The 144,179-nt window shown below is 39.6% G+C and overlaps 3 protein-coding genes across 3 annotated transcripts; all 3 read left to right on the top strand.

The window, feature by feature from the left end:
• Window positions 1–16,657: 16,657 nt before the first annotated feature.
• Window positions 16,658–40,122, top strand: sema3ab (sema domain, immunoglobulin domain (Ig), short basic domain, secreted, (semaphorin) 3Ab). The gene is made up of 17 exons (XM_085359173.1): window positions 16,658–17,406; window positions 25,641–25,801; window positions 26,244–26,306; window positions 28,196–28,315; window positions 29,140–29,230; window positions 30,008–30,127; window positions 30,850–30,992; window positions 32,133–32,247; window positions 32,344–32,413; window positions 32,530–32,674; window positions 32,782–33,001; window positions 33,127–33,218; window positions 33,323–33,364; window positions 33,801–33,958; window positions 35,378–35,445; window positions 36,165–36,310; window positions 37,266–40,122. The coding sequence occupies exons 1-17, from the start codon at window positions 17,289–17,291 to the stop codon at window positions 37,791–37,793; spliced, it is 2,400 nt and encodes a 799-aa protein (XP_085215299.1). The 5' UTR covers window positions 16,658–17,288; the 3' UTR covers window positions 37,794–40,122.
• Window positions 40,123–51,591: 11,469 nt separating this feature from the next.
• sema3e (sema domain, immunoglobulin domain (Ig), short basic domain, secreted, (semaphorin) 3E) lies at window positions 51,592–69,649 on the top strand. Its single transcript, XM_085359175.1, has 17 exons — window positions 51,592–51,724; window positions 59,398–59,558; window positions 62,075–62,134; window positions 62,416–62,535; window positions 64,072–64,165; window positions 64,439–64,555; window positions 65,203–65,345; window positions 65,430–65,544; window positions 65,974–66,043; window positions 66,121–66,265; window positions 66,590–66,815; window positions 67,037–67,128; window positions 67,546–67,587; window positions 67,822–67,991; window positions 68,363–68,433; window positions 68,712–68,845; window positions 69,149–69,649. The coding sequence occupies exons 1-17, from the start codon at window positions 51,592–51,594 to the stop codon at window positions 69,647–69,649; spliced, it is 2,394 nt and encodes a 797-aa protein (XP_085215301.1).
• Window positions 69,650–84,977: 15,328 nt separating this feature from the next.
• On the top strand, window positions 84,978–143,778 carry pclob (piccolo presynaptic cytomatrix protein b). The gene is made up of 39 exons (XM_085359023.1): window positions 84,978–85,790; window positions 91,744–92,595; window positions 93,730–94,560; window positions 94,718–95,063; window positions 95,855–96,393; window positions 96,562–97,539; window positions 98,206–99,147; window positions 99,454–100,296; window positions 100,445–101,299; window positions 101,414–101,782; window positions 101,876–102,239; window positions 102,291–102,637; window positions 103,459–104,436; window positions 112,633–113,490; window positions 113,959–120,697; window positions 122,897–124,452; window positions 124,543–124,808; window positions 125,194–126,004; window positions 126,298–127,336; window positions 128,641–128,709; window positions 129,039–129,065; window positions 130,139–130,227; window positions 130,359–130,434; window positions 130,552–130,677; window positions 134,014–134,122; window positions 134,338–134,405; window positions 134,508–134,740; window positions 135,422–135,469; window positions 135,591–135,721; window positions 136,663–136,689; window positions 137,143–137,236; window positions 138,027–138,098; window positions 138,389–138,683; window positions 139,003–139,197; window positions 141,197–141,338; window positions 141,476–141,534; window positions 142,115–142,252; window positions 142,355–142,500; window positions 143,635–143,778. The coding sequence occupies exons 1-39, from the start codon at window positions 84,978–84,980 to the stop codon at window positions 143,776–143,778; spliced, it is 22,614 nt and encodes a 7,537-aa protein (XP_085215149.1).
• Window positions 143,779–144,179: the final 401 nt, after the last annotated feature.

The raw sequence follows: 144,179 nt of genomic DNA, 5'->3' as shown, positions 1-144,179 counted from the left end.
GTATATTCTGAATGGTTACCAGGCAGGCTGTTCTACTGTGTACAGCACTTTGGAAAGTTGTAAATCTTTGTCATTTGGGAACCACAAGCTGTACATACTGCAGCCTTTTATATGTCTGTGGCATCTGGAACTCACAGTCAGTCAGACATACTCCATGAATGATTTACTGATGAGTCTTTTTTTATTGGTTCAATCTCAGTGGTACGTTGTTTATATCCTATCACATTCTTATTCCTTTGGGAGGCATTTGCCTGTACAATATAGTTCCCAGTCTACACTCTTCATTCACCTGCTTCCCAATCTCTTACTCTTGCTAAATACTTTGTACTCCCAGGTTCCCCAAGGAACCTGGGAGTACATGCCCAAGGTAGCAGGCGGGCATGCCCAGTATCAGCCCTCTTCTCCTTTGAGACTGGCTGACGTCACCACTCTTCTCCTCCCAGGTGCTTTTGTGACACATAACAGTTTTACACATTAGTATGCTTGTTTTTCAATATCGCCTGTAACTATTGAAGAAAGATACACAAATACAAGTGCAATTTACCTTTAAAAAACCCCAGAGAATTAGAAATACTAATGGTAAGCAATAGTAATGTAGAAAGGGCTGATATTACTGCTCGTCTAAACTCATCTTCTGTTACTCCAATCCCCAACACAAAGCTAGACTCATTGCACACTCATCCACATGCGCTCTCATTCACACACCCTGAAGGCAAAGGTTTTCACACACACTCTTTCAAATACCATGGACTCGGAGGAAACATCGATCTGAATTGTAAGTGTACACCCTTTTGTTTGTTTCAACGGCATTCTTCCAGCATTATTAGAGGAGATGTGATATGTCAGTGTTTGGTAAGAGATGGGACACTTGTTGGTAGTTATGCAGGGAAGGTCTATTGTCTTGTCGTTGCTAATGTCACGCTGTCGGGGAAAGGAGTTCGGTGATCACATCTTTTGTTGTGGCAATAAAAAAAGTCTCATTTACAGTTTGTTGGTGTTGTTGGGGTGATGGAAACTGAGCCTGAAAATTTAGCCTGGGGGGCAGAAGACGTGCTGTATGATATCATAACAAAACCTGGTGCGTTTCTGAGTGTGTACATAACATCATCATGGTAACCAGGAGAGCAACACTGTGTGTGCATGATTTATGATGCCCGGCCAGTTAATGGAATTGTGAAGAGTTCAGTGTTCAGTAATAAACCGGAGGCTTTTATGAAGTCTATGCATTCTGATAATTAACATATTGTTCTTGAGTCTGTTGTTTATAAAGGGAAACTATCACAGTACTGAGGGCCAAGACTTTGTGTTCCCCTAGCTGCTCATTGCTTATGTTTGCAGATAAATTAAAAAAAGATCAATGGAAGCTCAGTTCTTGTCTATTTTGCATTATATATGAACACTTTACCTGTATGCAACCAAAGCTTGCTCAAATTTGATTGGTCAAAAGGATTCAAAGTATTCTTCAAGTACTGTAAATTGCAAATGGACACCAGAGCCGATTCTCCATAATCACATGCAGCTGTTTGTGGAGATTATTTACTTAGTAACCTTCCAAAAGTACAGTGTCTTACGTATTTGCTATTTTAGTAATCTTTCTACTGCACACTATAAACTTTGTTGAGCATGTACATTAAACTCTCCCTTCCACAGACACATACCCAAATCTGTAAGTCCGTTCCCATGACCCATCCCCCATTGGGTATTTTTCAGATTGTTAAAGGAATTAAAACTGCAAAAGACTATATGTTGTGTAAATTTTCCAGTCCTCTGGGCAGTATACCCCATGTTTGTGTGTGTTAACAGTGGTCTTTTAAGTCTCTAATTAAAAGCTAAGTTCAAGTGCCTTTAAGTGAGTGGCTGAAAGGCAAGGAAGCTTATTTACTGTCATGTTGCATGCTGGGGACTTGTTAAGAGTGCTGACAGTGGCTCAAGTTGGTCCAAATAGCATGCCCAAATACTCTAACACAAAAAATCCATGTGCTTCGTACACTCGCACACACAGACACGCATGTACACGCACAAGCAGAGAGCAGAGCCTCATGTGTTATAGAGAGCTAGAGATTGCTCACAGCTGCCTGTCTTCAGAAGAGCAAAGAGGAAAACTAAGACAGGGACACTTGGACCACTTATTTCAGCAGGACCACTTGTATATTTGCATGCAGTAACACAAAGTAACGATTAAAAATCAGAATCAAATAAAGCAAACACCATTATTAATGTCCCAGCGCCTGCAAAGTTCTAAATGCACTCTCTAGGATTCACAACATGCTGATTCTCCGTTCTATTTGGGCCAGCATGAACTGAAAACACTTTGTCTCCTGGCATTTGGTCTAAATTTTTCCTCTCACATGGTCAGCTGTTTCAAAGTCAGAACCATGCACACAGCACTGCTTTCTGTGGGCACAATACAACAGAGTACCTCTCATTAAGTGTAGCTGACTGTTACCACATGGAGGTGAGGGTAAAAGGGGTGAATTTAACGCATCTGCTACTTCTCAACCAGGTTTAAATGGTTCAAAAGTTATATCACTATAAAGTTCAAGTTTAAAAAAGCAACTCCATTAACACCGGACAGAAAGCATTGTCTCTTCTTTGGTTTTCTGTCACTCTTCATACAAGTAGCTAAGGCTTAGTTAGCCCTGTGTTTGCTTTTACCCACAAAATGAAATGACAGCTGACCGTGCAACCTGCACAAATGTTTGATCGTTAACAGCTGTTGGATGTTTTATATAAGTCAAAAATTAATCAATATGCATTTCACTGCGTTTAAAGGGCTTGCACATACTGGTGGATTTACCATGATAGAAACATAAAACAAGATTTGGGTAATTACCACCACCGTTAATTTAGGACAGCTGTGCCATAAACCTTCCATTGGATGGTGGTCTGATAGATTTGTTAAGCACTCTTTCATTGAAATAGTTTCACTGAGACTAAATAATATTTAATCACACAGTTTAACTCCAACTTTAAACAAGCGATGAAGGGGCTCTTGAAAAATTGGCCCACTGTGAGTTGTCTCCGGGTTTGTTTCTGAAAAGTGTAAACAAAGGAAATTGCCAAGAAATGCTTTGGGGTTTTGCTATAATCTACATATTAAGCTCAAAAGATAAAATGATTTCCTTCTACGTAAGTCACAATGCTTTTATTAAACAGCAGTAAGAAGTCAGGGAGGAAAAAATGATCAAAAGGACTGTAGGACTGTGTAATGATAAACCATGATCTTGCTAAAAAATACTGTTCACAACTCAACAATCACTGATCACATCCCACTGATAGGAACATCAGTCATAAAAATGCTTCTGTGAGTCATTCTAAAGGAACAAAGAGACAACAGATCAAGTGATGAAATGCATACAGTACTGAGCAAAAGTTTGTTAACAAAGAATGCTTTCAAAAATTGAAGTGTTATTCATTTGTTTTCATCAATCAACAAAATGCAGTGGGTGAATAAAGGAGAAATCTAAATCAAATCAGTATTTGGTGTGACCACCCAAAACATAATCAATTCCTCTAGGTACACTTGCACACAGTTTTTGAAGGAACTTGGATGGTAGAAATAACCACAGATCTTATGGGGACGTAGGCTTCCTCGCATCCTTCTGTCTCTTCATGTAATCCCAGAAACACTCGTTGATGTTGTGATCAGGGCTCTGATGGGGCCATACCATCACTTCCAGTGCTTCTTGTTCTTCTTTACGCTGAAGATAGTTCTTAATCACTTTGGCTGTATGTTTGGGGTCATTGTCCTGCTGCAGAATACATTTGGGGCCAATAAACAATCAATTATATTTCTGAAAGCATTCTTTGTTTACAACGTTTTTCACACCCGCCTAAAACTTTTGCACAGTACTGTATGTTAACTGTTTTTGAAATGTGTTCCACCTTTTAACATACACCACTGTAACATTGTACTGACCTGTAAACATCTCCAAGGTTATCCTGAAAAAAGAAACAACAACCCCACACCAGCTCAAATTTCCTTTAACTCACTTCCCGACTAATGGCTTTACGTTAAACTGTGGGCTACACGGCAGTTCTCTTTAACAGCAGCTTTTAGTACAAACATTTAGTAGTGTGTTGCTGTATTTACTAAACTGCTTTCCTCAGAGGTCCTTTTGTATATTCCTATTTAATCTCCATCAGTTTCTTTCTCATCTTGCTCATCACTACCCTGCCTTTCATTTGTACTGTTGTTTGCTTCATGTTTTGCTCGTAACACTCTTCAAATCTTTTATTCTCTCTCCATCTTCTGTTACACCACTCACTTCTTTTCATGTCAGCCACACACCATCTCTCAAACCAAAATCCTCCTGGTGCTGACACAGATGGACAATTTGCTAGTTCATGCTTCCTGACCCATTAGGCGAACTTCTCTGCGCCACCGGACGCTTCTGTTTGCAAACTGTGACAAAGTATCAGCATTACCCCTTTCTCTAGATGCACACAGCGTGGAAGAACAAGGGATCTCGGTATGTTTATATTACCCATTATACCCCCACCACGCATTATACCCATTTACTGGTGCATGCAGACAAGCCTGCGCATGCTCTCTCACACATTCACCAAACAAACAAAGGAAAACGTGAGTGCTTGTCTTTATCTATAGTAAAACTTAGTCTGTGACAGTGAAGGACACAGCCCTGTTACATTAACTTAAGTGATGACTTAGCACTTGCTAAAGTTCCCTCAAGGCAAATAATTATAAAATGCAGTCTGTTTCAGTCTCACACAGATTTCCTATTAGCTTAATAAGTCATTAATTTTAGTGGAGTGTTATTAAGATAAAGTTAATGAAGGTAAGACTAATTAAGACATGATAAATTGACATGTCGGTTACACCCATTTACATATTATCTATCGCCTCCAACTTATCTGCTTTTACTGCAGAATGCTTCCTAAATTAAAATGACATCCAGCTCATTTATCTTGGAGATTGACATTTGCAGGAAGTTTGCAGTTGGTTTCTTTGGCTGAGCTCAGTACTTTGACAGATCAGCATCTTCGGGCTTCTCCAGAACTGCAGAAATACCATCGTCTGACTTGCTGTTTGTAATTAGCAATGACATTAGCGACACTAGCCAAGATGATGAGGAAGGAGAAAAAGGCGAGGATGTCTCTGAAGCAGAACAAATGATGAAGTGATCAGAAGATGATTAGTCTACTAGCCTGCTAACTGCTGTGTAGAGCAACGGAGTCAATAAGAAAATACCAGTTCAAATGAGAATAAGGTGTATTATTAATATTCAGATAAAACATTTTGACTTAAAAAAATGTAAATGAGTACAATTAAACAATAGTTAAACTGTTTCGGTTAGTACAAAAGAGGCAGTACAGTGGGATTTGCCTGCAAAGACGATGTAATAATCACCAAAAAATTGCTTGTTACCATAGATTAGCAAGCATGTTCTTTAAACCAAAGAACACTGCATTTCATTTCTCTTTCAGCAGCAGACATGGTGTCAACTGAGTTCAGCTTAATGTGACTCTTTTAAGTTATAATATGTTTGACCCTATGTGACTCCTTAGCCAATGCCTTCGTCAGACGTTGTGGAAAACAGGGCCTAAGGGAGTGTCCCTTTTTTAGGAAAGGAAATTGACACGTTGTTTTAACGACTCTGATGTCCTGAGGTGAGCTTCACTTTGGTTGGAGAACCCTTCTTAAGTGTGCCATTAATTTTCACTCCTCCCTCTTATATTGCTCACCTTCTTCCACGTGGAGTGCACACTCAAGGAGAAGGTTAGGGTAATCCTGTCTGTGCAGGTGTGAGTGACAGCAGTCATTTCAAAGAGTTTCACTTACACCTCAGAGAGAAAAGGAAAATGAGAATAGAAGATATAAAGTGTAGGACTTGTTAAAAACATTTTTTTTTTCATTTGTGGATAATGTCCTGTTTAGCCCAGCTGTACTTTCTCATCTACCCCTGTGTCCGAACTCAAAACAGTATATTATGCAACAACATGGCTCACAGAGGGTGAGCCAAGGATAATTCACTGATGTGTGTTTGGTTAATTGCACAAGTTAACAATTAAGCTAATGTTGTGTTCTCAATTATGCTTTGTTCACTGTGTCCTTTTCCCACTCGATTTGATTATGTCAAACAAACAAGGCAAAATATTAGCAGCGGTAGGATGACTGGCACTGGATTAGCTTGTGATGCATTAAAGGAAAGCATTTCACTATTCCTAGACTGCCAACTTTTATGCAGAGTGTTCATGCACATAAAGATGACTGTATTGTTTCCGGTGAAGGGAATGTTAAAACAGTGAACGCTGTACAGACCACCCAAAGAAAACAAAAAGCTCATTAACCACCATTTAAACCACATTACAATGCTCACAGTATCATATTTATTTACTTTACCACAATAATGAACACAACTTGCATCAATACAACTTTTGCCAGTTGGACAAAAATTGCCCTTTTGTGCCATTAGGCTGGACGCTTCAACCTTGTGTGATCATGGGCAGTGAGGCAGATACACTGGATGTAGGGGCCATAGGGGCACAGGCAGAATTAGGGTGACTGTGCATGTTGGGATGGCTTGCTGGGTTTCTTTGTTTGTGTTTGTATGGAATCAGCAGTATTACCAGAATGTGTTCGCTCACTGTAACAGTGGTTGCCTTCATCTTTGTTCACCCATGGGCCACTTAAAACTATACATCTATGGGAACCATGATGAGGCAACCAAGCAGAACCACATGAGGCTTGGAAGAGGATGAGATAAAGGGATTAGAGAAAGGAAGGGTGGCTAAATGAGATTTTAGATTTGGAGAGTAGTTGCTGTGTTGTGTTTGATGCCTTGGCAAAGACTGGGGCCCGGCTAATGTGGCGTGATACACTGGGTACTGAAAGCAGGGCCAAGGGTTCCTTCCTGGGCATGAGTATCTGGGTTGGAGCATAATTGGACAGCTGGACCCTTTCCTTGCATATTTTTGCAAAAGAGGATGTTGTAAGCTTATCTTACTTTCTCCTCTCTCCTCTTCTCTAATGTACTCTTCTCCCAGTATTGATTTTACTTCAGCACAGAGAGATTGCTTGTGATCAGTGTTGTAATCGAAGATTGAAAAATTTATTTTTTTTCCCTGTTCCCTCCAAGAAACTGTTTCTCACTTGACTGTGACAAGCTCAGTAGTTACTGATACTTTAACGGGGCGTCATACAATAATACCCCCTTCCCTTCCTGCATTTTGTAGAGGTTCTCTTTAGGTAATGAAGAGCAGAAGCTTTTGCTAGACAGTGAGTGCACTATATTAACTTACAGGAATGCTGTCTTTCTACTTAGAAGTGAAACTAAACACACTACCCATTCATAATGACTTGTTTTTGTCTGCAGGGGATTCGTTTAAAAAAAAAAAGCCCCCTTTTAACCAGAAATTTGATCTGTTAAAAACACAGTTTGTGTAGTTTGTGTCTACATCAGTTAAATAATAACACAACTGAAAGGCTCTGATTATGGGGAGGCATTCGTAAAGTAGAATCCTTTTTCTAATTGCTCGCCCCATCATAAAACTTATTTACAAGCAGGATGTTGAGAAACCAGTTAAAATTACATTGTTGCAGCTGGAAGAAGTTGAAGGGTGTATGTCCTACAGAATATCAATGGATGAAGGTAAATTTAGGACAAAGAGTGCATGTAGAGTGTGAGTGCAGGTCTTGCACAGAAACATGCAGGATTTGTTTTAGGCAAAGAATCATTTTCCCTTTAATCATAAAGCATAAATAATGGTAAAGGACTTGTTCCATGACACATTTAGAGTCATCACCTGGGCTGACTTGGCAGGGTGACAGTCATTCAGCCATAAGTTAAAATGAGGCGTAATTTCCTCTTGACTTCTTTGAGCTTCTGACCTGAGTTATAAAATGCCAGAAGGTGTCTGAGGCAATGGCAGTGTGGGCTAGAGGAAAAGCCTTTTCTACATCACTGGCAAAACAGCAACTCATAATAATCTTAGAGAAATTCTTCTCATTGTAGGCAATGTTCAGATTAATAGTGAGTCCTTGACTGAGCCAGGCTTGTAATGGGATGCTTTTTTTTTTGCACAAATCAGGTGAAATCAGTGCTAACTGATGATTTGACAGATTATTCTTTCTTCGGACAAATATAAAGCTGATTTTAGCTTCTAACACCAAGTAAACAAAATGATCAGCGTTGTATTTATTTCATTTCTTTATTTCTTTCTTTATTTATCTTTTGGTGTCTGTTTTGTTCTCTCTTCTTTCTTAGTTCTTGTGTCACCCTCAGTGATTTAAGGTTGATTGTATTCAAGGGCTGAATGGTTCTACGTCCAACAAGAAACACTGAGTTCATGTCAGAGTCAAGGTTCTGACTGAAAATATAAATCTGCGTGGATGGACGGAGGTTCACGGATCCATTTTGTTTGACCTCGGCATAATACCAGGCGCTCCATTAAAGAAGATGCTCCAAATGGATCTATCAAGGGCCTTGCTCCCTGAGATAGTGTTGACTAGGTCAGCTAATTCAGAAATGATGCTGCTGATGTGCACATTGAGGGGTCAACTGCAAAGGCATTTTGATCAAAATGTATAATGCACTACATAATCCATCAACATGTAGACAAACCAAGGTTAATGCAACTATGTAATGTTTGCTTGGTAATGAGTACTTGGATGCTCTATCCATACAAATGACATGTGGACAACCAATCACTCATCAACAATCAGTACATTTTTTAATAAAAAAGATTACAGAAGAGGTATCTCAAATGAGTTGTTATTTATCCATCAGACAATAAGCATCAGTCTATTCTTTGAGCATAATTTATTTGACAGATTTGCAGTGATCATATTAGTGGAGAATGTTTGCTGCTTACTTTAAAATATTTCAAATGTTTTGACTTCAGTGCTGAGAGATTCTGTCTTCAGACTGCTGGAGCTACAAACATGGATGTTAGACTTAACCCAGAGTGACACGTGTTGTTGACCCCCTTCCCTTTTCACCAAAGATTTAGCAGGGGCATACTCCTGTTCAGTATTGGTTTTTAATGAAATCTGACCTTTAGCGCTAAGTCTCAGCCTCACCACACGATGATAATGGTAGCTGAGTGGTGACTGAATTTGGCTGTCATGTTGAAGCTAGAGTACATTTTCTGAGTAAAAGTAGCTCAATTCTTGTTTTTTTCCCTCATGGAGAATAAAACCCACTGGAGAATATTGAATGTTGATTATTTTTTCTAGACTTTGTGTGAGTTGGCAGAGTTGTGTAAATGTGCTAAGAATAATGTATCAGCAGGTTGGAGGAGAAACAGTAGCTCTTATGTGTTTCACTAACCATTTCGCCACTGGTACTACCCACAATGAGTGGAAAAATGTTTGGGTTTGTCACATGTTAGCTTGGAAGAGGTTATTGTTATGTCTGCTTCCAGAAGGTATACCATTACATGCGGGGCTATTACTTGGGGCCTTATGGCTATTTTTCTTTTTCTCTTTCCTCATTTTCCCTTTCTATACCATAAACTAGATAAGGTTCAGTATGTTAAATACCAGGAGTGTGCCAGAGGCAAAACTTCAAGTGCATATGGGAGTTCAGTTTGCAACGGTGTCAAGGACATGAGCCATGTGATGTTGAAATGACTATCCTTCTGAGTAAAGTCAATAAACCGCACTAGTGATGAGAATCAGCTCGTCTGTCTCCACCATACAAATGCACAGAAACATTCACTGACATTGTAACTCATTCTCCTGCTCTTTCTCTCAACCTACTTCCTTTCTTTATTTGCTGAAGGAAAATGAATGTGACACATCAGGTTTTTAAATGTGGGTGTTTTATGCTCAAGAGTTGTTGTTTTTTGGGGTACAGTAAATCTGCAAAAACACAACCTTTCAAACCTTATATATAATTAATGTGATGAATGATAGGAAATAATTCTGGAAAGTATTTCAAACAACACAAGATACTGTAATGTTTCTAGAAAGTGTAGACTTTATATTTGGAGGTTGTGAAAAAAGAAAGCGTAAATCCAAAACAGACTCGTACTTATACATGGGTTGTTTGTCAGTGCACTATAGCGAAAGGACACCTTGCAAGCATCTTTTCAAGACTTCATCTTACAGTATTTGCAGTATTTGACCACCTAAAATGAGAAACGCTACCATACCGGTGGTTCTCAGCCCACCAGTATTACCTGCACAGGGCTGCTTCTCTAAAAATGTCTCACACACAAAACGTTTTGTAAGTGTTTTCATGCTCGTCCTGCATCTAATAAAATGAACACCCAGTGGATTGCTATTTATGTTGATGGTTACTGCTCACACAACATCATGAATTCATTGTATAATTATAATGCACGGCTAATGTGGCCACATTACCATTAGCGCTGTATACAAACAGGCCAGAGCTGTGTTAAAATTGTAGCCTAATGGTTAAGAACAATCAGAAATTGTGACAATCCTAAAAGATCAATTTGAAACAAGAATGGGATGTGGGTTAGTGTTTTCATTTCACCCTTTGTGCCGTTGTGCAACCTAAATTCAGCTTGCTTTTTTTCTAATGTATTAGTTTTTTTGTTTTTTCTGTGGCACACATCTAGGGGACACAAAGAGCTCATCTTACACCAAGAACAGTTCTCTATTTTGCAATAGAGAGACTGGATCCAAACTGAAATTTAATGGCTTCTTGGTTTGACCTGTTCTCCCTCGTCATTCATGACATTCCACTCAGTAGTTTTTTGGTGATAAAGAGTGTTCAAGTCACACATATGTTGTTTTAAAGTGGATTTTTCGTTAGAGGAAAGGCAGTATTTGTGTACCAGAATCAGTTCTGATCATTATCAGTGATATTTTCAGTAGAAGAACAGTTTACAGTTCCCAAGTTTATTTAAGTATATTTGAAAAAGTATTACTGGATCATAGAGCATGATAATGTTTTTCCTAAGCAATAACACTAACATTATTCTCCAGTTAATGCATTAATAGATAACTAAAACAGAAGTGGTGCATAACTTAAGCTGCACTGTTATGTCTGTTTTTTTTTATCTCTCAGCTGTAAAAGCTTCGCTGGGAGAAATACAGTTTAGAGATGAAGCTGATTCACAATGATAACAGATCACGGAAAAGGAGACCAAGAGTGCTAAATATTGGCAAGAAAATGAAACTTGTTTGACATGAGGTGCTGTACAGCCTTGCCAAGGACCTTGGAATTGCTATAGCGTTAAACATCTCACATATGAGAAAAATTTGAATATTTTCTATTAATTGACTTAAGCTGATGCCTCAAAATGTATTAACGCTAAAACATTAAAGAAAAGCAAGCAAAAAAACAAAAAAACACAATCAAATGAACAAACCAAAACAAAAACTAAAAGTCTGCAGTGTGCTAACCCTTGTACTCTAACCTCCTGAAAGCAGGGTAATCAAAAAGTAACACATTACATTAAAATGCTTCTAGGCTATTTGTGAAGAAGTCATGAAAATCCTGCTCACAAATATCACACACCATGCTGCTATTCATTTATCACTGTCTGCTCTCTGTGTGACTACATTATGCATGTTAAATGTAATAGTGCACTCAAAAGATCATGATAAGAAGATTTTAGGCACAAATATATGTTAATGACTTCTGCTGCATATTTTAACCCTCCTCATGTTTACTTATCCGAAAGTGTCAGAAACCAAAAAATCTGAATAAACATTGTTTATATCTCACTATTAACTCCATTACTAACTATTTCAATTAATATTTGGTGTAATGGTGCTCTTTACCTCTCACAGATCATGGTTCAATGAGGATAATTCACTTGCATGCATGCATTTTAAAACTTTTTTAATGTGCGTTTGAAAGACCTACATATAAAACACAATTGTTTTACATGGCATTGATTATTTACATTTTTTTTTTAAATAATTTTAATTTTTTTCTTTTTATGTAGTGATATAGATAACATGTGACATCTCTTCTGTTATGGGTCAAACTGACCCGCTGACTTAAAATCAAGACTAAGCCTCCTGTTATGATGCGGGTCAAATTGACCCATTTTAAATTTTAAAAATCTAAAAAAAATAATTCAAAGTATTTTTTCAGCATGAAGCTTCTTCTACTTGGCTTAATAAGGGTAATCAACATATAAAATAAAAGCAGTTCCTTTCACATATGTGCAACCCCCTCTGCATGTTTATATTACACAGATACTGTTTGGGTCAATTTGACCCAGCAGTCAAAGTGGAGGTTAAAGAAGCTCAACTAAATAACAGTAAGTTTCATCAGCTTTTGACAAACAACTCAATCAAGACACATCAACGAAAAAACTCCTCAAATAAAAACAATTTGAATCCAGGAAGCACTGCTTCTGAGCGTAAATACAACCACTGTCTTTTTGATTGCAACGTAATTAATTGTGGAAATGTATATTTCAAAGTTCTCTTTCACAGAACGTTGTCTTTCTTTCAGAAGTTTTGTATGAATAGAATTTAATAATGTGCCTTTATCTTTTAAGTGTGCAATCTGAAAGCTGCAACCAGTTTTCTGGATCTGCCCCTGCCCCCAGTCCATGTGTGTATTATTGGTGGGTATGTGCATGTGATTTAGAAAGAGACTGTGGGTTTTTTTGTTTGTTTTTTTGTCCCTGTGGACATGCAGGTAGGCCTAAAGGCTGAAATATTGATGGATGATGATGATAAATTCATGTTTTTGTTAACTAAAAAACAAGTTTTCATTGTAGTGTTTTCGTCATCTGGCAAATTGTCTTTTTCTGCATGCTGAATGTTTCAGATGAATTAGAGATTAAATTCTTGTTATTTTTTGTCAAGTTCTTAAATGCATAAACCTTTTTTTAATATCGCTGCACTCACAAATGCTGTTTATCCCCTACGAGTGAACAAATTCAGTTTTGTCATAGTAGAGCCTCTGCCACCACAAAAAGGGTGTGGTCATCACAGGGATGAAGACAAAACCGTTTCAGTCACTTATTCATACAGTAGCACCAGCTCAGAGTTTTTGTTGCTTTATTTTTTCATCCATATTTTATTAAGAAAGAGTCAGTCACCAACAGCATGTGGTTTATTCCATCATAAATAGTGTATTGCGTACGCTGTCTATTTATGCCATGCTCTCATGAGTCTGCTTACATGGAAGAGTCAAAGAAGAAAATGTTTAAAACTTTTTGTGGTGACAAATATACTGAAGTACAATTGTACTCTGTCCAAACTTGTGTTTTAAATAATACTACTAGTGTTCAGCCGTGGTTCGATCTGTATGTGTTTTTCTTGTCTCCAAGATGCCCCTCGGGTAATTTTGGTGAGGACCTGAACTGATTCCAGTAGCTTCCAGAGCACTGGGATCAGCTTTTTCTTTCATACCAAGACCTGCAGCTCCACACAGCTGGCTTCCATCATTGCATGTTTGTGTATGTGTGTATTATGTCTGCAATAACCGCAGTTTCAATACATCATGCATGAAAAAGGCAGCAACCCAATATCTATGTCAGTGGGGTAAACGGCATCACTGCATTGTCTCATTTCATTTGGAACACGAGAAGACAGTTATTAAATACATTTTAATTTTCCTATGTTAAAATTTAAAGATGTGAAAAACAAATGGTAAATGAATCCTTTTCTAAATCAATACTTTAACTGGCAATAATAGATTTCTTCCTTTATTCTGGATCTCATGTATGCCTTGCAGGCTGCCCATTTATATTGCTTACTTGTATCTGGTGTGAAGGGAGTCTCGAATAAAGCTGGATGCATTGATCTAGGGGTGCAGGCTGTTGTTGTTAAAGGGTTGTTAAAGGATAGGTGGGAGGCAGATGTGGTTGCCTTTTACTTGTGGTTTATTTTGCTGAGCCAAATCCTCTCTTTTGGGATCATGCACTCTCAGGTTCGAAGAGTGGGTGGAGGTCTGAAACGATGAATAGACAGGAATGAAGGAAGTGATTGAAAGGGATTTTTGTGGGCTTGCTTTCATGTCTTCCACCCTACTGCACCTATACACCCATCAAAAACTCTCCCCATCCCTTCTTTCCTGAGTCCATTCATGCTTAATGTATATTCTTGTCCACTTGGGGAGACTGGGGGAGCTCATGCCTAGAGAGAGGCCGAAGAGGAAAGCATTTTGTAAGTGGAAATTTGTGACGATTAGGGGTGTACTGCGTAGGCGGGGGTGTGTGGTGAGAAGGGAAGTCCATTATTTGAAGAGGGTGAAGTGAATTCTGATGGGGGGGGGGGCAGCTTTCAAAAAGGGTATTGACAGATCTCTTCAACTGCTGTCCCCACTTCACAGCCCTCATCAGCCCCAATTCTAAACATACCAATGCCCCTCCACAAGTTAAAGAAGTCCCCCCTCCCCTGCTGTGCCCACACGTATGAGTTGATGAACTGATGGTCAGGGTACTCTGAAGCTTCTGTCTTACTGAATACAAGTGCTGCTTCAGAACAGGCTCATTCTCCTTGAAGCACACAACTCCTTTGGGGTGTATAAACCTATCAAGGACGAGTCTCTCTTTTTATTGGACCCGTGATATTCAGTGCACTTTTCAATCATAGCTAGATTTTAACAAGTCTATAAAGCTCAATAACATGTCAACACAGATAAAGAAATGAAAAGGGTAAGGGCTAATGTTTGGGAACATGCGTGGAAAGTATGAGAATTGAGAAAGATGAGGAAGATGAAGCTTTAACATGAAATTCTCAAGTCTTCGTGACCATTTTTGGGAAGAATTCATCTGAATTTTAAAAATATTCAGTAACTTTGAGCTTTAAAAAAAGCACTGCTGATGACGCACACTGTATGAGAAAGTTACTGTTACTGTTACTCCTTTAAGAATTAACCATCAAATGCACTAAAATCTTCATCTTATCAACATGCGAGAAGTATGGCCCCCTAAAGTTGGAGTAAAATTCCTAAGAGGGCCATTCCTTGCTATTTCACCCCCAACCATCGCTCTTCCTGGTCTTAGTTATGGCAGATTGGGTTGCATGATCCTTGGAATATTAAACTACTACATCAACACTGCCAATCCCAGTAGAAAAAAGGAGAGAGAGAGAGAGAGAATCTGCCTCTTCCAGCTTCTAATCCAGTCTGTTTGCAAAGCACAGGCTTTGGCGTGACACTTGTTCCCCATAGATTCTAGTGTTCTCACTGGAGAACAGCTTACATTAGCATAACCGTGAGGCCCATCCCTTCACTACAGGATTAGTTCAGCTCTCCTCCCACTGTCTGATGGCTCTTTATCCAGATGGATACAGCCTGTTAAAGGTCTTAACCACACTATTGCCACCAAAGTCATTATCATTCACCACGAGAAGGAATCAGCTCACTGAGGGCCTGCTGTTTAGACTGAGAGTGACATCTCATTTGGGATGGTTTGAAAGAAAAGACAGGGAACTCCCCTTCAGTCTCTGATGGAGTGACCAATAAATGAAGTAACTATTTTAGATGGCTAATTTGGCCCTTAAAATTTTCTTTTGAAAAGTGTGTTTATGTACATTAGGCATTGTTTCTGGGGGACGTAAACAGCTTTTCACCAAGACCGCGACGCTATGTTTGCTCATAGTGTCAAAGTTTATTCCCACCTCGGTAAAATCCCTGGATTCCATCCTAGGACCAATAGGTTTTTCAAAGGTTTGTATTTTTTCCATATTTTATTCTATAAGAAAGTCAAAAGTTTAGCTTGATGTTCATTTGGATTCTTGGTTTCTCTTCTTTATTTGTAAAACCTGAGTTGTGACATCACTAATCAGACTGACGTGATACGAGGTATCTGTATCTGTTTGTTCATAGATATTGTTTTTATCTAAACACGGAAACACTGCAATCACATCTTCATCACTAATCAGATCATCATCATCAGACTGAATCATCTGATTCAAATGAAGCTGATGATGTTACATATTACAAATGATCCAGTTAAATGATGTAGGTGGTTTTCTTCTGTGATGTAAATCACAAAGTAAAGAGGATATAAGTATGTAAAAGTGTATTATACAACTGGCTGCCTGCGAAACTGATTATAAAATGAACGAATGCTTTTTAACATGTTGTAGATTCTCAGAGAAAGATAGCAAGAACAACGCAAGAGGGTTTGGTTGATTTATACAAAAGAAACAAACAAAAAAAACCCAACAACTTATTCATACATCCATGAGTGATAACTGTAAAAATATAAGTACAGACCTTTTGCAAAAGACAATATAAGTAAAATAAAAAGAGTTAGGGATTATCTAAAATGTAAGTTTGGGCATAAATAATGCCATGTTTGACCAAAAGGGTAATAGATCTACAAACAGTTTTGCGCTCACCTGTATTGAACCAGGGCTTATTTTTGTAAGGTGTTGAAGATGCCATATTATTCTAATCTAAAAGTCTTATCTGTATAAAAATACAGCAGTTAAAAATGAACAAAGCATAAAAAATCATTTTAAAAAATTCTCACAAAGCAGTTTGCTCAAAACACTGCACTGTAATAATCAGCTGTTTTGCTATTTTCTCACTCTTCATAACCTCTTGGCTTGCCCTAACCTTTTCTCTACTATCCAACTCACAGTTTTCATTTCTCTCATGCTTTCTTCACTTTCTCCCGCCTACACCACACTCCCCTTATTTCTCAATCTCTCTCCTCTCTCTCTCTCACTCCCTCTCTCGCTGTCTCTTGCTCACTCTGCGCTGTCTGCCTCAGCTGTTCTCAGTTGCACTGTGTGCCTTGTGCTGTGGGGACAGGGCAGAGCTGCGCTGAGTGGGGCTGAACTAGTTTAGAGGAGTCTTAGGTAGAGTGGCAGACAGGATCACAGTGGACAGGAAAAGAGAAAGCCACTAAAGATTATGATTATCCGGCAGACAGGCTTAACAGTTGAAACAAAGTGGAACTGTTTTTCTTTTTTTTAGCTAAAGGTAGCTGTAGAGGTAGATAATGCAGATGGCTGTTTTCACTGGGTTACATACTGGTCAGGTACCAGGGCAGAAAAGTATGGCAGTCATACCTGCTTGCTCTTCCTAGCATTTAGTGTGGGCCTACTTTGGTTAACTTTAGCATTGACTTATCGGTGTGGGAAGCTCACTTGCAGTAACACTGACCCATAACCCCCAACTCTGCTTTGCAGGTCTGAGCTGGACTCTAATTTTGTCTTTTGACCCCTGGAATAGGAAAGGGTTTTGGATCTGGCAGTGAACGAGACCTGCTGTGAATCAGCCTGGACTGACCCGTCAGCATTTTTTCACAATTATTGGAAAACAATTTTTTTCTTCTTCTTACCAGAACTTAAAGCAGATCTGAGACTTTCGGCACTGGAGTTTGGTATTTAAAGGACTCTCTGGCCCCTATAGCCCCCCAGGATCATGGGCTTTTTCTGGGGCAGCATTATGCTGCTGTGTGGGGTGGCTTTGCTCAATACGGGGGGCAGCGGAGCCCAGCAGACCAAGAACAACGTCCCCCGGCTAAAACTCTCCTATAAAGGTGCGTTTGTGAGTTTTTATTGTCTTCAAATGTTATTATTTTAAGTGATTTGCCCTTAAATTTTTTGTCTGAGGTAGATCTTATGTCTTAGACTCTTACCTCCTTCTTACGCAGGTTCCAATCCTTTCAGCACGTATAGTGTGCTGGTCAAGCGACTGAAAAAAGGCAGTGTCTATAGAAAGTTTCAGTAACTGTGAGTCCCTAGATGTCTGTATGAGGCTTTAGTTATGATTACTTCTGAAAATGCTATATATATATATAAATTAAACAACAAGTACATAAATTCTTTACAAGGTTGTAAACTTTATGACTTATCAGGTTTAGGCTCTGGCTTTAAGAGGGTTGTGCATATTTGTTTTATATGGTTTCAGTCTTTTTACAGACCTGCATTCATACTATTTGGAGTTTTTTATATCCAATTATGTTTAATTTACCTGTAGCCGGGAAACTCTGGTGTTGTCATGGAAAGCTTTTGCACCATTAAAAATATTTCTGTCTTGACTCAGTAATCAGCTGAGACTAACAAATAGGAATGAGTATAAAACATATTATATGATATAAATCCAGCGAAGAAAACAGTTTAATAAAATTAGGTAAGGTAACTTTGCCAGCTTGTTAGTAAAAGTCCACAAGTCTAATGCACATGCATAAATGAACTGGTTATTAGAGAATGCATTCTTTCTTTCTGCCTCTCTGTCCTTGTTTTGATCAACTGCTGTTGTCAGTTTTGAAATAAAAGTAGTGCCAGATATGGGCTCCCCTGCAACTGAGCTTCATCTATCCTTCTCTTGCTTCCTTTTTTCCTAAATGTCATTTTTCCACTCAATTCTCTCCTGCATGGCAATTATACTAAGGATGAATGGTGCAGGTCTGTTTCAGCAGATGGCTCTCCCAAAGAGAAATGTTTCTCGCTCAGCACTGGGGGATCCATAATTATACACACAAGTATGCACATACATAAACACACACACATGCACACACATGCAACGATGCTCGCACACTTGCGCACATAAATGCATGACCATCTGTAGATAGCAAATGATACCTGTGAGGGTATCAGTCATTTAAAACCGCATGCTGTCAGACTGGTGTAACACGCCCATGTGGCGATATCTCTATTTCAAGTTAGATCCTCAGGTAGCAGTCTGGCAAGCTTGTTTTTTGCAGTCACCTCTATAATTATTATTTCTATTAGTACTAATTTGGATTTTGCACCTCTCCCATATGAGGAGTCAGTGCTTCATTTTTTGTATTTAGTGCTTAGCATGCACTTAATAATAGGAGAGTGAGCAGGTATCATTTTCATGCTTGCACTGTGGTTGAAACATTGCTCCTGTAATACTGCAGAAAAAATTTTAACATTATCCACTGTAGGTCCCATTAGGCAAGTGACATGGGATTATTGAATTATGAATAATGTATGCCATAATATAAATTATGTATTACCCCTGTGTAGGTGAAGTACATTTACTCGTGGAGGAAATCAGATTGTTCACTGTGGTGATTAAAGAGCAGTACCTGCCTAAACAGTCTGAGAAGTTGTCCAGTCCTGAGGAAGCAGTGTCAGATCAGTGAGATACTGCTCTGTGAGGTGAAGAAAACCTGACCCCTACAGGTCTCCGGGAACAAGGGGTGAATCTGTTTATGGTCAAATTAGATGCATCTGATTATGCAGGTCTCACATTGGCACGTGTTTTGGGATTTCTTGCAGACTTCATTCATTTGAATGTAGAATGAAAGTTTTATCTTGGAATGGTGTAGCTATACAGCAGCTTGGCCCACCACAGTATGAACCCCCCAGTGGACAAAGTTAATTACTCTGAGACACACCTACCAATTCCTACCACCCACCCCCACCCCAAGACACACACACACACACACACAGACACACACATATACACATTGCTGAAACTTCCAACAGATCTTTAAAAGCAAGGGTTCAGGGGCACAAGGGCAATGGAGCAGGGGAAAGATAACAGTGGTACCCCATGGCTACCTAAACATGAGCTGAGGTCCAACTGTATCAACAACTAAGTGACTAGTTGATGATGAAGAAGTAGGAGTAGAAGGCCATGGACCTACAGTGCTGGCAACACCATAAAGCACCATGAATGTTTTACATATGTTATACTTTGGCATGAATTGATGTTAGATCGATTCACACCCTCTGGGTAAATGGGCCCTTTAGGGATTAAACATATGGCTCTCAAGTTTATGGGTCACAAGCAGCAGAGCACATGTTGTTTACTGTCCAGGGAAAGAAAAAAAGAAGGTACTTGAGTTTTATAGAATGTGGGTGTTCTGCCAAAAGTACTCTTTTTTTTTTTCCCCCGACCTGTCCACCCCTTTCTTTAGCTGAGCCAACGGCTTGAACAAAAGCACATACACATATCTGCAGCCACACGTACAGGCAAATGCATTCAGAGGAGCACAACAAAGTCCTGCTTTGGATAGCAAGACAGAAAAGGAGCAAAGAACTGAAAAATGATGCTACACTAGAAACCATTTAGTTTCACTAACCACAAAATATCTCTTCAGCATTCATACTTCATCTGTTTTTTTCAAATGGTGTTTTTCTTGTTTTCACTGTGGTGTGACTTTTAATCAGAGTTGGAGAATGGAGAAGTTCTCCTAAAGGCCTTTAATCCATAAGCATGTTAAGAATCTTCGGAGTGGAGTTGGGTTTCTTGGGGTGTGTACAATATAAACTCTGACTGGCCTTGAATGGCCATGGAAGGTATCCCATACATTCAGTTGAATGTTCTCAGTATTCTGTTCTAACTGGATTTGGATGATTTATTCTGCAGTGTTCATTTAGCTTAATCTATATCTGAAAGATTAACTTGGAAGATGTCTGCTTGCAAAATTTCCTGTGTCTACTGACTTACATGTGTCTGTAGTGAGATATAGAGCTACAAAGTAACTACCATCTTAAAAGGGTGTGGAATTATCAGTATGAACATGGAGGGTCTGAAGTTGCTCATATTTTAGTAATTTGGGGTCCTTTTATTTCTAAATTGTAAATACAGAAAACATGCAGAAAACTCAAATTGGATGACCAAGACAAGCCATTCGTTCAGTTTACTGGGCATGTGTTGAAAGTCTCAGAAACCAAAATGGACTAAGAGAAAGAGGAAGAGCTTGGGTTTTAGTATTCCAGTGATATGAAGGGAGTCACAGAATCAGTTTAGTGGCTGCTAATTCTGTTTAATCAATATTTCTGGATGCAGTTCCAAAACTAAATCATTTATCAGCTAGACCAGAGGTAAGCAACTCCAGGCCTCGAGTGCCGGTGTCCTGCAGGTTTTAGATTTCACCCTGTGTCAACACACCTGAATCAAATGATTAGTTCATTCCCAGGCCTCTGGAGAACTTCAAGACATGTTGGGCAGGTAATTTAGGCTACGTTCACACTGCAGGTCTTAATGCTCAATTCCGATTTTTTGATCAAATCCGTTTTTTTTGTCTGCTTGTTCACACTACAAATAAAATGCGACAGCAAACGCGCTCTAGTGTGAACCCTCAAAGCGGCCCGCATGCGCAAAAGAAGACGTCACACACAACGCACTCTGTTTAGACCCAGAGCAAACAATATTGTTTGACTGATGGCCCTTAATATAAAGACTTGTTTCGGACTTTACGTTTCCCAATTTTGCTTTAAGTTATAAAGTTATTTTGTTATTTACATGGCCTAATAATTAGCATTATTGCTGTTTTAGAGAGGAGCGGTGCTTCAAAGGATAGTTGCAGATTTCTGTCAGAATCTTCAGATTATACAGTACAAATAAAATTTTTACGTTTCTCCAACGTTGTCTTCCCAACAATTTCACTGGATGGCCAGGAAGTGTTCGCGATGTCTTCTCCGGCGCTGATAATTGGCGTCTGTGTTGTGACAGTGACGTAAAAGATAGATTTAATGCGACCTGACCATTTACACAGCAGTCGCTTTCTAAAACATCAGATATGTATCGGATTCAATACCACATACGAAAGTGACCCAGATCGGATTTGAAAATATCGGATTAAACTAAAATTATGTTCTTTTTTCTACAATATGCTACATTCTACAGAATTGCATTTGTTTTCATGTTTACTTGAATGTTTAAATTTAATTTTGCAAAGTTCTAACTACAAAAACAACATATTACTACATTTGATTTTGTTCAGCTCTGAAGAAATCAGTCTTGTCAAGTTTGATAAATAACTTCATTGGCAAAAAAAGAAAAAGTTCAAAACCATTTTTCTTTCAGCCAACAACAATAAAGCAAGACTAAGTGTCTGCCTTCATTTCTGTTTGACACTGAGCAAATTTCTTGACTGAAGCTGTGTTTTTTTACCCTTGGGCATAGGTGAATCAGTAACTGTATACACCTGGAGAGTGTATATGATATGTTGGGATTTGACAGTGTACAACAATACAACAAGTCGTGCGAGTAAGGAACATCAGTGAAGCTACTGAACCGGGGCCAAACATCAGTGCGTTATGCTGCCATGTGTGCGTTATTATTAAGAAGTGTATTTTTCTTAGGAAGCACTTAGATAACACTCTACGTGCCCTCCAGTTGAGAAAGATGGACAGAATGTAGGGTAAAAGAGTTTATTTTTATCAGTCTCACATGGGACTGTTGATTTTTCGCATCTATTCCATCTCTCGCTCTCCCTTTGTGTCTGTTACTTGCTTGCTTTCCAGTTCCCTAACTCATTCTTTTGCACTCCCCGTCCCTGACCCAGAAGAGAATAGTTAGTACATTTGTCTTTTACCAAGCAATGTTAAGGAAGAAAAAGAGAGAGCAGGAGGAAGTAGAAAACTGCTGGAGAAACAAGAATTTATTTTTATTTTTTTTAACTAATCTATCTGTCAGTTGTAACATAAAATCTCTAATAGGCCACACATTCTAAATAATTTCCCCCAGGGATCAATAAAGTATTCTGATTCTGATTCTCCTTTTTGCATGTCTGTCTCTTTCTCTCTGCTGTTCTATTGTTCTGCATCCAAACATTTTTTGTATAGCACAGTATCAAACTCTAAACAGGAAAGAATAAAAAAAAAAAAAAAAAAAAAAAAACAAGTGCCGTTTAATGTATACATAAATTTGACCTGAGGGGACACCAGTTCAGACATGTATAGGCTACTACCTCCGGTGTGGCTCGTAAACACATTTTTCTTTCCAATAACACACAGCACAGTATGCTCTATAAACATACATACACACACAGATCCACACACAATACCCACAGAGTATCTGTCTCTGGATGATTAGCTTTTAATAACTTAGCTGTAGTCTCTGTTGAATGGTCTGTTGCCATGGACACGACTCCCATAGACAATTTCCACAAACCAAAGATGTGTGCGTGTGGGTGTCTGTATGTATCTGGTGGGTGGATATTGTGATGCCATTCCCCTTGCTGTCAAACAGTGATGTGGTTTAGGGAAAAGTGAAGAGTAGTTTTCCTACTGCTACTGCTAATTATTAATGACAAATAACACAGACATCCTTTTGTGCTTTTTTACATTGAGAACGAGAATAAGTCTTCATCTTCTGGTTTGACTTTGTCTTTGTCATCCCCCACACGAATGTGTCTACGGTACAGGTAAAAAAGGGTCAGAGGTAGCAGGCAGATGTTATTGTGCAGTGCAGAGTTTACAGTTGATCAGCTAATGGTTGCTCACCATGGTTACAGAGCGGGCTCGACTGTACTTTTTTATGACTTTAATCTTCTTTCCAACTGTGTTTATGAAATAAATGTCTAATATTTCAAAATAATATGTTCAATAAAATTCAACTAGATCAATCTTGCAACAGAAAACAAATGATTTACAAAGATATGTTTCACAAACTGCAACAAAAAGCATTTATTTAACAAATAATTATGACTGTAAGTTGAACACAGTGGTTTGTATTAAAGCTTTGTGTCATTTGGGTTTAGATTCAGTCGGTTATGCACCAGAAAATATCTGTTCTCTATAATTTAATGGAAACTCATGGGACTGTTAGATCAAGGTTAGATTTTTTTTAATAAGACTGTGGAGTGGGGAGTGGAGTGAAAGATTAGTTTATTATTATTTATGATTTTTCCAAATTTCTCACAGTTTGCATTAAGGAACAGGAAACAAACGAAATTACAGAGACAGCGATAATGACAGGGTGTCAGTCTATTTGTATTACCATCCAATGAGTACTGTTATTTGCATGTGTGTGCATGTGCGCGTCCATGTGTGTGTGTGTGAATTAGGCACATGTTTATAAAAATGCCATGATACATAAACCAAAATCACATAAGGACAAGTAAGTCTTCATGTAACAGGCAACTGGATTGTCTGTTTGTAGCATTTCTTTTTCACAGGTGTCTTTCAGCACCTTTTAATACTATTTTAAATTCTTCAAACCATTCGTCCATTCATTTTCTTCTACTTATCCAGCACGTGTTGGTGGATAGCCTATCCCAACTGGGGTACGGCCTGGACAGGTTTGTCGGTCAGTTTGTCAAACCAATCTATTTTTCCTGTGATGTAGATATTGTTGCCCCCCTATCAAGAGTATACCCATAAATCCACCCCTCCAAACCCCCTTAATGTCAGCCATCTGGCTTCTTCTGTGATACAAAATATTGATTGAATTTGCATTTAGGCAAATATCTCAGACATATACACATATGGTGATGTTTCCATTAAATTTAAACTTCATACTGTACGAACCCATGCAGCCTTGGACTAGGTGAATGGTAAATAATGTATAGATTCCATAGCACAATATTCATGACCATGTAGGTTTTAACCTAAAAAATCTTAATAAAATTAGAATTTATGATTGAGAAAAACACCCTAAAAGCATTTAGTGTAATGCCCTCTATTCTTTGATGTTTTTCTTCTCGTACCAGTTTCCCTCTAGCTTGTGTCTTCTCACTCTCTTGGGTTCTGACACACTTAAGAGAAGGGGCATTCTCCCTGCTAAAGCATTCATGAGAGTTTTTTGTTGTTTGCCTCACCGAGGATGAGAAAGCAAGAGAGAGTGAGAGAGGAAGGCACCATTTCTCCTCTGCTCCCATAACTCTCTGTCCTTTTGTGTAGGTGGTCAATGGGAGGGGGGCCATGGTGTGGTTGGACTTTGTTGGTGAGAACAAAATGTGAGAAGGAGAAAGAATTAATATGTGCATGTGTTTGTGTGTGTATCTACACAGATTACACAAAAGGTGTTACAATACTACAGTCATAGTGCCACCTTTAGAGGTCGTTACAGTAATTAGATCCTCAGTGTTTGTGTCAAGTCTGGCTTTCTGCTGGGAAACCAAATGTCGCTGCTAGACTTGGCAGACCATTGCGTTAAGGTCCAAAACGTGAGCTGTAGCCTGTAATAAAGTCTGCTAATAGTTTATGTGGTTTAGAGTAGTCTTGCAGTTTGGTTTATGAAATATTAGCAGAGTAATATGACATTATAAATGCTCCACAGTTTTCCACTCTGAGTGTACAAAGTTCTGCTTGGCTGCTTTGGTGAAGGTCACTTCTCAGCGCAGACTGTCTGATTATTGGCTCCCAGATTTGGCTTTACCTGCCGAGTTCAATTTGGCTTGGCAAAGGCTCTAAACCAGGGGTGCCCAATCCCGGTCCTCGAGAGCTACCGTCCTGCAGCTTTTAGATGCATCCCTACTCCAACACAGCTGAATCAAATGAATGGCTTGTTATCAGGCCTTTGCCAAACACAATGGCATGCTGAAGAGGTAATCAAACCATTTGATTCAGCTGTGTTGGAGTAGGGATGCATCTAAAAGCTGCAGGACGGTAGCTCTCGAGGACCGGGATTGGGCAGCCCTGCTCTAAACTATCTGTCAGCTAGGCCAAGCTGTATAGTCTCTAGTTATGAGAGCAATTTGTGAAGGAAAAGGGGAAGCAATAACATTTATGTAAAAAATCAAAACATATAAAGAAGTGAAAAAAAGGGGTTGATAAAAATGGAAACAGCATTCTTAGGTGATACAAGCACAAACAACTCAATATCATTTGATTAAATTGGCTCAGTGTAGCTGTGGGGAATAGAGGTATAGCAGCAAGATTTTAAGATATGGAAAGACATGCAAGTGGTCAAGCAAAAAGATACTGAAAATGTAATAGAATTTCAGAAAAATATACTGATCTGGAGAATTAGATTTGACTTTCATGCAACACAAATCCACAAACCCTTTATTTCGATGAATATTTTATGCTGATTCCTGCTTTTCTTTCCATTTTTTCTTTGCAGACATGTTGGAGTCTAACAACCTTGTGACATTTGAAGGCCTACCCAACAGCTCGGCTTACCACACCTTCCTGTTGGATGAGGAGAAAGGAAGACTAGTAGTTGGAGCCAAGGACCACATCTTCTCTTTTAATCTTCTCAATATCAGCAAAGAGTTTGCACAGGTAGCTGAAGCCTATAATTTATAGACTGCATGACTGGTTTCATGCATTCTGCGACAGACTCCATGTGTGTTTGCTGTTTCTGACCGACTTATTACCTCGCTCGTATCCGTGCATCTCCATCCAGAGTGCCAGGCAGGGGCGCAGGTGTCTTGGGAATCTCTTTTCTGTTCCTACCGAAAAGTGCCTCATGAATATTTCAGAGCAGGGCTGTTGCACACGATCACACACTGTGCCAGGCATGTAAGCTGCTCTCTGCACACCTGGATGAATAATAGAATAAACCAAAACAAAGTGGATAACAAATCGCAATGTGACCCCTTCAACTCTCATATATACACATCCATGCACACAAGCTGTTCCTCTTTCGACTGACTCTGTAAAATTGATTTTGTGTGGGGGTAATTCTTTTCTAACATGTGCAGGAACTGTGTTTATGTTGCAGATCCCTTGGCCAGCTTCTTCCACCAGAAGAGATGAATGCAAGTGGGCAGGAAAAGATCTCTCGGTAAGAGCTAAAACCATCCACCTTTTAAGTGGGTGTCAGCAGTTTGCCCCTCTACTCCCACTAATTTTTTCAAATGTCTTTGTTCTCTCATACGATGAAAAATGTGCAGTTCTGCAGGTCTCAAAGCAAATCACCCTTGGAGTTACACTGGGGTTATATGAGCTTTTTTTATATGGCATTTTAATCATAGATTATATGAGATTTTTTTCTTTTTTTCAGTTTGTTTATAGCAGTTTGTTGACAATATGTTATATGGACAACTCAAAGACTCGCTATAGATCTGATAATAATCTCAGAGCCATATTTGAGACCATAATAATTTCTCTCCTCCTTAAAAGATCTGTTTTAGCCTATAAAAACGTACTTTTAGGTATAACATTTCTTTGTTATTAATAACTACCGGTACTTCCATATATTCAGGGATCACAGACAGTAGTGTTCCAGTGTTATTGGGCTTTGTTTTTCCTCTGTTTCTGCTTTAATATTTGACAGACTAACCTCAAGGGAGGCCTTTGAAGCTGAAAGACTACTAATTTGCCAAATTTAAATAAGACAAACTAGTGTCACCCAATCCCATTACATTACTAATATAATTTCTGTGGGACTGTTTTTTTTAAACTAGCACATACAAAACCACAGAAACAATACATTAAATCACATTATTCATATATTGAAACCTACAGTAGCATAGTTGTGGATAAAACACAACATTTCATAATTTTAGATTATAGAGTTCTCTGGATGAAAATACTTTCTAAAATTTTGCTCCCAACTAAAGCTGGTCTTAAACAAATCCAAGTTGTTCTGGCATTTACATTTTTTTTTTTTTTTTTAACTCTGTACATCTTTCAGAGCTTTGGCAAGTCAAAAATCACATTTCTCTATGTCTGGCCAAGTGCAGTTTTAGAATAGCTTTTGTGATGTGGTGAAACTTTGTGCCCCTGCTCTCTGTAAGCTATGTTATGAATTTTATCTCTAAATGGGCCCTGAAGCAAAAGGCTGGAATGTAAAATCATGGAAATGCTGGATGTGTATCAGCTGTACCTGTGATCATCAGCCCTTCTGTGTGGCTGATTTGAAGTGTACTAAAGTCTTTTGTGTTATTTTATTCTATAAACATTATGTCATGGATATATAGGGTATCCTGAGGGGTGGTCTCTGTGTTATATAGTTGGAGGAGAGTAAGAATTAATGGGAGATGAAGAGTCTGTTCACTAATCTTATTTAATGCAATCAAAACAAACAAGATGAAACGGAGAGTCAATGAGAAGCAGGAAGGTCTGATATGTGTGACAGACAAGTACAAGTTAAAAAGCACAAGTGTTACGAGTTTATCACAGCAAATGTCAGGTCAGTCAGGGTCATAGCAAAACAGTGCTGCTTCCTGCTCGTGACCTAGTATAACCAGATAACTTAGTCATGCATAATTTGTGGCAGTATTCTATTTTTTTACATTTTCTGTTGTGAAAATGTGGTGACACATTCAGCTTTATTTGAGGTCAGGCTCGCTCAGGCATGTGCTGCAAGAACACGAGGAAATGTGGCATATGGCTGCAGAGCAATGCAATATTTCATATACAGTTGTGCAACACAACAACACACACACACTGTTTTCTTCGACTTTTGAGTTCAGTATGTAATAAAAAAAAACAGAATCAGATGACAGTGTTTAGTGGGCTCTTAATTTTATTTCCAGATTTATTACTCGGCACACTGGTAGGGTTTATGGGTCACTCTCTCGGGAAATACAGCAGATTACTTTAAGCTTTGCTCTGTTTTTGTCTCCAGTCTTTTTTATGCAGGCACTGGATTTTTCTGAATGACACTCTGTTCTGAATGACACTTTAAAAAAATAATAATTTTACTGTTTTCTGTCTTTGCTACATCAGAGAGAATGCTCAAATTTTGTGAAGGTGCTGCAGCCATTCAACCAGACCCATGTCTATGTGTGTGGGACAGGAGCCTTCCACCCTGTGTGCTCCTACCTGGACGTGGGCAAGAAATCAGAGGTACAGGCACACTCTACACCTCCATTGAAGTTTCCAATTTCAATTTCTATCAAACACATAATCCCTTAGAATATAAAAGCTGAGTTTCCTGACATATCAAGTATAAGTATTTAAAGCTCTCAGTGGCCATGAGGGTTAGAGAATTGTCTTTCTAACAGATGATTATATAAGTGCATAAAAAGTGGTTTTCATTCAGCAAAATGAGGTGGAAACGCAGGGTTTCATAGTCTGACGAATTTCCAGTGCATCAGTCTAATGCGCGCTCTTTTCTCCTCCAAATGTCACTGAGTCTGACTGATGTGAATTTCCAATTCATTAAACAGCTATTTACAGATAATTAGATGCAGGAAATCCATCTATCTCGTGTGTAGAAATCATGAACAAAATATGAAATTCCTCTGTAGGGCGTCCTTTGGTGTCACAGAGTTAGAGAGAAATGAAATTTATTGTTTTAATACTTGTTCTGTAAAAATTTCAAAATGCTTCACTATTTTAAACTGAACCTATTTTACATAATGACTAACATTGATATTATATATTATATCTACAGTCTCTAACATTATCACACAAGTATTTGTCAAAAACAACTTTTGCATCGTGTCGCAATATTTCCAAAATAGTTTGGACTAAAAAACAAAAAAAACAAACAAAACATAAATACTATCCTGTGGTCTCTCTAGCTTTGCCGTTCTGGAAGTTGTGAAATGCTGACAGCAAAATGACTTTCCCAGAAAACTTTCACTTAAATGGAAACTACTTTTTCCAAAAGCTGATACTTGATGATATACTGAAGGTTCTGTGCTTGTCTGTTCAACTATGTACAGGACAGTGTTTTCAGACTTGAGCCCCACGTGGAAAATGGGCGTGGGAAGAGTCCCTATGATCCCAAGCTGCTCACTGCATCCATGCTAATTGGTGAGTTTAAGAGCGGATACCCTGCGCTGTCTGTCTGTGTGTGTTAGAGTGAGGTCATATAAAAACAAGTAAGTTAAGATACACCCACTGGTTTGCTCTGTCATTGCAGCAGATATATAGGGTGCAAAGTAAAAGCAAATAACAGAACACAGGCATTCTTCTCATTCATTATAAGTGGACCAGCTTTGTATTTAAGCACTGGGAACCCCTCATTGGCACGATTGTAAACTTCTTTTCACCGTGACTATACATCATTTAAGTAGTGGGTGTGGGGTCAGTGACACTTTATTGAGTTTTTTCTTTGCATAGAATCTCATTTTTTTGGCAAGTGAACTATGTGAGCATGCCTTTTCTCTCTTACTCCAATCATTGCCAGTCACATTGCGTTACATCTGAGTGTTTAACCTAGCAGATGGCCATTTTCCAGCCCATCACCCCTAATCCCTGCTCCCTTTTCTCTTTCCTTTCTCACCAGCTTTATTATGTACTCGTCCTATCTCACACCTCTGTCCTGTCCCTCCTCCTCTGACCTATTCATTCATCCTTCTCTCTCCTCCCTTCTTAGCCCTGCCTACGGTGTTAATGTCAATTTCACACTCCTGATGTTCATCACATCTGTCACTGTCTGTTTTCTCTCAGGACTCCAAGTTTATCTATACTGCCAAGCCCCTGTACAATCCCTCAGTTTTATGCCTTCATCATTGGGGAAAAATCCCTAAAGATTGTTTACTCATCTGACATTACTAAGCTAACTCAGTTTATTCCTCTTAATCTCAGATGGAGAACTGTATGCAGGAACATCAGCTGATTTCATGGGGCGGGACTTTGCCATCTTTCGCACTCTTGGAAAGCATCACCCAATCAGAACAGAGCAGCATGACTCCCGATGGTTAAATGGTGAGAGAGATGAGGAAAATCCCTTCTGATTATACAGTACTTTTCTTGTTTTTAATTTTGCAAGCTGACTCTTTGATCCCAGTTGTGTTTTTGTTTGAGCTCAGCTTCCAATAGATATGATCAGAGTTCGTCACTGATCTCCTCGTGGACATGGATCTCAATGTATCATCACCTGATTTACATTTATCACAGTTTGGTACTACAAAAAAAGGGGTTTGACCTTAAAACAACTTTAAATTAAACTACCCTGAGTGCTAATATATAAGAAAAATATAGAAAAATATACAAGAAATACCTATAATAACCGGAACTATCATCTCTGTTGATGGAATGGCATACCTCAAGTTTTCAAATGTAGGTTTTACTTACTGTTTTTCACCAGTTAATATTATTCCAATTCATCATATTCTGCTTCAGCTAAGGTGCTGCAGCTTGTCTGCTCATGGCTCAAAATATTGCAGTCCAGACAAAGAACGAGAAGCACATAATTCATTTAGCTGGCCCGTCTCCAGTGGAGTTGTGAAATTTAATATTAAGTGTTGTTATTGCCTTTCAGGCTCTATAGAGGGAAGTCCCTGAGTACATGTCTGCTATTTCACAGCATCTTTAAACTCTCACACAGTATCTAGCACTTGGTTTAAAACTAGATACAGAGCAGTTTTTTCCAGATTAAGAAACACAAAAACTAACATTGACTTTGTGTGTGTCTTTGTCGCTTGCAGATCCTAGGTTTTTAGGCATTCATCTTATTTCAGAGAGTGACAACCCAGAAGATGACAAAATCTACCTGTTCTTCAGAGAAAATGCTATAGACGGAGAGCATACTGGAAAGGCCACACATGCTCGCGTCGGACAGCTCTGCAAAGTACGCACGCACACAGAGGACATGCAGGATGGCCTTTACAAAGGAAAATCCCAATATACACAATAGCAGAGAGACAAAGGCACACACACGTTCACACCAGCATTATGTGAAATAGCTCCTGTATCTGGAAAAAACACTTGACGGGTGTCTGAGTGGCTTTCATAATGGTAGCTTTCAGGAGCTGTTATCTGTGATTATTTTTAGCCTGGAGAAGAGTGGGCTTTGTTTTGCGTGGTACAACTGCCCCGGAAGACAGAAACCTGAGAGAAATGTCAAATGTCGCCAGAACCTGAGAGGCAAACACACCATCAATGGCAGCACTGTTATCCTAATGCCAAGCTTTGGCACTTATTGGGCCTTTAGCTCCAGGGGATGGTTATGTTAAAGAACTGGCCTCGTATCAAATTTCACAGCCTAAATCCATTTCTTATTCATTTAGCAGGAATTCAGTAAGCTTACTGCAGATCAGTGAGCGATGTCAGCCTCAAACCCCTGTTTAGCTGCACATCATGCCTCCTTCATGACTGCCTGATTATCTAGAATGTCAAGAATCTGCTATCTTCAACACAAGACAAGCCATCCATTATGTAAAATGGGGTATTAACTCCAGCATATGCATGTCTTGGATACACTATAATTTACTGCCATAAATCAACACAAAGTGAAATCCATTTTTATGAGCCAGAGCTTTGTGCGTCTGTGTTTTTGTGCTATGTTCATGAAGACAAACACTACCCTGTAAGGCACAGAGATGCATATTATTAAGAAGTGCACTGGAACAAACAGTTCAATATGTGCTGTCCTCTTTTTGTACAGCATCTAGAATTGCATTATTCACAAAAATATATATAAAAATATACATATAAATATAGAAATACATTTTAAAAACCCAAACATGGATGCTTATTAGACTTGTTTAATATGTTATAGAATTTTTTTGGTAGTTTATTTTGTACAGAGAGTTTACTGTGCATTCACTGAATAAAAAATAGGAAATAGAGAGACTAAATATGATAATAATAATAATAATAACATGAATGCTAGTATTGTGTCTTTAGTATGCTTTAAACAGTGTTAAAAAAGTGAAAATGACAGTATCACTAAGCATAGACAATAAAAAAATTTTGCCATGTCCAACAGAATGACCTGGGAGGTCACAGGAGTCTGGTAAATAAATGGACAACCTTCTTGAAAGCTCGACTTATTTGCTCTGTGCCCGGGAATAATGGAATAGACACACACTTTGATGAATTACGTAAGTGATCGCTCCCAAACCTCCACATATTATTTCCTTAATTTGAAATATTTGCACAATGTCTTTTTACGTCTTGCCTTTTCTTTTGGCTTTCAGAGGATGTTTTTCTCATGAGCACAAAAGATCCCAAGAGCCCAGTTGTGTATGCAGTATTCACTACTTCCAGGTACTGTGGCTCATTTGAAGTAGTTAAATGGTTTTTAGTAGTTCATGTCCATTTAATACACGATTTGTAACTTCAAAATTACATGTGTTTTTCTGTCTCATTCTTTCTTCTATTAGCAACATCTTCAAAGGTTCAGCTGTGTGTATGTACAGCATGACAGACATCAGAAGAGTGTTCCTGGGTCCGTACGCCCACAGAGATGGGCCCAGCTATCAGTGGGTGCCCTTCCAGGGACGTGTTCCCTATCCACGACCTGGCACAGTGAGTACAATATCCTCTTTACAAGAGGATGTACTGAAGCTTGTGAGTTCTTGCTTCTTTACAACCAACAATGTAACAGACACTGTTACCTTTATTTGCCCCCACAGTGCCCGAGCAAGACATTTGGTGGATTTGACACAACAAAGGACCTCCCCGATGAAGTTGTGCAGTTTGCCAGAAGCCATCCAGCCATGTTCAACCCTGTCTACCCCATTAATAATCGACCAATCATAGTCAAAACAGATGTGGACTACCAGTTCACCCAGATAGTGGTGGACAAAGTCGAGGCAGAAGATGGCCTTTACGATGTTATGTTCATAGGCACAGGTAAAACAAATAAAAAGTATAAAGTTTATGTAATTTATAACTAAACATTATCATACTGTAGTAAGGAATCGCTTGGAACTACAAAGCAGTATTGACCTAAAATGTGTACTTTCATTATATCCTAGATGCGGGAACAATTCTGAAAGTGGTGTCCATCCCCAGAGGCTCCTGGCATGACTTAGAGGAAGTCCTATTAGAAGAAATGACCGTTTTCAGAGTAGGCTATTTTCCCATCACCCATATTATTTCGTTTTGGAGAATATCAAATCAGAAAGATCTGTTGTTTGTTTTTAATTATTTTTGTTTTATTATATTTTACAGGAGCCTGCAGCCATTACAGCTATGGAACTATCTACAAAACAGGTAGAGACTGCTTATGATTAAACTTTACACAGCTGTCATATTGTAGACATTCATAACAAACAAGTGACTCTTGTTTATATAAGTGTGTCTGAAAAACCGTCCTGAGAAAGCGTTCTCTTATTGGTGACACATCTTGCTTCAGGGTAAAAAGACAGAACAAAGACATGCTTGTCTGCGCAATTTAAACAACAGCATTTGATTGTTGGGTTTGTCGCAACAGTTGGGTTGTCAACTGAAATTGCAGGATGAGACAAAATGAGCAGGATAATTGATAATTGTAGTAAAATGTATCTATCTTTCTTTTCTTGCTTTACTGAGAAACAACATCTGAGACAAAAAGTAGTTAATGAAACCACACTGCCCACCCAGACTTAGTAGCTAAACTAAAGCTCCTAAGACATAAAATAACAAATATTTGAAATTTTTCTGTTTACAGCAACAACTCTACCTGGGTTCAGACATCGGGGTCTCGCAGATGCCTCTGCATCGTTGTGAGGTTTATGGGAAGGCTTGTGCTGAATGCTGCTTGGCAAGAGACCCTTATTGTGCATGGGATGGCACAGAATGCTCCAGATACTTTCCCATGGCTAAGAGGTAGTGAATTTCACAGTCATACTTAACATGTTGCCAGTGTGTTGAAGCTGCTTGAGATCTTTTACGTTGCAGCTAATCAGATCTGTAAGACACAGAGCAAGTTTAGGTTTGCCTACAATGTCCTGGACTGGTACTTTTATAGCACTTTTGTACTCTAACTGGGAGCTCAAAGTGCTTTTTACTAGCCTCATCCACCCAATCACACACACTCTTTTCCATACTTAAGAGCTTTGTTTAACATTTACATACACAGTCACATGTAGGCATCAGGGGCACTCGGGGTTCAGTATCTGGTCCAAGGATGCTTCAATAGGCAGACTGGAGTGGCCAAGGAATCCATTCACGACCTTCCGATTGGTAAATGGCCTGCTTGACTTTCACCCCAATGGAAATGATGCTCCAACAGCACAATTCACATACAACATTTTATATATTGTCATGCATGTACATAAATACAGCATATTTTATTAGAGCAACTTGCTTTTTTAAAACACAAGTGTTGTCCTGTTAGGGTTTTAATCATGATTGTTTAATAAATTGTGTTGGTTAAATCTATGGTCTATACTTCTTTGAGGTAAAACTTGATTATGTGAATAGACTGAGGACATAGCCGCAATTCAGCACTAGAGCTAGGGTGCACTTTTAGTGCAGGCTTTGCGTATTTGCCAAAATCCCCTGAAGGTACAGGATCCTGTTTCTAGCACAAAACTAGAAATATAAACTGCCTCATGTGTTGACTGCAAATGAGAGCCAGTGTCAGTGATGTCTGGAGGCTGCCTGGGTGAACCAGGGGTGAGGTAGGTTCGGTGGTGGTTTGGTTATGCTGTAGTAGACGTGGACTGATTGATGTGCGCTTGTGTGGTTGTGCTTTTTGTGCAGCCGCCCACTCATAGCTTCATGGGGCTTATTGATTTAAATGCTAGCTCCATCCTGTGTTATATTCGACTCTAATATTTTTTAAACACCAATATAAAAACTTTGAGTTGGAACATGAGGAAACAAAGGTGAATTATTTTTCCGTTTGCTTTGGTGTCTCCATAGTTGCTTAAATTGTTGTTGGTTGAAATATTCTCATGGTAATGCTTGACAGTAAACATGAAACTCTATCTCTTTTCCATGTGAAACCGACAGAGATGACAGGCTAGAAAGATTTATTAATTTGAATTCCTGTGTCACACACCCTATAATTAAAGCTTTCCTGGTAAGCTTTAAGCTGAATGATGCTTATTTGTTTGTGTTGGCCACCAGTACAGCTGCAAATCTCTGCAAATCTCATTCAGATGCACACACACACATACAAAGTGACTGAACACCTATTTTCTTTAGCACACCCATGCAATCATTGCTTCTTTTGACCTGGGAAAATGTTTATATATATATGTGTGTGTATAAAAAAATTTTGTCTGTGTGTTTTTGCAGGAGAACAAGGAGGCAAGATATCAGGAATGGAGACCCACTCACACAGTGCTCAGATCTGCAACACCATGGTATTTTTTTCGATATATGTACATGTTTTATATCATTCAATTAAGATTTTATGTTGTAATGTAGACAATAACATTTCAATATCCAAAAGAATGTGCTAAAACAAATTATAATCAGATTTAAATGACACTGGCCTTTCCTGACCTGCTCAAAAAGGGTGGAGAAGATAGTAGAGTTGAATGTGTGTGGTGTCGTATCTACGTCTTTTATGTGTTTTCTGGTGGTTTAAAGATTAAGGTCAGTTGACGTGAAGCTTGTAATTAACACATTAAAGAATCCTCCAAGTCTGCTTTCTGTTGCCAAACCCTTCAGTCTAATGCACTGTAATTGTACTTAGTCCAAAAGCAGGACTGGTCTACTATACTTACTCACTATCTTAATTATACATCTCTTTCTTTAATTGAAATAGACAAAAGAAGAAAATGTTAGCAAAAGCTTCCAAGTTGACAAGGTTTAACCAGACACTACAAAAAAAACCTTAATAAAAATTGTGGCGTATATATTTAATTGTATGTACAACCCAGATATTGACTAGTAAATGTCATTGTTGTTGTTGCTGCCTCTTTATATGCTGTTTGTGACTGAGCATGATGAGAAAGGAGAACATTTTGTGAATGTCAGTAACTGAATAACCTTCAGTTAATATTTCTAACTTATTGTCTGTAAATAAATCACATAGCCAAATCCTGCAATACCTAAACAAAATTCATTTCTTTCCCAGATGAGTTAAGTGGGCAGTCAACCCTCCAGGATAAAACTGTGTACGGTGTGGAGAACAGCAGCACTTTCCTGGAGTGTAGTCCAAAGTCCCAGAGAGCTACGACATACTGGCAGTATCAATCCACAACGGATGACCACAAACAAGAGGTGGGCTTCATCACAGCACACATAATGTGTTTCATTTCAGAAAAATAGATTCAGACTGCATCTGGATCAGTTTGACTCGGATACAGTCTGTCTTGATAGAAAGTAAATAAAGAAAAGAAAGAGACACTGCGTTAGGTAACACATAATACAGGTGACAAAAAAAACCCCAATAAAACAACCAGACTAAGTATCTAAGTACTCAGTAAAGTACTGAACTACCATATGCTGTCAAATCAGTGCTGGTATTCCTTGGCTACTGGAACGTTAAAGGGATGGAACATCCTTCTCTTAAAATGTATTTGGTGTTTTGATGTTAACTCTACTTACCATATAGTCACTGTATAGTAAAGGACTCATTCCTTTTCATCACAGATGATTTCTCAAATCTATACTCCATGTGCATTTTCCCCAAAACCTATTATACTGTAAAAAACAAACCAAAAAAACCCCAAAAACTGATGCAGGTATTGACCGTTTTGCAAATACTTTGCACCTACAGAAATGCTTTATGGTTATCAAAAAATCTACTGCAATTTCTGACTGAGGCTCCAGCCCTCCATGTCGTAGTAACTAATTATTTTCCAAAATCACTTACATTGTATCTACATCTATTTGATATCTTGATACAAATTCAGAATCAACTGGGCCTGCTCAGCATTTTAATACATACTGCCAAACTAGACCATTGTTGAATGTTAATTGCATAATTGCAATCATGCAGTGCACCGGTGTAGAAGTACCTGTATCTGTTATATTTCTTATTATCTCAGGTTGTCCTTGAATCACATACCTGTCGCCTACCTTTTTTTTTTTTTTTTATTAATCAAATACTATAGTTGATTTTTTGGACAGTATAATATGATAATAGATTTCAGATTCTGAATGCATTTTTTCTGTCTTTTTTCTCTTTGTCCTTCACTCTGCCTCTCTCATCACTGATTCTTTCACTCTTTAGATTAAATCAGAGGAGCGCTTTATCCACACCGAGCAGGGCCTCCTGATTCGCGCACTTAACAAGAAGGATTCAGGCATTTATCTGTGCCAGGCAGTGGAACATGGCTTCATGCAGACAGTTCTAAAAGTTAACTTAGAGGTCATTGACACGGAGCGTCTGGAAGATCTTCTGCATCGTGATGAAGAAGCAGCTAGTGCCCCTGCCCATGAATTTTCCTCTTCTAGAGAAACTCCCAATCAAAGGCTGTGGTACAGGGACTTCCTCTCTTTGGTCAATCACCCAACTCTAAATAGTGTGGACGAGTTCTGCGAGCAAGTTTGGAAACGGGAGAGGAAGCACAAGAGGCAAAAATCTCACTTGGTACAGAAAGTGCAACTACATCAGCAACAGCAGCAGAAGACTGCGACGAGTCCTCGCAACCACATGCATGCTCAAGGGCTGGCAGCCAAGTGGAAACACCTGCAAGAGAGGCAAAAGGGTCGCAACCGCAGGACCCATGAACTGGAGAGGGCTCCCCGCAGTGTGTGACTTACAAACCTTGACTGTTAGCACAGACTTTTAACCACACTCAGTTCTCATTCAGTAAACTCATCCTGTTTTTATCCTCTGTTCTGAGACACAGATTTCTTCCACAAAGAATGGAAACCTCAAAAAGTAGATACTACCCTGAAGTGTCAGCTGGAGTGTTCTGTGCGTGGGAAGCCATGTTTACAGTTCACCAGTATGGAGGACTGCAGGAATCAGGATGTTGTATCACGCAAGACCATTGGAGCATGTTATCGTAGTTGGCTCATGCGGTCTGAATACTGCAGAGTGACATATCCACCCTAAAGACTCTAGTGGAGGTGGATCTGACAGTGGCAGTTACATGGTATGCTTTTAACTGTCAGTGCAGATAAACACCCGATAATTTCTGCTGCAGAAATACAAAACAAAAGTAGCTGAGATTATACGAATAAAGTCTTGAAAATTAAAAGACTCATCATCAACAACAACAACAACATGAAGTTCATCAAAAGGACACGATGCCCGATCACTGCAAGAAATCCAGAGGAGCATTTATCATTCATTAAAAAAAAAAAAAACTAATTAAGTAACTAAAATGTGTAAATACTGTATTCTGTAACATCTGCTCATCTGAAAGGGAATGCTTGTAGTTATCAAGTTGCTTCATGTTGCTTTCCCGTGTAGAAATTTATTTTTAAAAAAATATCTGTCAAAAGCTGTTGTAAACAAGGAGGTTTTGTACATGTCTGTGTCCTACCCCTAGATAATCTTCCAAAACAAAGACTTGTTCTGTTGTTGTTTTTTTTTGTAGTTATCAGATTCCTTCTAGCCTCAACATTTAAAGTTAAGTGTCAGTTCACAGTATATGGATGGCTGCCAACTCTATCGTTTCAGTATGCCAAATCTCATTCTGAGTTCTTCCATATTTATTTAATTATACCTTGTGTACACTTTGTCTCCTTTACTTGTGTATTTATTGATAAACAGTTCTGTACATTGTGTGTTTCCTTTTTTTCATGTGCAGGAGGCTTCCTGGAGGTTAATATTTGGTTTGATTAAGTTGATTTGCAGGACCAATCTAATCAAATAACTGTATTGTCTGCAGTAGAACTAGAAGTACAGTATCACAAGTTTTGTTCAGTGTCAAATGCATTACATATCAAATGTACTGAGCAATAAGCCAGTATCTATACTTTTATTTTTCCCTTTTATTGACTCATATCCATATTCTTCACAGAGCAGTGACAGTCTTTTTTCTGAATATGATGTTAAACGATATCCACGCAAACACAAACCTGGAATGTAGCTGTGAACACCATGTAAATATAAATACTATGGTATATGTTTGAGAAATATGACAGTATGTGCTAGTGCATGTCAGTGCTATTGTAGTGTTGCTGTTTTACTATGGCATTGATAACCAGTCTGATGTTGTAGAGTTCAATTGTTTGCTTATCTAGTGGACGGTAGTTATTATTCGAAAGCTGTACATACTATTTCTGTTAGGACTCTAAATTGTATACTTGATATAAAACAAGAACTAAACATAATCTCTATGGATTGAAATGGCCACAGACCAGTGAACAACAGTAACCAGTTCAACTCTGCAGCACATTAGTATGCCAGATAACATTGTGTGTTTGTGAGCTTCATCTGCTTTTGGAAGCCAAGACAGAGGAAGATGAGAAACAGCTGGGGCCAGCCTCAAGAAATGTGAGGCTCACAAATCAAGTTAAACACCAGTTGTGAATGTGCATATATGATAAGATCATGATTATAAAGAGAAAATGTGGGGGACCTGTAGTGCACATGGAGTGGCTCTGAGGAAATGAAGTGCTGCTCTTGCTGCTTTTTGGCATGATGATGGTGATGCTGATGTATTCTACTGATCTAATAAATGTCTTTTCATAAAATGCTAGCTTCATTAAATCTGTTTTAATATACTATGCCCTGCTGCTTGCATGGTATAGCGAGCTCGTGTAGTGTAGATGATCGGATTAGATCTTGAAATACCTTTTTGGTACATCTGCATAGTAATGAGGAAAACTTTTATTCCCTCATGTAACGTATCCTTAATATTGGGATTCATTTAATGGTGTGCTTGTCTTTTCTCTGTGCAGACAAGAACTGCTGTATGGTACATACAAAACTGACTAATTAATGATTTATAGCTGAAGTAATTAACATAAGAGATATTAAAAATCAATGTTGCTTAAAAAGACAGCCCAAGTGCCTCTTATGGTGTGTATTGAAAAAGTGAAGCTGTGTACTCTTGTGTGCCTCAGGCAGTAGAGTTACTGTAAGTTGATATTAAAACCTTGATGGGTGATGTGCTGTGAATAAAACATTAGACCCCTACAGTCTCTAACTGAAGCCTAGCTGTTGTATTTGCATGCCGACATGAGCTGCAAACATTTCAACTTGGACTCTCGACATATGCAATTCAGACAAAAATTATAAAAAGAAAAAAATGAGGAGGAGAAAAAACAAGTTGCCAAAACTCACCCATGGAGGGTGTGACAGCGTAGCCTGCCACAAAATATTAAGTGTGTTGTACTACCGCCCTCTGGTGGTTATTTTATCACAGCACATATTGTTTTATAAATGGAAAAAAATATCTCTTCTATATGATTGTAAAGCATTTACTGTAGTCATAAAGGTGTTTCTTATACATTTTTGGTCCTGAAGCTGCGTTTGGAAACACAGCAGACTTGTTTTATCACTTTTGAGCATCTGGTGACACCTTTGGCCTGAGGTCAAAGGTCGGTTGGTGTATGTCCCACCTGGGTTATGACCTTGACCTCTGCAGTCAATTCAGCTGAGGCCACGGAAGTTTCAAGCAGACACTTCAAAGGGAGTATTACTATGGCCTGTCTGCTGTATTTCATCTGGAAAATAAATACAGCATATGTATATATATGCTTTTGGACTGTGGAAAGAATATTAGTGCGTGTGTGTGTGTGTGTGTGTGCTATAAATGCTCTTACATTCTCTTTCAGTATTTCAATCACATTTGAACTTGTATTGTTCCATTTGGTCATGTTATCACAGATTCAGCAAAGGGATCAAGAAGCGCTTTCAAAAAAGGCCAAAGAGCCTTGATATAATTGCTTCTGCTATTGTAGTTATACAGCACGTGACTGCCCTCCAGTGGCTGATGAGAGACATCTTTCCACCATTCCAGTCCAGTGGAAAACAGAAACTCCCTCTGACTCGCAGCCAAGGCCATGGTTGAGTGAAAACACCCCTGACACTCACACAAAGGACTACTAAACTCAGTGGAAAAACTGACATAGAAGTGACAAAGTCAGAGAGCAAGAATAAAGAAAACAGAGAAGTTAAAAACTTTCTTGCTGCTGTTTTTACTGCACTGACGATGCTTTTGAACTTCAAAAGAATATTCCAGAGAAGAAATGCATATGTATTATAGAAATGAGATAGCAAGCTAGCTATAATCATGTATAATAGCTATAATCATCTGAAACGGATTTTTCCCATAAAAAACAGATTAGCAATCACCTGGCATACAGCTGAATGCACAGGTAAGAGCACATGTTGCAGAAAACATTATACTCTTTGTAAGACAGACATCAGAAAAGACAGACTGTATTCTCTTCTATCTGGACTCGTGGGAAAACTAAAATGCACCAGAGAGCGCTTATTTTGCACTTATTACAATCTGCTAGACTGATGCTTCACTACACCCAGCAGCTGGAGACATGTAAAAACTTGTATGGATCACAGGTGCTTTCCAGCTGGTCTGTTCTGGATCACTTCAAAATACAACACCTTGGTCTATCTGGAAAATTAACATTTCCAAAAGCAGAAGATTCAGTTAACTTAAGCATAAATGCATGCTTGTCAGTATTTGCAAATCATAAGCCTAACCACACAGAGGCTCCTTGCAATTTATTTTCAAAAACCGAACTGAATATAAGGCAAAGATATTCTGCATAGTTGGAATCTGTGGAGAGAGCCGCATTACCAAAGCATCAGTGCAGCCAAAACCACTCAACCACAGCATGTCTCACATTTACTCAACCAAATGATGGCCCCTGACAGTATCCTGCCTATTAGACAGGCTGCATCAGTTTGACATACCTCAGTTTTGTCACTTCAGTACAAGGTGCTCTCTGAGTGAGGTGATAATCTATTGCTTTCCCTCTGTTACTTATTTGTGGAGTCAAAGACTTTGTAACCCTACTGCTGGGAATAGCACACTTGGAAGTGAAAATGTGAGTGGGATGGTATTTTCCATAAATCTTCCGTTTGCAGGTTGGGTTGAGGGTGGGAAGTTACTAGATCATCGATGGATAGTGCTCTGTAACACGATCGGGTTTTTCTGTCACCATATAGAGTCTGCTTCTCTCGATGAGGATATGGGAGGGTGTTAGATTTTGTAAGCATGTAGGGACATATCCGTTGCCTGGGGTAAAATAGAGGACATAGTTTCTAGCTGTGACAGCTGTGGCAGCTTAGCAACAGTGGTGCCTGGTAGTGCTCTATAAAGTTGGCAGGAATCTTGGGGGCCTTTCTGCTATGAGTGACAGCTTGGCACAAAAAAATTAAACTGGAGATATGACAAGACCTTTAGCTCATTTCCTATGTGGAAAAGACCTGTTCTAATGTTGTAATTATGGTTATTGCACAGGATGCTCATTTTGGAGTCTGCTTACATCTATGGAACTCTTGAGAAACAGGCATCATGATCTTTCCATATATTGACCTTATATCACGGTGTTTATATACTGTTTATTTTAGCACATACATACCAAGTTACTATTTATACATAATAAGTGTTTAGGTTCATATACAGATATAACCTCAAAGCAAAATATACTTTAATTCATTTATATTCATCTATAAATAAAAGAAGCACGCATCATGCGGGTGTACAAACACAACAATCTATGCTAGCTAAGCTGCCATGACATAAAACAGATATTTTGAGATGTTTTATTGGTTTAGTAAATTTGAATGACATTGTAAGCAGTGGATTACCTTCATGATTTGGACGGCTCAAAAGCATAAAACTCAAATCAGACAACGGCTTACAAATAAAGTAAATAAAAGGAGAGTAATGTCTTTTTCATCCTTTAGCATCCACACTTGACTCATAAAGTAATCATCTAAACCTGCAATCACACAAGAATAACTGTCACTAGGGACGGTACATTATACTGAGCCTGTTTGTAAGCACGTTGCATGACATACAAACTCCAGCAAATCAGTGTATCTGTACTCTGTGTAATTCTGTGTAATGTAGTTCCAGACAGTGCTTTTATTGTTTTGAAATGGCATTACTGGCAAAAATGTTTGTGGGTATTATAGAGTTTGTACTGTTGCCAGTGTAAAAATGTGGTGTATTTTTAACAACAACAAAAAAGGGGTAAGAAAAAGAAGAAGAAAAATCTGCAGAGGCTTGAAAGGAAATGCTGTTAAGAAACACTAGAAACTGAAAAAAGTTAATGAAAATAAAAGCATGAAAGCTGAAGATGAGATAGGATTAGACAGTGGGGGAATGAGGCCCATAGCTTGACCTTAGCTGACCCTGAGATGGTTTGAGGGTGCGCCAAGGAGCAAGAGGTTAATTTATCCAGAGAAAAATGTATAGGTACCCTGCTATGTGTTTGACTGTTGCCTGGCTGCTCCCTTGCACACTTCTAATCTGTAACTGATTGAAGTGTGCATAAGCTAGCTTTAGCTCAAACGCCTGCAAAACATTATCCACAAGTGGGACGGTGGGTTCAGCGCTGTGTCATTCTGGCAAGAAACTTAAAAGGAGAATAAAAATATCTGTCTCTTCATAGGAAAGCAACTGAACCTGAAGAGAATATATCAGAAACATAACAGATCTTTGTTCTGAAGTGCACTCAAAAATATTCCAGCGCTTATTCCTCTCCCTGCATAACCCATCACTTAGTCAACACAAATAGCAACCTCAGGCATAATGTTATGCCTACTGTTCCGTGGAATATTTTCTCTTTTATGTTTAGTGGCTTTAATTGTCTTGCTTACATTTTTATTTTAGCCTGGAAAGGAGTTCACACAAGACTGTCAGTGATCAAATGTTGCTCCTTTATTAATGGCCAAACACTTTATTTTGGACTTTGTATGCAAAATTCACTCATGGTTGCATCAAGGTTTTAGTCATACATTTACCAGGAAAACTTAGGGATAAATTTTCCTTCACAGTTAAAAAATGAATTTTTGATCTTGTGCTGTGAAAAAAAATTAATCTTTGTGTTTTAACAAAAGTCTATATTTTATCTTGTTACCGCTGTCAAGTCATGCACAGGACAGAGTAAGACAATAGGCATGCCCTAGATGTGACTCACATTAAGCTCACATTCCTGAAGTCCATTAAACTGTTGGGCTGTTTTTTTGTATTATTTGAATTTATTGATTGTGTCAGAATCTGATGGGAAAACAAATTGTGGCATTTGACGGACGCTTCAAACGCAGGTGTGAACTTTGTGATGTTTTCTTGTCTAAATTTAACTGTTAGCTAAAGTTTTCATGTGGTGAACATGTGAAAATAACACTTCTGTTTTGTTCTGTTGCCACACTATCCAATTAGTGGTCAAGGGAAGAGATTTTTTCCACCACCTTATAGTTCATACTGGTTGTGTGAGATGATGCTGATGAGTGTACACTGGTGGCTCAAAATATGTGACCCATAACAAGTGTGTTTTGTTCCAGGAAAAGTGTTTGTCAGTTAACATAAAGTGCAGAAATGAGTGACTTTGAAAAGTCCGGTGTTTATCTCCTGTCCTCCTCTAAGGGCAAAAGCGGATCTTGTGGAATTGTAAGTCCAGTAATTATGGACAGATGAAGTGACAAACAAAGCTGGTGGAGAAACAGCCACGCTGACACAAAACTTACTGGCAGTACTGACACGGTGGCGTCAGCCTGAAACTTATTAATGGATTTATAGCATGAGGGAGTTTATTTTTTATTTGTGAGTATTTCTGTAAAACTTTATTAGTCTGTTAAAACGGTGTGTTTTCTTCTTTGGTTACAGACAGGCGCAAGCTGAAGTTAAAAGACTAGCCTTTTAGGAAGACTGAAGATTGAAAAGATATGTCTAATACTGTCATGGTCCTGGGCCATGTGGGCCCAGTATTCTTAGTTTTCATGTATTTTTGTATTTTGTTCTTTATTTAGGCCATGCTTCCTGGGTTGATCTGTTACGTTGTTCCTTATGTGTTTTCCCTTCGTGACTCTTACCCCCTGTGTGCCCCTCTGTGTATTTATGAGCCCTCGTCTCTCTTTGTGTTTTATTCTATGTTTTCCCCAGCCCGTTATGTCTGCGTTCTCCCCGTGCTCTCTCTCCTCCTGTTTGAACCTCTGTGTACTTCCTGCTTTACTTTGCCCATCTCCCATCAGTGTTACGTTCACTCCTGCCGTGTCTTGTTATGATTATCAGTGTCACCTGTGTTCCCCGTGTGCATCCACTTCCCCTGATCATCCCTCATGTGTATTTAGTCTCTGTGTTTCATACAGTCTGTGTCGCGTCGTCTGTGTTCCCACCCTCCGTGTTTCCATGCCTGGTCTGTTGTCTTCCAAGCCATAGCCTCACCATAGTTTGTTCCCAGTTTAGGTTTTTGTTTAGCCACGCCATCCCTGCTGTATTTGCACACCTTGTTTTCAGCCATATTAAAGGCTCGCCTTTTGTTAAAACTCACTCCCGTCTGCTCACTTGTGTACGCACCTGGGTCCATTACACGCATTCTCCACTCGGTCCGTGACAAATACCATAGCAAAATCCCTGAAAATGTGTTTATATTATGCTTGTACTTTTGAACACTTAAAGCAAATAAGATAAGATGTGTTCAGTGAGATTTTGTCACACTGGATAGAGCCACTGTAGCATTTTCCACATTTTTAAGTCTTTGTGGTAAGCTTAGAAAACCAGCTGTCTGTGGTAACTTTGGAATGTCTCCATGAATCTCCTCATCTAGCTGGATAAGACACTGAAAATTCCAAAGGATTGCTTTAATGTTAACCCCATTTTTATTTTTCCAAGGTTTTGACGCTGCCTGCCATGTTTCTGTACGTAGGTGTGCGCGTAAAATGTCAACACAATATGTCAGCCTACACTGCATATCTCTGGAATTTGTCTCATAGTGGTCCAAACGACTGCTAACTGTTATTAATCAGTTAGGGAGCAATGTAAACTCAGTGACATCGACAGATGGATTAACAGGAGCTTTTGACACAAATTACCGACAGTGTCTTTTGGAGCAGTCAGTGTGATATAGAGCAGGTTAACAGGTTAACTGATAGTTCTTCCACAATGAACAACACATCTGGAAAAAGCACTAGTGTTCCAACTCACACTTTGGGTCATTTCTGACAGTGACTAATATACACAACTTGTCACTGTGTTTGTTCATTGGGTGCAACTGAAGCACAGTGACCCTGATAGCGCTGAAGGTTCACCTCCCATCTAGTCCCCTTTGATAAGTAAAGCCCCAATTTAGACAACGGTGAGGCGTTGATTTGAAGAGTGCCTGATATTTATAGGTGGCAAAAATGTAGGAAACAGCTAAAACAGTTATTTACTAGAGGAAAGAGGCAAGCCCGAAGATACACACATAGTATGACTCAGACTCTTAAATGCGTGATGTGGATGTGGCATTTGGTCTCAATTAATTTGTTTTCAGTGTTTTTGTCTTTGTATATCAAACAACAGTGGTTGTGCAATTAAAGGAGGGGTTTAAACATAAGAGTTGTGTTTTACTGGTCGCTGACAAAAACTCCAGGAGGACGGTTTTCAGGAACTCTTACTGCTTTTCAGCCATTTCAAAGCACACAGTCAGAAAGTGCTTCTTCTTCGTAGCAACACATGGTGGTCCTGCCCTGGAGCAAGCCTGGGATTACTGATTCAATTAAGGTGTCCCTATTCATATTTCATAAACACTAGGGTTCATGGATAGATGTCCACAGTCATACACACCAAGGAGCAACGATTTTATGCTGAGGGGTTTTCTTTGAGCAAAAGATCTTGTGCATTTTGATGCAGTGCACGGCACTGCCCTGCTGCTTTTCCGCGCATCCCCCTCTGTTTTCGTTTTGCTGCTGACGGAAATGTGTCTGCCATTTCTGTATGCGCGTAAATCACCCACCAGTGAGGTAGAAAAAACAGCAGTAAGTACATGTTGAAGGCAGATGTTTAGTCTGTGCCTCTCACCATTATTATTATATGTATCTGTCAGCCAAAAGCAATTATGGTTAAACATATTTAAAACCAATGGTCAAGGCAGAGAGTATTAAAGAATTTTTTTTCTCAAACGGCCTGATTTAGCCTTATTTTAAACGTGGAGTCATTTTACTGTACAAGGCATTAAACTTTGACTTCACAAACCCATGTAAACAACGCATATGCGTTCACAAAAATTCACCCTCACCCCCTCACCTGTAGGTTATGTTGATGGTTACCATGATGATGGATGAGAATCCAAAAGAGACCAGATGGCAACTTCCACACATCACTCCAGAGGCGTAACCCATTCCTCCTCTTCACAGTCTGTGACCGCAGACCACTGCCTTGGTCTGTATTTCCCATTACTATACCTATAACAAAGAAATATGTCCTGAAAGCTGAATCACAGGAAGAAGAAAATGGTGACCACATAGCATTTTTGATAACTGTTTTGTAACCACCTGAGCTTTGACACATTGTGGTCTTTAGCATTAGTTTTTGCAAAGGGCGAATTCATTTACTACACTTTGGTCCCATAGACATCCATGCAAGATGTACACCCACATAGGGCCTCAGCTGAGGTTTGACAGCACACGGTTGGAGAGAGGTTGAGCACAAATGGGCTGTGACAGAGTATATACAGACTTATTTCCACTTATCTCAAGACTTAGGTTAAAAGTGGTTCCAAGTATAAATTCATATGCATGAAGGTGTGCACAGTAGGTCTTATACTGTAATACTCACACTCAGCAGACACAGCTAAGCCAACCATAACACCCCGGCTTCCCGGTCAGAAAGCGCCCCTGCTTGTCTCTCTTTCTTGGTTCATTTCTCCATGTTACTCCCTTCTCTGCGTGATATCACTCACACTGAAACTTCAGTTCTCTGACGAAATGCAAAAAGTGCATTTATGTGTCTTGCAAAGATTACTCACTCCAGTTATATCATATAGTGTAATGACCGCTGGAGGAAACAAGTACTGATACATGCCTGCAGATTCTAAGTATGTCTTATTGGCCATATGATAACCACCTGTGTAAACGCTTGGAGTGCATCATGGCTCGAAAACACTGGATCCTCAGAGTGTTGCTTCTGTTGCTACGGAAGACCAGAAACATGACCTCTTTGCTCTGCAGGTGGTCAGTAGTAGACATACACATAGGCACAGTTTCATGCATAAATGTATGTATCAATCTATGCATATTTACCCGGTGCTTGATTTTAATATTTTTTATTTCCTTTTGTTTTTCTTAAATTATGACAAAGTGCAGTTCAGTGCGCATTGCTGTACAATACTTAAAAAGACAAAAATGGAGAGTTTGCATGTGTAATTTAGGAGAGCAGTGGGAATGCATGTCAATCTCTGCAGGTCAAACAGGAGGTGCGAGAGGCTCCTGTTGAACAGGGTGCATATTGACACAGCATTATCATGAATGAAAATATTTTCTGTGTTCAGCGGGCATGAAAGGAAAGCCACCAGACATTTTGACATGGCCTGTTCAAACAAACATTAGACACCAGTATTCAATCAAAAACACATTCACCCTCGCAGGCTTCTAAAACAGCAACTAGGAAGGAAGAAGGCATTTAATGATGTGAAAACAGGCAAAAAAAAATGTGACCATGAATGTTGCCATCCTTGCAATCTGATGCATTCACAGACTGCAGACATTGCAGACCAAATATCTCTGCAGTGCACTACATACTGAATAAAAATTTCAGGCATTGGTGGAATCCCAGGGACACGTGTAAGAGGACAGAATTTCAATGGAGCTGGTAAGAAAGTAGCTGCTGTTGTTAATATGTGTAGGGGTGCTGCTTTGATGGGCCCTGGGTAAAAAGCTAACAGTGAAACTGGATTCGTACAAATAGCAACATTGAGGGCTGAAATGAAACACACAAATCAAGAAAACGTAAGGGAAGCAGGGACACACTGAATGAGGATAGTACAAAAAATAAAAAAGGAGTGCAGACAGAGGTTATTTGAGCTTTTATTGTTTCTGGATTGAGGCATATTCCTGACTGATTACTGCTGTTAGACAGGGTAGAGGAATTAGATACCCATTCAGTCAATGATGGGATAATGTAAGCAAAAGAATGCATTGCCAGACTATCTACATTAGACTCTTTAAATGGCTATTAATCTTAGGCACTGGCTTAAGAGATCGGAAATGAAAATGTTCTGCAGAAGCTTTCATCTGGAGCGGAGCTAAAATATGTTCTTGCATTAATGCCTGGGTTCAAACTGATGAAACTCTGTGTCACAGTCAATCTGACGGTGCCAGCTCTGGGAACTTTGACGATGAACAGTTGTCTCATGCTCAACAACAGATGAGAGTCTATAATTGCACCAGGCAATGAAATAACAGAGATAGTATATGTTACAAGACCTCCATATACATACAAAGTCCTTCTGTTCTGCAGGGAACAGGTGCAACGTGGGAGTGTAGTCATGATATCCTAGGGTGGGGAAGGGGCGTGGGGTTGCTGGTGCAGCTGCCACGTACAGCCTAATGCAATCATTTCTGTGACTGCATGTCTTTTAATTGCTATTTGTTGATGAGGACATTTTTATAGAATCTGTAATGTTAACACTACTGTATGTGCTGTTTTCAAGCTTTCTTTCTAATTACTAAGTCACATTTGTTTGTTTTGCACTCCCCTTTTTGCTGCTGTTAATTGACTCGGGGATCTCAAATATGAATGAGTACTGTCACTGGGAAATGTACTCATTAAATCCCTGCTTCACAAATTGAAAAGCAATGCAAAGCAGACACAGATTTGAGAATAACAAAACAAATTTATTTTCTTTTTTTCTGTAGTGACTGATGGGTTACTTGGGGTGCTAAGCATGGATCAGCATGACTTAATGTTGATGTCAACACACTGCCATGAGAAAGAACAGAGAAAAACAGATGTATTTCAGAGAGGTTCACAGAAGACAGATATAGATCTGCTCCAGTGGATTGACGTCTATGTTATTTTCTTGAAGGGTATCTGCAGATTCAGTAATGACTCCAATCTCTTCTTGTACTTATTTTTGCGTGTTTCAGTAAGTTTTTGCATGTGTTTGCAAAACATGTTCAGTCAATCTTTTCCACAATGCTGACAAGACCTGGATACCTCAACTTAAACACCGTAACAGATACACAAGGGCTGCGGGAACCTGGGATAGAAATTAACTTTAGACAGACTACAGAAACAAAAGTCCTGGTAGGATAAATCAGAGAAGACGGTGCAGCATACACTAATAACAAGGTTTTAAAGAACTGATGAGTTTGATGGATGGGGAGGAAGATAAAAAGAAAGAGAACCTAAGCAAGAAAGGAAAAATCTTCATGAAAGGAACCTTGTACATGGAAACCCATGGTAACAGTGGTAATGACTATCCACATGGAAACAAGCACAAAGAGGGAAATAATTGAAAATGAAAAGAAGTGCCAGTTAACCTTGGCTGTGGTCCATATTAATGCAGAAGGGGCAGGAGCCAAATGAAGGTAGTGAAGGAGTAGAGCAAGGGTAGAGAAGAAGTGGGGGTAGTCTGTAGAGTGACATTAGAGGAGGGGAAGTCTGCCTGGGAGACACACTGCACTTAATCCAGCTGCCTGGGAGGGAAAGACAGATCCTGAGGCAGTTTAGAGGAAGGAGCAGGCAATTTTCAGCCCTTCTATCTGATACAAACTCAGTCCATTTCTAACCACACACACACAGGCTTTTACTCAAACACACCACACTGTGGCAGGTGGCCTCTGCCCAGATCAGTAGCTGTGGTAGAAACCATCTCAAGTGACTGACAGAGGTTTCAACTGAGGTTTGGAGCCTCCCTGACTGAGCGTGAGCAGAGTTAGGAGCTGGAGCTTTACTTTCTTTCCTAGTGCAGAGAGACCACACGTCAGGCACGAGGCTCTCCACTCCTCCCCTCTTCTACTCATCCTTTGCTTGGGCTCTCGTCCAGAGAATGACTGGCTCCAGTGGACCCAAGAGGAGGAACACAGACTGAAGACAGAGCACACCAGCTCCAGCTCCAGATCTGCCTGTCTGCCCTCCTACTGGGATAGACTTATACACTGAGGTTTTACAAATTAGCATCTACACCTTTGTGGGATTCATAGATCTGATTTTTCTACCTTCTTTTCATTCATCACATCAGAAAGAGTGGATCTAAGCTGTTCATACAGACAGACAAAAAAAAAAACAGACGGACTGACATATGGACAGAGGACAGTGAGCACTGCGGCGTGAATGTGGCAAGTGGACTTCTCTTCTCCCTGGTTACTAAAACCAAACAAGGATAATACCCAAAGCACTACCCTGTCCACAGAGGTAGTGGGTGGATGCAGCTTTCAGTCGACTGCTATAGGGGAAAGCAGGGGCTATATAGAAGCTGCAGAGATACACTGAGCCAATTCACATTGTTTTGATCATTAGAAAATGGACTGCTACCTCCAAGCAAGCTCTTGTTGGATTGTTATATTAAAGATTGTATCTTACTGAACAGTATTTGCAGAACGCTGCTGAGCAAACACCTGTGGGCAATTTCTTTTTTCCAAAGACCTCGGAGGCTACGTTGAGACTCTGGACTTGCATGGCTTCTAAATAGGCAAATGTAGAATGTTTATGTCAATGATGATGGTAGAGTGCATACGGACTGTGTATCTCTCACTGATGCTGCTGTATATTGCTCTGCTGGGCATGACACACACAGCACACAGCATCAACCCAAGGATACGTCTCTCCAACAAAGGTAAGAAATATCTAATGTGTGTTTCTTTTCATTTATTTTGTCAATAAATATTTATATAGCATGCTTTAAAATGCTTCCTGTGCTTCATTAATATAGAGACAATTTGATTTTTTTGACACTGTCAAAAATTAATCAGCGCACTTTGATTTTTCTGCACAGACTAATAACTGGAAATTGGAAATGAGACAGGTATAATGCAAAATCATTGTCCATACTTAATAGACTTCTGCTCTCTGCCAGTAGTGACTGTAGCATAGTTGATGACTGCACTAAAAATTTAATAGCTAATGTTAGTTTTTATACAGTTTTAAAGCATTATAGTTTCCTGCAGAAAATATGCATAAAGTTATACATAAGCAATGAAATGATGCATCAAATGCTCAGTGAAAAAATAGTGAAGTTAAAAAAAGTGCTATTCTTTGGACGTGAGTTCAGGATGCTGTTAGTTATCATTACCGTGTAATGAGATGTTTATTGAAGATTTATGTTTTAACCTGGCACTGCGCAGCGTTGGCTCAGGGAAGACTTTGGGAAGTGCACCCTTTTTTTCACCCACTGTTGATATGTAAGGAGCCTCCTTGTAGTTTGTTTTGGTGCCCCAGCCATGGTGGTTGAGAATCTAAAATGTGGCTTTCTCTCATGCTATACTGGTGGTGTGATGGAAACGTTGTTTATTTCTTTTCTTGGTGCACGGGAATGTGCGTGCGTGCACGTGCCAGTTAAAGTGTGTGTGGGAGTTTGCAATGCCCTGGTATGTAGACTGATTTTTGTGTATCTCTTAGACAATAATGAGGGTTTTATCTTTGCAGATAAAACTCTTGAGTAAACACTGGCCTTTTCTCACAGTTTCTTTGATCTCTACAGCAACAGAAGGTGATGATTTCACATAAGCCTGTTAGTCATGGTTGAAAATAGGTGTGGAATTTGGATGGTCAATAACTCAAAAATACGTGTTTGGACTCAGTTATGAAAGCTGACAAGTCTGGTTCATCAGTAAGAGGGTGTGCTGTTTTATGATATGTACTGCACGCGTTATTTTTCTCGTCTTTGCTCATGTGTCAGCAATAGCACAATAACTTACAATGAAAAGTAAGGCAAAGTTCGCACCAAAACAAATGTTAGAAAATCACCACTGATATGCTTAGTCACAAAAAGTAGGTATTAATTATGATTGTTACTTTCGGTTCATTAATTGCCCAAGGGGCGAGCTGAGACACTCACTGACATACCACCTAGCACTCTTTCTTCCTCTCTCTCTCTCTCTCTCGCTACATGCTCTGGCTAGCACAGGGGAGCTTGAAATGGCTGCAGTTGGATCCTATCATTATGGAATGAAAAACATCTAAGTCCTAATTTATGCCTCATGGGCTGTTCTGTCAGTGATTTTTTGCACACACCCTAAACTCACACATATGCATAAACAAAGAGAGACACATGTACCGGAGAAAGAAATTCTGTAAATTCTTCACACACTGACAATTTGAATGCAGTTCAGGAAGATGGAAAGAGATGGATGTGGTTTTACTAACCTATTCCTAGAAGTATGACCATATTATCATAACATTTGGTATCAAAGCAGGTTAGAAAAACTAAATTCTTCTATTTAAGAGAAGGTTTAATAATGGGAAAGAAAATATTATAATATCAATAATGAAATACTTGTATTCTGCTTTTGGTTAGATGGGCCGATCCATGATGTGGGATCAATAGAAAGCTCAATAAATGAACAGGTCAAATTTCCAGAGTTTGTGAGATTGAATTCCTCTGGGCCCATTACCATGTGTTTTAAAGATGGCATTACTGCCATACAGTATGGACCTCTCTGCGCTTTTATGTGAGCCATACTTTGCACGTTTTATGGCAGAATTATTCACTATTTCTTTTTTTGATCTTTTCCCAATGTTCTTTTCGAGACTTCTGTTCCAGTGAAGACCTCTTTAAATGCATTTAATTCACTTTAATCCCACTCATTCTTTCATGTGCTTACACATCCAGTTAACTCCGAGCTGTTACCTAAATCATATGGTGTATCGAGTTACAAACACAGACTCTGTGCTGTTTGACCGTAATCTTCTGCTGCAAAGATTTAAAAGACTTTAAAAATAACATAAAGATGTTAATGCATCTCAGTTGCTTGGGCTTTTGCCCAATAAAACCCCCTAAGTCTTGGACTATAGCACAGAAAGCCCCCATTAGCGAGATATGCTGACCATAAAACAAAAATAAAAAGATACTGTTTGTTTTGAAATTTTCGGCCACAGAGCCATGCAGTTTGGATTTGCATCATTCAAGGTGCTTGGCAGCAGGTTGTTTTTTCAGCTCTCCAGGACTGTGAAGTGAAATGAGCTCTTCCTTTAGGACAGCCATCAATTTTGCTGCTAATGAAGCTGTTGCACAGCTAGCATGTTGACAGGCTGCAGATAGGTGGTCAGACTTAGATGTATTCTGCTGCTTCCTCAGCACTTTCATCATACTTGGCCTAAGCTGCTGAGAGTTTGATGCAGCAGATTTCATAGTTTGCATAGTTCTAATGACCCAGCTGGAAAAAAAAAAGTCACACCCAGAAACGTGTGCATTTAATTTATGAACAAATTGGAACAATAAATTGCTTGTTTAGCAAAGCTAAAACATCACTTTCTCCTGCCACATAATAGATACCTACACAGAACAGTAAAAAAAAAAGGAAGAAAAATAATGACCATTTTAAAATAATTAAATTGACCAGGAATTTCCTCAGTCGTCTGCCAAGGACACGTTTTCACTAAAGCTGTAAGCATTTAGTAACAAAAATATTTTAATGCAGCGAGTCAATAAAGGGGAAAAAGGTGTTCTGGCAAGGTTAAAATCATACTGCATACCGCTTATATAAATAAACAGATGCACTTTCTTTATTTTGTCCAATTGGAAACTTCAAGAGAAAGAAAGTTAAAAAAAAACAACAAAAAACAACAACTTGTGAGCTGAATTTCATCATTTACTATTTCTTTCACACGAGTGAGCAAAACATGCTTTTTATTAAAGAAACGTTACAGTGTAGGTATAGATAAGTAAATACACTGGTCGAGAAATACAAAGCTTGTGCTTAGCATTGCCTTTCTTCAGTAGAAACTGTAAAACTGTGTGATTTGAGCAGAGGCAGCAGAGGTGCAAGCATCTGTGAGCACAGGTAGCAATTACTCATGTCCTTTGAAACTATAATTTTAGAGGTGCCACTCCAGACAAGAAAAAGCTTTTTCTGTGTACTTTACAATCTTGAAATGATGAATATGTGGGTGACTTTCATCTGGGGCTAAGATGGAAAACACCAGTGTGACTCTAGATGTGTTTGCCTCAAAAGAAATGGGGATTTTTGCTTCTTGTTTTTTCTACTTACATATAATGTGTTAAGTGAGGAGTCCCATTATGTTTCTTGCCTCTGTGTGTGAAGAGGCCTATAATTAGCATTTACCACACTGCATCGCGGTCACAGCACAAGTCATACTGTAGACCTTAAATCAAACAGCTAGAAAATGAAGGGAATGGTGGCGTAAATCACACCTTTTAGGCTAGCACAGGAAAAGGGATCATCTTTCAGCCTTCTCCAGTCGCCTCTACAATCACCCTTCTCATATTCTCATTTTGTGTGTGTACATCTCACCATCATTTTTTTTCACCCATTGTGTTATGTATGTGTTCTCTGGTTCATTAATGAGATGTCCAGAGGGGAAGGCAGCTGGTGAAACTCTAATATCCTTTCTGACCTTTTTGCAGTGAAGGGAGCATGAAGACTAGGTGAGTTAAGTTTGTAACAGAGAAGCATAGATAGGACAAAAATGGTGCCTCTGTAGAGTCTAAGCTGCAATGATATTACAAGGGAGGAGGATGAAGGATAGCAAAAGTGATGGATTCATTGTGGATATTGTTTGTTGTAGGCTGGTGCATCAAAGAGAGTAAATAACAGGAAAGGTCTCTCTTATTTCACTCTGCCAGCTTTTGGGGGGAAAATAAGAAGAGAGGAGAACTGTAATAAATGGTTTCACACAATATTGATCCAAAGCGTTTTTAATGTCCCCAGCTAATTATATGCAGCTAATTATGTTCAAAAGAGTGAGTGTCCACAGCCATCTGTAAAGCACATTGGATGCTCTGTCATGGTTTGGGGATGCATTTCAGCCAGTGGTGTTGGAGAGCTTAGCAAATTTTTCAACACAACCTTGAAAAAAGTCTTGAAAAACTCCATATACACCACATATCTAGTATGATTCAATAAATCGCTAGTGTGGCTAAAGACTTGTGGACAGTACTGCATTCACCGTGCTGGAATTGACATTGAAATCAGTTTGTACATTCTGGTCCTTTAACATACAGCGCCGATATACATCAAGTTATCCAGTAAGTCCTTCATTTTTATCTCAGAGGCCACATAGCCTACTTCATATATGACTGAAGGAGTAACAGATGGGGACAGGCTTTAATTACATGTCAGTCAAAGACGGCACAGTGATATATTCACAAACCTTGCAAAGAGATGAAGTACGTATGAGGTGTATGTATCTGCTTGCCTTTTGATGTGGTTTTTATCTTTTATCTTATCTTAATTTATAACTTTATTCAGGAAACATACTTGCACTCTTGTCATTACAGAGAAGCACACTCTGTCTCACCCTCCACAGACACACCATGTGGGTTTCATTTTGCTCTGTGACATCATTCCCCCTCACACAAGGGAATATAGAAACACAAGGCTGTATACCGATAATGGCATAACACCACAGTTCTTCTGCTCCTGACCCCACCCCCAGGAGTTCTGCAGTCTCACTCAGGCTTTCAGGAGAACAGACCCCCTTCTCATTTTTTTTTACCCTTTAACAGTTCACTTCAATAATTCTCTTTGTTTCTGTTCCTGCACAAGTCCCATTACTCAGTGTAATACGCGTAAGCTTATTTTGCTGGAAATACGAGCCTGTCTACCTCAAGTTTAGGTTAAATGTGTGCTTAGTCCTTGGCAATATACAAAATTATGATAGATACTTTAATTTGTGTTTTTAAGTTTCCAGGGGAATGTTCTTTTTTTCTCCATGATCTCCTGTGTGCAGTTACCTTGGTTTATGTGGCCATAGATGAAATGCTGCTAAAGTACTGCTGCACACTTGGAGACACACGCATACACATACTGTATCCCCTCATACAGCAAAACAGTATTTCCATACATGGATAAAGAAGAGATGACAAAGTTTATTTTGATTTCATCACATCAAATCTCCTTAAACATCTATCAGCACTCCTCAGACAACCGATGAAAGTGTGCGCCTTGTGGGAGTCCATTTTCTTTGTGTCTGTCATTTGAAGTGGGATCACAGTAGGGCCATGTGTCTCTTTGGCAAAGTTGCTGGTAGAGAAACACCCTCTTCCTCCTTCCAACTACTTAGCTGTTGGCTAAGGAGCTGTCACTGGCTGCAGATGGTGAGAGAGCGAGAGAGAGACAGAGAGAAGTGTGGAGAATTGTGGAAATCCCCCCATTCCTTTATTCAGCCAGTGGGGTGGCATGCACTTATAATAACAGAGGAGAAATCTTTAAACAACTCCTCTGAAACATCCTTCAGTTCATCTGTATAATCAGAAGATCCACTGATTGTATTTTTGTAACTTCAACTGTAATTATAACATTTTTTATATGTGATTATAGGTTTTTAGAACTTGCATTTTTGCATTTCCTTTTCTTTTTCTTTCTTCAAATGAACATTGCTTACTGTAAAAACATTCCAGTTCAAAAGAGGTGAACACCATATATCTACAATGTAACAAACAAATCTACACAATTAAATGTAAGTTTATTTGCAGTTTTTCTTGTGTGTGTGTGAGAGAGAGAGACTCCTACAGGTCTATCTTAGTGCCTTGTTATGTGCATGTGTCCATATAAATCAGCTGCAACTCATCTTTATTGACATAGACAAGTGAAAAGCAGATCGAAAAATGGGTTTGACTTACACACTGTTTATTCCATCATTTTAAATTGCCCTGTAAGTCAGTCATCTAAGTGAGTAGCTGCAAATTTGACATCACAAGAAAAAAGAAAGAGCTGATTGAAAGCCAGTGTTAGAGGATTGTGCTCAATGCAAGTCCAGCTTAGCACAGAGGGATTAAGGAGATAAAAAATCTGCATGTGAGTGACACAAAAACTGAAAGAATTCCGTGTATGTGTGGTGGGGGCTGTCTGTATGTGTATGTGTGTGGATTAGATAATTACAGGAAGCATGTCTGAGCCTTGGCAGAACACCACTGCCACTCTCCGTCTCTGCCACCTAACCATCAAAGATTTAATTCTACTCAAACAAACTGTCACTTGTCTCCAACGCAGAAATCTTAATAGCAACAAAACATACACAATCACCCATTCCTCTGTGGATACCTAATCCTATTTTAAACAAATAAAACTTTCCACGGAGTGGAGTACTGTTGCCAAGAGTGATCTGCAAAATAGGATAAACACTCTCTCCTCCTATCTTGGAGATCGAGTATCACTAAAAATATACAGCGCCTAGAAAAACAAATCATACAATTACCCCCTGCAGCCCTGGCACGTAGAGGCACCTCAGTATTGTTTTAAATAGTCCAAAGGCTGGTACAGTAATATGATTAAGTAGGTTATTTTTTTTTTCTCTTCTTTCAAAAGGAGTTTGATGTACAGTGTGAAGATGAACTACCATTTTCATGAAAAGTAGGACGAATAAATGTTTTGGGTTTTTTTCACAAATTCTAGCTTGTCTGGTTGGCTTGACCTAAGGTCTCAAAAAGCACCATTAACACACACCAGATCCTCTTTCTTCCTTTACGAGGGCACCTAGCCCAACCGATCATGTGTTAATGAAAGGTTTTTCAGGCCAGTGGAACCCAGAGGAAGTGCATGCCTCTGGAAGTCTGGGACTTAGTTTAAATCCCTCTCCCCCAGTCTTTCATGAAGATTACAGAGAGCAGGTATGGTGGGGCAGCCTGCCAAGCTCAATCTCAGGTGTGCATGTGCATGGGTGGTATTTGTGATGCAAACCATGTTTGCTGGTGCGTTTATGTTTATATAAAATGACATGCATGTGATGGTCCACTGCCTCCTTTTTAGAATAAGATTTCAAATCACCTAAAGTAAAACTGACAGGGAGTGGCAGCTCATCTAAACTAATGGCTGATAAGGAGCCAGTTCGCTTTCCTGTCTGACAAAACTGCTTCCTCTCAGTACAAGAAACCATAGCCTAGTGCAACTCAAATGACCCTTCTATTATACAAAAGATTACTTCCTGAATCGTTTCAGCTTTTTTGCATTTTCGAGATGTAGCTAAAAAGAGTCATCTTCTAAGAAATCACTTATTTGTCATTTCTTTCAGATTTAGGGATGATAACCACTGTTGAAGTGAGATATAGGTATCACTGAGAAGGGAGACATAAGATGGAAAGATAACCTTTGCTGTCTGTGATTCTCATGAGGTTGGTATGAATCAAAAACACATGTTGCAATATGACCTTGGCCACTTGAGCAGTTGGACTTTAGGCACAGGTTTCTACAGTTGTTAGAAATCTCTTGAGGAAGGGTGTCTGGCTGAAATTGACTTTCACTACAGTCAAAAAGCTACATACATGTAAAGTATATCTAAATGTGTGCTGTGTTTATTATTGTAATCAATTTATTTGTATTGTCTATATAGAGCTTTGGCAGCTGAACAGGACTTGGGTGTTCCAGAAACATGGAGTGTCACTTCAACCCCAGACCATGCTGCTGGATGAGGGCCACGAGAGGCTTTATGTTGGTGCCAAGAATGCTCTGTTCTCTCTTAGCCTGGACCAGGTTAACACACACCATGCAGAGGTGAGCCTGGTTTCTTTCCTTCCTGTCAGCAACTGCGATATTTAGACCCATAAGTCTATAGACTAGCCAAAATGAATGTAAACGCTTCTTTATCCGGCATGGGTTCAAAATGATGAGCTAAATATGGAAATGAATAAATAAAGAGGACGTTTTTTAAAACTTACTGGAGAGCTACATAACAACAGGCACTGTAAGGTTAAGGGGTGAACACAAAAACAGATAAATTATTTAAAAGTTATAGAGACAAGAGGAGAGTGGGAGAAACAGACAAACCAGCAGGACTGACAAGGCCAAATGCTAATTGGGAACATTTGGAAACAATTCGAGAATGACAGAGGCGGCGATAAGAATGAGACAGGATGCAATTAACACATCTCCCCTTTCTCATTTCTGAATTTCTACATCCTCACCTCACATTGTCCGATGAGATGCGAGCAGAGGAGACAAAGAAGAGAGGAAGTGAAACAACAGGCATTTAACATAACGAGACAGCCTTGCTTCAGGGCCTCATTTTAAAGCAATGTCAATTAAATATGACGTTTGGCACAACTGCAATGCTTAGGCATCAATAAATTGTTTTGTTATAACTTAACTTCTGCTAGTTTTAATTATAATCACAGAATGGCACAATATGACAATATAAAGCTCAGTAAGAAGAGATCAATTGGAAGAACTGAACATGATTTACGGAGACAGACAAATGAATGTATTTTGCGATTAGACTCAGATGACCCATGATGGCAGAATGGAATCCCAGCTGTGATAGGATTTAGAACAGGACCCCTGAAGTCTAGTGGTGGTGAAGATGAAGACTCAGACTTGAATAGTGTTCTGGCTGAAGTGTCTGAGGTGGAGGTGGGGAGGAGGTGGGCTGCGCAAAAGACAGTCTGAAAGGGAGAACGATGGAGAGCACAGATTTAAACTATGGCTGGCTCAAAGCGGGCAGGTGAGAAGATGAATGGTAAATGGCCTGCATTTGTATAGCGCTTTACTCAGTCCCTAAGGACCCCAAAGCACTTCACACTACATTCAGTCATTCACCCATTGGCAATGGCACACTACATTGTAGCCACAGCAGCCCTGGGGCGCACTGACAGAGGCAAGGCTGCCAGACACTGGCGCCACCGGGCCCTCTGACCGCCACCAGTAGGCAAACATGGGGTTAGTATCTTGCCCAAGAACATTTGGCATGCAGCCAGGAGGCAGCCTGGGATCGAACCACCAACCTTCTGATTAGTGGCTGACCTGCTCTGCCACCTGAGCTACAGCCACCCCATGGACTAGAGTAACGATGTCAGTTGTAAGACTGGCAGTGTGGGAAAACGGTAGACAGGTAAAAAGAAAAGCAGCCGAACACCCAGCAAAGCAGACACATGAGTGATTACAGCTTCCTTATTCCTTCCTTATTGAACTTACACATAAGCTTCATAAAGTTTAAACATGCAGTGGATCATCACAAATGCTTAATCAACAAATGAATATAAATAGCACTTGAATAGTTGTTTCAAAACTTCTCCTCCCACCTTGGTTTGTATATTCAAGCCATGTGTCATGCCTCTTTTTTACAATGAGGGTGAAAACATTTCTACAGAGAGTACACCTTTTCATCTTTGATTTTTTTCCCTTCTAGCAAGATTGCTCTCTGCTCTGGACTCCAGATGCATTTTAGGAATTAAGACATCTTTCAGCGTGGTGTGCTGAAATTGATTTCAGTCTCAGACAGGTGGACGGTCAACAAAGGAGATGAAAAAAGCGTATTAAGTAACAACAAAGACTCGGTTCCAGTCTTGCTGGCGGAGCTATGAGCAGGGATGGTGAACAGGTGTATCCCTTTCACCCGCAATGTATGACAGAGTCTTGACGTTAAATATATAAATCATGGTAAAAGCAGGAGAGAAGTCACTGGTTATGATATATGATCAAGTGCATGATCAAAGTTTCGACTCTTCATGAATTCTAGGCGTAATAATGAAAAAGAAAGATATTTTTTGACATTCTTACCACATTTCTCTTACAGTCTCCTAAAATTAAAAGCAAATATATATATATATATATATATATATATATATATATGTTGTCATGGAAACAGTTATGCTCATGAAGACATCATAAAATATAGTGGGGGGTTATTACAAAACAATGGACATATGTTGCAGATGTACCACATGCAGGGTTTAATTGCAAAGTGGTTTAAAATTATAGTTTTGAAGCATGAAATGCTTGCTTTTCCAACTCCTCTTTCACGATTGATCTTCCTTGCTTTCTTCTTTTCTTATATGTCATGTGGGAGGGACTAAGATGAGGGTAGAGAGAGAAGAAGCAAATTTAAGATGTGCAAACCGAGAAATGAGAAAACGGGAGAGAAACTGAAGACCCAGGGAAAAAGAACACACTCAGATACATCAATCATTGACAGAAGACAGGAAAAGACACATCAGTGGCCATAACAATTCTTTTGTGTGATATTTAAAGAGTGTAAAGAGTAAATGTGGAGGGACAATTATGCTGTGTTTCAGATCCAGTGGGCCAGTACAGACTATCAGGTGGAGGAATGTCTCATGAAAGGGAGGGAAAAGGTAAGGCTTCTGCAATAAAATATGACTGAATATACAGATGGTTATGTTCTTTGCTATAACTTGTTGTTATTATTATTGTTAACAGTAAGCACTAATGACCAGCTGAATATTTATTGGCCTGATATGTATATGATTATGAACCTGAACATGCTTTATCAATATTATTAATGATCCAGAAACACCCTGGCATGTTTCCATTGCCCATTTTTCACTGTTTGGTCCTAGTGTAAAAGAACAACTCCCTACCGACTTTACCTTCATCCTTGTAATTCCTCCAACAGCAAGAGTGTGCAAACTACATAAAGGTCTTACAACAGTACAACCAGACCCATCTGTTGGCCTGTGGAACAGGAGCCTTCAACCCTATCTGTGCTGCGGTCAGAGTTGGGCATACATGGCAGGTGAGCCCAGAAGAAAGAACCATACAATGCCATACCATACCACTAGGGCTGACTAAAGTGCTGTACAATCAGGTCAAACGGTAAAAGATACAGAAAAAAAAACACAAAAAAAAACAATCATTTTAGGAACCAAAAGTTTAAAAAACTTAATTTCAGACACTTCAAGGTCAAACAGAATTGTGAATTATGATCTTTAGTTCTGTTACATCATTCTAATTATTCACTTTCAATATTTATACTAAAAAAAGATGTTGGATTGGTTAATGGTGGATTTCACAACGAGGTACTGGCATCAAAATGAGCAACTAATCCCAGGTTCTTTACTCTTAATCCTACCCCTTATGATGGATATGAACATGAAGTGTTTTGATAAAGTTTCAGCCCTGGGTCTGCTCTGCTGTAAAAACACTGCACATGCTGCTGTAGATGTAAAGCTTTGGTTTTGGAGAGCATAAGGCTTTGTGCATGTGAGCGTCCATGTGGACACTCTCTGCTTATAAATTTAGTGAGCAGACGGAATAAGGTTTCCGCCCTGCATTCCAGCACTTGTCCAGTAGGTCAACCAAGCCAGGGATAGCTTCCAGGCAGGAACCACACTCAGTCATCACTCAGGTCATTGGAATGCTCATAGCTGAGCACACAACTCAGATATGGCTGATTTATGTAAGCACAGAAAACTTACATGCCAAATTGCCTCCCGAAATCATACATGTAGTACTTGAGATTGTATTCAGTCTTTAGTTACCTTTAATTTTGATCTTATTAATGTATACACTAGGAAAACCAAGATTAATAGATACTATTGAAATCGATTATGCCAACCAATGGCCAATCAACGTAATATCAGGTGGCTTAGATGTTTCAATAAAAGCACAAATCACATACCAAAGTACAGACTGGAAGTAATATTGATTAGATGTATTTTTGCTCTTTTCCATTTAGTTTTGATAGGCCACTTCTTATGATGAATGAGTTTAACCCCAGAACTGGCTTCTGTTACAGTCATGCGTAGGGGGGTAGTCACCTCACAGCAGGGTTCTGTGGCTGCACATAAATCACTGCAGTATATGACATCTCCCCTGGACTGCCATTGACTGTTAAAATCACTGGTGGCCCACAGCATGTGAGCTGTGGTTCTATAGGGAGTTCAGATCTGTATTTGTAAGCATGTGTGGGTCTGTTTGTGTGTGCATACTTCAGCTGTTAGCATCTGAACGGTAAAAGTGGTGATCTCATTATGAAATAAGAGTAGAGAATAGCTGGTTATACCCATCCAGACAGAAGTCCTCCATTTGGTCATCCATCACTTGTTGTCTCATCTATCTTCCTCCCTCATTCTAATCCATCATTTTCTGATCTTTCCTTTCTGCAGTTCTTTTCGATTTATTCCTCTACACATCAGCTTAAGGGATTTGCTTAGGTGCTGTCAAAGCTTTTGCGCAGGAGTAACTCTTTAGTGTGTGTTTGTGGCCCTGTTTTGTGAATCCCTGTGAAAATAACTACACATATATCAAAGTGTTTGCATGTTTTCCTCAGGACAGGCTGTTTGCTCTTGAAGAAGAGAGCATTACAAGTGGCAGAGGACGAAGTCCATATGACCCCAACAGTTCCTGCACATCAGCGTTATCCAGTAAGAACTGCTCAACTTACCACTCAACACCTCCCCATCTGAGGTTAAAAGATAAAGGCTCAGTTGTGAAATGACCATGTTTTCATTTTAGTTCCATGGTAAAGCATGTAAATCTCCTCTGGCCAGTAAACACTGCCACCTTGTGGTCTTTTTATTTAATTTATTTTAATAAATAATTATACTTTATATCATTTTAATCATATTTAAAGAAACTGCTGTTATTTTTTTTTAATAGCACTGTTATTACTTTGTGTCTGTCCATGTGTACATTAGGAGGAGAGCTTTATATTGGCCTCTACACTGACTACTGGGAGAACGATGGTGCTTTGTGTCGACTTAACAACCAGACCTACACACGCACAGAAAGAAACGACAGATCCCAGCTAAATGGTTGGTGTACATTACAGGATTGTAATAACATGTCCTTATTAATGCGAAGGGCAAATATGTCCATATGGCGTGGCAGTGCAAACTGTGACCTCCTACTCGTGTCGAATGTGACGTTAACTATCTGGCACACATGTTTCTTCTCAAACATAGCTTCAAGGCTTATAATCATGTTAAAAAAGATGCTCATGATTTACACTACATAATTAAAGTCAATATACACTGATTAGCCACAACATCAAAACCAGCTGCCTGGGTGTCCTGTGGTTTTGGCTCATGAGCATTTGCAGCAAATGCACTGGGTCCACTAGTTTGTGTGGTAGGGCCTCTTGATCTGACTTACGCCGGCATGTGCCACAGGTACTCAATCTCAGTTGGACCTCCAGAGTTTAGGGGCATGCACTCTTTGTTGTATTGTTAGACACTTTTGCTGGGGAGGTGCACTGAAGTCATTTTTATGGTGTGGGAGGGGTTTTATTGTTGTGGCTGATCAGTGTAACTGTGCTAATTAGTACTAGCTTTGAGATTTTTTCATATTTATTATATGTTTTCTTAATAAATCATATATTCACATTTATTTTCCTAAAAAAATGTTCATATAACACTTTTTTTTATGTTTCATTGTATGCAACTAATTCTTCTTCCTACAGAACCCAAATTTGTTGGGTCTGCAGTTATACCTGACAATGATGACAGAGGTGATGATAAAGTTTACTTCTTCTTCACTGAGCGAGAGATGGATGCCGAAGGTGTGACCAAGGCCGTTTATTCCCGTATTGGACGGGTCTGTGCGGTGAGAACACTACAGAAACAAAATCCAACCAAAATGTTTATACTGACCGTGACATTAAAACCTATACATGCCTTTATCTCTCAGAATGACCAAGGAGGACAGAGGATGCTGGTGAACAGATGGACCTCCTTCCTGAAAACTCGTCTGATCTGCTCTGTGGCTGGACCCAATGGCATCGATACGCATTTTGATGAGCTCGGTAAAGAAACAACAAAGCCTTACAAGCCACGTTATCTAATGATTGCTTTTTTCTTCTTCTTCTTTTTATATCGCACCCATCCACATTTACAAGTTTCAGATGTTCATCACATCTTGTGTCAATGTCTCATTCATTACTGCTGCCTTTGCCACACAAACCATCCCATTTAGAGGGAAAAATGTGATTAATGAGACATCATGAGAATAAATGAACAACTCCCACTGCTTTACTGGAGATGTCAAAGATGCATTAAAGGCACATCTAACCATCTGCATGAAAAAAAAACCTTTCTCTAAAACTTTGAACTAAATTTTAATGCCAGCATGCTAACATACTCAGAATGGCAATGATAAGAGACAAAAAAATGTCAGCTTCATGTGTGCTCAACAATATACACACTAAATCTAAATGATACATTTTGTGTTTCAGAGGACGTGTTTGTGCTCAACAACAAGGATGAGAAAAACCCAGAAGTCTTTTGCCTCTTTAGCACAACAAGGTGAGAAATGAGATGTCAGCATTTCATTAAAGAATTTCGCTCTCTATCAAATTTACTGATGAACCCTTTCTTTGTAGTACGGTGTTTAAAGGTTATGCAGTCTGTGTCTATCACATGGATGACATCAGAGCAGCCTTCAATGGGCCTTTCGCCTTCAGAGAGAGACCTGAGCATCACTGGACACCTTATGAGGACAGAGTCCCCTATCCTCGACCTGGATCTGTGAGACCCAAATTTGAAATAAATCACGTTTATGTGATTTAATTAACAGTTTCACCAGCATTGTTTATCGAGGGCACTCTCCTATTCTCACATCCAGTCTGTGTTCAGAGCGGATGTCCTTTAAAATACAGAGTGCTGAAAGAATGCAGAGCAGTGTCAGTGAATGTCAGCACTGTTGTGGCTACCTTAGCAGGTCATGCCAGGGCAGTTTGAGCATGACTAATGCGTGTCAGCTTTTTTCTTTTCAACTTATGCAGTGAGGAAGCAATAAATAGTCTTTGCTTATCTTTGTCCCATCCTCTTCTCTATTTGCTTACATCACAGTGTGCCAGTAAAGTGAACGGTGGTGGCTTCTCCAGCTCTAAGGAGTTCCCTGATGAGGTCCTGCGTTTTTTGCGTTCTCACCCAGTGATGTATAATCCAGTCCTTCCGCAACATCATAGACCAGTCCTATTACAGACAGAACCAGGCAGAAGAAAGTTGACCCAGATTGCAGTTGACAGAGTCCAAGCCCAAGATGGACACTACCACGTTCTTTACATTGGCACAGGTATAGGCACTTTACTGGACTGCATAAATCCATGCAAAACGTGCAAGTAATGAGTATTTCATCAAAAAAGACACCAAAGAAATTTAATAGGTGTTCTGTAAAAACAAATACAAAGTCATTGCATAAATAGTTTTAAAACAACATTTTCTTACCATTTCACACATAACTTGTTTGTTTGCTTTTGTTTGCAGAAGTATAATGTTTATCTCTCCTTCTGTTAGATGACTCAGTGGTGTTGAAATTTATCACCATCTACAACAAAGACACAGATACTATGGAGGAGGTGCTGCTGGAAGAGCTAGAAGTTTTCAGGGTACCATATTTTTTTGCTCCAGAATGTGAAAGCAAAGTAGACTTTGTTCCCAAGTGAATTCTGCATTATAATACGTCCACACCATAATTCAGTTGCTGCAGCGACACCACGAGAGGATAATGATTTGCTGATTTTCTTGCTTTCGATCATCAGAAGAGTACAAGTGTGATTGTTCAACCTGACAGCTGAGAGATCTTCATTATAACATGAATACATTAGCTCTTCTCTACTAAGATCAGTTACATCTGAAAATTACTCAACAAGAAGTGGTTGCTGCTGTTTTCATTAAGAGCTGATTTGGTATGGACAGAAGAATGACAAGAGGCTTTCAGCTATGGTTTTTAATAGCATACAATGAACCAACCACTTATTCAGCTTTATTCTTAAATAACAGTAAAGTTTTTCCCTTTTTTGCAGGTAAAAACACCAGTGACAGAGATCCTAATATCACCTAAAAGGGTAAGACAATAATCTGAATAGTTATTTGTGTTACTAATGCAGTTCTGCAGTTCTCCTGTTTAGCCACAAGATGATAACATTGTGACAGTATGCATAACACTGTATTGACATGATCTGCATGATTGCCTGTGCGTTGTTAAGTAGATCTGAGGAAAAGACATAATGTATATACAAAGTCTAATTTTAATTAGCCTGCAAATCAATTCTAATGGACCACATTTTTTTGGTTCACAGCAACAGCTGTATGTTGGGTCAGAAGAGGGTTTGGCTCAGGTCAGACTGCATCAGTGTGACCTCTATGGTTCAGAATGTGCTGACTGTTGTCTGGCCAGAGATCCCTACTGTGCCTGGGATGGTATCACCTGCTCCAGATACTACCCTGCTGGAGTCTACCCCAGCAGGAGGTAACAGCATATATACACAGCCTTCAGTACAGGAGTCATTTTCTTTTTATCGCAAATGTCTGCAAGAGCTATCATCTGTTTGCACCTTTAATAGTAGACACCCCCTCGGGTTCCATTTCAGGATCTTGCACTGAAAGTCACAATGCTGTGAAGCTGGTTTCCCAAGTCATTATCACAGACACTGAGAGACATGCCAGCCAGATGTTATGTAATGCCAATCAGTATGCACTTGATCACCCTCTTCCTCTTTCCATCTTTCCTGCTCTCTTTTCCCCACGCTCACGTTCTCTCTGTCTTTCTTTTCACCCATCGCTTGCACTTTCATCACATGTTCAAAATTACTCTCTTTTTGCTTCTCTCTCACTTTTTAGCCGACGATTCAGGCGGCAGGATGTGCGCCATGGCAACGCTGTCCAGCTGTGCAATGGGCTGCAAATTGATGGTTAGTGTATAAAAGAACTGTGGGATGTGCATGTTTGTGTGGGTGTGCATGGCCACTTGCCTGTATTTACTAGAATATTAAAAATGTTGTCAGACAAATATGGTTACATGTTGCAAAAACCGTTTTTAAAAAAAACTATGTGATTGGTGCACTTGTGCTATAGCAAAAGAACAATGAACAATTCAATGTACATTTACCAACTAATGAAAGGTCAAAGCAGCTCAATGTCATTTTTCTTGCCTCACTATGTTTTATGATGTGTGCGTATTGGTGTGTAGATGAAAAATGGCACAGAGCTAAAGACAGGCTGGTGTACGGGGTGGAGAGCAATAGCACTTTATTGGAATGTGTCCCGCGATCACTTCAAGCCAAGGTCCTTTGGTTCTTCCAGAAAGGAGGGGAGAACCATCAGGTAAGTCTGATGCATGTTTAAAATACAACGAACATACTTGTATTAAGTATGTTATTGTGATAAACAAGTTGTCACATTTACTTAGATGACAAGGTCCATAGATTGTTACAGATTTAAATGCGTATATCTTACATTCCATCTAATTCAGTAGTGTAGAGAAAGTCAGAAAGGTTATATTCCTAAAAATCTTTTTAAAAAAGTCACTGAGTTAAGCATATTATTAAAATACTAACATTCTGTCAACCTAATTCATAAAATGACATCAGTGGCATAAAAAGTTGTTTTATCTCTTGCTTCATGTAGGTTCAAGGTGATGAACGAGTTGTTGTGACCTCACATGGGCTGCTGTTCTTACGTGTAAGAGGTTCAGATGCTGGTGTGTACGTATGTCAGACGGTGGAACACGGATATGTGCACACATTGCTACGTATCACTCTACATGTGCTCAGAGGAGAGAAGGTGGAATCAGCAATCCACATGGTCAATGATGGAGATGGGGCAAAAGCAGCGGCTTTGTGTCACTCTTCCATGGGTCCCCCACCACGCCCCAGCATCAGCCCCAAATCTCTGGCACCATCCCTGGCATCAGGCTCCCACTCCAGGCTGTGGTACAAGGAATTCCTCCAGCTGATTGGCTATGGGGATGCTCAAAAAGTGGAAGAGTACTGTGAGAGAGTGTGGTGCTCTGATAAGAAACGTAAAAAGACTAAAAAAAAGTATGTTCCTCTGGCTGGTGAGAAGAGAGTGAAAGGAAAGGGAGGGGAGAACTCCCACAGAGCTCCCAGGCACACCTTGGACACCTGAGGAGAGCAGAGACTCACTGCACATACATACATGCACTCATACACAGTCTAAAGGTCAGACTCGCTCAGTGTTTGCACCATGTAAAAGGTTTTCACTTTGCTTTCGACAAGAGCAGTACAAAAAAAAAAGAGAGAGAAAGAACAGTAGCAAGCTGCCTCGCTGTTGTAGCTACATTCATTACTGAGTAGTTTGACTGTGTTGTTTCCTCTTGTTTAAAAAACACTGCCTTTTTTTTTTGTCGTATAAACTTATTTTTGGCGCCAATCAACATTACAAACTTAAGTGTCAGTATGGAGAAAGTGACCTGGAAGCATATGGACAACAGCAACATTGCTTCAAATCTGAAGAGACATGTGTTAATATCCGCTCCCTTGGATTGATCCAGCCTACCCCATCCCAGCTGTCAATTGAAGTGCACACAGAGGCTGCTTTACTTCTAATACAACGGTAAAATCCAGCAAACTCTTACGGCACCTACAGTGCCATGAGAGGGAACAACTGCCTTTTTACCTTATTTGTTACTACGGTAACTTATTTTCGGGGTTTTTTTTTTCTCTGAGTACTTTAGCTTTTTAGGTGTCATTAACTGGAGAATATGTTGTTTTTGAACAATGAAAAATAATTTGAGCATTATAATATTGCTATTTTGATTAGACTGCAGTCATGGCTTTGGGGTGTGTAGTTACAATGACCACAATACAAGGCGTGTTGTGATGCCACTGTTATTGATATTTGAGGCATGTTTCTGTTACAGTTGCACCCTTGATGAAAATAATTATTATCTAAGCACTTCTAAAAGTTTATACATTGGATGAAATGTGATCTTAGTAGTGGATCTCATTGTTGCTCTGTGTCTGCATTTATTATGTGTCTACTATTGTGATCAAATGTACCAACAGTATTGTGTGTATTGTATGCTGTATTTATCTAAAATTCAGGGTGGTCCTTATGTGCATATCTGATAATTATAACTGTGTATTCCAAAAATGATTTATCCTTCTCCGCTTCCTGACCTGTTCGCCTTCTGTTTTCTCTCGTACTGTTTCTCTTTCCTCCTTTTGACACTCTTTAAAGCCACGTTATGATTTTGTTTCTCATGAGTGATGCTGTAGATGGGCTTTACCACAAACAGTAATGTACATCACGAAATTTCTCTGTGAAGAAAAACACCAAATAAATGATAGGGTCACTAGCCAAGCATATCATTAGCAAAACTGATGAGTCGGTATGTATATTCAATTTATCCTGGAATGACAAGAAAAGAAATGATCTTACAGTGAAGTAGTCGTGTGGTAATTACTCCAGAGGACCATATTTCTTCTTTATTATTTATTTCTTTTCTTTTTTACATTGTTTTGATCTTTATGGTATGTGATAAAAAAAAAAAAAATCCACTTTTCTATGTCAGGCCTTAATGTCACTTATCATTCACCTTGAGTATTCTTGATAAAATGTTGTGTCTGCTATACCCCCTATAAATTCTTGTCATTAAAAAAAGATGGACCATCCTTCCCTGGTGTCACCTCTGTGGTTAAGCAATCAATAATGGCAACGCATACTCCGAGTGTGTGTAACAGCATACACACACAAACAGATGGAGAAAGTGGTTATGCAGTAGTAGTGATTAAAAAGACAAAACATATATATATATATATATATATATGTATAATTTTTATAATAATCTACTATAATATAATATATGTTTATATTTATTTTACCTCTATTATTTCTCAGCAAATAGAACTTCTTTGTTTTAATATCAACATTAAAACAACTGAAATGATCACAGCAAGATTTTCCTATATTTTATTAAAAAGAAAGCACACCAAATGTACCGACAGTATTATGTGTATTGTATGCTGTATGTATATTGTATACTATTGTATGGTAGCACACCATCTGTCAGTTCTAAGGTTTTACATATCAGGGCATCATAAAAATCACCTGGTCCATAGCAGCATAGTAGGTCTTAAAATTTGGTAAGCAACACATGGCATATTACACTGTGCAATTATTTAATAAAAATTAAGCCAACATGCAGAAGAAGTGTGTGAAAAATTAGTACACCCTTACTGCTTCCGTAAAAATTGAGAGTAAGTAGCAGCCTGGTGCTTATGATCAAATGCACTTGATTGTCCTTAAGTGTGGGCACCTCTAGGAAAGCAGTTCTGACAGTTTGTTGGTCTGGAGCTTTTAGATTTACAAACATAATCAAAAGAAGGAAAGGGAATGGAAAGCAATGACCTTAAAGGAGCAACTATTGCCTCTGATCAATCTGGGAAGGGCTATGAGACCATTTCCAAGCTATCTGAAGTCCATCATTCTACAGTGAGAAAGACTGTTCACTAGCGGAAAACATTCAAGACGGGTGTCAATCTTCCCAGAGTGGACATCCCAGCAAATTCATCAGAAAGCAAGACTGAGGATGCTCAGAGAAACTGCAAAAAAGAACTACATGTCAGACTCTGTAAGCAGCAATCAAAATATCAAACGTTAAAGTTCAGAAAAGTGCCATTTGCACTGGACAACTATGGCTTGTTTTGAAGTTTTGCCAAGAGAAGGTTGCTTCCCGATTAAAAGAAGGTGGTAGCATAGTTCAGGTTTGCCGAGCTGCACCTGAAGAAAGTACAAAACTTCTGGAACTTGATGTCCTTAAGACCAAAGTGGAGATGGCTGGCCATGAACCACAGCCCCACTTTTTTTTCTTTTCTTTTTTTTTGCATTTATATTATAGTCAGTGTTGGGAAGGTTACTTTTAAAATATATTGCACTATGGATTACAGAATACATGACCCAAAATGTATTTTGTAACGTATTCCGTTACATATTCCAAAGTAACTGTATTCTGAATACCACCTTTTTAAACGGTAACTGTAACAGAATACAGTTACTCATATTTTGTATTTTAAATACGTAACGGCGGTACATGTATTCCGTTACCCCCCAACACTGATTATAGTGCAGTATGTATTTACCTGTATAAAATGTCACCGTCACCGAAAAATACATCTAGGGCAACCAATAACATCTGTTCAGGGTTCTTTTTATTCTCCAGAGTGAAATACATACTGGGACATCAGACTCATTCACATTCCGCCTGGGTCTACCTGAGTCAGTGGGGTGCTGAAGGCATTTCAGAATGGAATTCATGCTGCTGATTTATTCCACATGGCTACCATAGCAACAGACTCAGTTCAGCTCACCTCCTCATCAAAGAATCCTTTTCTCTCTTTCGGTCAAGTTTTTAACACTGTTTCTTGGGCCCCTGTAACCAGTAGTCCCTGTGGTCACTCATAAATCATACTCTACTACATGAAACTTGTTCTCTTAGTTAAGCTCCAAAGTGCCTTCCTTTCTTATGGAATTAAACCCTTAATTCACCTCCTAAATTTGTCTTCTGATCCAACACATGGATTCCATCTGAGTAGATGAAAACAGATGGAAAAGAAAATAATAAATCTGGAACAACTCATATTAATTATGCATTTTAGGATTGAGAGGCAAATTAATTGTGCTCAAAACTCTGTAAACCAACAAAGACCCCAACAGTCAAAGGGCTCTGTAATAAAAACAGTACCCTTCCTTGGCTTTGTTGAGGATAATGCTCAGTCTTTTCCTCTGTTTGCAATTTTCCCATTTTTGTCCCCTGTTGTCTTTGTTGTTGCCACACAGCACTGCTTCCATCAGAATCCACTGTATTTGATTACAAGTGAAAATGCCACAGAAAAAAGGGGGAGGTTATCAGGCAGTGGAAAATGAACAAATGGTAAATGATCTGCTACAAGTACTAACACTCTTTAATGTTGTGTCCCTGTGCATTTTTGCAACAACTGATTGTGCTGTGCCCAGCAAATATGAACAGATAGCTCTCATAGTTTTCTCTCTTGTATAATATTTTTTAGTATATTTTGGTTTGGTTTTGTATTTTATAGCATCTGTCAACGTATGGGAATGAATTATTAGCTATGGAAGTGAAAGCTTGTACATCTGGAAAGGCAACATCAGTGCTGAAAGGTATATGCATGTATATTATAACGACACAGTTTTGTGTTAGGAGAGTCCAGGGGCTGAACCGGCCTGCCTGCGGACCTTTCCAACTAAAAAGATTTGTTTCACAAATGAAAAATACTATAAACCTGGACTGTTGACAGTTAGAATTGTATATCAGACGAGAGTGGAACATTTCTGCGAATCCAAAAGTCCAGATATTTGCTCCATTCACAGATGTTTACAGACCGTTCTTCAAAGAAAACAGGGATGCTACACAGTGGTAAACAAGACTCTGTCCCAGCTTTTTTGTGACAGGTTGTTCCTATAAAACTTTAAATTACATTATTTTTCTTCTTATAATAATAATTTTAAAATGTGATGTTTTCTATTTTCTGTTGTGAATGAAATATGGGTTTATAAAATTTTCAAATCATTCTGTCTTATTTGAATTTTTCATATTGTGACAACTTTTCAGGAAATGAGGTTGTATGATGGATGATAATACAAAAAATGTCATACACAAAAACACTGTACACACAGCAACAGGACAACATGTGCTATGCTGCCCAGTGTTATCTCAATGACAAAGCTGTCATAGAAGTATATTTCCCCAGCAGCCACTACATTAGATAACCAAAGTGAGAGAGCTTGTACTGACCCCTGAGTGGGCTTTGTTTTTGTATATTGCTTGCAATAGCACATGTGTCACCTATACAAGACATGAAAACTCAAATTACACATTCAAGAGGATTCACTCTGATTCATGTGTCAGTGTGCTTTTCTCTGATCCCAGGAATGACTTTGTGAATAATAAAGATCCCTACCAGCCATCAGTATGGGAGCTGCGATGTTTCCCACAGCGCCCATACTTCAGAAGACACGAGAGGCTTAGAAAGGACAGCTGAGCGAGTGAGAAAGATGGGAAGTGTAGATCATCTGGCTTTTCCGACTGATAGGCAAGGGAAAGCAGAGAAAGCAGAATGAGTCAGAGAGAGATAGGGAAATTGTGAAGAGAATAAAGCAAAGAAAAGAGGGCACAGAGTAACGTATACCCACTGAGGTGTGTGATGGGGAGCTCTGTGCTCCTGTCACCTTTGGGGTTTGCCTCTCCAGGGATAACAAACTTTGAATTATATTACTGCCTCATCTGGAAACCTGAACTCGAAATCTTCCAAGAGAGGTACCGGATGCAAGTGAAAAACTTGGTTGCCCTAAAATATCGTGCATGACAGACAGGTAAAAATTTGTAATGCTGCTCAGCACAACTCATTATTTTTTGGCATTTATTTGTATATTTTACCAACAGAATGCCTACATACTAATATGAAATGAAATTTCTTTTTGAAGAGAGAAGAAAAAAAGTTTAAAACAACAACACAGTCAGGAGATAGGAAAACAAAGCAATAAACAAAAAATCAATAAAAAAAATGCATCTGTGCAGCTTTATTTAACATCTCTATTCAGTAAAGTGCACTGTTTAGCGAAAGTAATGCATGAATACTGCGTCATGAATCTCAGTGTAATCACTACATTTATGTCCCTGTGGGGGCTGCTCTCTCCTCTAATCCATCTCTTTATCCCAGCGTCTTGCTCATTACATAACTCTGACCTTTGTACCATGTCAGCTCCAACAGCTGGCCAAGGCTGTTAAACACCAAACAACATGCACTGAGAAGCAGCAAATATTGGTCGTATTGGCTTTTATATGCAGGAGTAATACAATGAAAAGTCTTGATTTACATATAAATGTAGAGATTATTATTTGGTTACAGAGAAGTGAAACAGTCTCAGACATACTATGGAGCTGCAAGAATTCATCTATATTTATTGTTGATCCCAGCTACAGAAATGCATGTACTCAAGGATTTGCATCCTGTTAAGTAAGCATATACAGTAGGCATTCAGCCTGCTTGTCCGTTGAAGCCTCTCAACCATTCATCTAATCAATATGCACAGAAAGAGAGAGAGAGAGGGAGGGAGCAAAGGAAAATAATGATGACGTTTGGACATTATTATTTGCATTATGTGATTTTCTTCTAGCCTGTTTGTGAAATATACTTAGGAAAACAAACATAAAATGAAAAAAATAGTTACGGTATAAGAGACCAAATGTAACTAAACCTAAGTGTGGTGTTTTAGTAAAGACAAATATAAAGCATCCTCTGCTGCAGACAGGTGATAAAAGATGAAGAAACCAATGAGGACAAAGATATTTTACCCAATGCTAAATGATCCCAGGGCCCCTGAGTGAAAACAGAAAGTGCTTAAGGCTGTAAGGTACCATCATCTGTTAGTTTCATCCACAGAAAATACACGGATTTGTATGAGTGATCAAATTAGTAGTCTTAAGCAGATTGTTCAGCACTTCATGACACTTTCAGAGATATTCTTCAAAGCGTCGTGTTGTACACTAATACTTTGGAAGTGATCACAGCTTTTCTTTTGCCACACTCCAGTTCTTTCATGAACCACACATTTAAATGCAGTTTAACTTTCCAAATTTGCCTCAACAGTTCAACAGTCTGAGCTTTGAAACTAACATTGTCTAGTTGAAACATATAAAACCAATAGCGTTACTATATTTCTTCATTAATACGCATTAGTTTATTAAAGTATAGGAAGGCAGAACCCAGTATTATTCTTTCAGCTAAGAGTTACCCAGTTATATTTTTTAGTATAAATTAAACATCCTGAATGTTAGCATTAAAATACATGAACTGCTTTTAAAGCATAGTTTAATGATCTGTTTTTCATGAAAATGCCACACATTGTTGATTTGATCTATGGTTGTGAATAAATTTTAAACATGTGATTTATGTGTACACTTCCAGGGGAGCTGCAGACACTGAAAACTGATTCTCAAAATGGACTGTTCAAACATTTTACGAGGCACTTTTTTTTCAGTTGACAGCTGAATGTTCGTCAAGCACTGAATAACATAGCAATATGTGTGCATTATAGCAGCAGGCAGCTGGGAGCCTGTGGTTGCTGGTGAATATTTGATGAGAGAATAGATCCTCTCCCTGGGCAGGTTGAGTACAGTGTGCACTCACAGACACACACATACAGATATACCCTGGTGCACACACATACACCAGGTGGTACAGTTTCTCTGCTGTTCAGCAACTAAGCGAGTGCCAGTGAAGGTGATATAAGAATATACTGCAAAACTCCCTGATGAAAAATACACCAGAAAGTGATGCCTCTCACTCTTCATGGTGTCCATCTTAGAAATCATCAGGACACACACTACGCACACATGCAAGGTCATCGTCTCTTTTTCACTAGAGGCTTTCAAGCCGCAAGAGTTGAATACTAAGAGAGCCACACAAATAGAAAACAAGCAACTAATGCAAGAAGTGCACATCTCCATTGGTTCATATTAGTCAGAAATAATATTTATTTTAAAACACATTTTGCAGCATGCAGTATATAAATACCATATACACTGAAAACATTTGAGAATAAAGTGCAATTTGAAAATACTAATACTAATAATAAAAAATGCTCTTTTTGCAAACATTTGGTAGCAATGCTATTGAATTTGATTTGGATTTCTTTGCAAAAGAAATATACATTTTAGTTAAAGTGCCTGCATGCAAGCTGAAGAAAGGCTACCCCCTGACACTGTACACTGTTAGTGCAGGACTCTCCTTGTAGTCTAAAACCCCATCTTCTTTTACACCTCTTCAATTATATACAGCTGGCTGTCTGGACCTTATCACAGAACCTGTACAAACATTCTGATGCCATTCAGGCACCGACACCATTATAGATTGGCCTTTTCAGGGCTTGTATGATTACATGCTACATAGACTGAGGTGCACAAAGGTTTATGCTGTCACATGGTTGAAATGCGGATTTCAGAGATTTGCCAAGTATGATATTGTAAGATCTGGAAACACAAAGCAAATGCACACACTCTCCATGCCTTTTATAATTAAAGCTTAATAATGTCAGCAAGATATGCCTGAGAAAGACAGCAAAATGTTTTACTTAAGGCTTTTGCCAATTCCATTAGCAATTCCATTAGCATTAAAGCTGATGTGAGTCTTTTCAGCCAAATTGGGTTTTCTAGACGCACAATTCATACTGCCTGGTCCTACATCTGCTAAACCTGTCATTGACTTTTTTCCTCTCGGCTGTAAGATATTCATTAAGGTAGTGCTTATTTCCTGTCAGACTAGAAAATAAAGACTCATTTTTATTCTCGTCCATCCTTTTCACCTATGCCAGTCTGACTCTATCAGCAGTGATTTTGTGCTCACTGATTTGGAGGATTTGGGGGCGTGAACTGGGTAATCCTCAAATTTCTCCCGTGACATGGCAGCAGAGGGAGGGGCTGGTGTGAAAAGCAAGATAAGAGTAGTAGGGGCAGTGATAAGCCCATACAGATGTCTTGTCGGTGCTGTCTCTTTAAGAGTATTTTTAGTACGGGAGATAGCAGTGGTCACTCATCAGGAAAAAGGACTGAGTGGCTTTAGAGGCTTGCTCAGTGTTCTAGCACAATGCTGAGTGAGGAAGGCACAAAGCACAAACCATTCTCCCAAGTGACACACATCAGACTGCCAGTGCTTGGTAACTCTTTATTTTTTAACTTTTTATTTTTATTTTTATTCCTATTTATTCTATTTATCCCCTTCGTATATTTTATTTATATTGTCTCTGTATTTATATATATGTGTGTGTGTATAACTCTGTAACTTCTGTCGGTGCTGTGCTTTTTTGGAAATCGAATTTCCCAGAGGAACCCACCCGAGGGATTAATAAAGTTCTATCTAATCTAATCTCTACCTGTGTCTCATGTACATTCGAACACAATCAAGTTAACGGTCAGTCAGTTGCATTGTTTGGAACATATTTTATGTGTGACACAGTTTGTACTTGAGTCGAACTGTAAACAACGCATTCAACAGGAAAAACAACTCATGACAGAGTGTGCAATTTTTGTGTATTTTTCCTGTCCACTGTTGAGCCAGTCCCTTCAGGGATGTAAGGATCTATATTCTGGCAATTAATAACATGTTGCAACGAATAACAGCCTGCATTAGATCGAATTACACACAGAACTAGATTCCTGAAATACAGAACCTGTAAACACCTTCATCTGCTGTTAATATTATATTAGTGATTTTTGCTCTTTCCACATGTGTTTCGGTTCTGTTCAGAGAGTATTATTGCAAGTCCATATTTTCCCCTCCCAGGGGCAGATATGTAAATTTAATGATGCTGGCAAAGTGTGTGTGATCAGGTTACTGTATAGATTACATTGTGAACCTGCCAGATACTCAGGCACAGAGACCTAGAGACCTACAGAGGACAGCAATACACCTCGATGCAGGTTACCACTCCACCTTGCTCCGGCTCTGCTCCCGAGAAAACCATGCCGGGAAAAAACTGCTTTGAATTCCTCAAGGGTCAACGTCAGAGGTGTGTGTTTTTGTAAACTTATTCCAACATTATCAAAAAAAGTGAATGTTTGACTGTTGTTCTTGTTGCGGAAGTAGTAGTCTCATATGTGAGAATTGCAGCTAGGGAAGTTAGAAACTGCTAGGCAGCATAATGCTCCACAGTGTCTGCTTAATTAAAATGAGAGAGAGATAAGTACTGCCTCTCAAATCTGTTTGAGTTTGTTTGTGTACACAGCCTGATAGAGAAACAGTGAGAGAGAAATAGGGACGGGTGTGTGGGTGTTGGTATCAACTGTGGAGAGAAGAATACAAGTGTAGAATACAAGAGCGTTACTACATGAGCGAGAACTACAGATGTGTTTGGTCAACTCTTCTTAGTCACGCCATCATGTTTATTTTCTTATTTAAAATTCCTATAAAAGACACATTTATGGTTTTTATTACTGGGCTAGTAACAGATAAGCAAAGTAGCAAGAAGCTCTTCTGTCCCCGTGCAAGCAGGTCTGAAGTTCAAACTGCCATATAAAACATATTTTATTCACAATACAAAATAGAAAACATATCAAATGTTTAAACTACAAAATCTTCATATTTCACAAAAAACTATCACCTCATTTTGAATGTGATGGCATTAACGTGGGAAAACTAAAATCTGGAAAAGTAAGTGGTACCAAAAAAACAAAAAACAAAAAAACACCTGGAGGAACATTTAGCAAAAAAACAAAACAAAACATCCCAAATAGGTTAATTGGCTACAGGTCAGTAACGTAGCTGGATATAAAAACCGCATAAGAGGTTTGTAAAAATGGACAAAAAGCTACATTGTGGAACAATTTCAGGATAATGTTCCTCAACATAAAATTGTCTTCTCATCATTTACAGTACATCATATCATCAAATGACAAATTGGAGAAATCGGTATTGAATGCCTGTGATCTTTGGCAGCGCTGCATTAAAACCAGGCATGATTCTGTCATAGAAACGGGCTTGGGCCTAAGAACACTTCTGTGTTTGTGAACACAGTTCACCATGGCATCCACAAACAAAGGTTAAAGCTCTATCATGCAAAGAAGAACCAATATGTGAACAAGATTCAGAAACACGGCTGTGTTTTCGGGTCAAAAGTTCATTTAAGATTGAAAACAGTGGAAAATGTTTCTTTGGTCAGACTAATTTTCATTTTGGAAAACATGGATGTTGCATCCTTTGGACTAAAGAGGAGAGGGACCATCTGACTTGTTATCAGTGCTCATTCAAAAGCCTGCGTCTCTGATGATGTGGGAGCGACTTAATGCCTATTAAATCGGCAGCTTGCACAGCTGGAAAGGCAGCAGCAAAGCTGAAAGGTATATACAGGTTTTAAATCAACAAGTGCTCCCATGCAGGCAGAATCTTTTTTCAGTGAAAGCCTTTCAACAAGAAAATGGTAAACTGCTTACTGCCAACTATTGTAACAGTGTGGTTTGTGCTAGAAGAGTCTCGGTGCTGAACCAATCTGCCTACAGTCTAGACCGTTCACCTATTTGATTTAAAAAAAAAAAGACCCAGGACTGTTGAGGACTGGGATTCTATATCAGACAAGAATGGGACAGTCCTGGAATTGGTCTCCTCAGTTCCCAGATGTTTCCCAGGATTGTTGTTAAGATAGATGTTACAGTGGTAAACATGCATTTTCAACTTTTTTTAAGCTGTGTTGTCATCACCATATCATCATTAAAGTCACCTTATTTTTTCTTAAAATGTTACATTTTCTCAGCTTAAACATTAGATATGCTTTCCACATTCTGCTGCGAATAAAACATAGGTTTATGAGATTTGCAAATCATTGCATTGTGTTTTTTATTTAAATTTTATGTCCCAACTTGTTAGTAATTGGGGTTGTACTTTCTATACATGTGAAGCCACTGAAAAGAAGTGAGCTTTCAAAGCTTCCCATCAGCAACTTGGTTTTTGTTTCGTTCCTGGATACACGTGACAGACTCTAATTCACTTTGAGGTCAGCTGGTAAACATGTGAGTGATGCAGTTAAAAATCTGCGATGTCTTAGTTGTGTGAGAGCAAAGTCTGGTCTGCCCTTATCAAAGAATATGTGGGGGGAAAAAGGATGGTGACAGTGGAGATTTTGGTTATTGTATTTAAACTGACAAGTAGGGAGGGAACAAAAGAAAAGAACATGCTCGTCCCACATCTGGTGATTTCCTGCTGTCTTACATAATATTGACTGACAAACAAATCTGTTGTGAGGAAGAGTGTAAACTGTTTAATGATAAACACTAAATTATAGACAGCCTGTTTACTGTAATGTGCTTTAAATATCAAAGCTAATCATATTATTTATCTCGTAATCATTGTCAGAAGAAAATATGAAACCTAAAGCTCACGATACAACAATGACCTAAGACATTACCTAATGGCACATAAAGGTATTAGTGTGCATTAACATAATTTTAGCTCTACTCTTTTTCTGTTCTAAAACTTTACAAAAACAAAAAGAGGAAACAGAAGGAAGCGGCAGATTGTGAGGATGAGGTAGAGATAAGCAGTTTTGAGATTACTTAATGGATTGTCAGCCCAGGTAGGAGGACACGGAAAAGTTACAGCCTATATCCCCAGATGGAGATTGTGCTACATGTTTCCTGTGTGCGTATCTGTTTGTGTATGTGTACATGTCTGCAGTGAAGCCAGATTTGGCGCTTTCCAAAGAGAGATCATAGCGATTCTGCTGCTCACACATCACACATGACGTAACTCTTCCACACGCCCACACAACACTTGCTCTCTATCCTTCCCACAGAGCTTCCTCAGGCTTACCAGACACTGAGTAGGAAATTATTGACTGTACGACTGAGTAAACATGCATGCCATGGTGGATCTATATTAGTGCTCAAAAATGATTAACTGTGGTGGTGAGTAATCGCTGAGGGTGAATTTCCTCTTTTATGGTAGCAGGATGCTACAGAAGTGATAAATAATAGAGCAAAAGTTTTGCTAAACTTTGTGATATATTCCATATCATCAGTTCACCAGGAAGAAAACTACATATTTGAATATTTTAGTAGTATACACATTTTTGCATTTACATGGTTATCTGTTTCGAATATAATTATAAATTCTGCAGAGCTGCCAAAAGCTGTGATCATGATATGCAACCTCCTTGAACTGGAAAAGTTTTCCAAAGCAGGACCAGATATGATTGTCCAAATTGTCTCTTCTCCTCACATCTGCTCTTTCAGTTGTGACAGAGATAAGAAAGTTAGTACAAGGGGAAAAAACGAGATTATGCAGTCAAAATCTTGACAGGTGTCCAGGTCTGAACCATGGAAGAACTGATATACAGTGGCAGTTGGTGTGAATTTCTTTTGTATGAGCTAAATAAAACAACAAGAGCTGCTTGTGCACAGAGTTACTCATGCATTTTGCTTCACTAAGCATGTTTATTTGTTAATGAAACTAAATGAACTGATACTCTATAATGGAGGCTGTGTGGATTATATCTAGCCCATTATTACTGTGGAAGAGATCCGGAACCAAGGCTGGTTGGAACATTTACCTTAACTAAATTGACAGAGAGCACTATAAGAAGAAAACTTAGAGGCAGGTCAGATGAACTAATTTCTTCTAAGACAGAGTCTAAAGCTGAACTTTACAATATATAAGCCGGGGAAAGCGCTCTCATTCTGTCTTTCAGACAACAGAGGGTCATAGCTTGCTCACTTTCTTAATGGTGCTCGGGCATGCTCACACTGCAAATCCAAAAGAGGACCTAGCACATACATAAAGCAGATGAGGCATTATTTGCCTTTCTTGTGCTCAGTGTTGATTTAAATCCACTGTGCTTTCAGGAACAAGAGAAATAAGTGAACGTGACAGGGGAGCGTCATTTGTCTAGAAAATGCAATTAATCGGGTATAACATTTAAAGTGATGTGAAATTATCCAGTGCTGCTCTTTTTTTATTATTATTATTATTATCCAGCTATACTGCAACTCACGATCACAGCAATGACATATCAAATCTGTCAGCGGCCACTGAGAAGACGTTCAGCATAAGGGTAAATTTTCAGGTCTGATCACACGTGACTCCAGGGGAAATAAATCGCTTGTCCCCTTTAATTTCAATTTCCGTGCGTGATATATATTGTGATCACCTGTCAGATGTGGCGCATGCGCGCAAAAGTGGGAGGCGGAGTGGATGCTGATCGCTCTCTATCCGCTGCCCTGTGCTCTCTATCCCCCGGCGACCAGACAGACACGGATAGGGGATATCTCAGGAAGGTTGGGCAGGATGGGGAGACAGATCAGCTGTTGATGAAGGTACTGTTTCTCTTCGGTTTCTCTTGAATTCTGCGCTTCAGTGTTTGACATTGTGACCGTGGAGGGTGAAGGATGCTTGGTTGCATGCAGGATGGGAGGAGGTGAGCGGGGGGCGCAGAGTGGATAACAGATGGTATTTCGGGAAATCACAGGGATGACAGAGCTGTTACTGGGTTTCGTCACAGTTTTACGCTGGTTTACAATAATCTAGAACAGTATACTACACATTAAGTATAAAAAATATTCGTTAAGATACCTGGTCAAGGACACAAGAAAAAGGTGAGAATGTGTTTTCCATTTTTTCGCTCACCCGTGGGCTTGGGCTGTTATCACCTCGTACCCTCTGCGGACTAAGATGTTGTCCGGTTTAGAATGGTTGGTGGTTATGCATGATGCCTTTTCATATCGGTAAAGCGCCGTGGATACGTCAGATACACCGCGTATGAGTGAACCTGAGCTGCAAGTGAGCATTGCGTAGTAAACGCCGAACGCAGCTGTAATTGCCTATTTAGAAAGATAATTGGTCATCACAGACTTGTATTGTCCTTGATGTTGCTTTTGTCCAAGAAACTATCAGTATTTACTTCCCATGCATTATTTGCTGGGCCGCTACCCGGATGTGCCTGCAGTTTCTCCAGTGAAAGCGCTAGATTTCCTGTGTTTACTCGTCTGGCTGCTGTAAAACACGTCTTGCGTGACATTTTTCACTCCGTGACAATCGGTGCCATTCGGATAATGAAAATCGAATTCTGTCACCGTGAAAAAAAATGGTGTTCTGGACCCGCGAGTCCACCTTCAATAGTCATTTGAATAGGATTTGTAGTAGCCCGGTCAATTGAGAGCAACATCCCCCTCCTGTATTGCACATTAGGCTGTATCGTAGGCTTTAACTGGCTGACAAGGATCTCTCTGATTTGTATAGGCTGCAAGCAGCAGAGCGGTTCTGGTCCCGTCCATGGTACTGAAAGCAACAGTCGGTGTGGAGTAAATCAAAGAGAATCTTTAATGGCTTTAATGACAAATAATAATAGTTCTAACCAGAATGGAAATAAATATAATTTATCAAACACCGGTGTGTCTAATACACAGATTCTTACAGAATATTTATATGAAAATTTCTCTATTGAAAACCATGCAGTTAATAGGTTCAGATAAGGATACACTTGTCTAAATCGAGTTAAGTACATATTGTGTAATGCATTGATGGTCTTCAAAGTTGAGTTATTAGATTAAGCCAACTTTATGTTAATGTTGAGTGGATGGGTGAAACTACGTTATCCCTTCTTCTACATACTTGTGGTCCGCAAATGTTACTCTCTTTCATTATCCCTCCCTTGTTTCTGTCACCTCACACATCCTCTCTTTGTCTGTCATGTATGTAGGAAGTCTGACGTAGATGCTGAGCCAGAGGAGAGCCCAGGGAGCAGCAGCAGTAGCAGCAGCAGCAGCAGCAGGAGTGGGGCTGTAGATGCCCTCTCCACCGGTCCAGCCCCCCCTCAGGCATCTGTGGGAGAGCCGGGTCAAAGTGGAGACAGTTCCTGCTCTGACTCTGACAGTCCTGTAGATTCCAGCTCCTGCAAGGAGGAAGAGGGGGAGGACGAGGAAGACCCAACAATGTTCTCCTCCAAATTCCTTAGTGGGGCAAACCCCCTCAATGCCGTGTCCTCTGCTGTAAATAAGTTTGGTTTGTTTGGAGATGATGGTGAGGGGGATAAAAAATCACCTCCCCAGCAGGGGCAAAAGCAATCTGGAGAACAGAAGCCAACAGCAGGCTCTGGAAAAGACCATCAACAGCAACCGCATCCCCATAAACCAGGCCAATCTCCCCCTATGCAAAAGACCCAACAACCTCCCAAGCAAGGTTCACCACAGCTACATGGAAATGGACAAACTGGCCCCTCAAACAAACCTGCTGGGCAACAAACAACTTCAAAGACAGGGGCTCAACCTGAAGTCCAGCCTAAAGGAGAACCCCCCAAAAACCAACCTATACAGCAAAGTTCTCCTAAACCTGGAGCTCAACAACAGACAAGGATGCAGCAACAAAACCCCACTAAGACTGGTGCACAAGGGTCAACAAAGGTTGGGTCTGAGGTTGGAAAACAACAGCAGGCATCACCAAAAATTGGGCAGCAACAGCATGACTCGTCTAAGGCAGGACCAGAGCAGAAAGGCATCAGGGCCACATCCCAACAGCAGTCCTCTGATAAGCAAGGGAGTAAGGGACCTGGTCCAACTGGCATGACACAAGCAGGGTCTTCATCACCTGGAACAGCCAAAGCAAGATCAGGGTCAACAGCAGTAGCAAAGCTTTGCCCAGTGTGTAAAACAACACAACTTACAAAAGAACCAGCTAACCATAAAACCTGTACACAGTGTAAAATGGATGTGTGCAGCTTGTGTGGCTTCAGCCCTCCAGACTCTAATGTAAGTAGTGGTTTAATTTAGTCTTAATGTGATCTATTTTATGCTTTCTCGTAATTTTGCTTCAATGCAAATGTTCTTTTATTTGATACTACAAATTTCAAGCAGTTTTCTTTGGTTGGATACTTTTGCTATACACTACACTTACAGAATTAATACATATGTAATTAAAAATATTAATGCAGTGTAGTTTTAATTGATATCATGAGACAATGAGGGCAAATGGCCAGGAGTTGAATGGTTATTCATTTGCATCTATCAATGCATCTTAAAAGTTCAGAATATCATAAAAAATGCATTTTGTCATTTAATTAAAAAAGGTAATATTTAATGCACATTTAAATATTTCAAGCCTTTTTGTTTTCATTTTGACAATCACAGCCCTATTAGGCAGGTTTTCTTGTAATTTCTTTAAGTAGTCTTCAGCAATAGTTTTCCAGTCTTTCTGAAGGACGTTCAGCCTCTTCTTTGGATGTTGGTTGCCTTTTATTCCATTTTATCCCAAGATGATCACACACTGTTTCAGTAATGTTAAATGCTAGATTCTCAAGTGACCAATCTATGACTAACAGTCTTCCACTGTGTTTTTCTATCCAGGTATGCTTTAGGCAGTATATTTGAGATCATTTTCATGCTGAAAATGAAGCTGTTGCCAATCAGCCATTTTCGAGTTGGTATTGCTTGGTGGAAAATCTGATGGTAGATTTCTATGTGCCAGAGGCTGAAATGCAGCCCCAAAACATGACAGAGTGTCCAGCGTGTTCTACAGATACCTGTAGACACAGTACTCACTGTTGTACTTCTCTTCTGACATCCTTTGTATGTACTGATGATGATTTGAACTAAAATTTGGTTTTGCCACTGATTTTCTGGAGTAGTTTGGCATACTTCCTTGTTTTCCTTCCTTAAGATTAACTCATTTACAGCTACCCTTCTACTGAGACCATTTCAAGATTCACTGAATAGTACATGGATCAACTTAAGGACCAGTGTCAGGTGTTTTCTTGATTTTTTTCCTATTTCTCAAGAACATGACTGTCAGATACTACTCATATCTTATTGATGGTCTAAGGAGCTTGGAAAGAAAAGCGTCTCGAATTCTTTAAGTTGCTTGAAAACGTTTCACCTCTCATCTGAGAAGCTTCTTCAGTTCTAAGGTCAAATCAGAATCAGAATGGGTTTATTGCCAGATGTTGAGGTTTACAACATTAGGAAATTGCTGCGGTGCTTCAGTGCAGACAATAAGAATTAAAGTGCTATGTAGAAAGAAAGATATGTGCATGAGATATACATGAGATATATACATGAGAATAAGAATTATGAGTGCTACGTAGAAAGATATATACATGAGTGCAGGTGGTGATCAGTGCCAAACATATATACATGAGAATAAGAATTATGAGTGCTACGTAGAAAGATATATACATGAGTGCAGGTGGTGATCAGTGCCAGACATGAAATGATGCAGTGACACAGCGTAGGGTCATGTGTTAGTGGCGGGGACAGTCATGTGGTTATTGTTCATGTGTCCAACAGCAGAGGGGAAGAAACTGTTCTTGTGGCGAGAGGTTCTGGTGCGAATGGACCGGAGCCTCCTGCCTGAGGGGAGCAGGTCAAACAGACTGTGTCCAGGGTGAGAAGGGTCAGCTGAGATCCGGGCTGCACGCCGCAGTGTCCTGGAGGTGTACAGGTCCTGCAGAGATGGGAGTCTGCAGCCAATCACCTTCTCAGCAGAGCGCACAACACGCTGCAGTCTCTGTTTGATAATGATGGAGAGTCCCAGATTTAAGCCCTATGGGAGTCCCCCAAGAGGGACAATGGACCCCCTAATGATCCTCTACCTAATCACCAAGGTGTGAAAATGGGTGTAGGCCACAATCAGCCAACCATCTGTCTTCTCTGTCCAAAATGTGAACATTGGTGTCCTCGATGGAGTGACCTTTGTACTTTAGATGCAGAGTCTTGTCCCGTCGAGGTGGCTCTTCTATGTTGTGCCATGCGTTTATGAAGTGGCTGTTTGCTCTCTCCAATGTAGAGGTCTGAGCATTCCCTGCTCCACTGTACAGCAGTGTTCCTCGCTACACTGTACAGCAACAGTGCTGTACAGTGTAGCAAGGAACAGTCTACATTAAACAACGATGACCTGGATGACTGAGAACCTTCACAGACATCCTATTGATGGTTTTCTTTAGTCCTGACACATTTTCTTTTTTCTCCACTTGTCAAATTTCTGCAAAATTTTAAGTAAACTCTGTACAACATGTTAAGAAATGGAGAGTTTTCAGCTAGTAGCTCTTTGGGAATCTATTTCTATAACAATTTATAACTATAGCAATTTATAACTATAGCTAGTTATAAATAAAGTATCTAAAACTTGTATTAACTATTTTATGCCTTTGAAACTGTGTTATTTTTGGACTTTTCATTGATTTAATTTCAGAAGAAATTATATAATTTTGCGATGTGCTGCTGGTAACAAACGTGCCTAAATATATAATTTAAAATTGGTTCTTGGCTAACTTGTCTGTTATGTGTATGTATATGACACTAGTTCATTCATTGAGTTAGGTGCCTTTTTATGCTTGATTGAGTCATAGGCCAGTGTTAAGTGGCTTAACAAACAAGCAAAAGCATTCCATTCATAATTGCTAGGTACAAGGACTGTATTGAAAATGGGAAAATTTAGTCAATATCTAATATCCAAAGAAAATCCTTGAAAGACCTTCACAAAGCTTGAGGAACTCTTGCTCTACTACTTTAAAATTACAAGAAGGAAATAAAATAAAGAGAAATGAGGGCTTGCTCTAGAGTTTTGCACAGCACTTAACTTCAAGAACCACTACACACAAACAGCTTCAGGAAAGGGTCTACAACTATCTAATTTCTATTATCAATCATACCAAACAATCAATACTCAGAGACAATGTCAGAATCGTCTTATCTTGGCTAAGGAGAAAGATATTTCCATTTTCAGCAGGATTTAGCTCGTGCACACAGTGCCAAAACTACTAACAAATAATTCGCTGACTATCTTGTCACTGTCCTTGATTGGTCAGCCACCTCACCTGACCTGAACCTCATTAAAAATCTGTAGGGTATTGTCAAGAGGAAGATGAGAAACACCTGACCTGAGAATGTATACAAGATGAAGGTTGCTGTTAAAGCAACTTGATCTTCAAGAACACCTTAGCAAGCTGGTCTGCTGTATGTCACAACACAGCATATTAACAATAATAATAATAATAATAATAATACATTTTATTTGAGGGCACCTTTCAAAAACCCAAGATCACCTTACAAAAGAACAAAATTAATAAAAGAAGCAATAGTCATAAAATAAGTTAAAATTGCAAAGCAGAACTTGACAACAGATAAAATCAGCACTAAAGCGAATAAGCCAGTTTGAACAGATGTGTTTTGAGCTGTGACTTAAATGTGGGAAGAGAGTTTATATTTCTTATGGCTGGAGGAAGAGAGTTCCAGAGTCGAGGAGCAGAGCGACTGAAGGCTCTGTTCCCCATAGTGGTAAGACGTGCGGACGGAACAGTAAGATGAATAGCAGATGAGGATCGGAGAGGGCGGGAAACAGTGGTGATATGGAGCAGGTCACACAAATAGGAAGGAGCAGATTTATGGATACATTTGAACGTGAGAAGTAAGATTTTAAAGTTTATCCTGACTTCTATGGGCAACCAGTGAAGCTGCTGAAGAACTGGCCTAATATGAGCTCTTGAAGGAGTACGCGTTATGACCCGAGCTGTGGAATTTTGAAGAAGTTGGAGTTTATGAAGGGACCTTTTAGGGAGACCAAATAAGAGGGAATTGCAGTAATCAATGCGGGACGTAATAAGACTATGGACAAGGATGGCAGCAGCATGGGGAGTAAGGAAGGGGCGTAAGTGGAAATATGCAGACCAGGTTATGTAATTAATGTGGGACTGGAATGAAAGAGTATTATCAAGTATGACACCCAAACTCTTAACCTGAGGGGAGGAAAGGGTGGGAGAACTTTCAATGTCAATGGAAAAACTGTGGCATTTGGATAAGATAGAGGCTGTACCAACAAGTAAAACGTCTGTTTTATTACTGTTTAGTTTAAGAAAATTGGAGGAGAACCAGGATCTAATCTCGATAAGACAGTTTGAGAGGGAGGTAGGTGGGAGGGATGAATTGGGTTTAGAAGAAATATAGAGCTGGGTGTCATCGGCATAACAGTGAAAATTTATATGATATTTTCGGAATATATGACCAAGAGGGAGCATGTAAATAATGAATAAAAGAGGCCCTAATACTGAACCCTGGGGCACACCAGCAGAAACAGGATGGAGACTTGAAGAATGGAATTTAAATTGGATAAACTGAGTGCTGTCTGAGAGATAGGAGGTGAACCAGGCAAGGGCCGTATGACTAATGCCAATGGATGCTAGCCGGTTCAGGAGGATATTGTGAGAAATGGTATCAAACGCCGCACTAAGATCAAGAAGGATGAGGATGGATAGGAGACCAGAATCAGCTGCCATCAGAAGGTCATTGATAATCCTTAACAAAGCAGTTTCTGTGCTATGACTGGGGCGGAAACCAGATTGAAATTGTTCATAGAGATTATGTTTATTGAGGTGTAAGTGAACTGGGAGGTGACAATTTTTTCAAGAATTTTTGAAATAAAGGGTAGATTTGATATAGGGCAAAGATTATCAAAGTTATGGGGGTCTGCACCAGGCTTTTTGAGAGTTGGAATAAAAGAAGCCTTTTTCAGAGATGAAGGAACGATTCCAGTGTTAAGGGAGGAATGTATAATACTGGTTATGAGAGGAGCTAATGAGGGAAGACAGGCTTTAACTAACACAGTGGGAAGAGGGTCAAGGTGACAGGTGGATGATTTAGATTTTATAATAAGATTAGATACATCAGTTATGGAGGGAAGAGGAAAGCTTGAAAAAAGTGAGGGGAAACAGGAAGTCTACTTCAGAGTTGGAAGCTCCTGCAGAGTTAAGTTGACGGTGGATATCTGAGATTTTACGGGTGAACAAAGACATAAGAGAATTACAAAAGTCAGCAGAATACATATGGGAGGGTAATATGTCTGGAGGTTTTGTAATTTTACTGAACATTGAAAAGAGAGACCTTGAGCTACCTTCATTAGAACTGATTAAACCAGAGTAGTATGTGGATTTGGCTGAAGCAGTGCAGTCCTTATAGAACAAAACATAAACATTATACATTTCTTTATGTAGTCCATTTTGATCCAATAGTATGTTTTCAAGGAGCTCCAATCAAGTATTGAGTGTATAAATGAACATATTTTTCAGAGGTTTGATATTTTGTGTTGTAAATCCTTTTTTGATTGATATTCTTATAATCTGAGATAGAGATTTCAGATTTTCCTGAGATATAAGCTATAATCAAAATTGCTATCTTTTATCTAACAATTAAAGCAACAAAGACTTGAAATATTTCACTTAATGTGTTTTAGCACATTAGCACATACTTTGAACAAAGTATATTGTTCAAAGTACTTTGCAATGTCTTTTCACATTCACACACAAGGGGTTTTACAATTTTGGGTTCAATGTCTTACCAAAGGACACGGAACCCTTACCGTGCTAGTAGTGGGCAAGCTACTTGGTGACACCAAAGTTCTTACAAGATGAAATATTGTACTATCGCAAGTATTGTACATTTTATGTCATGTATTTGAAAACTGCTGTTAGATTGTGTTTAATTAGTATTGAATTAACACGGGTTTAGCACTGGTAGAGCTAAATCAATCTGGTACCATTATTGAATCACTAGTTTTTACATTTTTTTTATTTTCAAAAGTTTCAAAACTCAGTTGTGATGTCCCTTGAATAATTTGGGGAAATGTACTTTTTTTCTTCTTTCACCTTATTACATTATGTGCATCTATCTGCACATATCTTTTAATAAATTTATTTGTCTTTGTTTTTTTGTACAGGCACACGAGTGGCTTTGTCTTACTTGCCAAATACAGAGAGCTCAAGGATCTTCTGAACTGCCAGGACCTCCCATGAAAAACCCCACACCTAACAAAATGTCTGGTCCCCAAAAACAGACACCATCAGCTGCTGAGCCTGTCAAAAAGGAAATATCAGCACCAGGTTCACCGCAGAAAATCCAGTCTAAATCAACAAAAGTGCCAGAAAAGGCAGAAGCTGCTAAAGGACCGGAGGCTCAAAAAAAAGGCAGTCCAGCACCTGTTCAGAAAATGACACCTGAGGCCCAGAGAGCATCAGGATCTCCTAAGCCACACCAAACTAATCAGACTGAACGCAAGCAAAGCAGTGCCACCTCAGCACCCCAGCAGCAGTCAGGAGGTTTATTTGGCTTTGGAGGTACTAAAACTGAAACTGCAAAGACAGAAGATTCAGTGACTGGAAAGATGTTTGGCTTTGGTTCGTCTATTTTTAGTTCTGCATCTAATTTGATAGCTTCTGCTGTTCAAGATGAGGCTAAAACAACTCCACCGGTTTCTCCTAAAATGCAATCTTCCAAGGAGACCAAACCGCCTTCTATCCAAAAGTCAGAACAAGACAAGAAACAAGAACAACCTCAACAAGCAAAGGTTCATCCAGCTGGACAGGCAAAAGCAGAAAAATCCCTGCCAGTCACTCCAAAGACAGCAACAACTTCCCACACTGCTCCGACTACAAGCAAATCCACTTGTCCTCTCTGTAAAATAGTGCTTAACATGGGCTCGAAGGATCCTCCCAACTACAACACATGCACTGAATGCAAAACCGTTGTCTGCAATCAATGTGGTTTTAACCCCATGCCAAACGTTAATGAGGTAAGAGGTGCAGTTTACTGAAGTAACTTAGGAAAATTAAAATAAAATGTATATCTTTTTAATTTTGGAGTTTTAAAGGGTCAGTACATTTGTTTGCTGTAATATTTTACAGATTTCTCAGAAGTGTCTTTTACTTGGACTTCTGAGGCATGCTTAAGAATTAAGCTTGTTGAAGCTGTTAAGATCCTTTTTTATGTTATTTCATAGATTGGAGAGCTATTATCAAAGAACCATTACATGTTAGATGATATACAAAATTTTGTTACATTTGAGCGTTTTTCACAAAGTTTTATGAACACAGAAGTTACCCGAGAAAGCTATTTTGTTTTTGTTTGTTTTTGTTTTCATGTGCAGTCCTGTTGAACGTCTGATACTTTGACTAAGAGTCACACTGAGAATGCTATTTGTCAGATCCTTTAATCATGCTGAGCAGGGGAAGGCTCACACTCCTGCAAACAGCTGTCTTTTCCATTAGACCTAGATCTCTTTTCAAGTAAAAGGGAGTGGCATTTTATTTCTTTCAATAATTTTACCACTCTTATATGGTTATATAACAGAAACAAGAAATAAAAATGCTCAGTAATGCTTGAACAGTGTTGTTGCTTTTTCACATTCATACTGTGCAAGTTCCTGTTCTTGGATTTTGGACAAAGACATTTACTTTTAAAGGTGTTTTCAAAATACATCACTGCTCAAAGTAAAGCCTTTGAGGGTAAATGACAAAGTACCTACTGTGTTGTGATACTGCCTTAAACTAAAATAATACTATCATTATTGCTCTCAGTTTTTTAATTTGTAAGTTAAACAAATAGTTATTGGCGATTAATCCTTCTTTAAGCTTTTGTTTTGCTGCACTATTTTTAGTTGGAAAACCAAATTTATTTGGATACAGTTAAAATACATTACATTGTCTCATGTAGATATTTGGTGCTACAAATAGCACCATAAAGTACTATCCCAATCTTAAGCTGATTTTTGGACCACCACAGTTCTTGCTTACTGTAGTTATAACATTTTTTGTGCATTTGTATTTCTATGGTTCTTTTCTCTTTTTGTGGTTTTTTTTTCCATAAGACTGTTTTTGTGTTTTTAGGATTAATACATTTATAATGTATTTTATGCTGTTCTTTTAAGGGGAAGGAGTGGCTATGTCTAAACTGCCAGGTGAAACGGGCTGCTGGAGGAATTGAACCTCAAATTGATACATCTTTGGGAAAATCTTTCAAAAAGACTACTCCCACACAGCCTACACCACAGAAGACTAATGCACCAGGCTCTCCCCAGAGAAAAGTACCAACATCAGCACCACAGCCAGCAAAGACTAAAGAACCAGACAGTCAAAAGGCAGTCAGCCCAGCTCCTGGTCAGACAGCATCTCAGGAGAACAAGAAGACACAACCGCAGCAGACGAATCAAACTGTAGGAAAGCAGGAAAGCACCACTAAAGCTGCACAGCAAGAGTCCGGAGGCCTCTTTGGTTTTGGTGGTGCTAAAACTCAGCCTGATGCTACAAAGCCTGCAGATTCAGTGACAGGGAAAATGTTTGGTTTTGGTTCCTCCATTTTCAACTCTGCATCTACTTTGATTACCACAGCTGTTCAAGATGAACCTAAAAGTACACCACCTGTTTCTCCCAAGATGTCTGCTGCAAAGGATTCTAAACCCCCCACTTCGAAATCTCCTCTTCCAGTCAAGAAGCTGGAAGAGGCCAAAAAAACAGAGGAACTACAGAAAGCCAAGGGCTCACCACCAGTACAGCCAAAAACAGACAAGCCATCATCAGAGCAACCAAAGAAAGCATCAGCTCCACCAGTTGTTTCCAAGGCAGGCCAGTCTACCTGCTCTCTCTGTAAACTGGAACTTAATGTGGGCTCTAAAGATCCTCCCAACTATAATACTTGTACTGAGTGCAAAAACACTGTCTGCAACCAGTGTGGATTTAATCCTATGCCAAATGTTAAGGAGGTAAGTTAAGAAGAATTGTGTCGAATATAACAATTTATTTGAACAATAACTGTGACATTATGTCTTTTTTATTGTTGTCACTTTAAAATGTCTTAACATTAAAATGTATTCCGCAGCACGACTGATTGAATTTTTAAATATTGTTGCTCCATTGTAGGTGAAGGAGTGGCTATGTCTCAACTGTCAGATGCAGAGAGCACTGGGAGCATCAGAACCTCCAGGAACTCCCATGATGAAAATACAGGCTTCACCGAGTAAAGTCACTGCACAAGACAGTGCCCTAAAGAAGGAAACTCCCCCAGTGGATAAACTTCAAAAGAAAGAGAATGTGACATCTGCTGAATCTAAATTAAAGGAGCCCTCTCCATCAAGCTCACCTCAGCGGAAAGTGCAAAAGCCAGGAGAACAGCTGGCAAAGACTGAAGATGTGAAAGGATCTGAAAGTCATAGGCAGGCCAGTCCAGCTTCTGGTCAGAAAAATGCACAGCAAAGCTTGAAGACAGGTCCTCAGAAGCCAACAGATCAGATAAATCAACCAGGATCTAAAAGGGGTAGTACAGCATCGACACAAGGGGAATCTGGATCGTTCTTTGGCTTTGGCAGTTCTACAACTCAACCTGATTCTGCAAAGACCCCTGAATCACTAGGTGGAAAAATGTTTGGCTTTGGTAGCTCCATCTTCAGTTCTGCATCGACTTTAATAAACTCAGCTGTCCAAGATGAATCCAAAAAGACACCACCAGTGTCTCCTAAGATGTCTTCTGCACGTGACTCCAAGTCTCCCACTGTCAAGAAACTGGTACAGGAGAAAACATCAGAGCAAACACAAAAAGACAAAGGTTCACCATCAGTACAGACAAAAGCAGGCAAACCTCCTGAAGAGGCATCCAAGACAGCACCTGCATTGCCTGTCGTTTCTAAGACAGGCCAGTCAACTTGTCCTATCTGTAAACTGGAACTCAATATGGGTTCTAAAGACCCTCCCAACTACAACACCTGTACTGAGTGCAAAAACACTGTCTGCAACCAATGTGGATTTGATCCTATGCCAAATGTTAAGGAGGTAAGAAAATACTTGAACAATCACCTATACATATTACATATATAAATGTTTGTCAATGAACTTATTACAGTCTTTTAATAGTAAAATATTCTATTGCATTAAAACTACCCTGACTATATTTTAATTAATTTTTCCTTGCTTTAATATAGGGGAAGGTGTGGTTATGTCTCAACTGTCAGATGAAAAAACCAGCAGAGCAACCAGAAAAGCCACCGCAGAGCCAAAAGACAGGACCTCAAAAACCACCTGAACAGAGAAATCCAACTGAAATCAAAAAGAGTAGTATTACATCCACTACACAAGAGGAGTCTGGAGCTGTCTTTGGATTTGGCCGTTCCACACCTCCCTCAGATTCTACAAAGCTTGGTGAATCACGGGGTGGAAAAATGTTTGGCTTTGGTACCTCCATCTTCAGTTCGGCTTCGACTTTAATAAACTCAGCTGTCCAAGATGAATCCAAAAAGACACCACCAGTTTCTCCTAAGCTTCCTGTCTCAAAGGCGAGTGAATCACCATTTGTTCAGAAGCAGGAGCAGGAGAAGAAGGCTGTGCAAGTTCAAGAAGCCAAGACCTCTCCCCTGATACAAGCCAAAGTAGAGAAAGAGCCAGCTTCACCAGCTCTTCCAAAGGCAGGCCAATCTACCTGTCCACTCTGTAAGATGAAACTCAACTTTGGCTCAAAGGAACCGCCAAACTACAGCAAATGCACTGAATGCAAGAACACTGTGTGTAACCAGTGTGGATTCAATCCAATGCCAAATGTGTCAGAGGTAGGAGAAGCAATAATTACTCATTTTACTTTAATAAAACTTCAATAAAATGCACGGCATAAATTACATATATAGACCTGTAATTGAATTGTTATTACAACATTAATTTAGATGTTAATATTATTTTAAATGTTTCATATTTTAATAAAATATACTTTGTTTTTGCAGGTTGGTTATGCAGAATGGTTATGTCTGAACTGTCAGATGCAGAGAGCTCTTAGTGCAGCTGAACCCACAGGGCCTCCTGTGAAACACCTCCATGGAGATAAAAAAATTTCTCCATCTGCTGTACATCATAAAGCAATAGTTACTGATCAAGTGGAAACTAAAAAGGAAATAAAATCAGATGCAGCTCCTAAGATGGAGACTCCAGGGGCTTGCATACTTCAAAAGAAGGACACAGCCACACTAGGCTCTCCTCAGAAGACACGGTCCACAGCAGTAGCACCTTCATCTAAGGAGGCTAAAGGACCCGAAAGTGAAGGACATCCTAGCCCAACTCCTGGTGAGAAAAAGCCTCTTGATATTTCAGTTGCATCAGGCCCTGAGAAACCAACTGACCAGGGAAGTCAACCGGGATTAAAACAGAGTAAGGTCACCACAGTCACACAAGAGGAGTCTGGAAACCCACTAGGTTTGGGTGGTAAAATCGTAACTGATACTTCAAAAACAACAGAATCCATCAGTGGAAAGATGTTTGGCTTTGGATCTTCCATTTTCAGCTCAGCATCCACTTTGATATCATCTGCAGTTCAAGACGAATCACGGACCACACCACCAAGCTCTCGAAAAATGTCTGCGCCAGCACAAGTCTCGCCGAAGATGTCTGCTGCAACCAAGAGTTCTCCAAAAAGTACACCAACAGTTTCTCCCAAGATGTCACCGGCAAGGGAGCCTAAAACTCTTCCTCAGAAGCCAGAACAAAAGAAGAAACCAGAAGAATCCCACCAAAGCAAAGATGATAAAGCTCTACCACAAGTAGCAAAAGTGTCTCATATGGCTCCTAATGCAGGCCAGACAACCTGTCCACTGTGTAAGGCTGAGCTTAACATAGGCTCCAAGGACCCACCTAACTATAACACCTGCACTGAGTGCAAGAACATTGTCTGCAACCAATGTGGATTTAATCCCATGCCAGTAGGAGAGGTAAGTACATGAATACAAGATTTAAAAAATATTGTCTGTTTTCCACATTGCCTGTAGTGTCAAAACAATCAAATACCACCATGCTGGCAGCAGTTATAGTCTCAGGCATGTTTTTGTGGTCATCTGTGTCCATGTCTGTGCATCTCAGACTTGAAAACATCTCAAACACACCATGTGATTTTTTAAAATTTTTTTTAGCCAAACACTGTAGTGTACTCAGAATTTAGTTATCAAAAGTCAATGCCACTGTGAGCTGAAAATATGCCTTTTGTCATAATTAATAAATCAGATGATAATTCTTATAAAATTTAATATAAATGGCTAATAGGATTAAAAGATATAGTGATGATGTCTTATAAAGAGAAGTTAAAACATTTTTCAAGCCATTATCCAATGCTCTATCTCAAGAGCAGAGGTAATATAATAATCCTATTTCACTTTGGGCCAGATACTGTGTAGGTGACTTTAATCTTTGGTACCGGCCTTTTGAATTCAATCATTAAAAGTTGCTTTTTAAAGTAATTTATTTGTAGATGTATCATCTGTGGTATTAAACTATATTTAAGTAGAGATTTGATGAATTTGTTTTGATGCATAATGTATACATTTGATGATATAATCTGTAGTTACAAAGCATCACTTAACCAAGTGTCTATTATATTTTAGGTAAAAGAGTGGCTGTGTCTTAATTGTCAGATGAAAAGAGCAGTAGGAGCTTCTGAGCTTACTGGACCTCCATCACTAAAGTCACAAATGTCACCCAATAAAGTTTCTTTACCTGCTACAGTCCAGTCCAAGGAATCTTCCAAACTGACTACTCCTCAAACAAAGGACAGTCCAGACACAGCTGTACAAAAGCAAACCTCAGAAGCAGTCTCCCCACAAAGAAAACAATCAACAGCATCTGTGAAACAGGCTAGCCCAGCACCTGAACGTAAAACATCGGAAGAAAAAGCGAAAACAGCTCCTGAAAAAGTCCCAGATCAGGCAACCCAACCTGGTCGTAAGCAAACTAATGCCAAAGCAGCAACACAGCAAGAGTCAGGAGGCTTCTTTGGCTTTGCTGGTCCTAAGCCTCAACCTGAAGCTGCAAAGTCTGCAGAGTCAGTGAGTGGAAAAATGTTAGGCTTTAGTTCTTCAATCTTCAGTTCTGCATCTACTTTGATAACCTCAGCAGTTCGGGACCAGCCAAAAACTACTCCACCAGTTTCACCTAAGATGTCTCCTGCAAGGGAAACCAAATCTTCCACTGTAAAGAAACCAGAACAGGAGACGAAATCTGATCAACCAGAGCAGATAAAGGGTCCACCATCAATCCAGTCAAAAGCAGAAGAGATGAAGCCCCCTGCTTCCCAGAAGCTGGAGCAGCAGAAGTTAACTGAGCCATCCCTGCAGACCAAAACACCAGCATCAAGACAGGTGCCATTAGAATCTCCAAAGGCAGCAGCTTCCCAAGCAGCTGTCAAACCAGATCAGTCTACCTGCCCACTCTGTAAGGTCAAACTTAACACTGGTTCCAAGGATCTGCCCAACTACAATACCTGCACTGAATGCAAAAACACTGTGTGCAACCAGTGTGGATTTAACCCTATGCCAGACGGAACTGGGGTAAGACTAAGAAGAAAACAAAACATGTTATTATTGACACTTTGTATTTAACTAATATCAGCAGACTTATACTTTTGAAATGTCTCTTGTTGACCTAGATTTCAGGATTTCAAGGAATATTCATCCAGGATTTAGGAATATTAAATAATGAAAAAATACTACGTATTACTAGATGTATTACAGCATTGGAAAAGTAAACTAAAATAAAAATAACTAGTTTAATAAACAATCAGTATTTGTAAATAGATCACCTAACAGTATGTGTGTGTGTATATAACTTTTAATTTTATTTAATTTTTCTTTCAGGCAAAGGAGTGGTTATGTCTTACCTGCCAGATGCAGCGGGCTCTAGGAGTAACAGAGCCTCCATCAGTAATTTCAGTGAATGCTCAGACACCTGCAAAACCCCAAAAGAAAGATGTCACCAGCCCAGCTGAACCTGAAAAGAAGGTGTATTCAGCACAGCAGTCACCTCAGAGGAAACTATCCGTAACGGCACAGCCTGCTACATCTGAGACTAAAGTCAAGCCAGAGGTTCACAAACAGGCCACCCCGGTTTCTTCTCAGAAAATACAACAGAAGCCCCAGAAAACATCAGCTCCTAACAAATCACCAGACCAAATCAGGCAGCCTGAACGTAAGCTGAGTACTGCCACTCCACCACCACGAAAAGAATCGGGAGGCTTCCTTGGATTTGGCAGTGGTAAATCTCAACCTGATGCTGAAAAGCAGGCAGAGTCTGTGACGGGGAAAATGTTTGGCTTTGGTTCTTCTATTTTCAGTTCTGCATCCACTTTGATTACCTCAGCTGTTCAGGACCAGCCTAAGACTCCACCAGTTTCTCCCAAGTTATCCCCTGCAAAAGAGATCAAATCCCCTGCTACCCAGGAGAAAACCAAGGCTGAACAACCCCAGCTGATCCAGACACCACCATTAGTCTCAGCCAAAGTTGACAAGGCTCCATCAGAACCTCCAAAAACAGGTGAAGCCTCCCAAACCACCGTCAAACAAGGCCCGTCCACCTGTCCACTTTGTAAGGCTGGGCTCAACATAGGGTCTAAGGATCTGCCTAACTACAATGTCTGTACTGAATGCAAGAAAACTGTCTGTAACCAGTGTGGATTTAACCCAACACCAAATGAAACGGAGGTAAATAAACCAAAAATGTAGTTATTAAAATGTATGTTATGTATAATATATACGTTATGTTTTCTTAACTGTGGCGATTTATGCTTTTATTTTAAAAATGTAGTTGTTAAAGACACACTTACTCAAAATAATATGCTTTTCCTTGTAGATGAAGGAGTGGTTGTGTCTGACTTGCCAGATGCAACGAGCCCTCACAGCAGCTGAATCAGTACAGCCTCCACTGATGAAACCTCAGGCATCACCCAGCAAAGCATCCGCACCTGCCGCTGAGCAAAAAGATGTCTCTGAGACTAAAACGAAAGATATTATTCCCACACAGAAAACAGACGTATTAGAGAAAAAGCAGAAAGAAAGTCCAAAACCAGAGGCACCAGCAGAGAAAATGGATATCGTACATCGAACTCCAGATATCGTTCCACCTGCAAAAGACACCACAGCTACTGTTTCAGCTGAAGCAAAAGAGGAGAAAGTTAGTTCACTGCCTGCCAAGGATGTTCAAGCCATCACTGCACCTCCAAGCGAAGAAAGACAACTGCCTTCCCAAGGTGCACCTGTTATCACTAATGCTGAAACTTCAGCTATGAAGAAAAGTGATCTCACACCAAGTTTTCCTCTGCCTAAAGAAGATTCAGAAAAGGAAAACAATAAAGTTGAAACACTTCAGAAAACAGCTGAACAGCTGATTATATCCTCTGATCAAATACAGGAAAAACAACCCCTAAGCAAAGAATCACACCAAGTTGTTGCTCAGAAACCACAACTGGAAAAGAAGCAACCTCAGCCAGTCAAGGCTCCTCTATCAGAGCAGACAACAGTGGATAAAACACCAATAGAGTCTGAAAAACCAGAAGCTGCTCCCAAAGGGGCTCACTCTACTTGTCCACTCTGTAAAGCAGAACTCAACATGGACTCCAAAAATGTTCCAAACTACAACACCTGCACTGACTGCAAGACCACTGTGTGCAACAAGTGTGGATTTAGTCCTATGCCAAATGTAACAGAGGTAATTAAATGTTTTATCAGTGTAGAATGCCTATTTAGACATAGTTCTAGTATTGGTTTGAATTTGCTTGTGTGAGAGAGAGATTGACAGAGCTCATGTGTGTTTTTCATACAGGTAAAGGAATGGCTATGTCTCAACTGTCAGATGCAGAGAGCACTTGGAGCCTCTGAACCTCCAGGCCTACCAATGATAAAACCACAACCTTCACCAAGCAAAGAGGTCCCTGCCAGCACACAGAAGACAGACATCTTGACAGCTTCTAAGAAAGATGTTTCTAAGCCAGATGTACCCAAAGGTGACCTTGTTAGCATTCCTGCAGCCAAAGAAACTGTCTCCCCTGTCAATATTGACCTAACTAAGGAGGTTGCTCCAAAAGTTGCTTCATTGCCTGACAAAATGATTTCATCCACTATCATAAAGACGGATGTTTCGCAAAAGCCTTCTGCAGAGACTCCCAAGGGACAGCCAGACACACCCCAGCAACAAACTCCAAAAATTCAGCCTGCCGCTCCCCCTGATTCAAAGACAGAAAAGGCACCCCCTCAACAGGCTCCAAAAGCTGCATCTTCTTTAGCTAAGTCTGCTCTTCCATCAGACCAAGAAGCAAGAAAGGCACCCCTTCAACAGCCTCCAAAAGCTGCGACCCCTCCAGCTAAATCTGCTCCATCACCTGTTCAGCCTGCAAAACAGGAATCAGGAGGCTTTTTTGGTTTTGGCAGTCCTAAAACACAGCCTGCTGCTGCAAAATCCGCTGAGTCAGTGACAGGAAAGATGTTTGGCTTTGGGTCATCGTTCTTAAGCTCTGCATCCAATTTAATAACATCAGCTGTTCAAGATGAGCCTAAAACTACACCACCAACGCCACGTAAAATGTCCACCACAGCCAGTGTCACTCCTAAAACTACACCACCAACGCCACGTAAAATGTCCACCACAGCCAGTGTCACTCCTAAAACTACACCACCAGCACCACGTAAAATGTCCACCACAGCCAGTGTCACTCCTAAAACTACACCACCAGCCTCTCCTAAAACATTACCTGCAAAGGACACCAAACCACCGCCTGTCCAGAAAACAGAGGAGAAGAAACCAGAGAAACCACAGCAGGATAAGACTCCTTCAACAGTTCAAGCCAAAGTGGACAAAGTTCCATCAGAGCCCCCTAAGGTGCCAGTAGACACCCAAGGTGCTTCAAAAGCAGATCAGTCTGTCTGCCCACTCTGTAAGGTGAAACTTACAGTGGGCCCCACAGATCCTCCTAACTACAACACTTGCACAGAATGCAAGACAACTGTCTGCAATCAGTGTGGCTTTAATCCAGTACCAGATGATTTAAAGGTATGCAACTTTCTGTTTATTGTTGCCCTTTTTGTAGTTTTCATATTTTTGTCACTCAATTATTGTGGGTCCTACTAAATCAAGTATTACTTGATTTACAAAACAATCCAGCCATAACAGCTTTATGAATATTTAACTGATGTTAATCTGAATTTAATCTAAATCTAAAGACTTAATCTAAATTATTTGTAATAAATTGCCTGAATTGGCTTAATTTTTGCCATTTATCTCCAGTAAAATGCACAAATTATAGGAAGAATTTGAATACCAAATTTGAGAAATAATTTGTTAAAATATAGATGTTTTATTTTTCAAGAGACATCGAAAACATGTTGCATACCCCAATTTGAGACTGTAACTTTTGAAACTTACATTTGGAGAAGAATTATCAGATTGAGTTGATAAAAGCTACGCTACTCTGAGTCAAAAATATAAAAAATAAAAGTAACAAAGCTGGGCATTATAGAAAAGCTTTTAAAACAATACAGGAGCTCTCACAGTTCCTATTGTTTGAAAAAAAAGTTCGCCTCTGATTTTTTTTTATAATTATGCCTTATTAAAATTGCATTAAAAGAAAATAAAAACTACATTACACTGGTAAAACAGTTTGAGAAATTAAACACATTTTATTTTTCAATGATCATGATTTGTTTGTATGAATGAATCCCCTTTGAATATATGCACGTTACATTAGTAACCTTGATATCATTGGATATTCTTTGTGCTTTAAAATCATTGCACCTTCATCTGATTTCAGAACACTGTTATTGTTTTTTTATTTATTGGACAGTGATTTATGCTTTCCATTACACTTGTTCCAGGTAAAGGAATGGCTTTGTTTAAACTGCCAGATGCAGAGAGCCCTTGGAGTATCTGAAGCCATTGAACCTACTGTGGTGAAACCCCAGCCCATGCCAAGCAAGGTTTCTACACCTCCTCGCTCTGAACAGAAGGACACACCGACATTAGTCCAGAAGGAGAAAGCTGCAGAGTATGCAGATGTCCAAAAAGAGGCTACTCAAATAGTTCAACCCAGAAAAGAAATTCTCAAAGGTGAGGCTCCAGTGCCAACTGCAGTCCAAAGGATGGACAAAGCACAGCAAGATTCTAAGGAAAAGGCACAAGGACATGCTCAGGATGTGGCCAGCCAGCCAAAGCTTGTGGAAAAACCCCCACAAGGACAGATTTCACAACCTACAAAGCCAGAAGTAAAGTCAGGTTTCGCAAAACAAGAAGCTGGCAAACTACCACAACAGCCATCAAAGCCATTGACCCAATCTCCCAAGCCTGCCCCACCACCAGCTCAACCAGCGAAACAGGAGTCTGGTGGTTTCTTTGGCTTTGGTGCCCCTAAACCTACTGTTCCAAAGCCTGCTGAGTCAGTGACTGGGAAGATGTTTGGTTTTGGTTCATCAATTTTAAGTTCTGCATCTACATTGATAACCTCGGCAGTTCAGGATGAACCTAAAGTTACACCACCTACTCCACGGAAGATGTCCACTACAACAAGTGTCAGCCCTAAACCTACACCTCCGGTTTCTCCTAAGATGCCCCCAGTAAAGGATAGTAAACCACCGGCAACACAGACACCTGATCCACTTCAACAGGCCGAGGCTACACCATTAGCACAGGACAAAGTGCTTCAGGTTGCTCCTAAAGAAAGTCTGTCTACCTGTCTGCTCTGTAAGGTCAAACTCAATGTGGGAACGAAGGAGCCACCCAATTACAACACCTGTACTGAATGCAAGAACATTGTCTGCAATCTTTGTGGATTTAACCCCATGCCTCATACAGCAGTGGTAAGTACAAAAATACTCTTGAATACACATATTAATGTTTCAGTTACAATTTACAGAAAAAAGGGAGTTTTTTTCATCAGCTGATATGCCTTGTGTTCAACTGGCAGGAGTGATCCTTATCATGATCATGTCTTTTTGCATTAATGTGACAAAAGCACCTTATTTTAATATTCAGTGTTTCCATTGGGGAGCCAAACATGAGTAAGAGCACCACAGAGTGATAGTGAAGTGGCCATGTTGCTCCATTTGCACACTTTTCAACATAATTTATTTCAGTGGCTTCTTATTTTATATAAAACAAATTGTTCCAGTACAAAAGTTTTGGTCAGGCACATTGTTGGCTTTCATGTAAAAGTTGCATAAAATCTAATATAAGAACACTCACGTTTTGGCAATGCACCTGAGACATGTTAATGAGCATGTTAATGACTTTACAAGTGTTTGGTAGTCCTAATGCTGCTATTTATCAGTACAGTAAGTTTGTATCCTTACTACACTTTCTGTTTATGTGGTGTTTCTTGTGCTATTAAATATTGGTTTGGAGTGTTCAGGCTGCACCAACATATTTTAGCACATTTTTACTCTGAGGAATATTCCTTTCTGTTGCAAAGGGTGGAAAAACATAGACTGACTGTCATAAAGCTTTTTATTCCTTCTGAAAATAGAGCACACCCGAGGCAGCATTTTGCTCTGTTGTTTGATTTTCTTGACAAAGAAAATAAAATACAAGTGGAGTAGAATATTAGATGAAGGTGCCACAGCAGCTAGAATCTGATGAGAACTTCAATTTATATGTATTTTCAGACTTTGATTTTGAAGAGCTGTCTGTGTCCATTCAGTTTATTATGTCTTAGTGTTTGGAATAATTACAATGTAAAACAAATCATACCAAAACTACACTCTCTCTAACTGCTGTGGTTCTCTCTCCACGGAAGATGCCAGGGTTATTACATCACTGCTCATGAGGAGAGTGCTTCAGCTGGCCAGGAGCACTGAAAATGTATTAAAGTGATTGACGGTTGCGCAACCGCATTAGCGAGATGGGATCTACTGCCATAGGAGACCCGGGTCAAGGGAATCTCCATCCCCCATAAGAGATTTGAGATGGCAAAGCCCTGTGATATGCCAATAAGTAGAGTTGAAACAGATTAAGTCCAGCAAAACAGTGCAGTACATTAGAAGAGCAGACATTTCTTATCAGGCCATCTGCTCTCACACGCAGCAGTGGCTCCATGTAATTCAACAATTTCCTCTTCGTTTTGGTGACATGAATATACACGTGTACCTGCTTTGTGACTTACCCACGCACATACAACGTGTAGCTGAATGAAATGTGCAGTGCTGTCTACTCTTTCTTTGTGAAATTCTAGACTTTACTATAATTAAGTGAACAAATACCACAACGCTTTTTTAAATCTCCTGAGATGTGGATTTAAGAGTTGATGCTGTAATTTGTTCTGGCACACTCAGACCTGAATCTTTTTTTCTTTCATTTTCCCAGTGACAGATAACCTAGAATGACATGTGCCATTTATGCAATTGACACTTGTCACTTTTTTCGTTGACACAACAAAATGGTAATAACCTGGAGCTTGAATTTGGATTGTGTTCTGGGGGCTGGGGGGATGTGAGTCAGAGTTTGCTGCTTTGGGTGTACAATGCACATGTTTTTTCTAAATATGTGATGAAAACAGAAAAAGCTTCAGTATGACTGGATAGCACGATAGGATGCCATATTTGCTGCTGTCCTATGACCTGCTTTGTCCAAAATGGGTGTGTTCACCAGTTTACTATCTGGGTTTTTTTAGCACCCTTTTAAAATATCAAAAAGTAATGTTTGAAAGAAGAGGAGGTAAAGTGAGTGCCATCAGCAAGTCTATTCATTTTTTTCCGTTTGCCTGTTCTGCTTCAGCTGATGCCATCAAAAGCCTGGGAGTGACTGTTGTCTGACAAGTAGGGCACACGTGTGTTGTGCTTTGCTAGCTAAAGCTTAGAGTGTGACAGCTGTGACAGTATGAATGATGATTCCTCTATTTTCTGTGTTACCACTGGTTTAAAATAGAATATTTGTTCAGCTTTACCAGTACAAAAGCCCCACATTATTACTGTCCATTTAAATTGGTTTACTATGAGACCCAGTAGTTGCCTCAAGGTAAGACAGTACTGTCAAGGTACAGAGGAGTACCTTGACATTGCTATGTTAAGTTGCTACATTTCAGCTAATAGGAAGAAAAAAATTAATCGTTCTAGAAAGAGCTGTGTGATATATAGCTAATTTTGCATGATTTCACAATTTTATGGTGTTAAAAAGTAATCAGTCAGCAGGCTAATTAATGTTTTTTAAATTATTATTTTTTGCGGGGTAGTTCAATATTATGGTAAATGGTCTGATTCTCATATAGCACTTTTCTACTCTCCCAAAGTACTCAACGCACTATATACAACATGCCTCATTCACCCATTCACACAAGCACTTCTAAACTAAACTCAAGTGCAAACTAATCTACACACACACTACATTCACACTCCGATGAACGCATCAGAGGGCAACTTGGTTCTTGCCCAAGAATATTTGACATGCAGACTAGGGAAGCCAAGGATCAAACCACCAACCTTCCAATCAGTAGCTAATCTGCTCTACCTGAGCTACAGTCACCGCTATGTGAGCATAATATCATGTATGAAAATCTCACATGCATAAGCTTAATGATGCGGTCCAGCATTAAAGAGGTGACAACAACAAGTCTGTAAACGCTGAAGCTGTTGAATGTTCTTTAAGAATTTCCCAGTTTAAATTCATGAAAGTTGAAGCAATGGAAATTAGTCACAAGATCCAACATTTATCAAAGAAGGCCACCTTTGGAGTGCATGTGCCACCCTTGGCAACCATCAAAAAATGGTCTTAACTTAAATTTGAACTTAAATGGAAATTTAAACTTCTGGAGGCGTGATGGCTGTTTCTGGTTTATGTCAGGTGTCGAGAGTAATCGCTGGTGGGCGTATTGAATTAGTCACTGAATGTCACATTGCAAAGTAAATGCATCTCAGTTGCACCTTCACATTTCTTTTGCATTTCATTGACAATCAGAAGACCAACTATTAGAAAAAAAACATCCACCAACTCTCGGTGAGCAGCCATGATATGTTAGAGCAGGTAAACTGATGATGTTGTTTACTATTGTGTTAGCTGGTATGTTATTCACTAACACACAGTGAAACAGAGAGCAGATGTAAGCATTTTTTTTTTTGCTCTGACTTGCAAATTATAGGGAAGGACTTTCACTAAATTTGTAAAAGTAGCTATGAAAACACCGAACAGGAAAGGCTTGGTTTACAAAACATAGAGAGAGTTTAACTCCTTGGTGCTATGTTACAAAGCAAATACTCAAAATTGTACTTACATAACCTGTTATTACTTCATTTTACAGAGTTAGTTAATAATTAAAAATTGTATTAATGCTTAAAGTATCTAAATATAAATATAGAAATGAATAATAAGTAACATGAATGAAATGCTTGTAAATTCCACATCATCTCAAGATGCGTTCTCTCTCCTGTACTGACAGTGATTAGGGGTTATATGTTAATACATGATCATTTCTAAGAGCTTCTTTAGTTCAAATGCTTTAATTCTTTTCTATAAACAAGAATCGTAGAAAATATATTTGGAATTTGGAAACACTGATGTTTCTGTATCAGTAATTCTGTGCCTGCATTTATTCATTGCTTTAAAAAATATTATTCTATTCATCTATTTGTGTTTGTAGCTTATAGCTTTAATTTGTAACATTTCCTTCTAATGCTGGAACACCCTCTTACCACTGGTCCCACAACAGTCTTTATCCCCACTGCACTCTGCCATCAAATGAAACTTTGCTGATGCACCAGTTGTCACAATGGAAAAAGCATGGGCATATTTCATTGTCTTTAGAGTGAGTCACTGTGGTTATTACAGATTAGTAGGTCAACATTCTGTATTATCAGAGTGCGTGATTTATGAGAAACCCTGCTCTGTGGGGGCTGCTGGAAGCCAAGTATATTAGCAAGCTACAGCCTTTGCTAAAGGTGCTTGCCAGAAAATCAATAAGAGCCTTACTAGATCCGACACATCAGCAGGAAAGCACAGAAGAAAGGCTGAGAAATAGTGAGTCCTTGAATCTAGCTATGTTAAGATACATTTCAGCACCACCACGATAAGTTATGATAGGTGTCTAAGAAGTGACAAATAATATTCATTATTAAAACAATATAAAAAAATTGTTTCATTCGTCTAAAAATGCAAGACTAAAACATTTTTGGTCTTTGGAGCACTTTGATTAATGTGTCTTTGCTGAACCAGTCACTTTTCATCCCAAACACTACGACGACCTAAGAGTACTGAGGATCCATTGAGAGTTATCAGAAGAGATCTGGCAAATGTTTTTATTTAACATACATAAATAACAGTAAAAGTATTTTAACATCTCACATTTTGAATGACATATATAATTTATTTGTCTTTTTGTTTAAGTGATTTGAACAGGGAAATGATTTCATAAGCTCAGCAGATCTAGCTTAATGCAGCATACCTGTGTGTCAAGAGCCTATTTTCCTTACTGCTGTCATTGTCAAGGTCTGATAATCCAGCTCAGAGGCTAATCGTGTGGAGCAGTCTCTCCCACAGCTCTCTGCTATAAGCTCCTGCTCTTTGCTCATAAAATAGATTTAATTAAACAAAAGAACGATGGCAACTTTCCAAGCCCTGTGGCTCTGATGCATGACTCTGAAGCAGTGACTGGCGCTAGTGGGGGATGTGAAGGGTCTTTTTTGTTGACGGAAGTTCTTTTTTTTCTGCCTTGCTGTCAGATTTTGCATTAGGAGGTTAAATGACTTATCAGGTTCTAGACTGGTGCAGTGAGGGGTGTACTTGTTTATCACAGCTGCCTTGTCCACCATTTAATACGCAATGCAAAAGTGAGTTGCTTTGTTTACGTTCTTCCTGCAATTTGTCAGTACATGCCTTCATCACTTCGGTTGAAAAAGATCAATTAATACGATTCAGACCAGTGTAATACTATTACCTGAAGATGGCGTGAACCATATTAGATTGTCGGCAAGTAGCTTTGTCACAACCTCTGTGTTGTGAATATGTTTTAATTTCAGTTTGCAGTTATCTTTACTAAAGACAATCCATAGAGGGTAACTAATAAATTGATGCTGACTAATAGAATATCAGAAATATTACAACTGTAAACATCTCCTGTAATCAATGATTGTAAAATGTATCTGATTTTATATCCATCTTCGAACTAAAGTTAAGATTGCTTATGACTACTTGCGATTTCATCTCCTTGAAAATGACAAATGGCACAGGTGTTTATACACAGGAAAAATTGTATTCATTTTAGTATACATTAGTTATAAAGATAATCAGCTGCCTCCCATCAGACCATATTGTAATGGGTCTACAAGATGATCAAACAAACAGGAAGAGCAGAAGTTTATGATTATTAATTTATCCTCTGAATGGCCTTGGTAGTGACATGAAATTGCTGATTAGCATACACAGGCAAGAAGAGCATCTTACACCTTACCTGTGATTACATCTTGTAAGCAAGACAGAGAAGAATATGGAGCATGGAAGGACATGTTGGGATTATATTGGAATACTTGAACTAACCCTAACCTTTAGACTTAAAAGGTTTTTCAGCACATATTCTGTATTCTTGATGAATTGTTCTCAGCAAATATGGGTTTTAGATGAACCTCCTGGTAATTAGTGTTTGATCAACTTCAAAGGTAAACATCACTGATGCTGAACTCGCATCAGATCACACGAAACTGAGACTCAAATCATTTTGTGTTTAACACAATTATCAGCATCATACACTCTGCTGATGAGGTATTATTTGTTACTGTTGGTAACAAATAGGATTATCATCCTCCTGACTGAATCACGACTCACTGAACAAAAACATCTCACTGTCAGGCAAACTGAATGCATCAGTATCAGATTTTCCTCTAAGTCTAGCATTTTTTCCCCATTTTTTATGGCGTTATTTATCAAAGATTATGTTAATGTGTTCTCACTGGCTGTAATTTTGTTTTCAATTAATATTTCTCAGTTAGAAACAAAACACGCTCATGCAGTTTATCATATTCATCTTGCAGTGTTACTGCTGCCTACACTTTCTGAATATAAACACTTCCTTGCATGCTCTATTTGCAGTAGATGTACGCTATCAGTCTTCAGTGGTAGTTCTGGAAAGTTACAAGCAATAATTATACAATTTAGTGGGACAAAATATACAAACAAGAGGGGTATTTTAAAAGCTCAGTTTCACAAGTAAAATGAAAGAGAAAAAAACAAAGTAACTGTGTTACTAGTTTATGAATTACATGGCCATTGTTATGCATATATGACCACTGTATTAGCATAATTATGATATTCTAAATGTATATACACTAAACAGTATAAGTAGTATGGGTCTAATACATTAAACCATGGATGAAGTAATTAAAACTTTGTGGTGTTTCACAGGATATGTGTGTGTTATAAACTCCCCCTCTGTCCTATATGAGAGCAGCTCTCCCTGACTCTGCAGAGGCAGGCGCATTGCTGTGATTTGGTCTGCTAGGTTGCTAGTACAGACACAGTGCTTAATGTATTGGCAGCTTATGGCTTTTGTCCTCTTTAGCTGTCCATTAATGGAGCTTAGATGTGATAGGAAATGTCTTCAGAGGAGTACATTTTGAAGTAATAGCATTCCTTATAAAATGACATTAGCTTTTTTGCAAGGTAAGCATTCTATTGCTGTTTCATGTGTAATGTACGGTCTACTGTAACAGTACTGAGCATGTTTATATTATTTTATTAAGAAGTTTAAAAATCTAAGTCTGTTTTTCAGCATTGATAGCTGATTACTGAATTTAGATCACTTAGAGTGCTATGGTATTACTCAGCATCCAAAACTGTATTGTATTGACTATAATATTTGTCTATGTGAAAACCATCAGGAATTATCATGTCTTAGTCTAAAACACATAATTTGGAACTTTTATTACTTGCAAACGTACTTAACAGGAAAAAGTCTAGACATCACACGACTGAGTTCTTCAAGTATTTTTGCTTTTTGTTGTTTTGTGCTTGTTGTTTTTCTTCAGTGTTTTTCTTTGATTTTGCTTTTCCTTTCAGTAAAGACATAAAGCAGCCTCATTCAAGTAATTTGGCACTATTTTCAGCAAATTGTCTTTCTGAAAGCAGTTTAAAAAGAAATAAAGTCTGAGGCGAGGCTTTTGTAAAATGAGATTGATACTGATTCAACTTACATAAGCCCTTCTTTTTCTTTAATAGTTCCACTTTGTATGAAAAATAACCTTTCTGTCTAATTCAGCCTGGCCAGGTTACTTTTGACCGTGGACTCTTTTTTTTGAATGTGTATGGATGAAATGACATATAAAACACAAGATTCTGTATCATCATAACAGAAAGCAGAAAAAATGCATGCACAAGAAAACTGAGTTCTGCACACAGTGGGGTAATTTACTGTGATCTTAATGCAGGATTTTAATGAGCACCTGACATGTAACAAAGTTTAGTGTTGTCAGTGCTCAGATTTAGTCTGTTGTTATTTGAGCCGATATAATTCCCTTTCTTAAACAGTGAAGGTAATGGGCTAATAATTAGTTAGGCACAGTTATATATATTACAGAATAGATATCCTTTTTTTGTGTAATGTCTCAATGGGCTAGCCAAACAATTACTCAACAATTTCTTTGTTCTGCTAGCTTGGTTTTAGAGCGCTGTTTTTCTGTGGCATTGGTACACACATGGAGACATCCCACCTAAATACCAAGTACTAATTTAGTCATAAATTCCAGACAGTTTCATTTTAATTATTACTAATAATTTAAGGTATAATACTTTATTTAAGTAGGCTCTAAGTCAAGATTTTAAATCATTATGCAGGGCCATCCATATACATATCATCAGGTACTAGTCCAGAAGCTAATGAAAAAGCAGTGGTGTGAAGCATGACAAAGAAGCTAATTCATTCATGACTTTACAACTCTGGCATAACGCTTCAGTTATCTTTTTGAACAAATAAATTCTTTGGATAAGGACCATAATTAGCCTGATTACAATAGCTCTCATTTGGTATTGTGACTTTTTATCTTAATGTGTTTCCTAATTATGTTGTTTTTGTTTGATTACAGAAGGAATGGCTGTGTTTAAACTGCCAAACTCAGAGGGCTTTGTCAGGACAGCTGGGAGACTCAGGAAAAATGCTTCAACCTTCACCTCCACCTGCCAAGTCAGAGACCCAGGCCACACCAGTAACCACAAAGGCAGAGCCCAAAACCACCTCAACGAAGTCAGAGACCAGGCCTGGACCCACAAAATCACAACCCACCCCCGTGCCTGTTGAGACAGCACCAACAGTTTCAACCATAAAAGCAAATGTAGACTCAACATCTCTCAAAATGGAAACAATGCTTACAGCAGCGTCTACACATATTGAGCTTGAGACGACACCTTTACCCACCAAAGAAGAGGTTTTAAAGCAACCTTTGACAGAGGTAACACCAACGATTGACGTTCTAGATACAGATGTTACCAAGAAAGAAGAGGTACCAAAAACAGATTTCAGCACGACAAAATTACGCAAAACTGAAGAGTCTAAAACGGATCTTCATAAAGTTGAATTTGAAGCAGGAGTAGCTGAACCTTCTTCAGTTCCAGTTCCTGACGCTTCAGTTGTCTCTGCGTCCCCTGTCACTCCAGAGGTTGCAGTAGCTCAAGTTATTCCAGAGGCTCAGACAAAACAAGACCTGTCTGTTGCAGAGAGGATTATTAAGGTGGTAGACACTGATGATCGCACCATCCTGACAGACTCATCAAAATCTTTGCAGCAAATTATGGTGCAACCAGAGTCAAAAGAACAGCAGCAGGTGGTTATGGAAGGAGATGCAGTCACAGTAACTGACAGCAAAGAATTTGCTGATGACTCTGCTGACAAAATTACCAACATCCTCTCAACCATTGAGTCGCAACCAGTCTCTCCAAAAAGAAAAGTAAGAGTTTATCCTGTTTGTTGAAAAAAAATCTAGATTATCTAAAAGAGATAAAAAATTAAACAACAAGAGCTTTTCTCTCTGTTCTTTAGTCTTGGCTATACTTTACCTGTATAAGATTAGATGTATTTTTATATTCAAAGCACATCAGATTCCAAACTCTTGTTTTGCTAATCTTGAAAACTTTGACTTTTATCTTTCAAATTATAAGAACGTTAAAGTTGTTCACATCAGTGATGGCATTTTCATGAGTATATGGAGTAATATGGAAATTTGTACATTACAGCTCCATTTGGTTACACTGATTAACTCAAAAGGGGACAGAATCTTGTTAAGCTTGTTGGTGTGTCTTCTGCAGTAAGTTAGCTCATGACAGATCTTGGGTTCCACAGCATTAAGAGTCAACTTCATTTATTAAAGAAATGTAATCACAGGCACACTGATATGTCTTCCTTTTCACAATTTTAGGATGAAGATGAAGACAAAGAGCTCAGTAAGAAACGAAAAGACTCTCTTTCCACTGCGGAGGTGCCTACAGATGTCCCTGTAACAGCTACTAAGCCCAAATCCAAACCAGAGGGTCATGATGAAGAGCAACCTCAGATTTTACCCATATTACATGAATTGAATGATGAAATAGTGAGTGGTGCAAGCAAAGATGGTGCAGATTCTTCTATACCAGCAAAGGAGCAGATAAATGCTAAAAGAAGGCGTCTGAGTTTCCAAGCAATGGATGAAAGCAGTGAAAGTGAACTCACACCCTCACCATCACCTAAAGTCCAGAGAAGGAAACTAAAGGTGAGCAATATTTCATCCAGCAGTGAGGACATCAAAACTGAGAGTGCTGACTCCTCTGTGGAAGACGAAGAGTTCATCCGCAAGCAGATAATGGGTATGGGTGATGAAGAAGAAATGTCTGTATCAGAAGATGAGAAAGAAAAGAATTTGGAGAATGTACAAGCTATAAAGGATACTGACCTTGATAATACATTGGTGACAGTCAAACCACTTTCTAGAAAAGGTAGCACAGATAATGAAGACAGCCCAGCCAGGAACAAAGCAGTCCCAAAAACTGACAGCATGACTGCTCAAAGCGTGCCTGAAACATTACCCAGAACTACTTTCAAGAAAGCAATTCCAGTCATGAGACAAAGACAAAGCACAGATGAAGAAATAGAAAGCATCACAGAATCTGTGTCAAAGGGTTCATCTAGTGTTCAAGCATCCAGTTTTACTCCAGAATCTTCACCTACATCAGCCTCCTCCCTGGAAGAGGATAGTGATAGCAGCCCTAGTCGCAGGAAACCCAGTGGGGACAAACAGTATCGCAAAGGTAAGCACAGGCAACCAACTCAGCCTCTTCCTACCATCGAAGACTCCTCTGAGGAAGAGAAGATGGGACCCCATGGACAACTACTGTCCCCACACAAAGATTCTTCCTCCACAGAGGATCTGAAAGAAGTCACAGTTATAAAGGAAACTCATAGAACATCTGGCTCGGAGTATTCTGCCAGTATAGAATCAGAATCAGAAGCCACTCAAGCTGTACAGAGAGGACGTAAACCTTCACCAACAGTCATACCATACACCCTTTCTGATCCATTTATAGAAAAGGACAGTGTGACAAAATCATTAAAGAGTGCAGAAGAAGCATACGAGGAAATTATTCAGAAGACTAAAGCTATTCCAGGAGACAGTCCACCTGATATTGAGCCACTCTATGGGGGGATGGCAATAGAGGACTATCTTTATGAATCCTTAGTTGAGGAAACTGAAATTAAAATGAGTGAATCTCGGGAAGAACCCAAAAATGATACTGGCTCTGATTCTCTCAAAAAACTCAGGTCTCCTGAGGAGGTTTATGAGGAGATGATGCAAAAGAAGAGAGAGTTAATGATGATAGAGCATGAATTTCAGCAGGCACAAAATGCCATGGAATCTTCTGCCTCAAGCGCTTCACAGGTCACTTGCCCTCCCTCATTTGCTGAAACTTGTGTAGTGACTATAGAAGAGACATACCCAACTGAAAAACTTGAAATGCCTCTTACAGAAACTGAAACTTTAAGTGACATGTCAGCAAAGAAAAAGAAGCGACCAGCCCCTCCACGCCCTTCTGAGCCCCCAAAGCGTCCTGACATAACTGTTGTCCCTAGTACTCCTAGTGGGGCTATAAGTTTTGTTAGGCCTATGATTCAACAAGATCCTGCATTAAGGAAAGCATTGTTCCCTATACCAGACCTCAAGATTACTCAGTGTTCATCTGGGGAAGAAGAGGATGACAGTCTTGCAGATGACTATGGCATTGGTATTTCCTCTGACATTACCCCCAGTGATGACTCTGAGACCAAAGAAGAACCATGCATAAGCCCATCTTTGTCTGAAACTGTTGAGATGGATCCTATATGTGTAGTCTGTGAAATTCCAGAGCCAAAACCTATTCCAACTCCAATATCAGCTCCAGAACTAACTACAACACCTTCTCCTGTATCACCAGTGTCACCTCCAACCTCACCAGCTAGTGCAGATTCCAGTTTGGCCTCTAATGCTACATCTTCATCTCCATTCCAGGCTCAAACACCTCTTTCATCAGATTCAACTCCACTGTCTACACCAACACCTTCTGCTTCATTTAAAACACAATCACCTCCAGAGATCTCCTCACCACTGCCTGCCACAGATGCAGGAGTACAATCTAATGAAAACTCAGTCTCTTCTTCTCCAGTTACAGTTATAGTTACAATACCAGATGTTGTGTCTGATCCATCCAAAGTGCAAACAGCTACAGCCATTCAAGTTCAGACTTCTACAGTAGAAGCCATAACTGCATCACCTGTTGTGGTACAAATGCCAGACTTGGTTTCATCTCCATCTCAGGTTCCTGACAACATTCCAGCTATTTCACAGGTCTCAGCACCAAGTCCAGCACCTTCTGTTGTCTCCATTCATTCTACAACCCTAGTAGCAGCCCGACCTGTTGCAGTCTCGGCTCCAACATCTGCCAGTCTTTCCACTTCTGTCACTCTAGTTTCATGTCCTGAACCAGTCATAGTGCAGATGCCTGACCTGGTTTCAACCACAGCTCCCATACCAACACATCCCCCATTACTAGTCTCAGCACTTGTTACTACCCCAGCTCAAGCTGAAACTAAAGTGGTACACTCAGTCCCTGTACAATCAGCCATCCCATCAGTCAGTCCAGTGGTAGTCCCACCTCTGGCTCAAACCGCCCAGATGCCTTCAGCAGCAACAGCTTCAACTACTATAGTCAAAAAGAAGGTCCCGCCTCCTCCTCCCCCTCGATCTACTTCGGTATCATTACCTGAAACTAATAAAGATGTTCCTTTTGTAAAACCTGTTGAGCATGCCACTCGGACTACATCACCTATGGGAACCACAGCTGTTGGACAGCCAATGCAATCTGTTGTTGTGGATATCCAACCAAGAATGGAAGCCATGAAATCAGATGGTGGAGTTGTACCTCAGTTAGTAACACCAAATAGACAGGGGCATGTAGTTATCATTGTCCCCAGTGTAGAGAACAAAGCTTTGATTGAACAAGCCAGAAACCAAGGTATACCTAGCAAAGGGCCAATATCTTTCATTGCTTCTGCTCCATATGGTAGCCAAGTAGCCCCACATTCTGCTTCAGATGTGTGCAGTACAGATATATCTTCACTTCCTACTAAGGTGGCAACAGTGCAGGAAGTTGTAGCTCCACCCATTTCACCTAAAGTTATAGACACAGTAGAAGTACCCATTACAGTTTCTAGTCCAACACCTCCATCCACTTTACCCAAACCAACTGTTCCAAAGCAATCAGTTCCCACTCCAGTGACAACTGCTAAAGCAAATTTCACACCAGTTCTTTCTGCAGCTTCTATTCCTAGTCAGACTACCAAGCCTCCTCCACCCATACCACCTAAACCTGTATCAATTCCAGCTGGACTGGTTTTCAGTCATAAACCAGGAGAGAGTGTCAAGCCACCTCCTGTAGCTCCCAAAGCGGCAACCCTCCCCAGGACAAAAGAACCTCCAAAGGCTCTATCACTTAGTCTGACAAGACCTGTGGAGTCTAAGTTGGGTGCAACATCTCCTAAATCACCTGTATCTCCTAGACATGCGAAATGTTTACAAACCTATGTAGTGATAACGCTTCCATCAGAACCTGGTTCACCAACAGAGTCCATAACTGTCCAAGCACCTGTAAGAAGAGGGTCCATCCCTTCCACAAAAGTGTCAGGAATACGGACAACACCATCAGAGCAGAAAGCACCCATTGAAGTATTCTCAGCACAGGCTACAGTAAGGAGAGCCTCGGTCCCTACTGTAAGGCATCCACCTCCAATATCTGTAGCTTCAGCTGTCCCTGAACAAATGACAACTTCTGAGGTAGTAGTTTCTGAAGTCCAAGCTAAAACAGACACTATGCCATCTGTAATGCTGTCATCGCTTCCTGTAGTTGATATCGTAACATTGCCATTAGCCCAGGAAACTTCTGTCCAAGCACATACTGTGCCTTTTCCAATTAAGAAACCATTTGTGCACCAGGAGCAATCAATGACTCCACCACTGTCACAACCTAAAACACTGTCTGAGGTCATCACAGTGTCCCCAGAGCCAAAAATTCTCATTCATCCAGTCCAAGCCACAATTACAGAGATCATAACAGTTCCATCAGAACGTTTAAGTGAAGCACTGGTTCCTCAGGCTCCCAAACCAACCATACCTGTCCAGCCAGAGCCTCTGATTGAAGTTTTTTCTACTTCATTGCAGCCTGGAGTATCTTTTGACAAACCTGTAGCCCAAGATAGACCATCTGCAACTGTTTTTGATGCACAAGCTGCAGCCCAAATTGAAATGCCACATACAGACGAGGATGTACCTACTGATGTCGTTGTTGCAGAAGCAATTTCATTAAGATCACTGATACCAGGTGTTCAGCAAATCCCTGTTGAGCATCCACTTACAGTATCTGAAGCAATGACTCATTCGAAAGATCAAGAATTGGCCACAGGTCTTAACTATAGCTGGACCATTTCTGAACCCTCACCTGTTCTACAAACTATTCAACCTTCAGAAGTTCTGCCTGCAGTGACAGAACATCTGCCTACTCAGCAACCACTTCTTGTAGCTGAAGGGGTTTTCCTCCCTACCAAGTCTGATGTACTCACAGAAGTTATTACAACTGATGCAGCTGTTAGAATACCAGAGATAGCAATGGTACATCCATTACCGCATCATCAACCTGTGGTAAGTGAAATTACCCCTGTTGAGTTAATGCCATTAACTATAGACGATAAGAAGATATCTCCTACAGCTGCTGAGGAAACACCATCACCTCTTATCATGGAAGTTGAACACATAGTTACACATCCAAATATACCTCCTCATATATATATTCCAAAGGTCTGTGAAGGAATAACATCCTCAGTTATGACACATTCAGTGCCACCACTGGCATTGCAACCTCAATTTGAGCCTCCTACACAAATTATAACTAAGGATGCTGATCTCATAGCTTCTTCAATATCATCATCCATGATACAACCTCAGGCTGGGCCTGGAATGCCAGTTATGACAACTGAGGAAACCACCCATAAGAGGAGGACATCCATATCTTCCATAGTACAGCCAACATATGCCACAACTGAAAGATTTACTTGTCCTACAGAGTATGAAATGCCCAGACAAGTGGTTACAGCTGAAGCCTTTGCTGCCACCAGAAGAGAATCCATAACCATGCAGCAACCATACCAATTAGCACAGGTAGTAAACCTGCCAGCTGAAAAAGATGTTTCTAATGATGGTTATGCTGTTCAGCTCCCCTACAGAAGAGAATCTATTCCAGAACGCCAACCACATGCATTGACTTATTCATCAGAATATGATCACCCTGTGGAGCTAATAACCACTGAGGAATACACCGCGAGGACCTCACGGCCCACAGTGCAAGACATTCCACAGAATGTTTCTCCAGTCACCATCACTAAAATTCAGCAAGAGTCTATTGAAAGCCAGGAGATAAGAGGAGCAGAAAAGGTGGTCTCTAGTATGAGCCATATGTATTCAGCTTCAATTTCCACCTCAGGCCAGCCACCTGAAAGCCTTCCTAGCCTAGTTACTCAAGTAGTTACCACTGAGGTCCAGAGGACCACTGTTTCTGTTGTCCATGAAAGACTTCCACAGGTCCCTCCACCTAGTGTAGCAATAACTATACAACCAGACATTGCTAAAGTCCAACCTGTACCCAAACAGAATGGTAAAATATATCCTGGTGATGTTATTGATTTACGTACAATGAAGGTTGGTATAAAGATGACTGCGCAAGGCATGGACCTGACTCCGCCTGAATCAAGTCGACAGTCTTTTTCAAGTGACTCTAGTGGCCGTCAAATTACAGCAGTACAGCCGGAGATAGTAAATCTTAGTCCAGCAATTACCCCAGCAACCACACTGTCTGTTGTCACTGACAGCATCACAATTGTCACATGCACAGCTACTATTGCTTCATATAGCAACACTCCAGCAGAGAAACCGCTTGATTTGCAAGGCCCCGTTACATCATTGCCACTATCCCTCACAACATACAAACCATTTGAGCCCTTAGCACAGATCGTATACAGACCTGTTAGCACCCAACCCATGCTGAGTGCTGTAGCATCCACAGCTCAAGATATACCAATTAATCTTTCCTTTGAAGCTCTTGTGTCCTCTGGAGCAAAACAGCCATTGACGTCAGTCCCCACACTTCTCAGCAATGGAGGGCCTGTCCTTTCTCTAGAGGCCACAGAGGCCATGGATCTGACAAACTACAAACCAATGAGAGCTGTGGTAGCATTGTCTGGTACAAGTCCAGGAGTGGTGACCACTGTTGTAGAGGATGAAGGGACCCCAATGGACCTTACAGCAGGAAGGCATAGTGTTTGCTGTGATGTAATTTACAAGCTACCATTCACGGGATCATGCAGAACACAGCCTCCAGTTACAAGCCAACCTGATAACCGTTTTGGCTACAGAGATGACCACTATCAATATGATAATGCTGGACTGTATAGTATCAAAGGAACTAATGGCATAAAAGCATCAGTGTCTGAAACCAACTTGACAGAGGCAGGACTGTTTTCCATGGTTCCTAAAAGTGACTATGACTACCTCAGTGGCTCTTCAGATGGCGCTATAGACCTCACTGCAGCTAAACTTTCTGCTGGTGAGTATGAGAGTACTTCTGCATGATTTGTCTTTTTTACTTCCGTGTTTTCTTTTTTTGAGAGGGGGGAGTGGGCTTCCATTGGCTTGAATCAAGCTTTTAAAATGCCTCTGCATGACATATAGTATGTTTTTACAGTTCAGTTCTTTCTGAAGATAAACATACTTATTTTTCCTGGAAGTTTATTATTTCATGTTTGCTTGCATACTGTTTCCAAAAAAGTTAGGACACTAGCTTTACTTTGTTGTCTGGGTCAACTTTGTTAGTGAGAGACAGAGGGAGGCGCTGAAAGGTTGCTCCAATGGAGAAAAACACAAACACAGTTTACAGTTAATAGCTTACTTACAACTGGGCTACACTGCCCATGAGGCTACATTCTTTAGGGCTATGCCTGTAACACTCTGCCTATTGCCTTCACATTATATAACTTTTTAAAATATTTCGCCGCATCATTATACGGGCTGCAAGTAGGGGTGACATGGGCTGCGAGATTGAGACAGAGGAATTAGAGCCTCTTAATACGTGTTTCGTTTGGGTTTCCACCAGGGTGGAATTACCACAAATAGAGAGGGGACAACATAACGTATGAAACAGGAAAAGATCGCCGTGTAATCCCTTTAATTCAACAAAGTAACTGTATTCTGAATACCACCTTTTTAAACGGTAACTGTAACAGAATACAGTTACTCATATTTTGTATTTTAAATACGTAACGCCGGTACATGTATTCCGTTACTCACCAGCACTGCATATATGCCAATTTTAAATTTAATGCCAGCAACATGCTTTATAAAAGCTGGAAGGACATAGTTTGAGGAATATCTCATAACAAATTAGGAAAATTATTATTCAATCAGGGTAAAAAAGATAACTCTACCAACTGTGGTATATAATATCATTAGAAGATTCTGATAATTTGAGAAAAATTGACAATAAATGCCCTTTATCTTTAAGACAGAAATAGACAAAGAACATACAAAGATGTGTTCTGTAATTTCACAAATTAAAAAAATATTTTGATTCATAGATTCAGTTCCATTTTATTATACTTATATAGCGCCAAATCACAATAGTTACCTCCAAGTGCTTTATATTGTAAGGTAAAGACAATAATACAGAGAAAACAGAGAAAACCCAAACAATTATATGAATATCTATAAGCAAGCGCGTCAGTGGGAAGGAAAAACTGTCTTTTAACAGGAAGAAATCTGCAGCAGAACCAGGTTGAGGGAGAGGCAGCCATCTATCCTGATCACTGGGGGGTCAAGCGAGAAAGAGATTAATAATAACTAATGTGTATAGACACATGGTGAGTAAAAAGATGAGTAAAGAAAGACACTCAATGCATCATGGGAAGCCCCTAGCAGCCTAGACATTGCACCGTAACTAAGGGAAGATTCAGCCCTAACTATATGCTTTATCAAAAAGAAAAGTAAGCCTAATCTTAAAAGTAGAGAGCGTTTCTGTCTCCTGAAGATGTTGTGTACTCTAGGCTAAAGCAGCCATTGACCACCTGGCTTGTTTTCAGCAGACACATGACAATCTGAATAGTTATAGGTTCCACTGATGCACATAGCATGGAAAACTTAATTTCTTCGAGGCACCATTAATGCTGAACAATGATTCTGTCAGTGAGAAGCTTGGTTATATCAGCAAGATAATGGAAAATTCTGTACATATTACAAAGAGTCCAAGCCTGCTGCCTGAAGGCAAGACCCGTCACCCTTTAGCACATAATAAAATTAACATAAAATTCCCTGAAGTGATTACCAACTAAAATTCGATTTCAAGCAAAGAAGCATTTTGGAAACATTTTGTTTGAAAAAAAAAATCACCAGTATTTTATATATTTTCTACACTTCTCTAATAAAATCTTTTATATGATTAAATCTTCTGTTTTTTATTTATAGGTTGCATGATCTCCTTAACTTTTTTGGAAATTATTTAATTTGCTTTGCTGTTTAATATGCATGATTTCCTTAAATATTAACCTGTTTTTCTTTTCTTTTCCGTTTTTTCATACAGATGCATGTGTTTGCCTACGTGTGCTCCCTCAGTATTTTGGTTTTGCATCTTGCTAGCCAAAATGACTTCAGATATGCATGTGCAGTTTTTTTTAATCCAAATTGCATGACTCATTTGGGGGGTTTTTTAATAAAAGTTTTTTAGAAGAATAAAATATATATTTTATTACAACAGGTAAAGCACTAGACTACACTAGCAAAACGACTGGAGTCTACCCTTTGATGACTACTGCTCAATACTCCCAGATCCCTGCAGCTGGGTTTGGTGTAAATAGTGCTCTAAGGACATCAGATGGAATAGTTTACTCCTCTGTTGCTGCCCCAGTTCCATCCACATATGCAATTACGACTCAGCCAGGTTCTGTCTTTAGCACAACCTTAACACCCACATCAATAGTCCACAGCCAGCCATTACCACACCCATATGGCTTTATCCCCACTACAGACCCTGGACAGATAATTCCTTTTGACTCTGGGCTATCTAAAGATTTTCTACCTACAGCTTTGGCTGACATCATAACTGGCTATCCAGAGATGTACTCTGATGCCACCCTGGAAGCTATTGCTGCTTCTCTGGATGCCCTAGCTTCTTCTCCAATATTCCCTGGCTTAGATAACACCAAAATGGCCCAGTATCAGATGGAGAGGGAATTTCTAGAGCTAGAGAAGCTTAAGCAACTATGTCTTGCAGAAGAGCTGGAATGGGAAAGGCAAGAAATCCAGCGATATCGAGAACAGGAACAGCTTATGGTCCAAAGGGAGCTTGAGGAACTTCAGGCTCTGAAACAGCAGCTTCTCCTTCAGCAAGAAGAGGAGCATCATGCCCACATGGTGGCTCAACAGGAGACCTATGCACAGCAGAAAGAGCAGTTGCAGCAAATTCAGCAGCTCCAACTGCAACTCCAGCGGCAGCTAGACGAGCACTATGGTAGTACTGGTCCCACTGGAAATCTTCTAGATGCTAAATATGCAGGTGTAGGAGACAGTGGCCAGTACTGGCCAGTCAGAGATGAGTCTACGACTCCATCTGCTGGGACACACATAGAGGAAAGTCAAGATTTAGTAAAGCTTCAAGCTGATCAGGACATAGGGAAAAAAATAATTGATAGTGGGGTGCAGACAGATGATGAAGACTCAGCAGAGAAACAACACGTTGGAAGGAGAAAGAAAAATAAAAGAAACATTGATAGCTCAGCTCAGACTGACGATGAAGACCAAGATGAATGGGATGCTCCAACAAAAGCTCGGCGACGCTCTCGAAAGCATAGCAGTGATGGAAAACATGGCTCCAAGGTCTCTAGCATTGCTATCCAGACAGTGGCAGAGATATCTGTCCAGACTGATCACTCTGGAACTATCAAGCGACCTAATGTCCAGATGGACACAAAAGTAGAAATCATTAAACATATATCAGCTCCAGAGAACTCTCAGAGAGGTGGAAGTCTGAGCTGTCAGACAGACTCAGACAGAAGACATGCTCCCACTGAGGTGGGCTACAGCACACACCTCTCAGCAGACATCCCCGCTAAGTCCAAAACCTTCTATACTACAGTTTCCCCACTGTCCCCAGAAAAGTCACTTGGAGGACAGAGAATGTTGACTGCAGACCCAACCAGATTTTCTTCTGGTCCTCGGATATTGAAGGCTGGTCAAAAATCTCTATCTGACCCTAAGTCCCTTAGTCCTTCCACAGAAGACAGGATGGGTGGATACTATGCAGACAGCTATTCTGTAAGTCATATCACATATGAATGGAAAAATATGAGCCGTCATATAGTAGTCTGAATTGACAAACTGATTGTTTGATTGTTTTTATTCTAGAGCCGAGGCTCTCCCTCTAGTACAGGTAAGAAGGTAAAGAGAACACTGCCAGATCCCCCTCCTGAAGATGACTCCCTCTCAGGACGGTCAGGCTACAGCACCAACTCTGCTCGACGCCGTCTAGCTCGTAGTACAACTATGGCCCGGGCAAAGATCCTGCAGGACATTGACAAGGAGCTTGATCTAGTGGAGAGAGAATCTTCTAAACTTCGAAAGAAACAGGCTGAGTTAGATGAAGAAGAAAAAGAGATTGATGCCAAGCTACGGTGAGACACATTTAATTTTTTTAAAATCATCGCAGTTTAGGATATAAAGTTACCTATACTTGTATTACTGTATTAAATTAATAAATAACTAATACCTCAGAAAATGATTCAAGCTAACTCCACTGCATCAGTCATTGCATCTCATGCCATCAATCTTCCTAATTCGTCTGCATGATTCCCTTCTTACCTTGATAGCTTATGGGCAAAAAGGCTGCCTTGACATCTCTCAATGAGACTTCTCAACACTCACACATAGTAACAGGTATTAATGTGTGAGAAAACAGAATATTGTTTGCCACCTCCCCTGGTTTTTATTAGAACTTTTGAGTACTAAAATTGTAAAAAAAATATATATATATATATTTATTTCATTTATTTATTCAAGGTACTTGGAGATGGGTATCAACCGTCGTAAGGAGGCCTTGCTGAAAGAAAGAGAGAAGAGAGAAAGAGCCTATCTTCAGGGTGTGGCAGAGGAGCGAGACTACATGTCTGACAGTGAGGTCAGCAACATCAGAGAGACCAGAGGTGATGGTCTTGAGAGACCACGGACAGCTCCCCAGTCGGAATTTGAGCAATTCATCCCCCCACAGACAGAAGCTGATTCCCAGTACAACACACTAACTAGTCCCTACTCTCACTATGGCCAGTATGTTCCCCAGACCCAAACCACTAGCCACTACACCCAACAGAACATGTATCAGCAACAATCACTTTACCACCAACAGGTGTCTCCTTACCCAACCATGTCCCTCTCCCATGCCCAGACTCAGCCAGGCAGCTACCAACATGCTCTGCTCTTGCAGCAGGGGAAGCAGCGACAAACAAACCTGTCTGATTTAGAGCCCAAAATCACCACTAACTATGAGGTGATACGCAACCAGCCACTGCTCATTGTGCCAACTTCCACAGAAAGTGGATATGGAGTGGCTCACCTAGGGGGCAAGTATGGAAGCTTGGACTTGAGGTTAGGACTTGAGGAGAGGAGCATGGCCTCTAGTCCCATGTCTAGCATTTCTGCTGATTCTTTCTATGCTGATATTGACCACCATAATGCCAGGAATTATGTGCTGATAGAAGACATAGGGGAGCTCACCAAGGCGTCAACAGGGCTGAGCAATACTGGCTTGGGTTCTGGATTCAACTTGCCTGATAAGGAGATGTCCAAGGCAGACAGACTCAGGCGCACAGCAGAGGTAAATCCCATACTGTTAACTTAGTTTCTAGTTTTTGCTACCTTTTTCTCCTCAGACAAATGCTAATAGCTCAGAATGTTAGTGTTTCTTAGTGTTGGCTCTTTCATTTAAAAAAGCGATTCAACAATTTGAAGTGCTGATTCTCCAGTTTTATTTTATTAGGCTTGCATGAATGTAGAAAACAGTGTGACTGATATAGCCCTTTTAATTGTTCAAAACACTTCAGTGTTTTGAACAATTACACAATAACACTTAACATGTGGCGTATAATTTTATCTATTTTTTCCGTTTAGGTGGCAGAATTTTTAGGCTCATCTCGGCTTCAGAGTTATGGCAAAGGAGAAGATGATACTATGGAAGAACCTTATGAGCTGAAGCTACTGAAGCAGCAGATCAAGCAAGAATTCCGACGAGGAACTGAGGGACTCGAACACTTGACTGGTCTGGGCTTACCACAATATCTCCCCAGTGACAGCAATTTTCGCCATTTCCCTAAAGGAGAGAAATATAGCATTGGCAGGCTCACCCTTGAAAAACAGGCTGCAAAACAACTCCCAGCGGCTATGCTTTACCAGAAACAGATGAAGAACAAAAAGGCCCTTATAGACCCTAAGGCCATCACAAAATTTTCCCCAATTCAGGAGAGTAGGGACCTTGAGCCTGAATATGGTAGCTACATGGGATCTGGAGCGTCCTCTGTGTCCAGTCTGGCTGCTAGAGCTAGGCTACTTCAGGATGAGATTACATTTGGGCTAAGAAAAAACTTGTCTGAGCAACAAAAATATTTAGGCTCCTCCTTAGGGGCCAACCTGTCTGGTTCTCTTAATCTTGGTCAGTCTCTTGGACTTGGCTCTACTATCAGGGCAACTGCCCATGATGATGGCACCTACCCAAGTGGTACCCGTTCTCGCCCCTCCTCCCGACCCTCTTCAGTCTATGGTTTGGATCTATCTATTAAACGGGATCTGTCCAGTTCTTCATTAAGACTTAAATCAGAGGGAGAGGTTCTAGATGCAGCGTTTGCCCCTGGGGTAGCCAGAGCAAAACCCACTAGTTTACCTATAAGCCAAAGCCGTGGACGCATCCCCATTGTTGCTCAGAACTCAGAGGAGGAAAGTCCTCTGAGTCCAGTGGGGCAACCAATGGGTATGGCTAGAGCTTCAGCTGGTCCTCTCCCTCCCATTTCTGCTGACTCCAGGGACCAATTTGGGTCAAGCCATTCCCTCCCAGAGGTACAGCAACATATGAGAGAGGAATCTCGGACTCGTGGCTATGATCGAGACATCGCATTCATCATGGATGACTTGCAAGGTGCCATGTCTGACAGTGAAGGTAAATGGAGCCTAAGACTGCTTCAACAATTTGACCATATCGACGTGCTTATCATGCATGCTAATACTGAGTGGTCATATTGACTTTCTGGATTAACTGTTTCTTTCTCAGTTATCAGTGCTCCAGATAATTATTGTTGTCTGTTACAATATTTCCCTCTGTCACGATAAATGTAAAGTCATAATTTTGCATGATTTTTCCTTTCTTTTAATTATCGTGGTCAGCGATACATAACACTCTTTGTTTATGTATGCCACGTCTATCCATGCTTTTCTGTGTCATTTCATCAGCTTGATGTTTGTTTGTTTTTTTCAGTTTAATTTATTCAATGTCCTTCCTTATTCTTAGACCCAAACAGTTCTAAAAATGTTAAATTAGATCCTCTCTAGAATCTATGTTATCTGTTTATGAACTACAAAGAGATATGCTAAGCAAACATACTGCTCACAATGCAGCTGCCTTATTTTTTGTATAAATTTCATTAAAAATCTGAGCAATATTGAACAGCCTACACTGGAGCCCTTTTTCAGTGGCACAGAAAACTTATAGAAAAAGAAATACATACATTTTTAAGGTTCTTCCTTTAGTTTTGCTCGAAAACAACAGCAGTAAGTTTAAAAGAGTACTGCTGAATCATGGTGATATACATGTTCTGCAGATTCTACAGGTATTTTTGTTTCATTCTAACTAAATTGCTAAGCCAGTGCCAGGCCAATTTAGACATTTCCAAATGGATGGTTTATATAGATCAAAAAAGATGTAATGCAGTAGCTTTCTATAAAGCCGATGTTGTTGTGTATACTTAAAGAAAATTGTGTCAGCTGTGTTAAGCGTTGATTCTGTAATCTTTCAGTTTCTAATCTGGTCTTATTTTCATCCTTGCATGTACATCTGTTTTCCATTTTCATCTTAATAAAATTAATGTTTTCTGCTTGTTGGTTGTTGCTGTGGATGTCTCCTTGTGGTGTGAGATGTCTGTGTTCCCCGGTGATTCACAGCAGATATTGACATGCACTGTTTCCATTTCCATAAGAATGGGACTGGTAGTGTTCCATTAGTTTAGGTAAATCCAGTGCCTTTATAATTATTTATCTTTTATTTGGTAAGTATCTTGTATATGAAGTAGCATTAAAAAGCACAGGGTCTGATGTAATTGTCAGATAGTGCCAACGAACAAGAATATCTTCCGCAACTTTAGCTTTGTTTCAAGGCCAATTTTGAGGAATCAATGTAAATACATTCTTGTTGAGACAGAAGCATTTGTCTTGACCTTACATAAAAGTGTTCATCTGCCTCAATTGCAGCACAAAGTGAGTCCATGTTGGCTTTGAACAGAGATGATGCCAGAATCTTTCATGAAAGTATCAGACACGGTAGAGTATCTTACAGCATAGTTAAAGTTACTGCCTCTCATGATAATGTGGCTCAATCTTGATATGGCTTTCCCTCCTAAAGAAACATCTTATATGTTTTGTTTGGGGGGTTTTTTCATAGTGCTTCTGCTTAAATTTGTGATCTGTCTATCAGGCTAGTAAATGCAGTAAAGCATGCATCTCTTACTATTGCTTTTAGTGCATGTGCTGAATTTTAGCCTACTTGCAGTACAAATCTTAGTCTTAGCACTCTACTTCCTGTAGCTTGATAGAAGAATGAACATATGTTGAACAAATTTCTTAAAAACATATATAACTTTGTACCACAGCTGGAGGCCCAAACTGGAATATAGAAGGTGAGACGGCATCGCAATTCTCATGTAGTTACTTAGAGACTGTATGCCTCCATGCCGCATATCATGAATGGTTCACTTCTCTGGCTGAGTTTGTAAACATACCAGATTCATTCTGGAATGACCCACCTCACAATCGTATACAATACATATCATTTAGTGACTCTTGTAGTTGACATGTCAGTTCCATGCTGGTATGAACCCCATCTTAATGACACTCGATATCTTTTATGTGTCATACACTGCAGAGACTTAATTTATGTGTCATTCAGGAATGTTTGCACTGTGGTTTTGTAAACATATCAGACCCATTTCCAGTATTCATGTCCATGCACTAAAATAAATGTGTGTTGTGCATAAGTGTTACCAAAAACATGCAGATTCACAGCACAAAGTATTTTAAGATCTTCTATAGAATTCTGAAAACCAATGCTGCCATCATATACCGATTTGTTCAAGATCTAATGCTTTCAAGATATTTACAAGATATGTAGCAGTCTATTTTCTGTTTGTGGGCTTGGCTCGCCAATACATAGAAAATTCTATCTTTGTTTGGATTCTTTTACATTTAACACCAAAACAGTATTTCAAAGTTGAGATATTACTATAGCTTTCAATATTTTGATTATTTTTGCTCTTAAAGGTATGATTTAGAATTGTGATGGTAAAATAGAGCACGAGACTGTCAGTATCTTCCAGTCGTTACTTATAAATGAAGATGGTTTGGGGGAGACTTCCAGTACACAGTGCTGTAAAATAATACATAGAAAATAAAACGTTCCAAACATTTAAAGCATATCAATTTTTATCAAACTTGAAATTATTCATACACCATTTAGTATTTTTAGTAGCCATCTGATCTCACACTTGTGGATAGGATGGAGCAGAGTTTCTGTTTCTTTGCTTTCACCTATCCAGTCAGGACAGATCAGAGATCTTCCTGCCTTTTAGAAAATCTGGGTGGATGTGTGACAATTATTCTTAAATACAAAAAAAGAGATTGCTTGATTCTATGCTGAAAGCTTCTAGTCCCTATTTTCATGCATAGATTTTAATGCGATCCTTTCCTTGTCTAGCCTACCACCTGAGAAGAGAGGACACAGATTGGTTTGATAAGCCAAGAGAAGGGCATCCTCAGAGCGGGAGTGTTTCAGACAGGAGACAGGTGCGATTCAAGCTAATAATATTCAGCTTGGTCCTTTTTTTTCCACTCCATGTTTATTTTTGGTTTTAATATGTAAACCCGGAATGTTTTCTGCTTACAAACATGCTTCTTTTAATCCTGTGAATTTTCAGATGAAACTCGTGCCTTATGCCTTCCCTCACACTCGCATCAAGCTTAAGAGAGACATGAAGGACTCCAGTGTGTCAGGTATAAAACTATTACAAAATGCAGACATACAGTTATCGTACAACCATAAAAAAATCACAAAGATTGTCTATTTCTGTTTTTGTAATTAGGATTTGTATCCCTATTTTTACCGTTTAGGTAATGGACTTGGCATCCGTGTGGTAGGTGGTAAGGAGATTCCAGGGAGTCGTGGAGAGATCGGAGCGTACATTGCCAAGGTCATCCCTGGTGGGGTGGCAGAACAAACGGGGAAAGTTGTGGAGGGTAAGAGCAGAATGAAAAAGATTCTCAAGGCTCAGGAGAGTCATGATCACAGTGCTTTTTAAGTGTTGATGATTTTAGGGCCGTTTACGCCTTCAGTAAAAATTCATGCCTAAATCACTCCAGATGGAGTTGTGACAGGCGGCTGTAGCCTACTGTGTGTTGGTTTGTCATGTGTCTTTCCTCAACACATCACGCGCAAACACACCCTCCACATCAGTGGGCTGTGTTAGTCATTAGACTATATTTAGCGTCCCTGTAAACATACAGATACAGATAGACAGGCAAGCACAGATAAACACACGCACACACACACAGTGAATTACCATGCAACAATCCCTGCTCAATTTGTTCTTGTAGTTTCTGGAATTTCAAATAATTGATGCTCTAATCTTTGTTTAGAAAGAGAAGCGCCTGAGTACTGATTGCAGTTCCACCAGTAGTTTTAATGAGATAATTGGTTCTAGCTTCTTATTCCATTTAATTCTGATATAGCTTACTCCCTTTTTGTCTTGCTGAACAAGAAAAAAAATTTTTTTTAACACTAGCATCCCCAGGCTTCTACCTTTCTACCTATAAAACCCGGAGAGCAGTCAAATGGTGGAAGTGGAAGCTAAATTGGCTAGTCATTCATATGTATATTAGGCTGTTACCTGGGAATTCTGGAGGGAGGGGAGTGGGGGTGTGTGATTGAGGGGGTGGGGGAGCTGCTAAAAGCGGTGAGCTTCCTTTTGTGTTTCATCTTGATGCATTCTCAATCATCCAGGGAAACAAATCTCCAAAAGTCACCAACTTGGAGTGTTTCAGTTTGCCATCTTAGGGAGAAATCAACACACATGGGTGTATGTCCTTTGTTGCTGAGATTTATTGATAAAAACAGTACAAAAAACCAACCATTTGTACACATATTTACAAATGGCCTGCTGAGTGGTGCATGGAGCATGTTCATTGGTTCATGGACCTCCCTGAACTAATGGCATTTATTGCAATTGTCATCTTGCGGGGGGTTACCAGGGTTCCATCTCTAAATGACTGCTGGTCAGCAAACCTGGGAAACCCACAGATAATTGGAATTATGGCACGAAACCGCTTCCAAAACATCATGCAACACCTACGCTTTGATGACAAGTCCACCTGCTGTGATCGAGCAAAGACTGACAAGTTTGCTGCAATTTCCAGTGTGTGGGGATCATTTGTCACCAACTGCATCACGTGCTACAACCCTGGTCTACATATCACCATTGATGAACAGCTTTTCCCATCAAAGACTCAGTGCTGTTTCCTGCAGTATATTGCAAGTAAACCTGACAAGTTTGGGATCAAGTTTTGGGTGGCTTGCGACCTAAAATCCAAGTACATTTGCAATGTCTTCCCATATCTTGGCAAGGACCCCAGTCGTCCCACTGGGGAGAGACTTTCTGAAAATGTAGTAATGAGGCTGATGGAACCATTCCTAGACAAGGGCAGAAATGTTACCACGGACAATTTCTTCACATCGCTTTCACTTGCGCAAAAACTTCTTGGACGGAAAACCACCATCCTCGGCACAGTCAACAAGATTCGCAGGGAAATTCCTCAATCCACTAGACAGACAGATCGCAATGAATTCACCACTCAGGTATGTTGCAGGTCTTTTGTGGTTCTATGTTTATGTGTTTCATTGTGTGTAAAAGGGCTATGGAAATAACAATTTATCTTATTTTTTAGGTGTTTTCAACCTCTGCTGCCACGCTGACGGCGTATGCGGCCAAACGGAAGAAGACAGTCTATATTCTTAGCAGCATGCACAGCGTGGTTCAGACTGATAACACTACCAAAAGGAAGCCAAACACTGTCACCCTTTACAACAAAACAAAGTGTGGCGTGGATGTGATGGACCAGATGGTTCGGGAGTACACTGTCCGCAAAGGAACACGGCGCTGGCCAGTCGCCGTGTTTTATAACATGATTGACATGGCAGCACTGAATGCACATGTGCTGTATCAAGCATGCACCGGGACGAAGGAAAGACGGGTGGACTTCCTGGTGGAGCTTGCAAGGGAGTTGGCTCGCTCTCATGTAGCTGCGAAGAAGGCAAGAAAAGATCAGTTGCTTCGGACACAACCCTCCACACCGAGCCCTGGAAAAAGGGCCACGTGTCAGGTCAAACACAGATGCAAAAAAAATCAGGCCACTGTGCGATGTGTTCACTGCTACAGGTACACATGTGGTAAATGCAGACGACAGATACCGTGGCAGTGCCAGGATTGTGAGTGATTGCTGAAAATGTTGAAATGTACTCACTCACTTTTTATCATTATTTGTAAATATGTGTACAAATGGTTGGTTTTTTGTACTGTTTTCATCAATAAATGTCAGCAACAAAGGACATACAAAGGACATGTGTTGATTTCTCCCTAAGATGGCAAACTGAAACACTCCACTCCCCCACCCCCTCAATCACTCACCCCCACTCCCCTCCCTCCAGAATTCCTAGGTAACGACCTAATATACATATGAATGACTCCAGCATTTGACTGACTGCTCTCCGGCTTTTAAAGGTAGAAACGCAAAATGATGACTCCGCGGGGGTCTAAGGTAGAAAACCAAAATGACTGCTCTCCGGGGGTCTAAGTGAAGGCAAGGCAAGACAGTAGGTTGGCTGGTTTACTTTCAAGCGTGTGCTGTATGCTATGCATATGTTTATGTTCTGTTGAAAGAAACTGGCAGCAGAACATGCCTTTAGGTGCAGTGTGAAATAAAGTGGGGGAGGATACAGATTATACACAGAGAACAGAGGGAATAATCTAAGAAGAAATACTGGCTCATGCATGAGGATACGCACTTATTAATGTGAGCCTTTATTGTCACAGCAGCTGGTGAGTTGCTTCGTAAGCAGAAGTCTAATCTGAAGACCAGGTTTCAGTTGTGTAAGTGAGGCCTCATATTTCTTTGGCCCTGGGTGGAAAAATTGAGTTTGCTGTGATTTGTTTTGTGTATTACATCATAAATATGCAAATATTAGTGGTTATTTCTTGTGCTGTTGCTGTGTTTTTACTTCTAATATGCTATTTTTTCTACATTATTCTTTGTGAGAAACAAAACATCTAATATAATCATCGGCAAAACTCTTCTTTCTTGCTTTTGTGCTGGGTGTTGTTCCAACAATGGAACAAAGCCAATGCATAAACCCAACTGAGAATAAAGAAGAATGAAGACAGAGTTAATTCAGTTGAAGAGCTGTTTGCTATTACTATTGTTCTGTGAGCATGAAAACTGCACTCTCTGTTCTAACACGTTTCATGTATAGAGATGAGGGGTAGTCACTCATTTTGCATGCTGGCCTTCATCGTATTACAGGAATGCAGGTGTTGGAGTGGAATGGAGTCCCTCTAACGGGAAAGACTTATGAGGAAGTGCAGTCTATTATGGGCCAGACATGTGCAGAGGCGGAGCTTTGTGTGAGACTGTGAGTAACATCTGTCACCATTTATCCCTCTATCCCACTGAAACTCCTACATGTTTAGTCACAAAATGGTGACTCTGCAGCCATGAACACCTTCTCTCGTCTTTCCTTCCCCTTCTGTTCGTCCCACACCCCTTCATCTGCCACTCTGTGACTGATTACTCCTACAACGCACTGGTTGTTATTCCATTATAAATTCCCTGTATGGATCCAAACAGCGACCTAAACATGCTGTCTGACCCTGAGCACCCACAAGCCCTGGAGCACCATGTCCAGCTTAAGGCTGGTATGTACGAGAATTTGTTGCTACGTCTGCATGCGTGCATGCGCCTGCGTACATGTTTGACATAAATAAAATGTGAGTCACTATATACACTCGTCTCTGTAGGTGGACAGCGTTCCCCCGGTGTGGATCCTAAGCAGTTAGCTGCAGAATTGCAGAAGGTGTCCCAGCAGCAAGCACCTTGTATGGCTGGAGTAGGAGCTGGGGGATTGGGGGTCCTGTCTGCACTAGAGCGCTCTGCCCTCCTCCACTCTGGTACTGGATCGGCTGCCTCCAGTGGGGTGCCAAGCCCTGGCCAGCCTGCATCCCCTGCAATAAGCAAGAAGCAGCGACACAAGGTAATGGATTTCATCCATTAAAATTCTTTTTAGTGGCTTACCTCACACACATTCTTATTCAAATTAGTCTTTTGTTGACATTTCTGTGAAATGTGTTTGCTTTAAATAAATGAAGTGAAGACCGCAGGCAAGTTCAGCCAGGCAACTCGAGCTGCACTGCATCAGACAAATGAAACATTCTCCTTAAATCATATACCAAACACAACCTCTCATCTGGGCATTCTATTTAAGAGTCTGGGTTTCTCGTCTCTCCCTCTGCACAGAGCAGCTGGCTGCTTCGACCATCCTAGCATCCGCATGTAGGGTCAAGGGGGATAATTACCTATCAAACCCCAAATTCGCAGTCTGATCCTGCAATAAAGAACTCATTTTGAACACGAGATGTCTGACTAAACTAACTAATGGTGTCACACTACACCGACAGACTTTCCTTTCTAACACACCGATCAGATAGTCAGTGTCCCCCACAACGTGCATACGTTCAATGAAAAATGTTAATATCTATTCTACAAGGGCACCTCTTTCACCAGTACTCTATTAATATATACTTCAACTTAATCCCAGGTTAATGGCTAAAGTCTGTTATTGTGGGCCAGACAAATTTGTTTGCCAAATCATTAAACTATCAATCTAGAACCACTCCACCTCCTGACCTCTCTGTTTTTGTTCTATTTTTTTTAGCAAACAGAGATGATGAAGATGCCTCATCCCATCACAGGAGAAATTCAGGTTAAAACACACACACATGCAAACAAACATTAAGAAAATATCACTATTTACCCCCAACAACATAAAGATGGACCCCTGTAGTTTCTCTCATAGAGCCTCCTCTACACTCTGTTTCAAACAGCTCCAGATCAACTATGACAGAAATCTAGGAAATCTTATTGTCCACGTCCTGCAAGCTAGAAACCTGGCCCCAAGGGATAATGATGGCTACTCTGACCCTTTTGTGAAGGTCTACCTTTTACCTGGGAGAGGGTGAGCTTTTAGCATTTTAGTGCTAACTAATATGTGTTCTGTGTCTGCTTTTCTGCCTTTGTGTCTGTTTTGTTTTCTCTCTCCCTGTTTTTTTTTCCTGACTTTGTACTGACTTTGCTGTATCCCACTGACTAACGTTTGTGTGAGAAAATGGTATAGGACATGATGATATGAGGCAGTCATTTCTGCAGTAATTTGATTCGATTTGCTTTAGTCTATAAATAAATAAAGTGAGTTGTGTTAGACTTTACATAAAGCTGTAAGAGGCGGCCTTTTTCCAAATTGCTGCATTATAATGTATCAAATTAGTTGGCAACAGAGAGTCCACATGGTCAACCTCATGTTCTTACTCTTTCTACTTTTGGCTAAAGTGAGTGCTTTGGTTTTGTCCCTAGGTGAGACTCCTTCTTATCGGTGTCGACTCCACTGTCTTCCTAAGAGCTTGTGAATAGCAAGAGAGAGGATCGATGCAGCCATTATCTCCCTTGTAACAATATCTGCTCTTAGATAATGCCTCCATCAGGCCTGTTTATTAGATTATGCGCTCTCTCCCTCAACCTACACGCTGTATAGGTTAAAAATGTAAGCTCGTTGAGAGCACCTTTGTACTGCTGCTTTATTGCAAGAATATATTTGAAATGCATCTGTCTGACATTAGCAAAAGAGTTCACAGCCGCAGTGTCTCAACAAAAGGTCAGAGTAGTGAATTTCTCATTCACCTGTGAGCCAGTAATCACTGTGAGGCTTTTTGGTCTTGAGTCATATCTACTGTGTAGGCACAAAAACAGTGATTTACCCTCAAGAGAATATTGATTGCCTCAGCTCTCTATCCTTTACTGCCTTTTCTTTGAGCTCTTTGAGCTTCTCTGACTGTTATTTTGTATTTTTGCTTTTCTTGTTTGTGATATATGCCCTCCTCTTCCTCTTCTGGACTCCCTCAGCCAAGTCATGGTTGTCCAGAATGCAAGGTAGTGTGGTGCTAATCTTTGTTTTTAGTTGGTGTTATGTTTTTATTTGTGTAATTTACCCATCCAAAGTGGTTTTCCATCCTTTTATTGTGGCCTTTGTTGTTCGTCCAATTATCTGCTCTATTTCACAATGTTTAAGAGCACTTCTGCCATTACATTTTCTCTCCATGCCTCTGACTTTGAACTCTCCTCAGCTTCTATCTCTGTACTCATTTGAAAAAAAAATTTAAAAGCATCTTACTCAGAGCAGACAATTAACAAAAATATTTCAGTTTGTTTGCAATCTTTCTGGTGCCTCCAAATAAGGATATTGACCATTTTCCAAGCAGCATCTATTCAGCCCATTTACTGAGCATTGCAGTTTTGTGAATGTTGCCATGGGATCAAGCAGTGGAGAGATTTTTAATAATGTATTATTAACAACCAATCATTCTGAATGTCATGAATTATCAGTGCTGATAACAAGAGAAGGACCAAGTATGCCCAGAAGACCATGAACCCAGAATGGAATCAGACTGTCATCTACAAGAACATTCATCTGGAGCAGGTACTGTGCAGACCCTCTCTTCCTGTCCCACACTAAAACGCACATGCACACAAACATCTTCCCACAGTCACTCTTGTGTAGTTACTGTATTTGTTGTGATCCACTTTGGGCAATGTGGAAGCCTCAGCGTCTTATACGACACTTAGAATTCCGTCCTCATGCTCTCTCCCTCGGGCTGTTTTCAGTATCCTCCATGCAGCCTCTTATCGGCACTAGCAAACCTCAAGTTAACAACCGACATTCTTGCTCTTACAGTGTCAATACAGACACTTTAACTGCATGCCTTTTTAGCAAAAAGAGTAATAGAAGAGTGTTAGGTAATCATGCCCATGTGTGCTCATCTGTGACTGCTAGAGGTATATATGGTTGCTTGTGTTTATTCTTAGCCATCTGTGTTTGCTTGTGTTGTTTGTGACAGACACCACCATCGTCTTACCACAGCCTTAAAAAAAAATCTGCAGCGCATACTTATATAAGTATATCTGTATATGTTATGTCCTCCAACATGCTTCCGAGTGTTTCTATACACGTCCACGTATTTGCACACATGCATTTAACAACTCGTGATTTCCTTGCTGATTAAATTACCCCCTCATTAGCATTCATGGCTGCACTCATTTAGGCACGACTCATTCAGTGTACACGAGCTCGTTTCTTTTGTCCTTCATCCACCCACATTCGCACAGACAAACAAGCTCACACCTCACACATTTTGTTCCCTCGCACGATCGCCTCAACGCCTCACCATAATCTGTGACCCTCTCTTTACTTATTTTTTCTTTCTTTGAAGCTGAAGAAAAAAACGCTGGAGGTGACAGTGTGGGACTATGACAGGTCCTCCTCCAATGACTTCCTTGGAGAAGTAAGTGACTTGTGAAGCCGAGTCTGCCATCTGACAATGTGAAATTTAGCTCACTTTTTCTTTTTCTTTTTTACCAATTTACCTCATTAAAGTGGTTTTTGCTATTTTATTTTATTTTATGTTGGTTTATTTTTATTGTTTTATTGGTGGACCTGCGTTTCTTAACTTAACTCTCTGGTCAGACAAACACCAAATTTAAACTTGGCTTCTATAACTATATATATTAAATTCCTATTTATTTTGTACTGTCTCACTCTTTCTCTCTTTTATTTTCTCTTATTGTCACTCAGGTACTGATTGACTTGTCAAATACCACCCAGCTGGACAACACTCCTCGCTGGCTGCCTTTGAAAGAGCAGAGTGAAAGCATTGAACACAGCAGAGCCCACCATGCTGCCCAAGGTCCGTCAGGGTCTGGGTCAAGTCAGGGACATGGCCAGGGCCAGGGCCACATTTCAGGTTCTGGACAGGGGTATGGAATGGGTCAGAGTCTAGCACCAGGGCAGGGAGATGGGAGTCATGATTCACCTAAAAACTCTGTAATCAAGAGCAGAAGCCATGGAATCTTTCCTGATCCAGCTAAAGGTAAAGAATCACCTCATTCTTACAGTTAATGATTGCTAAATATCAATTAATTCCATATAAGTAGTTTTAAGCAATAAATAATATTAATATTCTTGGCAGGTATTCATAACCATACCTTGAACACTGTAAATACATACATATCAGTACTGCATGGAACAATCAGATGACTGTGAAATATTATTTGCACCTGAGAGGGGTTGGTTTATTTACAGTGTCTTGCAAAAGTATCCGGCCCCCTTGAACCGAATACTCTTGCAAGCCACTGTATTTTGCAGTTTTCTCTTTGGCACTTGTAACCATTCATTTAATATTCCTTTAGACATGCAAATGATGCCTTTGGAAAAGTCACACAGTAGCCCAGGCAGTTCCAAGTCTTCCTCCGACGGCCAACTACGTTCCCATGGCCCTTCCCGAAGCCAAAGCAAGAGCAGTGTCACTCAGGCCCACCTTGAGGATGCTGGAATAGCAATTGCTGCTGCTGAAGCTGCCGTGCAACAATCCTGCCTGCAACCAAGTAAATCCTTCCCCTACCCCTGATAAACCACCTTCGAAATGCACCTTTTCCCCTTGCATGCAAGCTTTGTAGAGATTGTTTGATAAAGCCTTGAATTGCTCTGCATTCATCTCCTTAACAGTTTACCTTGCCTTCTGCTCATCTCATCTTGCTTTTCTGCCAGCACAAAGTCACAGTGATCTATCTCATTAATATAACTGTTAAGCAAAAAGCAAGGCAGATAAAGAATCAAATAAGTACACAAATAAAAATAAACTTGCTGTGAAATCCTATTTAATACACTATGTAATTCTAAAATCTTATTTTTAGAGATGGGGCTCATTCAGTTTACTAAATTGTTATGTGTTGTTTCTGATATTTTTCACCAGTTTAATATTTTGGTTTTCTCTTTGGGCATCTTAAATAGTTAATTAAATGGGATAATAGTTTAAGAAACTACAAACATAATTAATGGATTATTTTAACTTGTAGTATTAGTATTATTAGCTAAATTAGAAATCCAGACCCCTCTGTTTCTACATGGAGTGTGCATGTGCCAATCCCAAGCATATGGTTTCTACAGAACCCCGGTGTGGAGATCTCCAACCCCAGTACAGAAACCAAGCTAGGATGGCAATCCCTTACATGTTGTATGTTCTACTGTGTTAACATGACTTAAACAACATCCATTACCTGTGTATAATCCTCAATGTGATATCCTCAAAATGAACTCTAATGGTCTACTTCTTTACAAAGGAAAGTAAACTCATTGTTGGAGGTTTTTATACGCATGCAACTGTAGATTCCCTAGCTATTATTTCCTGGCCACAGAATATTTTGTGGAGCTGCAATATTGCTGTGTATGTGCATGTGTGTGTCACAAGAATTAACCCCTAGAAAAGCACACACAGAGGCAGACACAGGTATGGCACACAGTCTTCTCGCCCTGCACAGTCCTTCCCTATTCCTCCCACCTAAAACAAAGGGGGCACAAATGACCCAGTCAAACCTGGAAACACAGAAACACCAAGAGGTTTCAAAAGTCAACAGGAGGTTCACGCTGCACTCACCAGCCAGTGAGTGTAAAGCGGTCAGCTAACCATGAGGGAAGCAGAAATGTCAAGGGAAGGTGAGGCAACATAGGAAAAATGTACTCTATAAATATATAAATAAATCATATTAATCAACAACTAAAAAAACTACTACTAATAATAATTATTATAATTAAATAATTAAAACTAAGCCTTCCAAATAAATGAATGTGTAAATATTGATATTTCTGTTGTAATTATTTTCTGTATGTAGCACTATGAATGTCTGGAAATGCACATATTCATTTTATATATTATTTCATTATTTATATATTTATTTTGTGTCGCTTTTATTATCGAATGATTTTGTTTTCATTAGGAACAGAATGAGTAATTATTGCATTTCAGTAACAGACTGTGCTTCAAACACATTGTGGTCACACATCATCTTTCAAAAATACACCGAAAGTCACCGAATGTGTTTCAACAGTAATCTTCACATATTTTCCCAAGTTCTTTCTTACTGCAAAAGCATAACAGAAACCAGCCAGAGCCAAGAAAGAATATTTAATTGTATGAACAAACTGCCATGCCATGTCCTACAGTGAATTAATCTTATTTTTTTTCATTAAATTTAGTGACCTTCATTTAGTTCTAATGTAGGGATTTGCTTCGTATTACAGAGATTTTACACAGCACTGTTACGTAAATGCAAGGAGATGCTGACATTTACAGTGATGCCCTGTTATGTGATGCTTAGTCAAAGTTGTCAAAGTTATGTGTGATGGAGAGTGCCTCTGTCAATGAGTGATAGCTGGGTGTGTGTTTTGTTACATACAGCACATGTCTTGGGCACCCATGCATGTGTGGTAAAAGCTGGGTCGTTTAACATTCTCTGTTTGTTTGTTTTTTATGCAAGTCATTTATTTTGAAGGAAAAAACTGAGTGATTGATTTCCTCAGTATCACACTCAGTATTGCCACCCACAGGACCAGGACACCGGCTGAGTGATGTTTCAGGGTCAGTGGTACTATCTGCCCCGAGCCTGGTTGGAGACGCTTATGGAGGTCTGGATAGTGAAGATGGAGCAGGCACAGGAGTGGACAGTGCCATTTTTCAAGTGCCACGGATGTAAGACTGTTTGTAGCTCCATGCAAGCATATTATGCATTAACGGTTGTTAATGTATATGTCATGTTATACTCTTTTAAATGTATAAAACAGTGTTCATAAATTCATTTGTTCTGTTTTTTTTGTTTTTTCTCACAGCGGTAAGACTATTCCTAATGGCACAGACAAAAACCAACTTGAGACTGCAGAAAATGAAGGCAAGCTCTAGAAATGTCACGTTTTCAAATGTTTGCTTTCTTGGTCAGAGGGCTCCCCCTGTTGAGTGTTTTGTGCAATGGTGGTTTTGTTGTATTTTTTTTTTCAATTTCTTTGTAACCAAGCCACCTAATTAACTGCCTCTAAATGGTGTTGCTAATGTCATTATTAAGTTGCGAGGTCAAATTGTCAGCTAAGTGCTTATTGTCAATGAACAATATTAACCCGAATAATAACTTACTGCACGGCTTGAGAGAAGTGGTTGCCATGCTGTCCCACAACTGCTGTTATATCTACATTTCATGTAGCTCAGGTGTCACGATGCCTCCCTTCCCTCTCTAGTTTCAATTTGTTACAAAGAGCAGAGGGTCATTTTAGGGTATAGCCTGGCAGCTGTTACAATGATGAAGGTCGGGAGGTCATTTCCATGGTGCCTGACAACTAATTTACCAAGTTTAAATCAGCTTGTCTTGTAAAATTCTTAATTATTTCAGGACATGTAGAACTGGTGAGATACACGTGAAACTTTGGCGATATATTCCCTGATGTGATTTTGATTTTGCTCTTTCTGTTTCGTGTTAGCTGGTAAAACACAAGTAATGGGGGAGATCAAGGTTGCTCTCAAGAAGGAGGTGAAAACAGAAGGGGACCAACTGGTCTTGGAGATCCTTCAGTGCAGAAACATCACTTACAAGTTCAAAAGCCCAGACCACCTGCCAGGTGTGGAACCAATCAGTACTGATGTACATGCATTTTGATTTTTTAATCTCAATAGTCCTCTTTTTATGAATTCATATTATTATTTATCCAACTTGCATCCAGATCTGTATGTGAAGTTGTATGTGGTGAATGTGGCCACCCAGAAGAGGATCATTAAGAAGAAGACGAGAATTTGTCGACATGATAGAGAGCCTTCTTTCAATGAGACCTTCAGATTCCCCCTAAACCCAACTGGACACTCCATACAGGTAGTGTACAACAGGCACCTAAATAACTTTCAGACCCCTGCTAATTGTCAAATACGATGAGTCAATAAAACTTAATAAATCATGATTGTGTTAGAGTCTGGACAATAAAGGCTATTTATGACTGATACCAATATTTGGTGATTTAAAAATCCAATATACTTGGCAATATTCTGTTGGGTTTTTTTTCTTTCAGACACACAAAACATAAATAGATTTCCCTAATATTTGTTATGCGTATTGACAAGGAGTCACAAATATCCCATAATATGAGAGTGTTGTTTAAAAATAATCTTATTTTATTATTACAACCAGTTGTGGATGACTAGTTTACACTCTTCCCAACTTTTTTTGTTGCGATGAGTGAGAGACTAGGCTGGTTAAGCACGAGGACACAGTGAGTATTTAGAAAAAAGTGGGTTTACCCCCCAAAATTGTAAAAAAAAATAAAAAATACAAAAATACAAAATGAACTAATAATACAGGGCCTTTAAAAGAAGTCAAATGAATAGAAAAAAACTTAATCCAAAAACAGCAACTTGACATATCTCCAGATTAACTACTCAGCAAACAAAACTGAGCTAACTGCAAGAACCAAAGGGGACTTAAATACTGGCTGATCAGGCCAAGTTGATACATAAGGGGAACACAAATCCTAACAAATTATCTAACACCAAACAAACAAAGCAACACTTAGTTTAATAATTACTTCAAATCAAAAATACCCAGCAGAAGGCTAAACAAGTCACTTATGCACATCTATGGGTGGCAAGAGCTGCACTTGGTATGGCCCAATCAGCACTTCAATATATAACACAGCCCAACTGCAGAGGTGTGTGGCTGCAGGTGCGGCCATAAGGCCGTGTTTGTAGTGTTCCAAACATAGGGAAGTTGCAGAGTTTCCTCTGGTACTCACAACGTGGTTAAAAGCTGTTTCTTCTGCTGTAAATAGCTCATATGGGCTCTAAAATTTCCAGGTCTATAAAATGCATTAAATTTTAGACTTATAGATATACTTGTAACAATCTGCTTGCAACTATTAATAATCATACTGAATAACATGCACTTTTTGAGCTGGCAAAGCACATATAGATAACTTACTGACAAATTCTCTTTGTCTTTCTCATGCATTCCCAGCTTTTCTTGGTGTCTAATGGAGGGAAGTTCATGAAGAAAACCTTGATAGGTGAAGCCTACATCTGGCTTGACAAGGTGGACATGAGGAAGAGAGTGGTCAGCTGGCACAAGCTGTTCGTCAGTTCCACTCAGACCAACCCCTGAACACCACACCAAAAAGATCCAGATGCAGCAGATCAGCCAACACTAAATGCAAAGTGCATAGTTCAGAGATGTGACAAAAAAAATGAATAAGAGAATGAGAATAAGAGCAAAGAAAAAAGATTCCTTTAATTCGTTGCTTCGGTTTATAAATCATAAAATAAAGGTTTATTATGTGCTACTAACATTGCAATTATATCAGTCCAACACTGCCAGCACATTTCCACCTCTTCCCATTTCAAGTCTCTGCTGGTTTTGGATTTAACATGCAAACATAAAAAGCAGCAATATGGCTTTGAGGGCAGTGACGTCTTTCTTACCACAGTTCTATTTCCATAATCCACATGAGACGCCGAGATGTGATTCTGCACTACTGAACAAACATATCTAACAAAGGGAAAGAT

Source organism: Diplotaxodon limnothrissa, linkage group LG7 (assembly GCF_057381915.1).
Source record: "Diplotaxodon limnothrissa isolate DT_005_m linkage group LG7, D_limnothrissa_male_GT1.1, whole genome shotgun sequence".
NCBI classification, from domain to species: Eukaryota; Metazoa; Chordata; class Actinopteri; order Cichliformes; family Cichlidae; genus Diplotaxodon; species Diplotaxodon limnothrissa.
This window is presented reverse-complemented; position numbering and strand designations above follow the sequence as displayed.

Excerpts from the sequence above, each read along its gene's own strand:
- sema3ab (XM_085359173.1), top strand. The coding sequence starts at position 17,289 with ATGGGCTTTTTCTGGGGCAGCATTATGCTGCTGTGTGGGGTGGCTTTG. Across the intron at positions 26,307-28,195 it reads GGGCAGGAAAAGATCTCTCG|AGAGAATGCTCAAATTTTGT; the intron begins GTAAGAGCTAAA and ends TTGCTACATCAG. Across the intron at positions 30,128-30,849 it reads TGACTCCCGATGGTTAAATG|ATCCTAGGTTTTTAGGCATT; the intron begins GTGAGAGAGATG and ends TGTCGCTTGCAG.
- sema3e (XM_085359175.1), top strand. The coding sequence starts at position 51,592 with ATGTTTATGTCAATGATGATGGTAGAGTGCATACGGACTGTGTATCTC. Across the intron at positions 65,545-65,973 it reads TACGCATTTTGATGAGCTCG|AGGACGTGTTTGTGCTCAAC; the intron begins GTAAAGAAACAA and ends TTTGTGTTTCAG. Across the intron at positions 68,846-69,148 it reads AAGGAGGGGAGAACCATCAG|GTTCAAGGTGATGAACGAGT; the intron begins GTAAGTCTGATG and ends TGCTTCATGTAG.
- pclob (XM_085359023.1), top strand. The coding sequence starts at position 84,978 with ATGTTCTCCTCCAAATTCCTTAGTGGGGCAAACCCCCTCAATGCCGTG. Across the intron at positions 124,453-124,542 it reads ACTATGCAGACAGCTATTCT|AGCCGAGGCTCTCCCTCTAG; the intron begins GTAAGTCATATC and ends TTTTTATTCTAG. Across the intron at positions 139,198-141,196 it reads ACAATCCTGCCTGCAACCAA|GACCAGGACACCGGCTGAGT; the intron begins GTAAATCCTTCC and ends TGCCACCCACAG.